Raw genomic sequence first — 144,179 nt, forward strand, 5'->3', positions numbered from 1 at the left:
CTTCTTTTGCTCGATCCATTCGTATCATATAGAATTAGGTCAAATTAATACTGGATTGTTGATGTGTGATGTGAGATGAATCCATTGGTATGCGTTTCATGAATTTCTGTGATGATTTGTTCTTGATGATGATGAACACGATGAAGGTGGATGAATGTTCTTAGGTTTTCATTTTCCAGATTTCTTTTGATCTTGCTTGGCCTTGATTGCATGTGTTTTGGTGTTTTTCGCTCATGCATTGGTCCACTTCAGCATCCCCGTGGCCTTTTGATTGGTTGCTGTTATTTGCCTTGCCACGTATTTTAATGAAACAGAGCGTTTCATTAAGTGGCGAGTCAAAGCGCGGTCAAACGATCTGGTCCAATCAAAACGCAAGCATGGCAAGGCACCGACCAATCAGAAGCTAGCCCTAAGAAAACACATGCAAACACAGAGAAGCGTTGCCTAAAGAATCAAATCCGTTGCCTAAAGCCAAATTATCATCTTCTTCATCGCATTCATGCATGAACAGTAGCATCTCAAGAACATCAAGAACTTTTGTTCCAGAATTTGAAATTGAATATATCAATGTGAAGATCCTTCAACATACATCACAAGTCCATAAACAACTAAACCAAATTCCACATATTAAGAGAGAATCGAGCACATGAACATTCACACACAAAACTTTAAACCAACCTAGTTCACTCAATAGTGCAGGGATTTTTATGATTCGAAGCTCAGCATCATCAGTGTACTTAGATCTACAATATTATAGCAAGAAAAATCAAAATTATGAGATGCGATTCATGACCTCTTGAAGACCAGATCTGGAATTGGAGGGATTCAGGCTTTGTAATGGCTTCAATACTCCTCTATAATACTCGTGCAAGTGATTGGAAGAGAAATTGAGACTTAATTGCACACGAATTTGCCAGAATCTTGATTCACCATTGTTGCTCAAGCTTGATGTATACTTCAATGCAGCTCTGTTTTCTTCAAATCCACGTGCAAATCTCCTTGATAACACTCCACGAACAAGAATCCAACAATGGCAAGGGCTCGAATGTGAAGAAAATGCAAGAAATTTTGAGAGAGAATTTTTGAGAAATTTTTCTAGATCTGAAAAAAATGGTTGTTGTTTTTGCTGAAACAGTTAGGTTTTTTGTTATATACCCCCTACTAATCACCCTTTTAATCATGCTTAAGCCATTTGGTAAGTGTAATTAGCAAAATGAGGTGTAAGTGTAAATTTGGTTTTTCACCCTCATGCATGGGATGCATGTGAATAGTGCACGAAAATCTGATTCCAATCCACTAAAAATGCAATTTTGGAGCTGTAAGACCCCAATTTTGTCCCTAAGATCCCTCATGGCATCATATCATATCATATCATTGCCTCAAGGATCTTTGTGCACCTTGCCTCCTTCCCTGTGGGTGGGTCATCTTTTGAGAGTGATTCTTGATCACCAAGCATGTTTTGCATTTGTATATCATTGCTTTTCATTTGTTTACTAACCAAAAGTACAAAAATATGTCATCTAACCTTGTTACTTGCAGATGAAGCAACTACAGGTCAAACCAATCAAAGGCATTCATTGAGCTATAGATGGTGGCCATTCTGAAGAATTTGGGCACCATGATCATTCATAAGAGTTCATGTAGTTATGACATCATTTTGAATCAAGATCTCAAGTGGTAGAGGCTTGAATTTCGTCTGAGCATAGCCAGGTCAACTGAAACCCTAGAAAAGTCAACACAAGTCAACTGTGCATTCAATCATGGATTTGAAGGTGGGAGATACCTAGAAGTACTTCATTCATGTCCATACAAGTCTCATTTGCCATTTCAAACATCAACATTGAGGAATTTGAGGTCAGATGAAAACTTGCCAAAAATAGTAAGTGACCTGTAATTTCAAACTGCCAAAAATGGAAAGGTCTTCTCCTCAAGTTTACATCATCAAGCAAGCTACAAATGAAGTTTTGTCCAACATGAAAGTTGAAGATCTTGCTCTCACCTTTCCAAAAAGTCCTAGAACATGATTCTCATGTGTGGTTAAGAAATTATGGATCAATCATTGCCAAGAAATTTTGAACTTCAAGCTTGCATAACTTTTGAACCAAAAGGCCAATTGGAGTGGTTCTTTTTGCAACATTTCCATCTTGATATGCTCTATCCAAATAATGCATCAGATTTCATCAATTCTCATCACAAAAATATTGGATTTTTCACTTGAAATTCATTTGAATTTTGGAGGGAAATGTCCAATTTGAAAAATATGCACTGCCTTTACATTTTTCCATTGGCATTTGATTCAAAATCACATTTGAAGTGCATTTCAAGCAAGAACCATGTACTGTTCCATTGCCATGCACATGTGAGGGTGTTTTGGCCAAATTGCATAACACTCCCATTTCACTTAATCCATTGCATTTTGCTTAATCATGATTAACAAGCTTCATTAGTACACCATATATAACCCTAATCCTAACAGAAAATGATAACAACACTTCATAATTTCAGATCTGAAAAATTCTCTCTCCAATTTCTCTCCAACTTTTCATCGAATTTCTTCATAAGCATTGCCTATTTCTTGGTTTGTTCATCATCTCCAAGCATAATTGAAGATTGTTGAAGCAAGATCTTGAAGAATTAAAGCTGAATCATGGATTGTTGAAGCTCATGCACATCCATGGGAACTGAAATTTCTGGACGAATCAAGCACAATTGCGCTACAATTCTTCATCCATTCATTCATCCAAGAGTTGGAGAACATCTGTTTCAGCCTTTCCAAGCCTAGATTGCACGATTTCACTTCTGTTTCTCCAGCAAGGTTAGAATTCGATGCTCATGATTCTTGAAATTGATAGATGCATCTTATAGATCTCTCATTGGTGATTATGCTGAGCTTTAGATCTCTTAATTTCATGCAGTATTGAAGTAGTTATGTTGATTTTAATTTTGACATGTGGAACTTCTTTTGCTCGATCCATTCGTATCATATAGAATTAGGTCAAATTAATACTGGATTGTTGATGTGTGATGTGAGATGAATCCATTGGTATGCGTTTCATGAATTTCTGTGATGATTTGTTCTTGATGATGATGAACACGATGAAGGTGGATGAATGTTCTTAGGTTTTCATTTTCCAGATTTCTTTTGATCTTGCTTGGCCTTGATTGCATGTGTTTTGGTGTTTTTCGCTCATGCATTGGTCCACTTCAGCATCCCCGTGGCCTTTTGATTGGTTGCTGTTATTTGCCTTGCCACGTATTTTAATGAAACAGAGCGTTTCATTAAGTGGCGCGCTCAGTTTGAAATGGCACACGGTTCGATCCTCATGGATTGACATTTTCCAAATTGGCCTTGCCTTATTTTTCCATTTCATCATCCATGTTCATGCATTGCTTCATCATGTTTTTTTATTTTTCTCATTCATTCAAAAATCCATAACTCAATGAATACTCATCCAAATCACATGAGATTTTTTGTACATTGTTCCTTATCATGTCTACTTTTTTTTGATGATTTTTCCAGAATTTGTGCTCGGTTGGAAAAAATATTTGCCTTCGGTTTGTTCATGCATATGCTATCATGTACCTTGCTTTCCATTTCCTTTGTGAAATAATGATGGTTGATCCAATGAATGTGAAAATTGACGTGCTTAAACAAGACACCTTGCATGATCTATTGGTGTTGAGTTTGCATTTTTAGCATTTTTGGTTAGTGAGATATGATCTGTTTAATGGAGGTGTGACAATGTGTGTCACACCTTGGCTTGCTTGATTTGCTGATTTTATTTTCCATGCCAAATAAATGCCAAATCATCTGAATTTTTGTGTGATTCTTGATACAAATGTTAGGTTTGATCATGAATTTTTGTGTAATTTTGGGATCCATTTCTGATTTGTTTGAGATTTTCATTGCTGGCTTGTCATGTTTGGACTTTTGAAGAGTGTTGAACTTCAATGATTTGGGAAATGCTTATGCCTTGTCATATGAGCTTGAAATTTTACACATGTTTTCTAGACACATTGAAGTTTATTGTGGCTTTGGTTTGCGTCATTTATCATTTGTCATCTTTGTTTTAGGATTGCCTTAAGTTGATGTATCAATTTGTGCCTCCTTTGAGCTTGTTTGTGCTTAAATTGCCTTGATGAATTTGATTGCCATGCTTATACTTGTCCAAATGCCATGATTTTTTGTGTGTTGATCATTTGATGTGTGCTGTTTATCCATGATTTTTCTTGAGATTTATTGAATCATTTTTGAGTTGATGTGGATTGGTTCATTCTGTTTGCTTCAATGAGCTTTCAATTTGCATACTTTGCCTTATTTGATTTATGAAATGAATTTGGTTGTTGTTATTGACATGAGACCTTTTGGATGATGTTCTTAGTTGATTAAACTTGGTTCATGCCAATTTTCATGTTCTGTTTTGGATTATTTCTCCTTCTTTGACCCTAGGCCTTGTCCTAGTGGTTTGCTTCTCATGTTTGAGTTTGTTTTCAGGTTAAGAAGTACATGGCCATAAGGAGATTAATTCACATTGATTGAGTTGGTTTATTTGATTGATATTGACTAACCTTGACTTGTTTTGTAGGATGCTTTTAGCTCATTTGAGTTGAGCTTGTGCCTTGCACATTGTAGCCTTGCTTGTTTGATTGTGTATTGTCTGTTGACTGTTGGATTATCTGTTTGACTTTTTCAGTTGTATACTGATTGAGTTGGATTGTTTTCAGGTACATTAGTTGCTTAAGTTCATTTTGAACTTGCTTTTGCTTGGTTGCTTAACCAATTAGGTATAACCTTTCTTCTTCATGTAGTCTGGAAGACCTGGCTTGTTATGTGGCCAGGCACCTGTCTGAAGTCCTCCTTAAGAGGCAATGCTTGTGATTGTTTATCTTTGTGCCAAGCAGGAAAAGTTCTTTTGATAAGGCAATTGGTAGATAGAAGAGATGTGTAGTCCATCTCCTACTATTCAGTGTGTCATCCCTTTGCTCACATTACATGTTGATGCATTGTGGATCTTAACCCAAGATCTATAGAGTCATTCACTTGTGGAGAGAGTTCCAACTTTCTGAACTCCCACACCTTCTATCATTTGAAGCTCTCCCTGACCAGGGATAAGAGCTATGAGGCACACCCCTCATATCCTTTTCATCTGCTTCACCTTAACTCTCAATGTTAAGGTTAAGAGCACCACTTACCCCATTCCAGTTGACTTTAAAGTCTAACCCTTGCTTGAGCCTAATTGCTTGCATATAGTGTGTGCTAACTGAATCATTGATTGCTTATTGGTTCATCTGTACATGTTTGTTTGTTTGCCTTTGTGCATTTATCATCATTAATTGTTCATTATTGCATGATCATCATTTCATATCTTTGTGACACATCTTTGTTTGTCCATTGAGGAATCAACTGTAAGTCCATTCATTGGCCATTGTTCCTATGATTTGGAAGGGATTGAGTGTAAGACCATTTCATTGGCCACTTATGTCCTCTTTGCTTATTGCTCTTGTTTGTTTGTTGTATGTGAGGATGCAACTGTAAGTCCATGTTGTTGGCATTTGTACTCCTATGATCATCCTTTGGAGATTGGAGTAAGTCCAGATAGATTGGCATCTGATATCCATGTTTTGTTTTTCTTTGGGGAGATTGGAGTAAGCCCATATATTGGCATCCGGTATCCTTGTCTGTTTGGTTCTTTGGAGATTGATATAAGTCCAGTTGATTGGCATCCGGTATCCACTCTTTTGTTTTGTTTTGCTTTAGGAGATTGGTATAAGTCCATATATTGGCATCTGACTTCCCTGTTTGTTTTAGGAGGCTGGTGTAAATCCATTGATTGGTATCTGGTATCCACCTTTGTTTGTGAGATTGGTGTAAGTCCAGCAATTGGCATCCGGTATCACCTTGCTTTGCTCATTTGCTTACTTGCTTTGTTGCTCTTTCCAAAGGACACACTTGAATCATCTTCTATATGATTTCAAGAGGCGAACATCTGAGAAGTTTTACACTCCTTCATCCACATCCTTTTGTTTCCAAAAACTCCCTTTTCACATTGTTAATTCAAAAACTTTGAACTATTATGCAAACATCTTCATGTCTCTTCAAATTAGAAACCTGGACCCTAAGTCCTTGACTTTTCAAACTCCATTTCATAACACTTTTTTGAATGGAATCCTAATCATACTTTGACCATATTTTGTGAATACTCATAATCAATTAACTTCACTCATTCAATTGTTTTGTGGCTTTGTCCATTGTTGATATGTTTTCATACATTAGCCATAGGTTTCAATTGTCATAGTGGTTGATGTAAATCTCACCACATCCTTAGTGAGTTGATCGTAAGTCTTCCATACTTATTATAGGGTTAACCCCTCACTAGTATGTTGAAGCTATCCTCGCATGGTGGATTGTTGGTCTTGGTTGAGTTTTCTCCCGTTGATAATGAAAAGCCTTAGTGCTCTTGTTTTCAAATGAACTCATACATATTTTGGAAATCTTTTAGCCGAACTACGGCATTTTGATCCTTACCTTTCATGGAAGGTACGTAGGCAACGGGTTCATCCGTTCAAACACAAAAATAACTAACTTGTACATTCTTTTCTCATCTTCCCAATCATGTTTGCACAATATGTCATAAATAAATAAACTTTTTTTATACAACAAGTGTGAAGAGGGCTCCCTAGGAGTACCTAGGACGTTTTGGGTGCCTAACACCTTCCCATTGCGTAATTAACCCTTTACCCAGACTCTCTGATCTTTTCATTAGTTTTCTATGTGTAAAACTTCTTAGGCTTTTGTTCGCTTTTTAGCCATTCCTTAGGATAAATAAAAGTGCGGTGGCGACTCGATTCCTTGTATGCTTTGCTTTTGATTTAGTCAATAAATCATAAAGTGACGAATACACCGCTACAGAAAAGTGGCGACTCTGCTGGGGAGACATTAGACCTTCCTCAGTGGGTTTTGCCTACTTTTCACCCTTGTTGTATGATATTGTTTATTTGTTATTTGACATATTTTTGTACAATTTGGGATAACTGTATTAATTGTAATGTTTGAATTGCTTGATATACAATTGCTGTTTGCTTTGGTGATCTCTGTGAGATGAGTTCTATACCCGAACTCGAGTGCACTCTAGGATAGGAGAATGGCGTAGTCTTGTTGACTGGTGTGGAGTATTCCTTAGCCAGTTGACTTGCGAGTCCATTCACTTGGTGGAGGTCATGTTGGATTAATAATGTCACACAAGTTATTTGTGGTTAGGCATTATTCTTTCAATCATGTGCCTTAGAAGCCAAGGACCGTAGTTTACCAAGCCCATCTTAGCCTATTTTTAGGACGTAGTGCGGAGGTCGTTTAGATGTCAGTTCTGATGCGATTGTTACGCGATACTACACTCATAAGAGTCTCTCTTGAGAATATTTTTGGAATACGAGTATTCGTTCCTCCGATAATATCCGAAAGATGGGACGATGATTATGGGAACCTCTGGTAGAACATGTCTGGCAGGTTTAAACCCTAGTACACTCCCTTTGGGTGGTTCTTAACCAAGACTCCATGCTCGTGACTCTCAGCAAACCCGTGATTCATGGTTGAGTTGTTCAGACATCCTTAATATCAATGGAACTTGGGCGTTGATAAGGTGTAAACCATAATCCGCCAAAATAGATGGTTGATATTAAGGATGATTGAGCTGGTTCATGTATTGTTAATATCAATGGAACTTGGGTGTTGATGAGGTGAAAACCATAATCCACCAAAATGGATGATTGATATTAGGGATACAATGAGCTTTCCCATGACCTTTGTCTGGTGTGACTTCCTTGATCCTTGAGTGTGATTGTTGCATTCATGCATTCATGCATTCATCTGCATTTCATGTCATCAGAAAAATGAGAAAATTTTCAAGGAACTTAAAGGGTTTATTTGCAAAATTTTCAGACATGGAAAGACCAAAAAGGCATACAAAGAAGTACAGCTTTAGACAACCCGATGTGAAAGAGTTAAGGAATCTGACATCCTATGTATTAGATCCCTTGGGTTTCAAAGCTCGGTATGGGAAGCTTCTGCCTCTGTTGACTACTCAGGTTGATGAGGGATTGATGAGTACCTTGGCTCAGTTTTATGATCCTCTGTATCACTGCTTCTCTTTTCCGGACTTCCAGTTGTTGCCCACGCTTGAGGAGTATGCTCATCTTATTGGGATCCCGATTCTGGATCAGGTGTCGTTCAGTGGCTTAGAGAGTATTCCGACTTCTTGAGAGATCGCAGACTTATTGCACATAGATGAATCTCTGATTAAAGCTAATCTGACTACCAAAGGTGGAATTCAGGGTCTTCCTTCCGAGTTCCTCATCGCTCAAGCTACCGTTTATGGGAAGGCCATGAGTGAGGATGCCTTTGAGGCTTTATTTGTATTGCTCATCTATGGACTGGTATTGTTCCCCAACATCGACAAATTTGTGGATGTGAACGCCATTAGGATCTTTTCAGTTCTTAATCTCGTTCCGACTCTGTTGGGTGATGCCTATGTCTCTTTGCATCAGAGAAATGCGAAGGGTGGAGGAGTTATTGTGTCCTGTTTGCCTCTGTTGTACAAGTGGTTTATTTCGCACTTGCCTCAGACAGTTGCTTTCAAGGAGAACAAGGGATGTCTACGGTGGTCTCAGAGACTTATGTCTCTCACTAATGATGATATCTCTTGGTATGATCGCGCGTATGATACTGTGCAGATCATTGATTATTGTGGTGAATTCCCTAATGTGCCTCTTCTTGGTACATGTGGTGGGATCAGCTACAATCCTATTTTAGCACGCCGTCAGCTTGGGTTCCCCCTAAAGGATAAACCTCATAACATTCTGTTAGAAGGTGTGTTCTTTCAGGAGGGTAAAGATCCCCAAGGCCTGAAAGCCAGATTTGTCCGCGCTTGGCATAAGATTCAGAAGAAGGGTAGGAATGAATTGGGTCCGAAGAATTGCATTGCTTTGGAACTATATACCTCTTGGGTCATACAGAGAGCTACCGAGTACCTTATGCTTTATGATCATCCGAGACCTACACCTATGGTTGCGGCTGGGCCTTCAACCCTCCCTAACCAAGATGTAGAGGAGTTGAGAGAAGAAGACCTTTCACGTGCCTGGATCCGTGAAAGAGAAGAATTGCTTCAGCAGATCAAGGAGAAGGACGCTCTGATTGATTTTCTCGAGCATCAGGTGATCAACGATCCGAATGATACTTGGACTTCTCTGATTCCTCAGTCTTCCAAGTTCTGGAAGAGGAAGTATGATCGACTTGCAAAGGAGAAAGCGGACATGGAAGCAGCCTATGAGAGAGAGATCAAGAAGCTGTGTGCATCTCGTCTTCCAGCATCCCGAGCTTCTAGGGATCCATAGGATGTTTATTTTCCTTTTCCCTTGTAATAATCAAACATTGCTGTACTTCTTTGTCTCAAATATATATTTGATGAGATATTTTCCATACGCTATTAATATTTAAAAATTTGCAAATAAAACCCTCGAGTTCCTTTGAAATAAAAACAAAGCATATACACAAACACTTCATGCATCATTTGCATAAGCAGGTGTTGTTCTCAGCCTTTGGTCCTGTGGTCTGATCCCTGTTGCTCTTCATTTATTTTGAAGATGCACTTCTCCGGTACTACACCAGAGCCATCTCTGCAAGATTGATGGATCATGTTGAGCAAGAGAGCTGTGAACTCAAGGAGGAATCTGCCAGACTAAGTGCTTTTGATGGATTTATTCCTGGTTAGCCACTTGTCTTCCTTCATTGATGCTGAGGATGAAGTTGGAACTCCTTTCCAAGCTTTGTCTATTGCTGAGCCAATCGAGAAGAAGTCTCCTTCATTTGCTTCCCATCGCGATGCGAAACTGGCCATTGAATGTGGTGCAATTGCTGGTTTAGGGAAGATGATTGAGCTTGAAGACAATAAGTCCCGGGCTGGCATTGGCTTTTCTTCTGGGGCATTCAACGAGCAAGGTTTGTTCAAGAGTGGAGGTTTCATCCATGTTGATCAAGCCGAAGAAGCTGCTGCTATTCTAGAAGAAGATGCAGAGGACTTGAGCAATTTCATCATACCTGGTGGTGTCTGCCACAATTGGGTCGCTGTAGATGTTCCTACAGTCATCCATAGATCAGAGTAATTGTTCACTTTGTTCAAAACCCTTCTCCCATGCCAAAAGGAGAAGTGATGACATTGTTGGCAGCATATATACAATGATGTTTTCATTCAATTAATGCATTGCTAAACATTTGCTTTTCCATTTGTTTTCACTTTTTGCTTTTGCATGAAATCAGTGATCACAAAAAACCCTGAAAAACAAGAATAAAAGCAATCTTTTTCATCTGCATAATGATTTGCTTATTTAAATTCTAAAGTTTTTTCATTAACCAAAATCATTATGCAGGTTGATTCTAAAACCCGTTGAACATAATGATCCAACGCCATCTCCCAATCTTGAATTCCTTGTATTTTAGGCAGAGGAAGATGATGTTGAAGGGGATTCCTAACGAGATTACCCGCCTTCTTGAGCACGAAAAGAAGCTCATTCAGCTGTATCATGAGAATCAGCAAAACAGTCAAACTGGGGCATTGATAATGCAATCAAAAAAAAAAAAAAAAAAAGAAGAGGGTGAAAAAACAAAATGAAAAAAAATCAAAAATCAAGAAAAAAAATTTTTAAATGGAAAAAGTATACCCTAAAATCCCTAGTTGACTAATGCTGAATGGATTCAGAGTCGTTACGACCAACTGAATTTGATCGAAGAGAAGCGACTGACTGCCATGTGCCATGGTCAGTTATATCAGCAGAGAATGAAGAAAACATTTGATAAGAAGGTCAAGCCTCGTGTGTTCCGAGAAGGGGACCTCGTGCTCAAGAAAGTCTTGTCTTTCGCGCCCGATTCCAGGGGCAAGTGGACTCCAAACTACGAGGGTCCATATGTTGTTAAGAGAGCCTTTTCAGGCGGTGCTTTGACACTTACAACAATGGATGGGGAGGATTTCACTCGTCCTGTGAATTCAGATGCGGTCAAGAAATACTTAGCCTAAAAAAAGTATATGCAAAAGAAAAACAGAATAGCTCGCTAAGTTGAAAACCCGAAAGGGCGGCTTAGGCAAAAATGAGCGTCTCGATGGAGAACCCGAAAGGGTGATCCAGGCAAAAGTTAGAGACTTGAAAAAAGAATATTTGCATCCCGCTAGATTGAGTACCTCACCCTGGGGAAATCTAGGCAAAAATTAGGGATTTGGCAAGTAACTACATCCTGACAAGACTTTCTGTTCCGCAACCGTCTTTTTGTCAGAGATTCTCGATTCGTCGTCAACTGAAGCTTCGAATACATAGAGATTCAAATTGGTAGAGAAAGGATCATTATGTTCAATGTAGCCCTCTTCAAATATATATCACTGATTTCAAATTTGTACAGATCTATGAAGTCCTGCCATTTGCAGGCTACCATTCCATCAAATCAATTTAAGCCTTTATCCAATTATTTGCATTCTTATTTGTTTCCATTCAACAAATGTTTTGCATGTTTTAATTGATAAGATGTCATTGTTTTAAACAAATAAATTTTTTCAAAATTGTTGTTTTAAACAAAGTGAACATTCACAATGACAAAAGGATACTTAAGAATCTCTCAGTGCTCTCCCAAGGGTGGCATGATTTCCAACAGGTAAGACATTTGTTCATATTCCTGGCATTGGTTGTATCCTCTTTCTCCAGATTTGTTGTTGGGGTTGTTCCCCAAGCAGAGTTGTTGTTGTGGGTTGTTCCCCAAGCAGAGTATTATGGAAGACTTTGTTTTCTTCTCCAGCAGTAGTCTCTCTCTAGTGCAGTCGCTAGCAGAGATGTTGTTATCTCTCCTCAGCATGGTTGCCTTCTTTTTGAAGATTCAGTTGGTTGGTGGATTCATATCCCGGTACTTTACCACTTTCCTCAGTGCAGTCGCCTGCAGGTTGTTGATATGATATACTGCATGATAGGCTATATCTCCCCATCAGTGCGTTTCCCTTCAGCAGAGTAGTGATTACTTTCCTCCTCAGCAGTTGTGGGTGTTCTCCTCAGAAGAGTCAGCATTTAGTGGTTGATTCCCCAACTCTCTTCCATATCCCCAGTGGATTCTTCAGTGGATTTCCCCAGTGAAGCCGTTAGTAGATGTGTGGTTTGGTGGATTGTATTTGTGCAAAATCCCCAAAAGAATGGGTATTCCCCTCAGAATCTCCGCCAGAGCTGGTATCCTCGACAGAGTTGCTTTTGTGGCAGTTTCTGCTTGTTGAAATCTCTGTTTTCCCCAGAAGGGTCGGTTGGTGGTTTAGCATCCAGAGATTGGGTTGATTTCCTGATTGCTTTTGATCCTCAGTAGAGTGGCTTATTGCAGAATCTACTTGTGTGATCTGTTTTTCCTTCCGTGGGTGTATTCCCGATGGAGTGGCTACTTGTGTTTCCCAGTAGAGTTGCTTGTGCAGCCAGATTCTACATGGATGATCTGTTCTCCCTCAGAGGGGTGTTCCCCAGTGGAGTTGTGTGGATTTGCTTCCATAGCAGTTCTTGCTTGTGCAGTGAACTTTTGTTCCTCAGTTGATACTAAAGATCCCCCTGCAGATATCTCGGGATTTCTCTTGTTTCCCCAACAGATCTGTCTTTGTGGCCGTTGTTGCCTGTTGTGACTTTCTGTACTCCAGTTGGGTTGATTGTTGATCCATCCATTACTCAGAGATTTTGTGATTTCTTTGATATCTCTAATCTTTCGCCTCCCCGCAGATATTTGCTTTTCAGCATGTGGATCTCCTGCAGATTGGCTTTCTAGTTGGTTCTTCCCCTGGAAGTATAGAACCAGACGTTTGATTCCTGGGCCTGTTTGTGTTAGATATGTCTGTTTTGTCAGCATTCATCAAACATAAATTACGCATAGTCATGCATAATCATAAAACATTCAGATATTCATGTTGCATTTTTGCCATATATCTCTTGTTTGTTGTCTCCTGCTATGGGTTTCATAGATCTCAATAGATCTTCCCAAGCATATGTCGGGTGTTTTAAATCTCTCAATATAGAGTCAGCCCCATAAGCAGAAAGTGTCTGTCTTTCCTTCTGCAGTTCCCCACTGAGATTATCCTCGTGGATGACGGTTTCTTCCGTTTCCTCCCAACACATATATTGGGATGGATTTTCCTATTGAGTTATATCCTCATAGGATGAGTCTTGATTCAATCTGTCTTTTCAGTTTGATCCTGAATTAGTTATTTGTCAACTGTTTCTCGTGTTTCCCTGTGGAATAAATGAATAAATTGCCCAATAACCGACATTAATTCTTTTATCCCCAGCGGAATCTTTTTGGGCCTCTACCCTCATACCGGTAGTTGTAAGTCCTATGTTCCCTCCTCTTGGCGGAATTTGTGGTTATATACCTTTTATTCCTCAGCAAGAGTCGATTTGGTTTTCTACCCAATATTCGGTAGTTGTAAATCCTAGTTTTCCTGTTCTCCAGCAGTTTTTGGTTTGTTATAAACCTTATCTTGTTTCCCGTGCGGATTTGTGATTTCTTTCATTCCCCACACGGAGTTGTGGTTTTCTACCCCGTATTCGGTAGATGTAAACCCTAATTCTTTTATCCTCATCGGAGTTGTTGGCTACTACCCCGTATTCGGTAGTTGTAAGTCCTATCTCTTTTCCCCTAGCAGAGGTGACCTTTGTGGTTCGTTCTGATTGATGGTGGATTTTGGTTGTTGTGGTTTTATTCCCAACAGAGTCTGTGCTTTTTGTGGATAATTGCCGGTTGCTAGCAGTTTTATCCCTAGCCAGAGTTTTGGTATTCTACCCCGTATTCGGTAGTTGTAAACCCTAATTTCTCCCCTTTGCAGAGTTAACCTTGTTGTTCATCCTAACCGATGATGGTTACTCTTTGTGGTTATCTTCATTCAATATTCGATGTTGATATTCCTTCCTTGCTTGTGGATAATTGCCGGTTGCTAGTAATTGTATCCCCATCAGTCTTCTGGATCATTGCCGTATGCTTGCAATATTATCCCTTTGAAGTCGCCAGCAAGCCCTTGTGGATAATTGCTGTTTATGCAATTCATCCCCGGATCATTGATTTTTGTATCAATGTATCCCCAACGAGTCTCCTTTCATTTACCCTTTTGTTGGTAATGTTGTTGCTCCCTTTGATTGGTCATCATTATATACCTAGTTTTGGTATCCCGATGCCTTTCTTTTCGGTTGATTTATCCTTTATTAACCCTTATACCGGTTGTGGATAATCTTCCATGCGAGTATGTTATCCACGTTCTACCGGTAATGGATAATATATCTCATGCACTCTTCAGTCGAAGCCTTTGGTGTTTCCCTAGTCGAGTAAGATTCGTTTTTCCTTTGTGGAATCTAATATTCTTTGTTTCTTGGATAATTGCCGAATGCTTGCAATTTATCCTCTGTGAGTTGTCTTTCGTTTACCCGTATGCTTGGTAACGATTGTCTCTCTTTTTGGTTGATCACCTATTATATGCCCTAACCGGTATCCCTGGTGTCTCTTCCTTTCGAGTATATTATTCACATTCTGACGGTAATGAATAATATTTCTCATGCGCTCTTTGGTTGGAGTCCTTTGTTGATCTTCCCCAGTAGAGTAAGATTCGTATTCTTTGTAGAATCGAATATCCATCCTTTAACCAGTTTGTGTTTTGGATGATGAGTGTTTTGGCATATATACCAATTCACGTTTTCGGTAGGTCACCTATTATATACCCAGTAACCGGTATCCCTGGTGTTTCCTTCCATGCGAGTATATTATCTACGTTCTGACAGTAATAGATAATATATCTCATGCGAGTATTCTATCCATGTTCTGACGGTAATGGATATTATATCTCATGCGCTCTTTGGGTTTGTGTCCCCATCTGAGTAAGATTCGTTTTCCCGTTGTGGATTCGAATGTCCATCCTGTAAGTCGATTTTCTTTTTCAAGCCCTCCTTTCGGATGATGAGTGTTTTGGCATATATACCAATTCACGCTTTGGTAGGTCACCTATTATATACCCAGTAACCGGTATCTCTGGTGTCTCTTCCTTTTCAAGTATATTATTCACGTTCTGACGGTAATGAATAATATGTCTCATGCACTCTTCGGTCAATCTTTTGATTGTTTTCTCCGCAGAGTAAGATTCGTATTCCTTGTGGAATCGAATATCCATCCTATAAACAAGTCTGCTTTTCTAGCTTTCTTCAGGATGATGAGTGTTGTGGCATATATACCAATTCATGCTTTGGTCGGTCACCTATTATATGCCCTAACCGGTATCCCTGGTGTTCCTTCCTTTCTGCTCCCTATTATGACCTTGGTCCCCTGCGGAGTCAGATTTTCCTGAGTTGATGTACCTTTTTCAGGCCTTTCTCAGATGTTGGTTGATTGATATCTCTCACCCTTATACCGGTCTTAGATATTCATTCTTCTTGAGTTTGTTACCCTTATACCGGTAACACCTCATCTTGTTGCTTTTCCCCAGGAGAGTCTCTTTGTTAGACCTTTCCCGGTGCAATTCCTGTTGTGATTTTACCCTTTTGCTGTATTGGCGTTTTCCCCCCAATATATGCAATTTTTCCCTGGCAGGGAGGTTCTTAGTGAATCTTTCTTGGTCCGCATCCGGATTTTGATCCGAAGTATCCTTTATGGATAGTTTGAGTCAGCTTGTGTCTTTCCAGTGGATGTGTTGTCCTTTGGAATTCTTCTTTTCCCCGGTTTGAGTACTTTACTCCCCAGTGAGGTCTCCAGTCCACTTGTGTCTTGCTCACGCTGTGTCAGTCTTGTCTTACCCTTATTCAGAGTCGTGTCCTGCTCACGCATTCTTTTTTCTTATCCCCTGACAAGAGTCTTGTTAGAGTCTCTGTTCCTGGTGAGTGTATTACTCCGATGGATCGTATTTTCTTCTGTGTGAACCATATCCCCACAGAGTTTGTGTCTTTTACATGCATACACTTGCATCATGAGGTCTCTTAGGGACCAAAATTTGTCTCAATATTGTTATTTAAGCCCATTCTACCGCGTCGAGATGAAGATTTCTAAACTTCACTTCTCCGGCTAGAATGACCTTAAATAGGGGCATCTGTAAGACCCCAATTTTGTCCCTAAGATCCCTCATGGCATCATATCATATCATATCATTGCCTCAAGGATCTTTGTGCACCTTGCCTCCTTCCCTGTGGGTGGGTCATCTTTTGAGAGTGATTATTGATCACCAAGCATGTTTTGCATTTGTATATCATTGCTTTTCATTTGTTTACTAACCAAAAGTACAAAAATATGTCATCTAACCTTGTTACTTGCAGATGAAGCAACTACAGGTCAAACCAATCAAAGGCATTCATTGAGCTATAGATGGTGGCCATTCTGAAGAATTTGGGCACCATGATCATTCATAAGAGTTCATGTGAGTTATGACATCATTTTGAATCAAGATCTCAAGTGGTAGAGGCTTGAATTTCATCTGAGCATAGCCAGGTCAACTGAAACCCTAGAAAAGTCAACACAAGTCAACTGTGCATTCAATCATGGATTTGAAGGTGGGAGATACCTAGAAGTACTTCATTCATGTCCATACAAGTATCATTTGACATTTCAAACATCAACATTGAGGAATTTGAGGTCAGATGAAAACTTGCCAAAAATAGTAAGTGACCTGTAATTTCAAACTGCCAAAAATGGAAAGGTCTTCTCCTCAAGTTTACATCATCAAGCAAGCTTCAAATGAAGTTTTGTCCAACATGAAAGTTGAAGATCTTGCTCGCACCTTTCCAAAAAGTCCAAGAACATGAAATTCTCATGTGTGGTTAAGAAATTATGGATCAATCATTGCCAAGAAATTTTGAACTTCAAGCTTGCATAACCTTTGAACCAAAAAGCCAATTGGAGTGGTTCTTTTTGCAATATTTCCATCTTGATATGCTCTATCCAAATCATGCATCACATTTCATCAATTCTCATCACAAAAATATTTGATTTTTCACTTGAAATTCATTTGAATTTTGGAGGGAAATGTCCAATTTGAAAAATATGCATTGCCTTTACATTTTTCCACTGGCATTTGATTCAAAATCACATTTGAAGTGCATTTCAAGCAAGAAACTTGTCCTGTTCCATTGCCATGCACATGTGAGGGTGTTTTGGCCAAATTGCATAACTCTCCCATTTCACTTAATCCATTGCATTTTGCTTAATCATGATTAACAAGCTTCATTAGTACACCATATATAACCCTAATCCTAACAGAAAATGATAACAACACTTCATAATTTCGGATCTGAAAAATTCTCTCTCCAACTTTTCATCGAATTTCTTCATAAGCATTGCCTATTTCTTGGTTTGTTCATCATCTCCAAGCATAATTGAAGATTGTTGAAGCAAGATCTTGAAGAATTCAAGCTGAATCGTGGACTGTTGAAGCTCATGCACATCCATGGCAACTGAAATTTCTGGACAAATCAAGCACAATTGAGCTACAATTCTTCATCCATTCATTCATCCAAGAGTTGGAGAACATCTGTTTCAGCCTTTCCAAGCCTAGATTGCACGATTTCACTTCTGTTTCTCCAGCAAGGTTAGAATTCGATGCTCATGATTCTTGAAATTGATAGATGCATCTTGTAGATCTCTCATTGATGATTATGCTGAGCTTTAGATATCTTAATTTCATGCAGTATTGAAGTAGTTATGTTGATTTTAATTTTGACATGTGGAACTTCTTTTGCTCGATCCATTCGTATCATGTAGAATTAGGTCAAATTAATACTGGATTGTTGATGTGTGATGTGAGATGAATCCATTGGTATGCGTTTCATGAATTTCTGTGATGATTTGTTCTTGATGATGATGAACACGATGAAGGTGGATGAATGTTCTTAGGTTTTCATTTTCCAGATTTCTTTTGATCTTGCCTGGCCTTGATTGCATGTGTTTTGGTGTTTTTCGCTCATGCATTGGTCCACTTCAGCATCCCCGTGGCCTTTTGATTGGTTGCTGTTATTTGCCTTGCCACGTATTTTAATGAAACAGAGCGTTTCATTAAGTGGTACGCTCAGTTTGAAATGGCGCACGGTTCGATCCTCATGGATTGACATTTTCCAAATTGGCCTTGCCTTATTTTTCCATTTCATCATCCATGTTCATGCATTGCTTCATCATGTTTTTTTATTTTTCTCATTCATTAAAAAATCCATAACTCAATGAATACTCATCCAAATCACATGAGATTTTTTGTACATTGTTCCTTATCATGTCTACTTTTTTTGATGATTTTTCCAGAATTTGTGCTCGGTTGGAAAAAATATTTGCCTAGGGTTTGTTCATGCATATGCTATCATGTACCTTGCTTGCCATTTCCTTTGTGAAATAATGATGGTTGATCCAATGAATGTGAAAATTGACATGCTTAAATTAGACAATTTGCATGATCTTTCGGTGTTAAGTTTGCATTTTTATAATTTTTGGTTAGTGAGATATGATCTGTTTAATGGAGGTGTGACAATGTGTGTCACACCTTGGCTTGCTTGATTTGCTGATTTTATTTTCCATGCCAAATAAATGCCAAATCATCTGAGTTTTTGTGTGATTCTTGATAAAAAATGTTAGGTTTTATCATGAATTTTTGTGTAATTTTGGGATCCATTTCTGATTTGTTTGAGATTTTCATTGCTGGCTTGTCATGTTTGGACTTTTGAAGAGTGTTGAACTTCAATGATTTGGGAAATGCTTATGCCTTGTCATATGAGCTTGAAATTTTACACATGTTTTATAGACACATTGAAGTTTATTGTGGCTTTGGTTTGAGTCATTTATCATTTGTCATCTCTGTTTTAGGATTGCCTTAAGTTGATGTATCAATTTGTGCCTCCTTTGAGCTTGTTTGTGCTTACATTGCCTTGATGAATTTGATTTCCATGCTTATACTTTTCCAAATGCAATGATTTTTGCTGTGTTGATCATTTGATGTGTTTTGTTTATCCATGATTTTTCTTGAGATTTATTGAATCATTTTTGAGTTGATGTGGATTGGTTCATTCTGTTTGCTTCAATGAGCTTTCAATTTGCATACTTTCCCTTATTTGATTTATGAAATGAATTTGGTGGATGCTATTGACATGAGACCTTTTTGATGATGTTCTTAGTTGATTAAACTTGGTTCATGCCAATTTTCATGTTCTCTTTTGGATTATTTCTCCTTCTTCGACCCTAGGCCTTGTCCTAGTGGTTTGCTTCTCATGTTTGAGTTTGTTTTCAGGTTAAGAAGTACATGGCCATAAGGAGATTAATTCACATTGCTTGAGTTGGTTTATTTGATTGATATTGACTAACCTTGACTTGTTTTGTAGGATGCTTTTAGCTCATTTGTGTTGAGCTTGTGCCTTGCACATTGTAGCCTTGCTTGTTTGATTGTGTATTGTCTGTTGACTGTTGGATTATCTGTTTGACTTTTTAAGTTGTATACTGATTGAGTTGGATTGTTTTCAGGTACATTAGTTGCTTAAGTTCATTTTGAACTTGCTTTTGCTTGGTTGATTAACCAATTAGGTATAACCTTTCTTCTTCATGTAGTCTGGAAGACCTGGCTTGTTATGTGGCCAGGCACCTGTCTGAAGTCCTCCTTAAGAGGCAATGCTTGTGATTGTTTATCTTTGTGCCAAGCAGGAAAAGTCCTTTTGATAAGGCAATTGGTAGATAGAAGAGATGTGTAGTCCATCTCCTACTATTCAGTGTGTCATCCCTTTGCTCACATTACATATTGATGCATTGTGGATCTTAACCCAAGATCTATAGAGTCATTCACTTGTGGAGAGAGTTCCAACTTTATGAACTCCCACACCTTCTATCATTTGAAGCTCTCCCTGACCAGGGATAAGAGCTATGAGGCACACCCCTCATATCCTTTTCATCTGCTTCACCTTAACTCTCAATGTTAAGGTTAAGAGCACCACTTACACCATTCCAGTTGACTTTAAAGTCTAACCCTTGCTTGAGCCTAATTGCTTGCATATAGTGTGTGCTAACTGAATCATTGATTGCTAATTGGTTCATCTGTACATGTTTGTTTGCCTTTGTGCCTTTATCATCATTAATTGTTCATTATTGCATGATCATCATTTCATATCTTTGTGACACATCTTTGTTTGTCCATTGAGGAATCAACTGTAAGTCCATTCATTGGCCATTGTTCCTATGATTTGGAAGGGATTGAGTGTAAGACCATTTCATTGGCCACTTATGCCCTCTTTGCTTATTGCTCTTGTTTATTTGTTGTATGTGAGGATGCAATTGTAAGTCCATGTTGTTGGCATTTGTACTCCTATGGTCATCCTTTGGAGATTGGAGTAAGTCCAGATAGATTGGCATTTGATATCCATGTTTTGTTTTGCTTTGGGGAGATTGGAGTAAGCCCATATATTGGCATCCGGTATCCTTGTCTGTTTGGTTCTTTGGAGATTGGTATAAGTCCAGTTGATTGGCATCCGATATCCACTCTTTTGTTTTGTTTTGCTTTAGGAGATTGGTATAAGTCCATTTATTGGCATCTGACTTCCCTATTTGTTTTAGGAGACTGGTGTAAATCCATTGATTGGTATCTGGTATCTACCTTTGTTTGTGAGATTGGTGTAAGTCCAGCAATTGGCATCCGGTATCACCTTGCTTTGCTCATTTGCTTACTTGCTTTGTTGCTCATTCCAAAGGACACACTTGAATCATCTTCTATATGATTTCAAGAGGCGAACATCTGAGAAGTTTTACACTCCTTCATCCATATCCTTTTGTTTCCAAAAACTCCCTTTTCACATTGTTAATTCAAAAACTTTGAACTATTGTGCAAACATCTTCATGTCTATTCAAATTAGAAACCTGGACCCTAAGTCCTTGACTTTTCAAACTCCATTTCATAACACTTCTTTGAATGGAATCCTAATCATACTTTGACCATATTTTGTGAATACTCATAATCAATTAACTTCACTCATTCAATTGTTTTGTGGCTTTGTCCATTGTTGATATGTTTTCATACATTAGCCATAGGTTTCAATTGTCATAGTGGTTGATGTAAATCTCACCACATCCTTAGTGAGTTGATCGTAAGTCTTCCATACTTATTATAGGGTTAACCCCTCACTAGTATGTTGAAGCTATCCTCGCATGGTGGATTGTTGGTCTTGGTTGAGTTTTCTTCCGTTGATAATGAAAAGCCTTAGTGCTCTTGTTTTAAAATGAACTCATACATGTTTTGGAAATCTTTTAGCCGAACTACGGCGTTTTGATCCTTACCTTTCATGGAAGGTACGTAGGCAACGGGTTCATCCGTTCAAACACAAAAATAACTAACTTGTACATTCTTTTCTCATCTTCCCAATCATGTTTGCACAATATGTCATAAATAAATAAACTTTTTTTATACAACAAGTGTGAAAAGGGCTCCCTGGGAGTACCTAGGACGTTTTGGGTGCCTAACACCTTCCCATTGCGTAATTAACCCCTAACCCAGACTCTCTGATCTTTTCATTAGTTTTCTATGTGTAAATCTTCTTAGGCTTTTGTTCGCTTTTTAGCCATTCCTTAGGATAAATAAAAGTGCGGTGGCGACTCGATTCCTTGTATGCCTTGCTTTTGATTTAGTCAATAAATCATAAAGTGACGAATACACCGCTACAGGAGCCAAAGGCAATGGTGAAATGTGTAAATAATTGACCAAATTTAAACTTCAATTTTTCCCTCCAAAAATCCAATGATTTACCAAATGCTCATGTGAATATAATTCGTGCCATGTAATGCATGATTTGGAAATTAGAGGTCAAAAGGAGAAGAATGCAAAAAGAGCCATCCCATTTGGAGCTTTGGTTTGAAAGTTATGCTCATTTGAAGTCTAAACCACACTTTGCCATGATTGAACCATATCTCCTCAACCACACATGAGAAATCCATGATCTTGGACTTTTTGGAAATGGGAGAGAAAGATCTTAAACTTTCATGTTGGACTTTTTTGATGATGTAATCTTGAGTTGAAGTTGGTCCAAAACCTTTCCATTTTTGGAAAGTTCAAATTACAAGTCACTTGCTATTTTTGGAAAGTCTTGATCTGACTTCAAATCCTTCAATGTTGATGTTTGAAATGTCAAATGAGACTTGTTTCCACATGAATGAGGCATCTCTAACCATTTCCCACCTCCAAATCCATAGTTGAGTTGACAGTTCACTTTTGTTGACTTTTCAAGGTCTCAGATGATTTGCACACGGACTGATGATCTCTAAGCCTTCAATACTTGGCCAAATCATTTCAAAATGATCCTTGGGTCACATGAACTCATTGTACCAACCCTAGGGCTTTGATTCCATGGAAATGCTCTTGTTGCCTTGCATAGTTGAACCTCCTGACCAGTCTGACTGATGACATGCAATGAACTATGTAATGAACAATGCAATGTTAATGACCTAAAAATGAAAATGTATATACAAATGGGAGGTGCAAATTTGAGGTGCTACAGCTGCCCCTATTCAATCAACTGGGAACCTGAACGGATGAGAGCAACGGCTGTCAGACCTTCAAGGTAAATAGGGATTGAATACCGAAGAACCGTAGAAATTTGCACTCTGCGGGGATCCAAGAAAGGAAAATTCACCAACGGAAGCTTCCACTGGGATCTGATATTTATCACTGAACTAGTCAAGATGTTTACCAACGACTCCACTGGGGATTTTGATTTTTTTTCAGAAAAAAGGAACCACATCCAGACATCGAAAGATGATGAATGGGAATAGAAATCACAACTAGACGCCAACGGACGACTAGGAAAAACTCAACGTTTATCGAAACCAACGGAGAGGTGACCAGACATCAACGGATGAATGGAAAGAAAGGTATACAACCAGACGTCAACGGAGGAATGGGAAAAACTCAACGTTTATCGAAACCAACGGAGAGGTGAACAGACATCAACGGATGAATGGGAAAGAAGATACAACCAAACGACAATGGACGAATGGGAAAAACTCAACGTTTATCGAAACCAACGGAGAGGTGACTAGACATCAACGGATGAATGGGAAAGACTCGACCAAACATCAACGGACGAACTGGAGAAGCTCGACGTTTATCGACACCAACGGAGAGGTGACCAGACATAAACGGATGAATGGAAACGACTCGACCAGACGTCAACGGACGAATGGGAAAAACTCAACGTTTATCGAAACCAACAGAGAGGTGACCAGACATCAACGGATGAATTGGGAGAAACTCGACCAGACGTCACCGGACGAACGGGAGAAGCTCGACGTTTATCGAAACCAACAGAGAGGTGACCAAACATCAATAGATGAATGGGAAAGACTCGACCAGACGTCAACGGACGAACGGGAGAAGCTCGACGTTTATCGAAACCAACGGAGAGGTGACCAGACATCAACGGATGAATGGGAGAAAAGATACAACCAGACGTCAACGGACGAATGGGAAAAACTCAACGTTTATCGAAACCAACAGAGAGGTGACCAGACATCAACGGATGAATGGGAAAGACTCGACCAGACGTCAACGGATGAACGGGAGAAGCTCGACGTTTATCGACACCAACGGAGAGGTGACCATACATCAACGGATGAATGGGAAAGACTCGACCAGACGTCAACGGACGAACGGGAAAAACTCAACGTTTATCGAAACCAATGGAGAGGTGACCAAACATCAACGGATGAATGGAATAAAGGGATAGAGGATGTTACGCACATCGAAAGATGATGTCTACGGACACCAAAACAAAACCCACACGAGAATAACCACGACACTCACGGGTATCACAAGGATGAAATCTACGTTTGCCAAGGCAAGGCCAGACACTTATTGAGGATCTCACTAGGGAGAATCAAGCTTTCCTCTCACCTGCGGGTGAGGAAATAAACCTCTGGGGAATTACCACTCTTGAATGCTATCTGTCAAGAGCAACTGTAGCAAATGTGTCGTACAGATGTTGAACAATGATCCACCTCTGCCGGGGATATGGTCTAATCGGGTTTAACACATGAATGCATATGTTTGAATTTTCTATGGCGTAATGCTCCATGTTGAATGGAAATGCTACGCAAATTTGAGGATGCAATGATCACTACATGCAAGATGCAAAATGATGAAAACTCCTGCTGGGGAGAACATGTCGCTCTTCTGAGTGCACACATCTGATTAGATTCTCCGACTCGGTGGGGAGATGCACTGCTGGGGGTGCTTTGCTGATCTGATACTCTGGAGACGGCAGAGGAAACCAAGTCAACTCCGGGGAGACTCTGTCTGAGGAACACCCAACTTCTCAACCGTGTTGGAGAATAGCCTTGCTGCTGGGGAAAGAATCCCACCGGGGATAACCTTCACTGGACCCAATCCACTCGGGGATTCCGCTAGGGACACAACGAATGCGACTTATAGGGGACGACCCATCCACGTAGAATAAGTTCTGCTGGAGATAATTTTCACCGGACCTGATCCACTCGGGGAACTTGCTGGAAAAAAACCATCAACACAAACCCTCTGCTATGAAGATCCACTAGGGGAAAACACTCCACACCCTGATGGGGAAATGCATACCTCTGTTGGGGAAAGGCCTACACCACTCTGCTGAGCAAATAATATACTAGGCCACACTGGGGATAGACATCCACAACCCTGCCGGGGACAAGCGTTCACGACCACGCTGGGGATAGCAGTACTTCAACCCAGACTGCTGGGGAATTAACTACTCAATGATACCTCTGCTGGGAAAAATAGTTCTAATAACTTTCAGACTTGCTTGGGGAAACGGCCACTCTCAAGCCTGCTGGGGAAACATCCTCAACCCTTAGGAACAATCTATCCACCGACACTTCCAATGGGGATATAGCAACCTTCAGGTTTGCTAGGGAGACACCGATCTCGAATCTGCTAGGGAGATAACACTCTCAAACCTATTGGGGAGACACAGTCTATTGGACACGGAACACCCGTCGATTCGTCGAACACTGGCATTCATCATCCAACCACAGTGTCCACTTTCCACATTTGAGAACTCTCAGACTCGTCTGGACTTTCTGATTCATCACCTTGTATTCCCGACTTCTCCGTACTCCATGGAGACCGAACTCCTGGGATTCATACAAACTTTCCAGTCCTCGAACTTTGAAGAGTCTTCTTGATTAACCCTCCAGGATCGTCACACATTTCTCGCCGTCTTCGCCGTTCTTCTATCCCTTGCCCCTGATTGGACTCTGCAGGACTCTTTTGTCGAAAGGCTTCATATCATAACCTGCAAGTGAATGAAGACATCTAACAGCACCTGCACAAGAGATCGTTAGATAAAAGCGTGCCCCAGGCGTGCCAACATTTCAACACCTAGGTCACTCAAACTTCCGAATAAGATTTCACGCTTTCAATCTTATAAGCATGCATCGGAAGGGACCTCTATGTTTCAAAATGCAAATATTCTTATAAAAAATAAACGGATGTTTTCGCAATCAAAGCAAAAATGAACACAAAAACAAAATTATTTGACTGAACATGCATTTATTAACTGAAAAAAGGTGGCTCAAAACCGAGCAACACACAGGAAGCAATCCCTAAAAAGAGGTGATTGCGCACAAAAGGAAAAATCTATCCTAATGGCAATGTGAAACCGTGATCTCATCGGGTTTCAACTCGGTTACACCCCATATGTCCTCAAGACTTTCCGCACTTTCTGTCTTCTGAACAAGACGCTTCCGATCGATCTCTGTCGGGGATTATCCATGATGTGTTAACCAAAATATCAACGATTATGCTGGACGCAGTTGTTCGTTTCAATCCCTCTTTTTCCTGGACCGCCCTTTCAGGTTTTCAGTCCACCGGGATACCCTTTTTTGCCCAAGTCGCCCTTGTGGGGTTTTCGACTTGTCGGGTGTACAAATTCTTTTCATTCTTTATCCCTAACTTTTGCCCGAACCTTTTCTCTTTTTTCTTGGTTCGCCGGGATGCCCTTTTTTGCCTGGACTCTTTTATTCTTTTTGTCCAGCGGGTCAATTTTTACGAAGTATTTTCTAACTGCGTCCGCATTCACAGGGGATGGAAAATCCTCACCATCCATGGTCGTTAACAACAAGGCTCTGTCAGAGAACGCCTTCTTGACCATGAATGGACCCTCATAATTGTGTGTCCACTTGCCCCTGCAATCGTCTTGAGGAGGAAGGATCCTTTTCAACAACACGTCTATCACATGATACGCACGAAGTTGCACTTTTCAGCCACAAGCACGTTTCATTCACTGGGTAGAACTGCTCATGACAAATAACTGCCAGTCCCTTTTTTCAATCGGGCTCCCTTCATACCGAGTCCTTATCCACTCGGCCTTTTCTAATTTTTCATCCATCAGGACTCTCCACAATGGGATCTAGACTTCAGTAGACGTACGCATCGAAGATCGATACCCAGGATACGAGCTTCGTACTCGGCCATCATTGTCGGTGCATTCAAATGTTATCCGGGCAACAAAAGGAATGTGGGATCCTTTCCGCGTAACCAAAACGGCACTAACTTATCCACATTAACCTCCCCCCATCAAACATCAGAATCCGTTCGGATTCAGGGTCAGGCCCCTCCTCCGGGATCGGTTCCTCACAATCTTTCGATTTGAGCACCTCGAGATGCCTTCATCAGGGAACTCAAACTTCCTTGGTTGATAATCCTCAATGGGTTGCGGGGCGATGTAAACGGACAATACACTCCCCTCGATTGCTTTCTGAGAGGTGTACTGAATATTGTATTCAGTCAACATCATTTGCCCTCTCGCAACCCGTCCGGTTAATGCTGACTTCTCAAACGCATACTTGATCGGATCCATCTTGGAAATCCACAAAGTGGTATGAACAAGCATATACTGTCTCAGTCGGCGAGCAGCCTATGCCAAAGTACAGCAAGTTTTCTCGAGCAGTGAATGTATTGTTTCACATTCGATAAACTTTTTGCTAAGGTAAATTGCATGCTCTTTTCGAGCAGACTCGTCATGCTGACACAATACGTACCTCATAGACCCATCGAGGGCTGTCAAGTACAGAATTAACGACCGTCTCTCCATAGGAGGCATCAGAATCAGAGGTTCCTGCAACTTATTTTTTTATCTTTCAACGCCTCTTGGCAATCATTATCCACCTGACCGTTTGCTCTTTTTCCGTTTGCTTTTTTTTCGGTTCAGGCCTTTCTTGCATTGCTTTTTCCTTTTCTTTTCTTTTCTTTCTTTCTTTTTCTTTTTTTTAGCAGGATCGACCTCGATTCCTCTTTCGTTCACAATAAGCCTCGGCAACTTACCGGACAGCACTCCACAAGTGTACTGATTCGGACTCAACCTCAGTCTGAGTTGTCTCAACCGATCAAACAACTTGGCCAGATCCACCAGATGCCCCTCTTTTGCTTGGGACTTTGCTATCATGTCATCAACATAGCATTTGATTCCACGATGAATCATATCATGAAACAAAGTCACTCTGATACGTGGCACCGGCGTTTTGTTTCTCTAGAGGACAGTCTTCTCTCCATGGTAGCTTGCGTATAACGACATTGGTACCCGACCCTGGCATATCCTGATACGACCAGGCGAGGGTATCCACATGCTCTTTTAATAGTGCTACCATTCTGCTCTTTATATTAGCCCCTGAAGCGGCCCAACTTACACTTCCTGACCTCGGCGGTGCCTGGAATATCAATCTTGAATCGCTCCTCGTGCGGTTGAATCACCCTCTCCTCTTGTCTTAACAACCTGGCTAATTCCAGCAGATCACAATCTTCTTCACCTTATTCTTCGGCATGATAGATCGGATTGTCGAAGTCATACAAAGGTGTAACCGAATTGTTATCAATGAGATCAGGAGGATAATCACTTTTGAGGTCGGAACAAGACGAATCAAAAGGAGAGAAAAATGAAAATAAACATTGCCATTTTATTTTTTAAACTGCAAAAATAAATGAAAAACAGGGAACACCGCTTTTAATCATAAAAACATCCATTTATTACTAATGCAAACTATTGCAAAAATGAAACACATGAGATGGCCCTTACAATGGACCATTACGTTTCGGGCAAAACGTATGGCTTTCATGCAAACAAAATTGAAAAACAGAAATACTACACTTCAGGATGAGTGACAGTGGCGATCTTTGAGGCCTTCCAGTTCCCTGGTACGCACGACTTTATCCACGACTGAAGCTCGCGGTCACTGTCGATCTCTTCACCCACTGTACAGGCATGACTTGGATCCAGCATTCCGGCACTAACGAATGTGAACGGTGGATGACGTCCTCTATTTTGTCTAGACGACTCTTGATCTGGCTGGTAGCCAACCCCGAACATATCCGCTTTCACCACAATGTCTATGATCTTCCCCCAGCCTAGGGCTTCTCCGTTCTTCACCACTTCCATGGCCTGTTTGTAAGAAGAAATGGACAGCTTCTTCTCTTTCTCAGCAAGAATGGCATTTTCCACCTTGACGGTTTCAACTGCCTGACCTAGTGTTTCAAATTTTCCACCGTCCATTTCTACTTCCATCATTCCCTGGATCGTTTCCCCCATCATTGCACACCCATTTGTGGCGACAATCGCACAACAGTTATCAATTCTAGAGAAAGCTCCACTCTTCATCAGATGTTTTGAGACCACAGACACTGAAGTTTTTAACTGATCCCCCTCAGTCACCTCTATTCCCTTATGGTCCTTTGACATCACTTTCACCCCCACGGGACCTGGCACAGGGTTAGCGTTAACATTCAGTGTTGGCGCCAAACTGATGGCCTTAGAATCCACCATGTCCTGGACAACATGCTTAAAAGCTCTACAACCCTCAATGTTATGTCCTGGTGCCCCAGAATGGAACTCACACCTGGCATTCTCGTCGTAGTTTACAGGCCTCTGACGCAGTTCTACAGGAACCAAAATCCTTTGCCGAACTAACCCCGGATCCCTCAACCTCTTGAATAGAAGGGTATAAGACATGGGTGGCTTATCAAACTGACGATCTGTCCCCTTCTTTACTTGGCTCTTAGCTTTCTGCGCCTTCTGTTGAGGTAGTGGTTGTTGCTGTGGTACCGATGGACTACCAACAGGAGTGGTTGCAATGGCAGCATAAGGGTGGTACCGATCCTTACCGTGCTCCTTTCAGGCAGGCACACCACCTGATTCGACCTTCTTGAGCTGACTATTGCCAGAGGGTTTCTGTACCACGGATGACGGAGCCTTTCCCTGAACTTTCTCCTTTATCATCCAGCTTTCAATCCTTCCCAACCTCTCAGCAATTGCCTTCTGCCCCAAGGCGAGCCCCTGCACGACTTTGAACAAATCTCCCATTATATCTTTCAATTCGAGAATGTCGACGTTGGGTGGATCCATCAGCTTAGATGTCTGAACGGAAGAGCTATGCGCACCGATTAGATACTGACACCTACAAAACAGAAAACAGGTTAATATGACTCACACATGCAACGTCTATCCGTATGAGGAATGTCCTTTGATTCTGGTTTCATTGTGATGGATAATATTTCAACAATAACATTGACATCTGGATGTCTCTCAATCGGAATCCCAATCAAAAATGGACCCTGAATACGAATAGACATGGGTTAAATGCAGATGAATGCGAAATGGGAATGATGCAAATGCATGCAGGCAGGTCACTGTGCCATCTTCCAAGTCATCTGAAGATCAACTGTATTGAACCGGTCTCTGAACTGATTACAATCATCATAGGGCCCGATTAACCATAAATCCAACTTGGGGAGTTCCGAAATAAACGGAACAGGGGATATATCACCCTCATCACAGGACAATCTCTGAACAGGTAGTCACAAGATCCTCTGAACAAGTGCCCTCAAATTCAGCCTAGGGATCCGAAATAAACGGAACCCTCTGATAAATACCAAGGTCAAACCTCCGGCGTCCAGAAATAAAGACCCATAAATTCAACTGAACCATAGTCACCATCACAGAATCACTGACGGAACCTGTACTTGCAAGAATCAAGCCCTCCCCTCACAGGTGAATTCTAACAAGGTCATCCTAAGGCGGACAATGGTCTCGATAATCGGGCAAAGATACTCAACGGGTTTGCCATTTCGGGCGTGCCGTTGTAGCTCTCTTAAGATCGTCTAAACCAAAGATCCGGGAAAGATCGGTTACCAAAGTCAACAGCTCATATGAGATGACCACACCTAAGTGGAATAACTCCACCCAGAAAGACTCTCTCAAATGAACCTCATCCGGCTTTGGTGACACGTCTCCTCATCATGTCGTACAACATGTGAAGAAACATGAGACCACGCTAATCCTAGGTGTATACTCAGGCCTGTTTATTGGGCCTCACTCAGAACACCCACCCCAAATCAGAGGACCAACCTGTACAGGAAGACATCACAATGATAGTATGATGCATGCAAACATTTATGCAAATATATACATAACATAATAATCATAAATGCAATAAATAGAGCAACAGAAGCAACCTAAACCCTATCTTAGAGAGCGCTAGGAGAGACTCGCTTAGGGAAGATGGACCAGCAAGAGGTCGACTTCTCTTTGTCCCCAGCAGAGTCGCCAGCTGTCGCATTACGTGAAAAACCGACGGGAAAACGAAACAACAGAGCCGCCACCGTGCGTTATTTATCCCAAAAGAGGGAACGGAAACGCTCGAAGCAAACCTGGAAAAGACATGGTCTCGCGACCAGAGAGAGATGGGATCGGGAGTTGGTTATGCGAAGGGAAGGTATTAGCACCCCTACACATCCGTCGTACTCGACGGGATCCACGCACAAAAGAAAGGATAAGGTTGCTAGAAACAGCTCACAAACTGCACAAGGCTGGAAGGAAAACACAGAAAGACAAGACAAACAGGACTCGACAGGATATCGCATCCTGGGCCTACGTAGTCTGTCAGGCACAGACATCAGAGTCGACGTAGTTCGGGACAGGGGGAAACATGCTCACTAGGATGTCGCATCCTATGCATACGTATCTTCTCTGACAGGAGAAGAATCAGAGTACTCGTAGCTCGGCTAATGCACGCCAAACAAAACCCACACAGGAAACCGACTGCCAATCGCTGGACTTACGTCAGACTCCCCACAAACAGGCAAACATGGAAACTGAATGCCAATCGCTGGATTTACATCAGACTCCGAACCAACAAACACACACAGGAAACCAACTGCCAATCGCTGGACTTACATCGGACTCCAACAAGCAAACAAGACACAGGAAACCAACTGCCAATCGCTGGACTTACGTCAGACTCCAACACACACAAAGGGGTTGAAAAAGAAAAGGGCGCCCGGAGAGATCAACTCATCTCCTACCTACGTACCTCATCTAGCATGGGGATCAGGGCGACGTAGTTCCCCTACACAGGGAAAAAGGACTAGCCTAACCAGATACAAAGGGAGACACAAACTACTAGGGAGACTACGACTCGAGCCTAGAAGTTGTCATGCATACAATCCCTATGTTAAGGTTTCTATCTAACTTGCACAGGGAGCAAGCTATCCTAAACAGCACAGTCACACATACAAGCACAATGAAGCAAGCACACACACTATATGCACACAATTTGGCTCATACAAGGTTAGGCTGTGAAACACAAGCCAACTGGAATGGGGTGTGGTTAGCTCTTAACCCAAACATTGAGAGTTAGGGTGAAGCAGATGAAATGGGAAGTGAGGGTAAGACCTCACAGCTCTTATCCCTGGCCTGGGAGAGCTTCAAAAAAATGAAGGTGTGGGAGTTCAGAAAGTAGGAACTCTTCTCCACATATGACTGACACAACAAAGATCTTGGGCTATTATCCACAATGCATCAACACAAGGTGTGAGAAAAGTGGATGACACACTGAATAGTAGGAGATGGATTACACATCTCTTTTATCTGCCAATTGCCTCATAAGAGGACTTTTCCTGCTTGGCACAAAAGTAAACAAACACAAGCATTGCCTCTTAAGGAGGGCTTCAGACAGGTGCCTGCCCACATAACAGAACAGGTCTTCCAGACTACATGAAGTCAGAGAGTTATACCTAGGTTAAGCAACCCACAAGCTAGCAAAGCAAAAGCAAGTTCAAAAGAACTCAAAGCAACTTAGGTACCTGAAAAAAATCTAACCCAATCAGTTTACAAGTCAAACAAAGAAACAGACAACAGTCATCCATACAATCAGACAGACAAGCAATGCAACAGTGTGCAAGGCACACGCCAATAGGCACAACACAAACAACTTGGCATCAACCTAGAAAACAACATAAGGTTAGCCAACATCAACCAATTAATCAATCCAAATGAGTGAACCACTTCAATCATGGCAATGTGCTTCTTAACCTGAAATCCATAATCCAAACAGTGAGTCCAAACCACTAGGTCAAAGCCTAGGGTAAAAAGTAGGTCAAACATTCAAAACAGAACATGAAATTTAACATGAATCAACCTCATTCAATCAAGAACACAATCCAAAAGGTCCCATATCAATATCGTTAACCAAAAGCATTTCATGAACCAAACATGGCAAGGTATGCATGTTGTGACCTCATTGTGACATCAGAATGAATAAATGCACATTAAATAAAAAATGATTCAAATAATCTTGGCAAAATTCATGAGTAAACAGGACATACAACATGATCATCACACAAAAAATTAGAGGCATTGGACATCATTAGGCATGGCAATCACATAGCATAAGTCAAGACAAGCACATTTGTGACACAAATTGTCACACCAAGTTAGCATACGCATAAAACAGGGATGGCTCATGGTTAAAACCTCAAACCAAGGCCAAAACAACACCCAACATGTCTAGAAATAGTATGCAAAAATTCAGAAGCATTGGATAAAAGACCAGCATTTTATGATCAAATGAAGTTCAAGGCAATTTTAAAGCTCAAATTTGATCATCCAGAATGAAAAATCTCAATTAAATCAGAAATGACTCAAATAATTCCAACAAAATTCATGCTCATTCACAACATGCATAACATGCATCATACAAGAAATCAGGACAATTTGGCATGGCAAACACATCATTCAAGTTGAACATCACAAGGTGTGACACAAATTGTAACACCAACTTAACATGATCATAAAACAGAAATGACAAGTGATAAAAATACCAAATCAACACCAAAATGTCCAGCAATAAGTCTAGTTATAGCATGCAAAATTTCATAGGCATAGGATCAAAAACCAGCATTTCACAAATGATATGGCAAGGCAAGGTCAAGAATGCACACATGTTCAAGTATCCTAGCACCAAAAAAATATTCAGCCATGCACAATTTTTGAATTAATGCTCAAAAAATAGTAGACAAAATCAGGATCACAATGCAAAAAATCTCATAATTTTTGGATGCATTTTCAATTTGTTGTGAATTTTGTAAGATGATGAAAAATTATAAAAACCATAAGTGAAGCATATACATGGCAAAGGAGGGAAAGTGGAAAATATAATGAAATATTTGAAAGACATGCCCCGGCCGGAATCGAACACAAGGCAAATTCAAATGTGACTGGCGCGCTGAATGAAACTCAGTGTTTCATTAAATCTATGTGGCAAGTCAAAGCGCGGTCAAACGATCTGGTCCAATCAAAACGCAAGCATGGTAAGGCACCGACCAATCAGAAGCTAGCCCTAAGAAAACACATGCAAACACAGAGAAGCGTTGCCTAAAGAATCAAATCCGTTGCCTAAAGCCAAATTATCATCTTCTTCATCGCATTCATGCATGAACAGTAGCATCTCAAGAACATCAAGAACTTTTGTTCCAGAATTTGAAATTGAATATATCAATGTGAAGATCCTTCAACATACATCACAAGTCCATAAACAACTAAACCTAATTCCACATATTAAGAGAGAATCGAGCACATGAACATTCACACACAAAACTTTAAACCAACCTAGTTCACTCAATAGTGCAGGGATTTTTATGATTCGAAGCTCAGCATCATCAGTGTACTTAGATCTACAATATTATAGCAAGAAAAATCAAAATTATGAGATGCGATTCATGACCTCTTGAAGACCAGATCTGGAATTGGAGGGATTCAGGCTTTGTAATGGCTTCAATACTCCTCTATAATACTCGTGCAAGTGATTGGAAGAGAAATTGAGACTTAATTGCACACGAATTTGCCAGAATCTTGATTCACCATTGTTGCTCAAGCTTGATGTATACTTCAATGCAACTCTGTTTTCTTCAAATCCACGTGCAAATCTCCTTGATAACACTCAAGGAACAAGAATCCAACAATGGCAAGGGCTCGAATGTGAAGAAAATGCAAGAAATTTTGAGAGAGAATTTTTGAAAATTTTTCTAGATCTGAAAAAAAATGGTTGTTGTTTTTGCTGAAACAGTTAGGTTTTTTGTTATATACCCCCTACTAATCACCCTTTTAATCATGCTTAAGCCATTTGGTAAGTGTAATTAGCAAAATGAGGTGTAAGTGTCAATTTGGTTTTTCACCCTCATGGATGGGATGTATGTGAATAGTGCACGAAAATCTGAGTCCAATCCACTAAAAATGCAATTTTGGAGCCAAAGGCAATGGTGAAATGTGTAAATAATTGACTAAATTTAAACTTCAATTTTTCCCTCCAAAAATCCAATGATTTACCAAATGCTCATGTGAATATAATTCGTTCCATGTAATGCATGATTTGGAAATTAGAGGTCAAAAGGAGAAGAATGCAAAAAGAGCCATCCCATTTGGAGTTTTAGTTTGAAAGTTATGCTCATTTGAAGTCTAAACCACACTTTGCCATGATTGAACCATATCTCCTCAACCACACATGAGAAATCCATGATCTTGGACTTTTTGGAAATGGGAGAGAAAGATCTTCAACTTTCATGTTGGACAAATTTCATTTGAAGCTGTCTTGATGATTTAATCTTGAGTTGAAGTTGGTCCAAAACCTTTCCATTTTTGGAAAGTTCAAATTACAGGTCACTTGCTATTTTTGGAAAGTCTTGATCTGACTTCAAATCCTTCAATGTTGATGTTTGAAATGTCAAATAAGACTTGTTTCCACATGAATAAGGCATCTCTAACCATTTCCCACCTCCAAATCCATAGTTTAATTGACAGTTGACTTCTATTGACTTTTCAAGGTCTCAGATGATTTGCACATGGACTGATGATCTCTGAGCCTTCAATACTTTGCCAAATCATTTCAAAATGATCCTTGGGTCACATGAACTCATTGTACCAACCCTAGGGCTTTGATTCCATGGAAATGCTCTTGTTGCCTTGCACAGTTGAACCTCCTGACCAGTCTGACTGATGACATGCAATGAACTATGTAATGAACAATGCAATGTTAATGACCTAAAAATGAAAATGAATATACAAATGGGAGGTGCAAATTTTAGGTGCTACAGTATGGCAGAAGGCTGGGAAAAGCTGAGGGAATTGGTTGAGCAACCGAGGCCCGATCTAGAGGTAGAGATACCAAATGCTGAGGGAAACCCTGGTAAACCTGGGAACGATGATAACCTTGTGAACACTGGTAACGCGGGTAACGCAAATGCTGATTGAAACCCGGGTAATGTTGGCAACACGGGGAATGTTGGAAATGGTATTGGCGGGAGGTACAATGTGAATCAAGGAATTCGGATTAACGGGCGCCCCGTTACTGAAGATTATCAGTATGATCAATTCTCTTTGCACGATGAAGCTCACGAGACCACTCGCCGTATGGATGAGCTTGCTGAGAAGCTCAAATCTTTGGAGTCTCAAAATTCCTTAGGTTTTGATGTCACAAATCTTGAATTGGTTCAGATAGTGAAGATTCCTCACAAGTTCAAACCCCCTACTTTTGAGAAATACATTAGGGCTTCTTGCCCACGCACTCATCTCCAATCTTATCTGGGAAGGTTGGGAGCTCACACGGAAGATGAAAAGCTGTGGATGTACTATTTCGAAGACAGTCTAACTAGAGCTTCTCATGAATGGTATTCTCATTTGTCTCGTACTACCATCAAGAGATGGAAAGACTAGGCGGAGGCTTTTGTCAAGCAATATCAATAAAACTTGGACATGGCTCCAAATCAGACCTTGTTGCAAGGAATGTCTCAGACTGCCAAGGAAACCTTTAGAGAATATGCTCAGCGTTGGAGACAAATTGTTGCGTCCGTCCAACCCCCTATGTCTGATAGGGAGATGGCAGACATGTTCATGAACACTCTTCAAGGAAATTATATTGAGAGATTGGCTGCTTGCTCGTCAATCAGCTTTGCAGAGATAGTAATTGCTGGAGAAAGAATCGAGAGTCTGTTGAAGATGGGCCGAATTCAAGACAACAGTGCTTCCAGCTCATCAAGTCCCAAGAAATAGTTTGCTGGTAACGGTCAGTGAAGAAGAGAAGGCGAGACAAGTGTTGTGTATGCGGCAGAGGCAGGGGCAGAGGACGCCCTAATTATCATCAAAATCAAGTGGCCGCAGTCACTATTCCAATACCTGCTCCTCAACAGCAACAACAACCACAATATCATCCGCAACAGCAACCCAGGTACAACAATCAACAACAAGGAGGTAATCCGGGTCAGCAGAGACACTATCAACAACGTCCAAGGCAGACGGACTGGGTCATTGAGCCAATCCCAATGCCTTACTCTGTATTACTTCTCAAGCTGATTGACATGAATCTGGTTACATTGAGAACTCTGGCCCCACCAATCGATCCCAATAATTTGCCCAGAGGTTACGATGTCAACTCCAGATGTGCTTTTCACTCCAACGCACCTGGCCATACTACACATAATTGCAAGGCTTTCCAGCTAAACGTGCAAGATTTGAGAGATGCCCAGGCTATCAATTTTTCCCCGGTGCCTAATGTTATCCAAAACCCGATGCCAGCCCACGGCGGGCAGGGGATTAATGTTGTTGAAGTGGTTAAAGCTGGTAATGCCCAAGGTTGGGGCAAATTTGTGGAGCCAATCGTCAAAGAAGACAAGTTTGGATTGGGGTATACTCTGGGGTACTTTCTCCAACGGGGGTTTGGTTTTTCCAACGGGGGTTTGTTTTTTCCCCACATCGTCAATGCTGCAGATGAAGACAAGGCTGACAGCGACTGTGACTTAGATAGCTGGATTCGCCCGTGTGTCCCGGGAGAAAAGCTCAACAATTGGTTGTCTGAAAAAGTCATCCGGGTTACTCTACTGAAAGAGTAATTTTTATTGTTTTCCTTTTATACATGCATAATAAGGTCTTACACTTTGCCCAAGGCGTAATGACTCATCTGTAGGGCCATCCATTTAGTCGCATTTTGCAATTATTTTCATCATCAATAAAGGACAGCTTTTGCAAACAATTTTGTGTTCTCTTTCTTTCAATTATTTTACTTTTACAAAAAATGGCAATGTTTCTTTTTCGTTTTTCTTTCAAAAAATAAATCTCGTCCTAAAGTAAAGCATGATCCTCCATCATGAAGAGATGATCACCCGGATCTCACTTCTAACGACATTGTTATGGCCAAGTATGACTTCGACAATCCTATCTATCAAGCCAAAGAAGGGGTTGAGGAAGATCGTGAATTGCCTGAAGAGTTAGCCAGGTTGTTGAAATAGGAGGACCGAACTATCACACCTTATCAGGAGTGATTGAGACCGTCAACATTGGTACCGAAGACGGCAAGAAAGAGAGGTTCATGGCTTCCTGGGCAGATTGAACTACATTTCAAGGTTCATATCTAATCTTACAGCCACATGCGAGCCATTGTTCAAAATGATGAGAAAAGAGCAAGAGGTCAGTTGGAATGATGATTGTCAGAAAGCCTTTGAAAGAATAAAAGAGTATTTACAGCTGCCCCCGATTCTAATGCCTCAAGTAGAGGGAAGACCGTTGATCATGTACTTGACCGTGTTAGAAAGGTCAATGGGTTGTGTGCTGGTCAGCATGACGAGTCAGATCGAAAAGAGCATGCAAATACTACCTTAGCAAAATGTTTACCGACTGTGAACAAAGATACTCACTGGTCGAGAAAACTTGTTGCGCTTTGGCATGGGCTGCTCGCCGACTAAGACAGTATATGTTGACTTACACGACTCTATTGATATCAAAGATGGATCCAGTCAAGTATATTTTTGAAAAGCCAGCGCTTACCGGAAGGGTTGCTAGGTGACAAATGACGCTGACAGAGTATGACATCCAATACACTTCACAAAAAGCCATCAAAGGAAGTGTCTTGTCAGACTATCTTGCAGAGCAACCGATTGATGATTACCAACCTATGAGGTTCGACTTTCCTGATGAAGACATCATGTTTCTCAAATCGAAAGATTGCGAGGAACCACTCCCGGAGGAGGTGTCTGACCCTGAATCCAGTGTTGATCACGCCGGAGGGGGTTCATATGCCATTTTGTGCCAGAATAACTTTTCCCTGCACCAACAATGAAGCCGAATAGCTATATGCCATGGCCAACTATATCAAACTTAACTTCCCCCAACTCCCATGTTTCCCCACTACTTCCACTAAGGCGCCCCACATTGTGCTTATGGCGGGCGCCATGGCCTTGTGGCGGGCGCCACAAGAGGAAAAACGGTTCCCTCCTATTTTCAAGTTGAAGGGCATCCAAGTCATTTCCATCTTTTTACTTGCTTATAAATAGAAACGCGAATTCACTTTTACAATCATCCAAACTTAGAGCAGAGGCAAACTCAGAAGCAACTTTGTTTCACTTAGGCATATATTCAGTATTTTATAGTGGTAATCGCTTCGCATTGGAGTGTTACAACAATTGTGTAATCAAGTCTATGATAGAGTCTGTAATCAAGTTTGGAGCACTTTGGAAGGAAGTTAATCCTGCCGCCATTTTCTTTTCCGCATTGCAATTTACTCAGCCCTCCGATTGGAGCAGGTTTTTATTACTCGCCTTTACTTTATTTATTTCCCGCACTCGCTTTTACTTTATTTATTTCCCGCACTCGCTTTTATTTTATTTATTTCTCGCACTCGCTTTGCTTTATTTATTTCCTCGCACTCGCTTTAAATTATTTATTTCCTCGCACTCACTTTAAATTATTTATTTCCTCGCACTCGCACTACTTTTATTTATTTTCCGCACTCACACTACTTTTATTTACTTTCCGCACTCGCACTACTTTTATTTACTTTAATGCACTTTTACTTTACCATGTCTAACTAAATTTATAAGGTTAGAATGTAAGGATCGTAATTAAACCGATAATCTGTACAATTGTTCGTAGAAACACTTAAGGGCTATTTTAACTTTCAACATAAGTTTTCCCGCACTTCAATTCCGTTGGGTAAGATCGAAAGTCGTCCAACGTCTTTTTAAACTTAATTGTTTTTAACTATTTCAAAAACAGCAAAAGCGTTTTGTCTAGTTCATCAGGAGTTTTTAACATTAAGAAGAAAAGAGATTTTAAAACTATTTTCGGACGCGTTTATAAGTTTAGAGTCTGGTTTGTAAGAACCTCTTTTGGTTAAGTAATCCAGGTTATAATACTTTTCAACTTAGACAAGATACTATATTTCTTAAAAATAGGTTTACTACTCTAACGCAATGCGCGCCTTTTTATAAGTGACAATAAAAGGGTTTGATTAGGGAGTCCAACTCGGTTCTGAATACGCGAAAGCGACAGTTCCCGTTAAATTAGTTCTTTTCAAAGTAGGAAACATTACCCATAAGTAGCTCTATTAGCAAGTACTTGGATTATCCATTGATTACGTGAATTGCATTCGACCCTCTCTTTATCAATTATAAATCTATTTCAACACTTTGCTTTTCATTGCACACTACAAAAACACTTACTTCGATTGCCTTTGATAAACACCATAACGACAGATAACGATAGATTGACACTTGGTCTCTGTGGATTCGATAATCTTTTATATTACTCTGACGCGTTCGTATACTTGCGAAAAGCACGCATCAATGTACCCGCCTATTCCTGGCACAAATTTTTCAACCAATAAAAGTTGAATAATTCAGTTAAAAAGCCCCTTTGTTTTTTTCATTTATCAGTTTGTTTGCAAAAGATGTCTGAATTCTTGATTAAACATATTGCATCTGAACATAATGGTGGCTTTTGCAGATGATTTGCACAGGAAAACATTTAAAATTGCTTTGAATGTGCTTAATCCCGGACGGTGAATTCAAACCGAGTAATTCCCCCGGGACATACGTGTGTGATTGCAGGTCACAGGAACAGGATGCCAAGTCATGAATCCTCATCCCCAAGCAGTTGACAAAGTCTCTCCTCAGCAGAGCATGTCCCCCAGTAGAGTTTCACCTTGTATCCCCAGCAACAGCAGAGTAGTTGCGTACCCAACAGACAAGAGGGTGTCCCCAGTGTTCATCTCATTCCCCAGGAGATTATTTTTAACAGATTTGTTTTGATCCTCAGCCTGAGGACGATTAGCAAGTTCATATCCCCAGCAAAGGTCGATTCCTATGACATTTCCTTAGGAAGTGCTTTCCCCGCAGACTCTCCTCATAGAGCCTCGTCAAGCAAAGTTCTCATGGTTGATACTCCCCAGCAAGGTCAACTTCCCAAAGAAGAGTCGATTTATTTTCGGTGGCTCCCTGATACCGGCAGACAGATCATTCCCCACAAAGCATTCAAGGATTGATACAGCGATCCGTTCCTATCGGAGTTTGCCTCCCCAAGCAGATTTCTTTTTGCACCATGCATAACATTTGCATTTGCATATCATATCAAGCATACACATAAGCTGATAAACAAGTTCTTCAAAGCAGACTGAAGAATTACTTCACAACCAAAGTCATGAGATTCAGCCAGAGGATCGAGTGTGTGTGATCCAGCATGAGGGTCATTTCGAAGATTCAGCCTGAGAATCATTTTCCAGAGAGCCAGCCTGAGGTTCAATTGGAAGACTCAGCCAGAGAGTCGCCTACAAGCGTCATTTCCCCAGCAAGCCAGCTAGTGGAGTAGATTGACAGCTCAACATAAAATCGACCTACAAGAGGATCCAGCCCGCGGATCACATTTGAAAACAAAAGTCTAATTGACGAGTTGTTACAACATGTTCTAGCCTGAAGAACATGTACGAAGCCCAAAAAGTGGAATATTCTCGAAGCTGCATATCTAACATGAAGATTGGGTCTAGATTTCGAAAGAGGGTCAACCAGGGCATGCCTCAGATGCGAGATCCTGATGATGGGAATTTATCATCAAAACAAAGTAGATCTAGCCAGAAGATCGAAGTCAGGTCTAGCCAGAAGACCGAAAATAGATTCAGCCAGAGAATCGAAACAAGTAGATCTAGCCAAAAGATCGAAGAAGATCTAGCCAGAAGATCGAAGTCCGGTCTAGCCCGAAGACCGAGAATAGATTCAGCCAGAGAATCAAGAAGGATAGATTCAGCCAGAGAATCAAACAAGGAAGATCTAGCCAGAAGATCGAAGTAGATCTAGCCAGAAGATCGAAGTCATGTCTAGCCCGAAGACCGAAAATAGATTCAGCCAGAGAATCAAAATCGTATCCAGCCCGAGGATCAGAATTAATATCCAACTAGAGGACTAAATTGAGTATAGATTCATCCAGAGGATCGAAACTCCAGATTAAGTCAGAAGACTGATTCAGATTCAGCCAGAGGATTGGAAAAAATAAACAGCGCGGTGTATTTCAGCATTTTTGTGGTGCTCTCAGAGCGCAAATTTTCGGTCTGTCTTTGGTATTCAATCACAGCTCACCCTGTTTGTCTGATAAGCTGTTCGCTTTCATCCTGCTCGGGTTAGCTGATGATTGAATAGGGGCAGTTGTAACACCCCAAAATTTGCCCTCCTGATTCATGCATTCATTTTTAGGTCATTTAACATTCCATATTGCATTTCATCATGTCAATCAGGATCAGATCCAAGAAGCTTGAGCATCATCCAAGACACTTTGTGGGTTCTATCCGGGTGATCAGTCAACACAAGGAAAATACTTGAGTTACTTCCAACAGGTTGAAATGGGGTCTATTCACCATTCAAAATGCTAATCTTGAAGGAGCAAGAATCTGTTCCTGAGCTGTCATGCTCGCTAGGCGAGCAGACTGGTTCGCTTAGCGAAGAGAACTATCATGGTCGCTAGGCGAGGACATCCTTAGCTAGGCGAAGCGCGCGCATTTCTGAAAATAAAACAGAAAGTCATGGGCTTGAGTTGCCCTTATTTGAGCCCAGCAAGCCACCAATATCAGGCTATAAATACTAGAGTTTCAGTAGAACAAAACCCTGGCGGAAAAGAGAGAGAAAGAGGAGAGAAAAGGCTATTCCTATTCCCTGGCAGAGAGAGACCTATGAACTAATCTGCAGCAACCTCTAGACAGCTCTGAAAAGTTCACTCTGACTCACACACTTTTTCACCTCCATCTCACGCAAACCCTAACATTGCCTTGCAAACCCAGTCGTGCCATTCGAGTTTAATCGATCTCTCCGATCATGTCTTCCCTATCCCCATTACTCTATGCTTGTAATTTGAATACTCTGAATATATGAGGTATCGTTTGGTTTCGCCCACGGGTTTAGATCTGCATGAATGTATGAAACCATACCTAGAATGTTTAATCGTTTCGTTTCTGAGATGGATACGATAGGGTTTGGAGTCCCTGAAATCGTGTTGTTACAATGGAAAATCCAAAACTCGCAGGCGTTCGCTAGCCGCTTTGGGTTTCTTATTTCTTAGTTGCTTTTACTTCGGATCTTTATCCGTACGGTAGATCTCTCGACCCCTTTACTTTTCCCACATTTTACCGATTTCTTAGCTGGAAGACCTCGATAGGAGGCAATGTTTTTGTGTGTTTACTTTTGTGCCTAAAGACCTTCAAGAAGAGGCACCAGTGCTAAATACCTCCACGGAGAGGCAATTGACGGATAAAAGGGATTAGTAGTCAATCCCCCGTTATTCAGTGCGTCGTTCTTTAAGATCACACTACTTGTCGATGCTTCAGAACAAGAAGCCCAAGATCTTTTGTCCGGTCGGTCAGTGGAGAGGGTTCCACCTTTCTGAACCCCCACGCCTTGTCATGAGCTTACCCTGTCCAGGGTTAAGACCTATGAGGTCTTATCCTCATTACCCTTTTGATCTGCTCACCTTGACGGTCAATGTCAGTGGTTAAGAGCCCGTTTGATTATCCTCCCATGGCTTGTTTGTCGAGGTTGATATGACCCCTCTTGGCTAAAGCCCTACCCCTGTATGTTTTAAGCCCTTTGCTGGCGTGTTTACTTTATGCATGTTTGTTTTGTATGGTTTGATCATCTCCCCTTAGGGTTGCTAGGCTTCGTACAGTCTCCCGTTTGCATGTCAACTAAGGTAGCGCGGTTCCTTCGTCTAGGACTGCCTTTTTGCATGAGTATCCCTAAAACACCCCAACTCATTGATTTTTCTTCTCCTAAGAACACATTATCTCCTTCTACTACAGGCGAGTAAGTCTCCAAAGGTCGAGCATCCGGTAGATTGCATAGTAACGTCATTCACCCCAAAACACAACCCTTACCCCATAGTTAGCCGAACTACGGCTTTCTCTGATTCTCATTTCAGATGAGATACGTAGGCATAAGACGCGATGTCTTACCGAGCGCACTTCCCCTTAACCCATAGGTAGCCGAGCTACGAAGACTCTGATTCTCATGTCCAGATGAGATACGTATGCAGTGGATGCGACATCCGTGCGAGCCTATTTCTTTTAACCCCCTTTTTAGTAAATAGTACATTAGATAAACCCACACTCTTTAGACAAGAACTACAAAAGTGGATACCGTAGAGTACTATGGATGCGTAGGGGTGCTAATACCTTCCCTTCGCATAATCGACTCCCGAACCCAAGATTTGGTTGCGAGACCTTGTCTTTTCCTTTCCTTTTTTCAGGTTTACTTCGAGCGTTTCCTTTCCCTCCTTTGGGATAAATAACGCACGGTGGCGACTCTTCTGTTATCCCTTTTTTTCGCCGGTTGTTTTTTTTCGCATGCTTTTTTCAGGTTGCGACACCATATCAGGATGAGTTCTTCTGAGCTTCTGCTTCACTGGCACACACTCAGGCTTTAATGGCAGGAAATGTTGCACAATATCAGTACCTAGACCAGGCATGTCTTCATATGACCAGGCAAAGACGTCGACATATTATCGTAGCAACTCAATCAACCCCTTCTTCACAGATTCTTCAAGGAGTGCCCCAATCTTCACCTCACGAACACAATCCTCAGACCCCAAGTTGACTGTTTCTAGATTCTCAAGATGTGGCTGAAAGATCTTCTCTTCGTGCTCAAGCAGACGGGTAATCTCATCAGGAATCTCTTCAACATCATCTTCTTTGGCCTCTAATACAAGGAACTCAAAGTTTGGAGATGGTGTTGGATCATTATGTTCAATGGGTTTCATCAACCTGCATAATGATTTTGGATATAAAAGAGATTTTAGAATTCAAGCAAAGCAAATCTTTATGCAGATGAAAAGATTGATTTTATTCTCTTTTTTAGGGTTTTTTGTGATCACCAATTTCATACAAAAAAGCAAAAAGTCAAAAATAATTTGGAAAAACAAACATTTAACATGTAATTATTGAATGAATATCATTTTATTTATGCTCCAACAATGTCATCACTTCTCCTTTTGGATTGGGAGAAGGGTTTTTAAACAAAAATGAACATTACGTGGACTTGTGGACAACTGTTGGAACATCAACAGCGACCCAATTATTGCAGACTCCTCCGGGGATGACAAAGTTGAGAGAATCTTCCTCTGCATCATCTTCCACTACAGCAGTAGCCTCTTGATCTTCGACCGTGTGGATGAAACCACCACTCTGAAACAACCCATGCTTGTTGAAAGTGCCTGAAGAGTATCATACGCCAGCCCGGGATTTATTGTCTTCCAGCTTAATGATTTGTCCTAAACTAGTAGTTGCCCCATGCTCAATGGCCAACTTCGCATCATTGTAGGATGCAAATGAAGAAGTTCCTTTCTTAGAAGGCTCAGCAATAGACAAGGCTTGGAAAGGCGTCCCAACCTCGTCCTCAACATCAATATAAGAAAAGGAAGACAGATGGCTTACCAAGAGAGCCTTCTCTCCCCCTACCACCACCAACTTCTTGTTCTTCACGAACTTTAACTTTTGGTGTAGGGTGGATGTCACGGCGCCTGCCTCGTGAATCCATGGTCTGCCTAACAAACAGTTATATGATGGGTGGATATCCATGAACTGGAAAGTGATATGGAAATCACTAGGTCCAATCTTGATTGGGAGCTCAACCTCGCCACTCACAGTCTTCCTGGATCCATCAAAAGCTTTCACAACCACTCCACTCTGCCTCATGGGAGGCCCCTGGTAAGAAAGTTTTGCCAGAGTGGATTTTGGCAACACATTCAGTGATGATCCTGTGTCTACCACCACATTAGACAAGGCATCTCGTTGCAGTTCATTGAAATGTGTAGAGCCAAATTATGGTCTTTTCCCTCCTGGGGAAGATCAACATCGTAGAAGCTCAAGTTGTTAGAAGCAGTAATGTTTGCAACAATGCTATCAAACTGCTCTATTGTGACATCGTGATCCACATAGGCCACATCCAACACCCTCTACAACGCTTCGTGGTGTGGCTTGGAGTTCATCAACAAAGACAACACCAATATCTTTGAAGGCGTTTGTAGCAGCTGATCTACAACATTATATTCGCTCCTCTTGATGAGCCTCGGTATCTCATCACAATCCTCTCTCAGGGTGCCATTCTGGCCAGCAGGGATAGGAGCTCTAACAACAGCGGCAGGTTTGTCAACACCAAGTGCCGGATTCAGAGAAGAAGAAGGAGTCCCCACAGGACGGGCTGCACTATCAACATCATCAGCTCTTCTGGCGTCAACCTGGGGTTTCGGCGGCGGCGAGAAAACACGACCACTACGGGTCAAACCACTGCCATCAGAAATACTGGTCACAGAAGTGGAGGGTAAAGGCACCTCCTTCCCATCTTCTAATGCAATTGCATTATATCGATAGGGAACAACCTTGTCTGAAGAGTATGGAACAGGGCCAGCTAGCTTAATGATAAGAGAGGGAGAAGCCTTTTGCTTGCTGCCATCATATCTGACAACAACAGGCTCAGGTATTCTGAATACAGTGCGTATACGGCAGCTCTCATGGTGATGCTCATAGTGACTGTATCCAAATAATAGTGTATGCATCTCGACCAATGATTGTCTGATATGGCTGACATATCTGACCTTGAACTTGCCAGGGCAACCCTGAACCATGTTAACAGCAGATTTCCCATGCTCGGGCAATGAGTTCTTCTTCACATTAGGACCTACGTCCTCGCCAAACAAGATACCGCTTCTAACAAGGTCTTGAACCTTGGTCTTAAGAGGGTAACAGTTCTCCATATCATGTCCGGGAGTAATCAAGTTCCTTTCAATCAGTGAAGGATATAGCTTTGCATAAGTCATTGGAATAGGATCGAAAGTGACCCTCTTCCTATCATAGCTAGTGTTGGTTTGATTGTTGTTTCGAGGCTGGTAGGCCTGCTGTTGCGGACGATGTTGTTGTTGTTGATACTGTTGATGTTGCTGTTGCTGGTTCTGATGTTGATAATGTTGATTCTCTCTGAATGCAGGTGCTATATGAGCCACCTGGTGCTGGTTACTGGTGGGACTCACAGTCTTCCTCTTCATAGAGGGTCTTCTTAGTTTAACATGGGAAGACACAACATGTGCCTCTCCATCTTTCTTCTTGGCAAACGCCCCATAACATTTGCCAGAAGAGCCTTCTTCTCTGGTCAGGCGCCCTTCCCTGACTCCTTTTTCTAGTCGCATCCCTATGTTCACCATCTTGGTGAAGTCAAAAGGAGCGCTAGCAATCATCCGCTCGTAGTAGAAAGAGCTTAAAGTCTTGAGAAAGATCTTCTTCATTTCTTTCTCTTCGAGCGGGGGCACAATTTATGCGGACAATTCACGTCGCCTCTGGGCGTACTCCTTGAATGTTTCTTTCGCCTTCTGGGACATAGCCGTCAGTTGGTCCCTATCGGGAGCCATATCAACGTTGTATTTGTACTGCTTGACGAAAGCTTCGCCAAGGTCGTTGAAGGAGCGAATATTCACACTATCCATGCCCATATACCATCTCAATGTGGCACCGGACAGGTTGTCCTGGAAGTAGTGGATCAGGAGTTGATCGTTGTCGGTCTGAGTCAACATCTTGCGTGTATACATCACAAGATGGCTGAGCGGGCAAGTGTTTCCTTTGTACTTTTAAAAGTCAGGCACTTTGAATTTGATAGGAATCTTGACATTTGGCACGAGACACAGCTCAGCAGCAAATTTTCCGAAGAGGTCCTTCCCTCTGTGAGTTTTAAGTTCCTTGCGTAGCTCAAGGAATTGATCATTCATAGCGTCTGAAATTTTGGTATCAGATATGAGATGTCGAAGGTAATGTCACGACACTAATATCTGAATAAAACACATAGGATAAAGATAAAGAATAGTAATGCAAGAGACACAAGCAATTGTTAACCCAATTCAGTGCAACTCACCTACGTCTGGAGGCTATCAAGCCACGAAGGAAATCCACTAAATAGAATCAGTTCAAAGACTCTCAGTACGCTCCACAAGTTACAGTCTTTTTCACCTAATCTCTACCCGTGTGATTTCTACCTAAGAACTCTTAGATATGAGAACCCACTCACTCCCCCTCAATCACACCTGTCATTTTAAACAACAATTACTTATTAATAGAAGACACTCTTCAAAGACACACACTTGATCTTCAATGAAGTAGACACACACTTGATATTTCTTAACAACTTCAATCAAGCAGAGACACACTCATGCTTAAAACCTTGGAGTGACAAATTACAACTCACAAATCAGACCAATTCAATCATTTATGGATGAATTGAATGGCTTACAAGTCACACGACCAAACAAGACACAAACCCTTATTCTCTCTCAATATTTCGCTCTGTATTGGTTGTGTATCAAATCCGGTTTTCCCATGTCCTATTTATAGAAGCATTCAGCTGGGCTTGGACATCTTGAAAACCCTAAAACTATTTTCCAATTAAATCTTCTCATGGCAGCTGATTAGATCTCTTTTCAAAATAAGTAAATCTGGTTATAATTAATGATTGAATGCGTTTGTAAAACAGATCTTCAATCATACATAGATTGCCATTAAATGCGCAATCACATAACACATAACATTCACCTTGACTGTTCTGTGTACATATGTCATGACATCGGGTCTGACATCGTGGAACAATCCTGCATAATTCCATTTTAAATATCCAGTAGGTACATAATATCAGATGTCATGACATCGTGTATGAGATCCTGAAACAATCCTCCATAATTATATTTTTAAACTCCAGCAGGTACATAGATATCTTATGTTAAGACATCACATGCAACATCTTGTGAACACTCTTTGTTTTACCAAAATTGCTGCCAACACTTATAACCAACAAACTCCCTCTTTGGCAAATTTTGGCTAAAACATATATCTGTCCATTTTGTTCACAAGAAAAACACATCAGCAGTTAAATAGCATAACAACAGTTTAAGCAGCAGCAGAAGCAAATAGAATTACTAGCTATAATAGCAACTAGTAAAACACACAAATGCACATGGGTACTTCTTCTCCCCCTAAGTCTGTACAACACAGACATCTCCTTTAACAATAACAACACCTGTAATAACACCACCTGTAACACTCAGAGTCACCCTCTGACATCTACTTCAACATCACCTATGCACCACATCAAACATCTCATCCAACATCACTCAGTCTGAGGAAGGAGCATCTTCTTCACCTTCAGAATCAGAACTACCACTAGATTGAGCATTGGACCTCTCACTTGAGGTATTGGCATCTGAATCCTTGGTCTCACCAGCCTTCTCCATCTCTTCCTTCTCTAAGCTACTAAAATGAACCTCCAGAGCCTCTTTCCTTGCCTTGGCAACCCTAATACCAGTATCCAACTCCTTACAAGTTTCCTTCAATTGATCAATCAAGCTACCTTGAGAGGCGGGCTCTTTCCTTGCAGATGTCATGACAACATCATTCACAGGCTTCCTTCAAACAACTTGTAGTGAATGGACAATGGAGGCTTCCTTCTACTGGGAATATCACTTGTGTTGAGAATGCCTGGTTGCTGGCTTAAGATAACTCCACAAATGATGGATGGAAAGGCAATAGGCAGCTTTACTGCATTAGTGGAGGCATGTCTAACAATTTGATCAAACATAAACCTTCCAAAATCAAAGTTTAGCCTAGTTCCAATAACATAGATGATTCTCCCAAGACCATTAGAGATGGTTGAGATATGGTTAGTTGGCACCCAATTGGCTGAACCAATCTTGTGCAAGATGGCATATTTAACAATTAACTTGCCAACTGATAGGTGCTTCTTACTAGGCCATTCCTTGACTTGGCCAACAGTAATAGTCCAACAAACTTCATTGTATGTAGCCTCTAAATCCACACCTCCTTGAGTTCCTCTCCCTAGGAACTTGTTGATTATGGTTGGGGAGAACCTCATGCATCTACCTCTTACAAAGACCTTGCAGAATTCCTTGCTACTCTTTTCAGAAATATCCTCTGGGATATTCACAACAAACTCTTTCACTAACCCTTCAAAACATTGGGGCAAAGCAACAACAGTTTTCATCAGACCAGCATTCTTGATTAATTCCATCACTTCCTTCACTTCTACGTCCTCCTTTCCTAGCTCCCTTTCAACAGTAACCCTCCTTTGAATGACAAACTTCCACTTGGCAGCACCATCTTCCAGATGGAAAGAGATGTTGTCTAAGTGCACAGCTGCCACTTTGGGTGGGGACTTTTTAACAGCCTGCCTTTTAGTAGGACAGATGTGTGGGACATCCTCTTCAGAGTCAGAAATCTCTCTGACCTTCCTCTTATTAACCTCAACTTTACTCCATGATTTGGAGGGTCCTACACCAGCAGTCTACTTCCTAGTTCTAGCTGTCAACATCTCAGCCACAGTCTTCCGTTTTCTGGTCTTCAATTTCCTAGAAACACTTGGTTTTACATGATGAACCAAGGTGTCCTCTTCTTCTTCTGAACTCTCTTCCTCCAGATTAATAACATTCTCAGCAGTCTCATGAGAAACATCTATTGGTTTCTTACTAGGCAAGGTTTTAAGTAGAGGGCATAATCCCTCAGCAGCCACTTCTTTCTCCAATCTACATGAATCATCATCTTTCTCAGTTTGGGGTTCCACCTCAGGTGAGGGGTCCCTTCTAGACAGAGGGGTAGAAACACCCTTGACTGCATACCCTTTGTTTAGAATCCTAGTTACTAGGTTCCTAATGGCAGGATCTGTAAAGTGCATGTCATCCTTATGAGGAGATTTATCAGGAATGTTACCTTGATTACTTCCAGCTGTGGATGAAGGGCCAGGGACGTCGCCTGGAATAACAGAGAGGGGAATAACCTCCAGAATTTCTTAATCCAGAAACTCCATGGAGGGAGTCCTTCCTTTGTGAGTGGGTTTTGATCCTGAGGATGAGGGATGTTCTGACATTTTGTTGAACTTTTGATAAAAATCTTTTTGCCCAAGCAGAGGTTGTCTGAGAAGTAGGATGAAGATGGAAATGGTTGTGTTGAGGTAACATGTGGAAATGGCATAGATACTAGTTCCAATACTAGGTAATGATTTATCATTAATGTGGCTCTTTCTTTTAAGTGGGCATACAATATTTTTATTACCTTTTCCCCTCCACTTTAATTGCTATAACTTCACAAGAATCCAAATCCCCAATTTCCCTCTTAAATATTCAAACTGATTATCATCCAAAACCCTTGCAAATTTGTCAGCTAATTGCATTTCATGCTTTAGAGCTATGAATTTGTCTTCCACAAATTCTCTAATGGAGTGATGACAAAAATCAATGTGCTTGGTCCAACTGTGCTGAATAGGATTTTTGGACATAGTTGTAGCACTCAGGTTGTCATAGTACAATGTCATGACATCGTGTGTGACATTGTATTCAGTCAATAGTAGTTTCAACCAACCCTGTTGAGAACAGCTACTTCCAACTGCTATATATTCAGCACAAACACCGTTTTCATCTTTCAAATGTGTAGGGGCAGGTGTCCTTTCACTCTCCATCCCAATCTTATTAACATTGTTCTTGGCACTTTTGCTTTGAGATAGACACATAGACCCTTCTATCTGCTTGACTTGTAGCCCAAGTCCAACAAAGCTCTTTCCAACTTCATACTGTATTTGACTAGCAACATGTTCTACCATCTGATCTAACTTCCTACCAAATGCAATATTACCCATATGGAGGAGTTTCAAACTTTTGGAAGTAATGTTATGTCTGAGTTTCTGGTGTGACATTCTTGTCTGACATTTCCCACGGACTTTTCTTTCATCAATCTTCAATTTGGGAGTTCTTCTAGCAAATATACTCATCTTCATCTCTTCAAGATGCATATGGCTCAAAAATTTATGCCATGTTTTCACTTCTTCTTCTTTGACTAAGGTACACTTTGAGGAATAACCAATTTGAGAACTCCATATGTAACAGTTATCTTTGGCCGCAGTCACTATTCCAACACCTGTTCCTCAACCGCAATATCATCCGCAACAACAACCCAGGTACAACAATCAACAACAAGGAGGTAATCCGGGTCAACAGAGACACTATCAACAACGTCCAAGGCAGACGGACCGGGTCATCGAGCCAATCCCAATGCCTTATTCAGTATTACTTCCCAAGCTGATTGACATGAATCTGGTTACATTGAGAACTCTGGCCCCACCAATCGATCCCAGTAACTTGCCTAGAGGTTATGATGTCAACGCCAGATGCGCTTTTCACTCCAACGCACCTGGCCATACTACAGATAATTGCAAGGCTCTCCAGTTAAAGGTACAAGATTTGAGAGATGCCCAGGCTATCAATTTTGCTCCGGTGCCTAATGTTATCCAGAACCCGATGCCGGCTCACGGCGGGCAGAGGATTAATGTTGTTGATAGTAGGGAAACTTTGAATTTGGTTTCTGATGTGACTAAGGTGAAGGTTTCGCTATCGGTGGTTAAAGACCGACTTTTGAAAGGACAAATTTTCCCGGGCTTTGGGGAAGAATGCAGAAATTGTCAAGCTACCGAAAACGGATGTGACAGTTTGAGAAGGGGTATTCAGCAGCTGATAGATGAAGGTTGTCTTCAGTTCGATCAGGCCCGTCCGGTGAAGAATGATGTATCGACGGTGACGTTTTATTTCACTCCTGAAGAAATATATGTTCCCGAGAGACTCGCTCCGACAACAATATATTTCCCAAAAAGTACAGAACCAGCAGCGGTGAACATCGAAAGTTCAGCACCAGTCGCAATTTACTCTGACAGCCCTCAACCGACTTTGGTTGGTCCAATCACCATCACGGTACCAGGACCTGTTCCGTATGAGAAAGACAGTGCTATCCCGTGGCACTATGGGGCTGATATCTACTGCCAGGGGCAGAAAGATAACGAAGAAGACATTGACATTGGTAGTTCCGCTGTAGACAATGTTGGAGGGGTTGGTGGCTTCACTCGCAGTGGACGCCTATTTGCACCATCAACATTACGCGCGAATACTGAAGCCGAGGCAGCTGCCAAGGCCAAAGGGAAACAGGTATCCACCGAAGAGGTTACTACTGAGGAAGATCCTCCTAAGACCGCATTCGAGAAGGAAGTGGATGAGTTTATGAGGATTATCAAGAAAAGTGACTACAAGATAGTCGACCAGCTAAATCAGACACCCTTAAAGATCTCCATTCTCTCACTATTGTTGTGCTCTGAGGCGCACAAAGCAGCCTTGTTGAAAGTACTGAATATGGCCTATGTTCCACCGGAGATAACTGTTAACCAGCTGGAGTCGGTAGTTTCCAATGTAAACGCTAGCCGGGGGCTAGGTTTCACCGATAATGACCTGACATCTGAGGGCAGGAATCACAACAAAGCCTTGCATATCACAATAGAGTGCAAAGGGCTGATTCTTTCCCATGTTTTGGTTGATACAGGCTCTTCTCTGAATGTTCTTCAAAGAAAGCCTTAATGAAGTTGGATTGCGATGGCATCATCCTGAGGCCAAGTAACTTAGTTGTGAGGGCTTTTGATGGCTCTAAGAGAGCTGTTTTTGGCGAAGTTGAGTTGCCAGTTAAGATTGGACCGCAGGTGTTCAATAACACCTTTTATGTGATGGATATCCAGCCTGCCTACAGCTGTCTGCTAGGTCGGCCTTGGATTCATGTTGCCGGTGCTGTTACTTATACCCTCCACCAAAAGCTCAAATATGAACTAGAAGGTCAGATCGTCACTATATCTGGTGAAGAGGATATTTTTGTTAGCCACCTGTCTACATTTAGGTATGTAGAGATGGATGGCGAGATGCATGAGATGCTGTGTCAGGGCTTCGAAACTACAAACATCAATGAGGTCGCGCCCGAAGCTGTCTTTTCACCTGAGTTTGAGAAGGTCGGGACTTCTATCTCTTCATACAAGCAAGCTGTCGAAGTGGTTAAAGCTGGTAATGCCCAAGGCTGGGGCAAATTTGTGGAGCCAGTCATCAAAGAAGACAAGTTTGGATTGGGGTATGCTCCGGGATCTCAGAAGAATGAAACCGGTACTCTCTCCAGCGGGGGTTTGGTTTCTCCCCACATCGTCAATGCTGCAGATGAAGACAAGGCTGACAGCGACTGTGACTTAGATAGCTGGATTCGCCCGTGTGTCCCGGGAGAAAAGCTCGACAATTGGTCGTCTGAAAAAACCGTCCGGGTTACTCTGCTGAAAGAGTGATTTTTATTGTTTTCCTTTATTACATGCATAATAAAGTCTTACACTTTGCCTAAGGTGTAACGGCTCTTTTGTAGGGCCATCCATTTAGTTACGTTTCGCAATTATTTTTATCATCAATAAAGGACGGCTTTTGCAAACAATTTTGTGTTCTCTTTCTTTCAGTTTTTTTTACTTTTTACAAAAAAAATGGCAATGTTTCTTTTTTCGTTTTTCCTTTCTTTCAAAAAAAAAAATCTCTCATTCTAAGGTAAAGCATGATCCTCCATCATGCAGAGTCGACAACTCGGATCTCACTGCTAACGACACTGCTATGGCCAAGTATGACTTCGACAATCCTATCTATCAAGCCGAAGAAGGGGCTGAGGAAGATTGTGAATTGCCTGAAGGGTTAGCCAGATTGTTGAAACAGGAGGACCGAGCTATTACACATTATCAGGAAGTGGTTGAGACCATCAACGTTGGTACCGAAGACGACAAGAAAGAGATCAAGATCGGGGCCAGTCTACAGGCCGAGAGGAAAGACCGTTGATCATGTACTTGACTGTGTTAGAAAGGTCAATGGGTTGTGTGCTCGGTCAACATGACGAGTCAGGTCGAAAAGAGCATGCAATATACTACCTTAGCAAAAGTTTACCGACTGTGAACAAAGATACTCATTGCTCGAGAAAACTTGTCGCGCTTTGGCATGGGCTGCTCGCCGACCAAGACAGTATATGTTGACTCACACGACTCTATTGATATCAAAATGGATCCAGTCAAGTATATTTTTGAAAAGCCAACACTTACCCGAAAGATTACTAGGTGACAAATGATACTGACAGAGTATGACATCCAATACACTTCACAAAAAGCCATCAATATACAGATTAAAACCCTGGATGTATACGGGGATTCAGCTTTGGTCATCAATCAAACCAACGGGAAATGGTATACACCTCAGCCTCATCTGGTTCCTTACAGAGACGACACGAGAAGATTGTTAATTTTCTTTTGAAGAAAACCAATTTGCTGATGCTTTGTTTACCTTGTCTTCGATGATTAAGGTGCTATGCTGGAACTACGTACCCAGAATTGACGTATCTCGGTCAGAGACGAATGAAGAAAGCATTTGGTCAGAAAGTGCGCCCTCGGGGGTCTCAAGTCAGTGAATTGGTACTCAAAATATTTCTTCCTCCCAACACAGATCACAGGGGCAAATGGACACCGAACTATGAGGGTCCATACGTGGTTAAAAGGATTTTCTATGGCGGAGTTTTGATGCTAACAACCATGGATGGCGAAGGATTCCCGTCCCCTAAAATAGACCCGCTGGACGATAAAAAGAATAGTCGAGGCAAAAAAGGGGCATCTCGACGAACCAAAAAAAAAAAGAGAATAAAGAGGTTCGGGCAAAAATTAGGGATATAAAAAAAGAGTACACCCGGTGAGTCGAAAACCCAAAAGGGCGGCTCAGGCAAAAATGGGTATCCTGATGGATTGAAAACCCGAAAAGGGGGCGATCCAGGCAAAAGTTAGGGAATAAGCGAATGACTGTGATCTGAGTTCATCAGTGTTATATCACCGTTTCATTCAATCCGGCAATCTTCGAAGGTTAAAGATCGACCAATCATCCACTTCAGAAAGCAAGATGAGCAAAGCGTCTTGAGGACATACGAGTCATAACAGAGTTGAAACTCAGTGGGACCCCGTATCCCCGTTGTCATTAGGATAGTTCTCTTTTTATAGCGATCACCTCTTTTCACGGATCAGCTTCCTGATACCCTCGCCTATTCCTGGCACAAATTTTCTCCCCATTAAGAGTCGAATAATTCAGTTAAAGAGCCTCTTTATCTTTCATTTATCAGTTTGTTTGCAAAAATGTCCGAATTTTTGATAAAATATATTGCATATGAACATAATGGTGGCTTTTGCAGATGATTTGGACAGGAAAACATTTAAAATTGCTTTGAATGTGCTTAATTCCGAACGGTGAATTCAAATCGAGTAATTCCCCCGAGGCATACGTGTATTTTTGGTTGCAGGTCACAGGAACCGGATGCCAAGTCATGAATCCTCATCCCCAAGCGGTTGACAAAGTCTCTCCTCAGCAGAGCATATTCCCCAACAGAGTTGACAGTATCCAGACTGTCTATCCCCAGTATAGTTGACAGTATCCAGACTATATATCCCTAGTGGAGTTGACAGTGTCAGACTGTATCTTCCTAGCAACAGCGGAGTGGTTGCATAACCAACAGATGAGAGGGTGGCGTTCCCAGTGTTCATCTCATTCCTCAGCAAATTATTTTTAACAGATTTGTTAATCCCCAGCTTGAGGGCGATTAGCAAGTTCATATCCCCAGCAAAGGTCGTTTCCTACGACATTTCCCCAAGAAGTGTTTTCCCCACAAACTCTCCTCACAGAGCCTCGCCGAACAAAGTTTCCATAGTTGATACTCCCCCCGCAAGGTCAACTTTTCAAGCAACCAATTTATCTTTGGTGGCTCATTGGTCTCGGCAGACGGATCATTCCCCACAGAGCATTCAAGGATTGATACAGCGATCTGTTCCCTACCGGAGTTTGCTTCCCCAAGAAGATTTCTTTTTACACCATGCATAACATTTGCATTTGCATGCATACCATATCAAGCATACACATAAGCTGATAAACAGGTTCTTCCAAGCAGACTGAAGAATTACTTTACAACCAAGGTCATGAGATCCAGCCAGAGGATCAAGCGTGAGTGATCCAGCCTGAGGGTCGTTTTGAAGATTCAGCCTGAGAATCGTTTTCGAGTGATCTAGCGCGAGGGTCATTTTGAAGATTCAGCCTGAGAATCGTTTTCCAGTGATCCAGCCTGAGGGTCATTTTAAAGATTCAGCCTGAGAATCGTTTTCCAGTGATCCAGCCTGAGGGTCATTTTGAAGATTCAACCTGAGAATCGTTTTCCAGTGATCCAGCCTGAGGGTCATTTTGAAGATTCAGCCTGAGAATCGTGTTCCAGTGATCCGGCCTGAGGTTCATTTTGACGATTCAACCTGAGAATCGTGTTCCAGTGATCCGGCCTGAGGTTCATTTTGAAGATTCAGCCTGAGAATCGTGTTCCAGTGATCCAGCCTGAGGGTCATTTTGAAGATTCAGCCTGAGAATCGTGTTCCAGTGATCCAGCCTGAGGGTCATTTCAAAGATTCAGCCTGAGAATCGTGTTTCAGTGATCCAGCCTGAGGGTCATTTCGAAGATTCAGCCTGAGAATCGTGTTCCAGTAAGCCAGCCTAAGGCTCAATTTGAAGATTCCCGAGTGAAGTCGCCTACAAGCTTTATTTCCCCAGCAAGCCCAAGTCTAATTGAGGAGTCGTTACAACATGTTCTAGCCCAAAGAATATGTACGAAGCCCAAAAGTGGAATATTCTCGAAGCTGCATATCTAATATGAAGGTTGGGTGTAGATTTCAAAAGAGGGTCAACCAGCGCATGCCTCAGATGCGGGATCCTAATGACGGGAATTTATCATCAAAACAATCCAGATCTAGCCAGAAGATCGAAGTAGATTCAGCCAGAGAATCGAAACAAAGAAGATCTAGCCAGAAGATCGAAAATCGCAACAATTCAGATCTAGCCAGAAGATCGAAGTAGATTCAGCCAGAGAATCAAAGGAAATAGATTCAGCCAGAGAATCGAAACGGAGGAGATCTAGCCAGAAGATCGAAGAAGATCTAGCCAGAAGATCAAAATCGTATCCAACCCGAGGATCAAAATTAATATCCAACCAGAGGACTAAATTGAGTATAGGTTCAGCCAGAGGATCGAAACTCCAGATTTAGCTAGAGGATCGGAAGAAAAATAAACAGCACGGTGTATTTCCGCGTTTTTGTGGTGTTCTCAGAGCGCAAATTTTCGGTCTGTCTTTGGTATTCAATCACAGCTCACCCCGTTTGTCTGATAAGCTGTTCGCTTTCATCCTACTCGGTTTAGCTGATGATTGAATAGGGGCAGCTATAACACCCCAAAATTTGCCCTTCTCATTCATGCATTCATTTAGCATTTCATATTGCATTTCATCATTTCAATCAGAATTAGATCCGAAAAAAAAAAAAAAAAGGAAAAAAAAAAAAAAAAAAAAAACGAAAAAGAAAAAAAAAATTTACAAAAATAAATAAATAAATAAAAATAATAATAAATAAATAAATAAAATATAATAAATTTTTTTGGACATGGGTCTCTCTCATTTGAGCCCACAAAACCATGAAATTCAGTTTATAAATACCAAGGCTTCACTTGAGAAAAAGGAAGAGAAGCAAAATACTCTGAGGTTTCCTTGGAACAAAACCCTGGACAAAACCTGAAGAGAAACCTGACAGAGAACTCAGAGCAGCCTCCAAACCCTGAAGGGCCTCACGGGTGCAACTCAATTTCAATCAAGCTCTCCAATCAGGTTTGCCCTATTCCCATTATTTTACGCCTTCAATTTGAATGTTTTAAATGTGAGATGTATTATAAATGGGTGAAACCTATGCCTTGAATGTTTAATCACATGATTTCTGAAGTGTATGGCACAGGGTTTGAGGTTTCTGAAACCATACTGTTATCCATGAAAAAAATGCTTATGGTGTTTCACTAACCCTTTTGTTGAGTTTTTGTGAGGGCTCACATGACTTTTGCAGGGATAACTTGCGTGGTTTCCCACTTTATTTGTGGGATAACCCCTGGAGGTTCATTCCGATTACCTGTACTGATCCACTTTCTTTGATGATGTTAGCTTGGAAGGATCTCAGGGTTTCCCATTCCTCTAATTGATGTTACTTCGGATCTTTATCCGCGTGGTACTTTTACATTTTTCCCGCATTTTACTGCTTTCCTAGCTGGAAGACCTCGATAGGAGGCAATGTTTTTGTGTTTACTTTATGCAGGTTCCTTTGTCCAGGGTTAAGAGCTATGAGGTCTTATCCTCATTACCCTTTTGCATGCGCGTTCCTACAATGCAAACAAACCCTTCATTGATTTTTCTTCTCCATAACACACGTTTACTCCTTCTACTACAGGCGAGTAAGTCTCCAAAGGTCGAGCATCCGCTAGATTGCGTAGTGACGTCGTTCGTCCAAAACCCAATCCACAACCCCGTAGTTAGCCGAACTACGGCTTGCTCTGATTCTCATTCCAGATGAGATACGTAGGAATAAGACACGATGTCTTAGCGAGCACACATCCCCCAACCCATAGGTCAGCCGAGCTACGAAGACTCTGATTCTCATATTCAGATGAGATACGTATGCAGTGGATGCGACATCCGCGCGAGTCATTTTCATTTAACCCTTTTTTTTGGTAAACAGCACAAGATAAACTCACACCCTTTAGACAAGAACTACAAAAGTGGATCCCGTAGAGTACTACGGATGCGTAGGGGTGCTAATACCTTCCCTTCGCATAACCGACTCCCGAACCCAAGATTTGGTTGCGAGACCCCGTCTTGTCCTTTCCTTTTTCAGGTTTACTTCGAGCGTTTCCTTTCCCTCCTTTGGGATGAATAACGCATGGTGGCGACTCTTCTATCTTTTTCTTTCGCCGGTTGTTTTTTTGCGCACTGTATTTTTCAGGTTGCAACACATCATATACACGGTTATACCAAAAGATATCGTCATTAGTGAGAGACATAAGTCTCGTAGACCACCATAGACATCCCTTGTTCTCCTTGAAAGCAAGGGTCTATGGCAAGTGTGAAATAAACCACTTGCACAACAGAGGAAAATAGCACACAATGGTCCCACCACCCTTTACATTCATGGCACTGTACTTCTTTTCTTTCCTTGGGCTTATCATCTGACCTTGTTCTTCTTCTAACATTGTTAGATTTACTGATGTCAGATGAGATGTTCTTGACATTAGCCTTAGATCTTCCATCCATATTTTTCAACAGTTTGTTGAGCTGTCTTCCCAACATTGCTACATCATTTGCAAGATCTTCATCATCATCCTGACCATTTTCCTCCTCTGTGTTTGACATGAATGCTAGGCTTTTGGTTTTCTTTTCAGATCCATCACACATTCCCATCTCAAATGTTTGGAGGGAGCCAATTAGCTCATCAACTCTCATATTGGAGATGTCTTGAGACTCTTCTATGGCAGTCACCTTCATAGCAAATCTCTTAGGGAGTGACATGAGTATTTTTCTTACTAGTTTTTCATCTGACATTTTCTCTCCCATGGCGCCTGAGGCATTAGCAATTTCAAGGATACTCATATAAAATTCATGAATATTTTCATCTTCTTTCATCCTTAAATTTTCAAACATGGAGGTGAGAAGCTGTAGTCTAGACATCTTCACTCTAGAGGTGCCTTCATGAGTGGTTTTGAGAATATCCCAAGCATCTTTAGTCACCTCACAGTTGTTTACCAATCTGAAGATATTCTTGTCTACTCCATTGATATGGCATTCAATGCTTTAGAATTTCCAAGGGCTAGATCATCTTCCTCCTTTGACCATTGTTCTTCAGGCTTCTTATCAGTAGTGGGTTCTCCTTCCTTAGTAATTACTGGATGTTCCCAGCCTGTTAACACAGCCTTCCAAGCCTAATTATCAAGAGATTTTAGGAAAGCTACCATTCGAGGTTTCCAATAGCACCAGAAAGTATTATCCCTAGATCTCACCCAGAACCAGAGCAAGATGCTTGCTCTGATACCAATTGAAATTCTGGTATCAGATATGAGATGTCGAAGGTAATGTCACGACACTAATATCTGAATAAAACACACAGGATAAAGATAAAGAATAGTAATGCAAGAGACACAAGAAATTGTTAACCCAGTTCGGTACAACTCACCTACGTCTGGGGGCTACCAAGCCAGGAAGGAAATCCACTAAATAGAATCAATTCAAAGACTCTGAGTACACTCCACAAGTTACAGTCTTTTTCACCTAATCTCTACCTGTGTGATTTCTACCTAAGAACTCTTAGATATGAGAACCCACTCACCCCCCCTCAATCAAACCTGTGATTTTAAACAACAATTACTTATGAAAAGAAGACACTCTTCAAATACACACACTTGATCTTCAATCAAGTAGACACACACTTGATCTTCAATCAAGTAGACACACACTTGATCTTACTTAACAACTTCAATCAAGTAGACACACACTCATGCTTAAAAGTTTAGAGTGACAAATTACAACTCACAAATTAGACCAATTTAATCATCTATGGATGAATTGAATGGCTTACAAGTCACACGACCAAACAAGACACAAACCCTTATTCTCTCTCAATATTTCGCTCTGTATTGGTTGTGTATCAAATCAGGTTTTTCCATGTCCTATTTATAGAAGCATTCACCTGGGCTTGGACATATTGAAACCTCTAAAACTATTTTCCAATTAAATCTTCTCATGACAGTTGATTAGAACTCTTTAGAAAATAAGTAAATCTGGTTGTAATTAATGATTGAATGCGTTTGTAAATCAGATCTTCAAGCATACATAAATTTCCATTAAATACGCAATCACATAACACATAACATTCACCCTGACTGTTTTGTGTACAGATGTCATGGCATCGGGTCTGACATCCTAGAACAATCCTGCATAATTCCATTTTAAATATCCAGCAGGTAGATAATATCAGATGTCATGACATCGTGTATGACATCCTGAAACAATCCTGCATAATAATATTTTTAAACTCCAACAGGTACATAGATATCTTATGTTAAGACATCACATGCAACATCTTGTGAACACTCTTTGTATTACCAAAATTGCTGCCAACACTTAGAACCAACAACATCCATTTTCTCGTACACATCTGGGCCCTCAGACGGCTCAGAGTGATAAATGGTGTCATCAACTCTCGGCAAAGTATGCAGAACTAGAGGTGGCACAGTAAGGACCGGGATAGATGCTGGTAGAGAAGCAAATGTAGGGGCGAGACCCTGTGGAACAAAATTAGCGGGCATCCCCCAGGGAAACTCGGCTGGCATAGTAGACGGAGCAAAGTGAGCACTAGCAGCAGGCACGGTAGAGGAAGCAACCTCTGAAATGACCGTCCTTTATGGAGGAGTTGAAGGCATTGGAGAAGACTGGGTTTAGGCGGCCAAGAATGACTCCATTAGGCCAATCAATCTTGCCACTTCCTCCTTGAGTTCCCTGTTTACTTGCTCGAGGTGATCCATTAGCTTTGATGAGTTGGCTCTGGTATAGTACCGGTGCATCAGCTTGTCTTCGAAATAAATGAAGAACACGGAGTTAGACCACTAATCAAGAAGCTTGGAACAAAACCTGCTTATGCATATGATTCATGCAATGCTTATACATATGATTTTAATATTTTTTTTAATCAGAGGAACTTGTGGAGATCTCTTTGCAAATATTTGGAACTTTTAATCATTTAGACATATAATGGAATAATCATATCAATAATATCTGGAAAAAATTTTACACCAAAGAAGTACAGTCTTGGTAACCTAATACAATACAAGAGAGAAGGAAAATGAACATCCTATGGAACCCAAGAAACAATCGTCCAAAGCTCTCGAGACCGGAAGATAAGCTGCACGAAACCTCTTCACCTCTCTCTCATAGGCTGCCTCCATATCCGCCTTCTCCTTGGCGAGTCGATCATATTTCCTATTCCAAAACTTGGATGACTGGGGAAGAAGAGAAGTAACCACATCATCAGGCTCATCGATAACCTGATGCTCTAGAAACTCTATCAAAGTATCCTTATCTCTAAGTTGCTGAAGTAGCTCCTCTCGCTCACGGACCCAAGCACGCGAACGGTCTTCATATCTCAACTCCTCTACTCCTTGGTTAGGGAGAGTTGAAGGCCCAACCATAACCATAGGTGTAGGTCTCGGATAGTCATAGGGCATGTGGTACTCAGAAGCTCTCTTCCTCACCCACGAGGTGTAGGGTTCCAAAGCAATACAATTCTTCGGAACAAGCTCTTTCCTTCCCTTCCTATGAATCTTGCGCCAAGCGTGAACCATCCTGCCCTTCAAGTTTTGGGGATCTTTAACCTATTAAAAGGAGACACCTTCTAACAAAATGTTATTAGGTTTATCCTTTAAGGGGAACCCAAGCTGACGACGTGCCAAAACAAGGTTGTAGTTAATTCGACCACATGTACCAAGAAGAGGCACATTGGAGAATTCACCTCAAGACTCAATAATCTGCACACCATCATGTAACACCCCAAAATTTGCCCTCCTCATTCATGCATTCATTTAGCATTTCATATTGCATTTCATCATGTCAATCAGAATTAGATCCGAAAAAAAAAATAAAAAAAAAATAAAAAAATAAAAAAAAAAGGAAAAAAAAAAGAAAAATAAAAGGAAAAAAAAAAAAAATTACAAAATAAATAAATAAATAAAAATAATAATAAAAAAATAAATAAAATATAATAAAAAATTTTGGACTTGGGTCTCTCTCATTTGAGCCCACAAAACCATGAAATTCAGTCTATAAATACCAAGGCTTCACTTGAGAAAAAGGAAGAGAAGCAAAATACTCCGAGGTTTCCTTGGAACAAAACCCTGGACAAAACCTGAAGAGAAACCTGACAGAGAACTCAGAGCAGCCTCCAAACCCTGAAGGGCCTCACGGGTGCAACTCAATTTCAATCAAGCTCTCCAATCAGGTTTGCCCTATTCCCATTATTTTACGCCTTCATTTTGAATGTTTTAAATGTGTGATGTATTATGAATGGGTGAAACCTATGCCTTGAATGTTTAATCACATGATTTCTGAAGTGTATGGCACAGGGTTTGAGGTTTCTGAAACCATACTGTTATCCATGAAAAAAATGCTTATGGTGTTTCACTAACCCTTTTGTTGAGTTTTTGTGAGGGCTCACATGACTTTTGCAGGGATAACTTGCGTGGTTTCCCACTTTATTTGTGGGATAACCCCTGGAGGTTCATTCCGATTACCTGTACTGATCCACTTTCTTTGATGATGTTAGCTTGGAAGGATCTCAGGGTTTCCCATTCCTCTAATTGCTGTTACTTCGGATCTTTATCCGCGTGGTACTTTTACATTTTTCCCGCATTTTACTTCTTTCCTAGCTGGAAGACCTCGATAGGAGGCAATGTTTTTGTGTTTACTTTATGCAGGTTCCTTTGTCCAGGGTTAAGAGCTATGAGGTCTTATCCTCATTACCCTTTTGTATGCGCGTTCCTACAATGCAAACAAACCCTTCATTGATTTTTCTTCTCCATAACACACGTTTACTCCTTCTACTACAGGCGAGTAAGTCTCCAAAGGTCGAGCATCCGCTAGATTGCGTAGTGACGTCGTTCGTCCAAAACCCAATCCACAACCCCGTAGTTAGCCGAACTACGGCTTGCTCTGATTCTCATTCCAGATGAGATACGTAGGCATAAGACGCGATGTCTTAGCGAGCACACATCCCCCAACCCATAGGTCAGCCGAGCTACGAAGACTCTGATTCTCATATTCAGATGAGATACGTATGCAGTGGATGCGACATCCGCGCGAGTCATTTTCATTTAACCCTTTTTTTTTGGTAAACAGCACAAGATAAACTCACACCCTTTAGACAAGAACTACAAAAGTGGATCCCGTAGAGTACTACGGATGCGTAGGGGTGCTAATACCTTCCCTTCGCATAACCGACTCCCGAACCCAAGATTTGGTTGCGAGACCCCGTCTTGTCCTTTCCTTTTTCAGGTTTACCTCGAGCGTTTCCTTTCCCTCCTTTGGGATGAAAAACGCACGGTGGCGACTCTTCTGTCTTTTTCTTTCGCCGGTTGTTTTTTTTGCACACTGTATTTTTCATGTTGCGACAGCTGGCGACTCTGCTGGGGACTAAGAAGTTGACCTCTTGCTGGTCCATCTTCCCTAAGCGAGTCCCTCCTAGCTTGTTTGATTTCTTGTTTATTGGGTGTTCATGCTTTTGTACATTTATTTGCTTACCTGCTTGCATGCATCTGTTGTATCTATTGGATCTGTTTATTTGTTTGTTGGGATGGGATGTTCTATGAGAGATAAGCCCATTACCCAGGCTTGAGTGTACACACACGTTTTAGAGTGGATGATCATGAGGCTTGCGTGGCATGTTGCTACGTTAAGTCGTTCGTGAAGAACCACACCTAGACGAGGTTTCTTTTGGATATATTATGTCCTACGGATGTTCCGTAACGACATGGTGTTCCTTTAGAAATCGTCGACTCTGGTGACCATTTCCCGAGAACTCAGTCGAGGCCTCTCCTCCGAGACGTGATTATGTTAGCTCTGGTGGGCGCATTCTCGCTGATCAATCCGAGGACCCCGAGACTGGGAACTTGCTTTAGGATGTCCTGTTGAGGGGAGTCAGTGGAGGTCTTTTATCCCGTAATAATGCCAAACCTTCAGTGGTAAACATATTATTCGCGACTGAAGGGCTGAAGCTGACGAACTTCTGTTCTTAGAACCTACCAGTGAGGGGTGGGCTAAATTCAGGAAACCTTAACCTCCAACCAACCCGGTTTTCTGGAGCAGAGTTTTGGTCTTGTATTATATTCCTCAGTGAATTTCTCTCCAGGAAGTGCAACCTGACAGATGTTCAAGCGGATCCATCAATTCTGATTGACATGCCTTTGCATTGCATAACATCATCTGCATATTTGCATCCAACATCTCATGCTTATTCATTTGCAGGGTATTCCCTTTCAAAACGGGGGTGCCTTAAAACTGAACAAGCAGTGCATCGCATACCATGCATATTAACCCTTGTCTGTTTTGCAGGTGTCACCGCAGTGTCTAATGTTTGTTCCCTGTATCAGGTAGTTATTGGTCCCAAGCAAGTTCACAGATACCCGACAAAGGAAAACCGTCCACGACTAGCGATGGACCAAGTACAGAAAGAGCTGGCTGATATGCGTGAAAGGATGGATCAGTTCATGACATTGATGACTGGTACGGCAGCAGGTCAAGAAAAGCTAAGGGAATTGGTTGAGCAACCGAGACCCGATCCAGAGGTGGAGATACCAAATGTTGAGGGAAACCCTGGTAACCCTGGGAACGCTGATAACCCTATGAACACTGGTAACGCGGGTAACGCAAATGCTGATGGAAACCCGGGTAATGTTGGTAACACAGGGAATGTTGGAAATGGTATTGGCGGAAGGTTCAATGTGAATCAAGGAATTCGGATTAACGGGCACCCCGTTACTGAAGATTATCAGTATGATCAATTTTCTTTGCACGACGAGGCCCTCGAGACCACTCGCCATATGGATGAGCTTGCTGAGAAGCTCAAATCTTTGGAGTCTCAAAATTCCTTAGGCTTTGATTTCACAAATCTTGGTCTGGTTCAGGGAGTAAGGATTCCTCACAAGTTCAAACCCCCTACTTTTGAGAAATACAACGGGGCTTCTTGACCACGCACTCATCTCCAATCTTATCTAAGAAGGTTGGGAGCTCACACGGAAGATGAAAAGCTGTGGATGTACTATTTTGAAGACAGTTTAACTGGAGCTTCTCGTGAATGGTATTCTCATTTGTCTCGTACTACCATCAAGAGCTGGAAAGACTTGGCAGAGGCTTTTGTCAAGCAATATCAATACAACTTGGACATGGCTCCAAATCGGACCTTGTTGCAAGGTATGTCTCAGACTACCAAGGAAACCTTTAGAGAGTATGCTCAGCGTTGGAGACAGATTGCTGCGTCCGTCCAACCCCCTATGTCTGAAAGGGAGATGGCGGACATGTTCATGCACACTCTACAAGGCAATTATATTGAGAGATTGGCTGCTTGCCCGTCAATCAGCTTTGCAGAGATAGTAATTGCTGGAGAAAGAATCGAGAGTCTGTTGAAGATGGGCCGAATTCAAGACAATAGTGCTTCCAACTCATCAGGTCCCAAGAGACCGTTTGCTGGTAACGGTCAATGAAGAAAAGAAGGCGAGACAAGCATTGTGTATGCTGGCAGAGGCAAGGGTAGAGGACGCCCTAATTATTATCAAGATCAAGTGGCCGCAGTCACTATTCCAACACCTGTTCCTCAACCGCAATATCATCCGCAACAACAACCCAGGTACAACAATCAACAACAAGGAGGTAATCCGGGTCAGCAGAGACACTATCAACAACGTCCAAGGCAGACGGACCGGGTCATCGAGCCAATCCCAATGCCTTATTCAGTATTACTTCCCAAGCTGATTGACATGAATCTGGTTACATTGAGAACTCTGGCCCCACCAATCGATCCCAGTAACTTGCCTAGAGGTTATGATGTCAACGCCAGATGCGCTTTTCACTCCAACGCACCTGGCCATACTACAGATAATTGCAAGGCTCTCCAGTTAAAGGTACAAGATTTGAGAGATGCCCAGGCTATCAATTTTGCTCCGGTGCCTAATGTTATCCAGAACCCGATGCCGGCTCACGGCGGGCAGAGGATTAATGCTGTTGATAGTAGGGAAACTTTGAATTTGGTTTCTGATGTGACTAAGGTGAAGGTTTCGCTATCGGTGGTTAAAGACCGAATTTTGAAAGGACAAATTTTCCCGGGCTTTGGGGAAGAATGCAGAAATTGTCAAGCTGCCGAAAACGGATGTGACAGTTTGAGAAGGGGTATTCAGCAGCTGATAGATGAAGGTTGTCTTCAGTTCGATCAGGCCCGTCCGGTGAAGAATGATGTATCGACAGTGACGTTTTATTTCACTCCTGAAGAAATATATGTTCCCGAGAGACTCGCTCCGACAACAATATATTTCCCAAAAAGTACAGAACCAGCAGCGGTGAACATCGAAAGTTCAGCACCAGTCGCAATTTACTCTGACAGCCCTCAACCGACTTTGGTTGGTCCAATCACCATCACGGTACAAGGACCTGTTCCGTATGAGAAAGACAGTGCTATCCCGTGGCACTATGGCGCTGATATCTACTGCCAGGGGCAGAAAGATAACGAAGAAGACATTGACATTGGTAGTTCCGCTGTAGACAATGTTGGAGGGGTTGGTGGCTTCACTCGCAGTGGACGCCTATTTGCACCATCAACATTACGCGCGAATACTGAAGCCGAGGCAGCTGCCAAGGCTAAAGTGAAACAAGTATCCACCGAAGAGGTTACTACTGAGGAAGATCCTCCTAAGACCGCATTCGAGAAGGAAGTGGATGAGTTTATGAGGATTATCAAGAAAAGTGACTACAAGGTAGTCGACCAGCTAAATCAGACACCCTTAAAGATCTCCATTCTCTCACTATTGTTGTGCTCTGAGGCGCACAAAGCAGCCTTGTTGAAAGTACTGAATATGGCCTATGTTCCACCGGAGATAACTGTTAACCAGCTGGAGTCGGTAGTTTCCAATGTAAACGCTAGCCGGGGGCTAGGTTTCACCGATAATGACCTGACATCTGAGGGCAGGAATCACAACAAAGCCTTGCATATCACAATAGAGTGCAAAGGGCTGATTCTTTCCCATGTTTTGGTTGATACAGGCTCTTCTCTGAATGTTCTTCCAAAGAAAGCCTTAATGAAGTTGGATTGCGATGGCATCATCCTGAGGCCAAGTAACTTAGTTGTGAGGGCTTTTGATGGCTCTAAGAGAGCTGTTTTTGGCGAAGTTGAGTTGCCAGTTAAGATTGGACCGCAGGTGTTCAATAACACCTTTTATGTGATGGATATCCAGCCTGCCTACAGTTGTCTGCTAGGTCGGCCTTGGATTCATGTTGCCGGTGCTGTTACTTATACCCTCCACCAGAAGCTCAAATATGAACTAGAAGGTCAGATCGTCACTATATGTGGTGAAGAGGATATTTTTGTTAGCCACCTGTCTACATTTAGGTATGTAGAGATGGATGGCGAGATGCATGAGATGCTGTGTCAGGGCGTCGAAACTACAAACATCAATGAGGTCGCGCCCGAAGCTGTCTTTTCACCTGAGTTTGAGAAGGTCGGGACTTCTATCTCTTCATACAAGCAAGCTGTCGAAGTGGTTAAAGCTGGTAATGCCCAAGGCTGGGGCAAATTTGTGGAGCCAGTCATCAAAGAAGACAAGTTTGGATTGGGGTATGCTCCGGGATCTCAGAAGAATGAAACCGGTACTCTCTCCAGCGGGGGTTTGGTTTCTCCCCACATCGTCAATGCTGCAGATGAAGACAAGGCTGACAGCGACTGTGACTTAGATAGCTGGATTCGCCCGTGTGTCCCGGGAGAAAAGCTCGACAATTGGTCGTCTGAAAAAACCGTCCGGGTTACTCTGCTGAAAGAGTGATTTTTATTGTTTTCCTTTATTACATGCATAATAAAGTCTTACACTTTGCCTAAGGTGTAACGGCTCTTTTGTAGGGCCATCCATTTAGTTACGTTTCGCAATTATTTTTATCATCAATAAAGGACGGCTTTTGCAAACAATTTTGTGTTCTCTTTCTTTCAGTTTTTTTTACTTTTTACAAAAAAAATGGCAATGTTTCTTTTTTCGTTTTTCCTTTCTTTCAAAAAAAAAATCTCTCATTCTAAGGTAAAGCATGATCCTCCATCATGCAGAGTCGACAACTCGGATCTCACTGCTAACGACACTGCTATGGCCAAGTATGACTTCGACAATCCTACCTATCAAGCCGAAGAAGGGGCTGAAGAAGATTGTGAATTGGCTGAAGGGTTAGCCAGATTGTTGAAACAGGAGGACCGAGCTATTACACATTATCAGGAAGTGGTTGAGACCATTAACGTTGGTACCGAAGACGACAAGAAAGAGATCAAGATCGGGGCCAGTCTATAGGACGAGAGGAAAGACCGTTGATCATGTACTTGACTGTGTTAGAAAGGTCAATGGGTTGTGTGCTCGGTCAGCATGACGAGTCAGGTCGAAAAGAGCATGCAATATACTACCTTAGCAAAAGTTTACCGACTGTGAACAAAGATACTCATTGCTCGAGAAAACTTGTCGCGCTTTGGCATGGGCTGCTCGCCGACCAAGACAGTATATGTTGACTCACACGACTCTATTGATATCAACATGGATCCAGTCAAGTATATTTTTGAAAAGCCAACACTTACCCGAAAGATTACTAGGTGACAAATGATACTGACAGAGTATGACATCCAATACACTTCACAAAAAGCCATCAATATACAGATTAAAACCCTGGATGTATACGGGGATTCAGCTTTGGTCATCAATCAAACCAACGGGAAATGGTATACACCTCAGCCTCATCTGGTTCCTTACAGAGACGACACGAGAAGATTGTTAATTTTCTTTTGAAGAAAACCAATTTGCTGATGCTTTGTTTACCTTGTCTTCGATGATTAAGGTGCTATGCTGGAACTACGTACCCAGAATTGACGTATCTCGGTCAGAGACGAATGAAGAAAGCATTTGGTCAGAAAGTACGCCCTCGGGGGTCTCAAGTCAGTGAATTGGTACTCAAAATATTTCTTCCTCCCAACACAGATCACAGGGGCAAATGGACACCGAACTATGAGGGTCCATACGTGGTTAAAAGGATTTTCTATGGCGGAGTTTTGATGCTAACAACCATGGATGGCGAAGGATTCCCGTCCCCTATCAACTCAGAAGCAGTTAAAAAATACTTCGCATAAAATAGACCCGCTGGACGATAAAAAGAATAGTCGAGGCAAAAAAGGGGCATCCCGACGAACCAAAAAAAAAAAGAGAATAAAGAGGTTCGGGCAAAAATTAGGGATATAAAAAAAGAGTACACCCGGTGAGTCGAAAACCCAAAAGGGCGGCTCAGGCAAAAATGGGTATCCTGATGGATTGAAAACCCGAAAAGGGGGCGATCCAGGCAAAAGTTAGGGAATAAGCGAATGACTGTGATCTGAGTTCATCAGTGTTATATCACCATTTCATTCAATCCGGCAATCTTCGAAGGTTAAAGATCGACCAATCATCCACTTCAGAAAGCAAGATGAGCAGAGCGTCTTGAGGACATACGAGTCATAACAGAGTTGAAACTCAGTGGGACCCCGTATCCCCGTTGTCATTAGGATAGTTCTCTTTTTATAGCGATCACCTCTTTTCACGGATCAGCTTCCTGATACCCTCGCCTATTCCTGGCACAAATTTTCTCCCCATTAAGAGTCAAATAATTCAGTTAAAGAGCCTCTTTATCTTTCATTTATCAGTTTGTTTGCAAAAATGTCCGAATTTTTGATAAAATATATTGCATATGAACATAATGTGGCTTTTGCAGATGATTTGGACAGGAAAACATTTAAAATTGCTTTGAATGTGCTTAATCCCAAACGGTGAATTCAAACCGAGTAATTCCCCCGAGGCATACGTGTATTTTTGGTTGCAGGTCACAGGAACCGGATGCCAAGTCATGAATCCTCATCCCCAAGCGGTTGACAAAGTCTCTCCTCAGCAGAGCATATTCCCCAACAGAGTTGACAGTATCCAGACTGTCTATCCCCAGTATAGTTGACAGTATCCAGACTATATATCCCTAGTGGAGTTGACAGTGTCAGACTGTATCTTCCTAGCAACAGCGGAGTGGTTGCATAACCAACAGATGAGAGGGTGGCGTTCCCAGTGTTCATCTCATTCCTCAGCAAATTATTTTTAACAGATTTGTTAATCCCCAGCTTGAGGGCGATTAGCAAGTTCATATCCCCAGCAAAGGTCGTTTCCTATGACATTTCCCCAAGAAGTGTTTTCCCCACAAACTCTCCTCACAGAGCCTCGCCGAACAAAGTTTCCATAGTTGATACTCCCCCCGCAAGGTCAACTTTTCAAGCAGCCAATTTATCTTTGGTGGCTCATTGGTCTCGGCAGACGGATCATTCCCCACAGAGCATTCAAGGATTGATACAGCGATCTGTTCCCTACCGGAGTTTGCTTCCCCAAGCAGATTTCTTTTTACACCATGCATAACATTTGCATTTGCATGCATACCATATCAAGCATACACATAAGCTGATAAACAGGTTCTTCCAAACAGACTGAAGAATTACTTTACAACCAAGGTCATGAGATCCAGCCAGAGGATCAAGCGTGAGTGATCCAGCCTGAGGGTCGTTTTGAAGATTCAGCCTGAGAATCGTTTTCGAGTGATCTAGCGTGAGGGTCATTTTGAAGATTCAGCCTGAGAATCGTTTTCCAGTGATCCAGCCTGAGGGTCATTTTAAAGATTCAGCCTGAGAATCGTTTTCCAATGATCCAGCCTGAGGGTCATTTTGAAGATTCAGCCTGAGAATCGTTTTCCAGTGATCCAGCCTGAGTGTCATTTTGAAGATTCAGCCTGAGAATCGTGTTCCAGTGATCCGGCCTGAGGTTCATTTTGAAGATTCAACCTGAGAATCGTGTTCCAGTGATCCGGCCTGAGGTTCATTTTGAAGATTCAGCCTGAGAATCGTGTTCCAGTGATCCAGCCTGAGGGTCATTTTGAAGATTCAGCCTGAGAATCGTGTTCCAGTGATCCAGCCTGAGGGTCATTTCAAAGATTCAGCCTGAGAATCGTGTTCCAGTGATCCAGCCTGAGGGTCATTTCGAAGATTCAGCCTGAGAATCGTGTTCCAGTAAGCCAGCCTAAGGCTCAATTTGAAGATTCCCGAGTGAAGTCGCCTACAAGCTTTATTTCCCCAGCAAGCCCAAGTCTAATTGAGGAGTCGTTACAACATGTTCTAGCCCGAAGAATATGTACGAAGCCCAAAAGTGGAATATTCTCGAAGCTGCATATCTAATATGAAGGTTGGGTGTAGATTTCAAAAGAGGGTCAACCAGCGCATGCCTCAGATGCGGGATCCTAATGACGGGAATTTATCATCAAAACAATCCAGATCTAGCCAGAAGATCGAAGTAGATTCAGCCAGAGAATCGAAACAAAGAAGATCTAGCCAGAAGATCGAAAATCGCAACAATTCAGATCTAGCCAGAAGATCGAAGTAGATTCAGCCAGAGAATCAAAGGAAATAGATTCAGCCAGAGAATCGAAACGGAGGAGATCTAGCCAGAAGATCGAAGAAGATCTAGCCAGAAGATCAAAATCGTATCCAACCCGAGGATCAAAATTAATATCCAACCAGAGGACTAAATTGAGTATAGGTTCAGCCAGAGGATCGAAACTCCAGATTAAGCTAGAGGATCGGAAGAAAAATAAACAGCACGGTGTATTTCCGTGTTTTTGTGGTGTTCTCAGAGCGCAAATTTTCGGTTTGTCTTTGGTATTCAATCACAGCTCACCCCGTTTGTCTGATAAGCTGTTCGCTTTCATCCTACTCGGTTTAGCTGATGATTGAATAGGGGCAGCACCCCAAAATTTGCCCTTCTCATTCATGCATTCATTTAGCATTTCATATTGCATTTCATCATGTCAATCAGAATTAGATCCGAAAAAAAAAAAAAAAAGGAAAAAAAAAAAAAGAAAAAAAAAACGAAAAAGATAAAAAAAATTTACAAAGATAAATAAATAAATAAAAATAATAATAAAAAAATAAATAAAATATAATAAATTTTTTTGGACTTGGGTCTCTCTCATTTGAGCCCACAAAACCATGAAATTCAATTTATAAATACCAAGGCTTCACTTGAGAAAAAGGAAGAGAAGCAAAATACTCTGAGGTTTCCTTGGAACAAAACCCTGGACAAAACCTGAAGAGAAACCTGACAGAGAACTCAGAGCAGCCTCCAAACCCTGAAGGGCCTCACGGGTGCAACTCAATTTCAATCAAGCTCTCCAATCAGGTTTGCCCTATTCCCATTATTTTACGCCTTCAATTTGAATGTTTTAAATGTGTGATGTATTATGAATGGGTGAAACCTATGCCTTGAATGTTTAATCACATGATTTCTGAAGTGTATGGCACAGGGTTTGAGGTTTCTGAAACCATACTGTTATCCATGAAAAAAATGCTTATGGTGTTTCACTAACCCTTTTGTTGAGTTTTTGTGAGGGCTCACATGACTTTTGCAGGGATAACTTGCGTGGTTTCCCACTTTATTTGTGGGATAACCCCTGGAGGTTCATTCTGATTACCTGTACTGATCCACTTTCTTTGATGATGTTAGCTTGGAAGGATCTCAGGGTTTCCCATTCCTCTAATTGTTGTTACTTCGGATCTTTATCCGCGTGGTATTTTACATTTTTCCCGCATTTTACTGCTTTCCTAGCTGGAAGACCTCGATAGGAGGCAATGTTTTTGTGTTTACTTTATGCAGGTTCCTTTGTCCAGGGTTAAGAGCTATGAGGTCTTATCCTCATTACCCTTCTGCATGCGCGTTCCTACAATGCAAACAAAACCTTCATTGATTTTTCTTCTCCATAACACACGTTTACTCCTTCTACTACAGGCGAGTAAGTCTCCAAAGGTCGAGCATCCGCTAGATTGCGTAGTGACGTCGTTTGTCCAAAACCCAATCCACAACCCCGTAGTTAGCCGAACTACGGCTTGCTCTGATTCTCATTCCAGATGAGATACGTAGGAATAAGACACGATGTCTTAGCGAGCACACATCCCCCAACCCATAGGTCAGCCGAGCTACGAAGACTCTGATTCTCATATTTAGATGAGATACGTATGCAGTGGATGCGACATCCGCACGAGTCATTTTCATTTAACCCTTTTTTTTGGTAAACAGCACAAGATAAACTCACACCCTTTAGACAAGAACTACAAAAGTGGATCCCGTAGAGTACTACGGATGCGTAGGGGTACTAATACCTTCCCTTCGCATAACCGACTCCCGAACCCAAGATTTGGTTGCGAGACCCCGTCTTGTCCTTTCCTTTTTCAGGTTTACTTCGAGCGTTTCCTTTCCCTCCTTTGGGATGAATAACGCATGGTGGCGACTCTTCTATCTTTTTCTTTCGCCGGTTGTTTTTTTGCGCACTGTATTTTTCAGGTTGCGACACATCATATACACGGTTATACCAAAAGATATCGTCATTAGTGAGAGACATAAGTCTCGTAGACCACCATAGACATCCCTTGTTCTCCTTGAAAGCAAGGGTCTATGGCAAGTGTGAAATAAACCACTTGCACAACAGAGGAAAATAGCACACAATGGTACCACCACCCTTTACATTCATGGCACTGTACTTCTTTTCTTTCCTTGGGCTTATCATCTGACCTTGTTCTTCTTCTAACATTGTTAGATTTACTGATGTCAGATGAGATGTTCTTGACATTAGCCTTAGATCTTACATCCATATTTTTCAACAGTTTGTTGAGCTGTCTTCCCAACATTGCTACATCATTTGCAAGATCTTCATCATCATCCTGACCATTTTCCTCCTCTGTGTTTGACATGAATGCTAGGCTTTTGGTTTTCTTTTCAGATCCATCACAAATTCCCATCTCAAATGTTTGGAGGGAGCCAATTAGCTCATCAACTCTCATATTGGAGATGTCTTGAGACTCTTCTATGGGAGTCACCTTCATAGCAAATCTCTTAGGGAGTGACATGAGTATTTTTCTTACTAGTTTTTCATCTGACATTTTCTCTCCCATGGCTCCTGAGGCATTAGCAATTTCAAGGATACTCATATAAAATTCATGAATATTTTCATCTTCTTTCATCCTTAAATTTTCAAACATGGAGGTGAGAAGCTGTAGTCTAGACATCTTCACTCTAGAGGTGCCTTCATGATTGGTTTTGAGAATATCCCAAGCATCTTTAGTCACCTCACAGTTGTTTACCAATCTGAAGATATTCTTGTCTACTCCATTGATATGGCATTCAATGCTTTAGAATTTCCAAGGGCTAGATCATCTTCCTCCTTTGACCATTGTTCTTCAGGCTTCTTATCAGTAGTGGGTTCTCCTTCCTTAGTAATTACTGGATGTTCCCAGCCTGTTAACACAGCCTTCCAAGCCTAATTATCAAGAGATTTTAGGAAAGCTACCATTCAAGGTTTCCAATAGCACCAGAAAGTATTATCCCTAGATCTCACCCAGAACCAGAGCAAGATGCTTGCTCTGATACCAATTGATATTCTGGTATCAGATATGAGATGTCGAAGGTAATGTCACGACACTAATATCTGAATAAAACACACAGGATAAAGATAAAGAATAGTAATGCAAGAGACACAAGAAATTGTTAACCCAGTTCGGTGCAACTCACCTACGTCTGGGGGCTACCAAGCCAGGAAGGAAATCCACTAAATAGAATCAATTCAAAGACTCTGAGTACACTCCACAAGTTACAGTCTTTTTCACCTAATCTCTACCTGTGTGATTTCTACCTAAGAACTCTTAGATATGAGAACCCACTCACTCCCCCTCAATCAAACCTGTGATTTTAAACAACAATTACTTATGAAAAGAAGACACTCTTCAAATACACACACTTGATCTTCAATCAAGTAGACACACACTTGATCTTCAATCAAGTAGACACACACTTGATCTTCAATCAAGTAGACACACACTTGATCTTACTTAACAACTTCAATCAAGTAGACACACACTCATGCTTAAAAGTTTAGAGTGACAAATTACAACTCACAAATTAGACCAATTTAATCATCTATGGATGAATTGAATGGCTTACAAGTCACACGACCAAACAAGACACAAACCCTTATTCTCTCTCAATATTTCGCTCTGTATTGGTTGTGTATCAAATCAGGTTTTTCCATGTCCTATTTATAGAAGCATTCACCTGGGCTTGGACATATTGAAACCTCTAAAACTATTTTCCAATTAAATCTTCTCATGACAGTTGATTAGAACTCTTTAGAAAATAAGTAAATCTGGTTGTAATTAATGATTGAATGCGTTTGTAAATCAGATCTTCAAGCATACATAAATTTCCATTAAATACGCAATCACATAACACATAACATTCACCCTGACTGTTTTGTGTACAGATGTCATGGCATCGGGTCTGACATCCTAGAACAATCCTGCATAATTCCATTTTAAATATCCAGCAGGTAGATAATATCAGATGTCATGACATCGTGTATGACATCCTGAAACAATCCTGCATAATTATATTTTTAAACTCCAACAGGTACATAGATATCTTATGTTAAGACATCACATGCAACATCTTGTGAACACTCTTTGTATTACCAAAATTGCTGCCAACACTTAGAACCAACAACATCCATTTTCTCGTACACATCTGGGCCCTCAGACGGCTCAGAGTGATAAATGGTGTCATCAACTCTCGGCAAAGTATGCAGAACTAGAGGTGGCACAGTAAGGACCGGGATAGATGCTGGTAGAGAAGCAAATGTAGGGGCGAGACCCTGTGGAACAAAATTAGCGGGCATCCCGCAGGGAAACTCGGCTGGCATAGTAGACGGAGCAAAGTGAGCACTAGCAGCAGGCACGGTAGAGGAAGCAACCTCTGAAATGACCGTCCTTTATGGAGGAGTTGAAGGCATTGGAGAAGACTGGGTTTAGGCGGCCAAGAATGACTCCATTAGGCCAATCAATCTTGCCACTTCCTCCTTGAGTTCCCTGTTTACTTGCTCGAGGTGATCCATTAGCTTTGATGAGTTGGCTCTGGTATAGTACCGGTGCATCAGCTTGTCTTCGAAATAAATGAAGAACACGGAGTTAGACCACTAATCAAGAAGCTTGGAACAAAACCTGCTTATGCATATGATTCATGCAATGCTTATACATATGATTTTAATATTTTTTTTAATCAGAGGAACTTGTGGAGATCTCTTTGCAAATATTTGGAACTTTTAATCATTTAGACATATAATGGAATAATCATATCAATAATATCTGGAAAAAATTTTACACCAAAGAAGTACAGTCTTGGTAACCTAATACAATACAAGAGAGAAGGAAAATGAACATCCTATGGAACCCTAGAAACAATCGTCCAAAGCTCTCGAGACCGGAAGATAAGCTGCACGAAGCCTCTTCACCTCTCTCTCATAGGCTGCCTCCATATCCGCCTTCTCCTTGGCGAGTCGATCATATTTCCTATTCCAAAACTTGGATGACTGGGGAAGAAGAGAAGTAACCACATCATCAGGCTCATCGATAACCTGATGCTCTAGAAACTCTATCAAAGCATCCTTATCTCTAAGTTGCTGAAGTAGCTCCTCTCGCTCACGGACCCAAGCACGCGAACGGTCTTCATATCTCAACTCCTCTACTCCTTGGTTAGGGAGAGTTGAAGGCCCAACCATAACCATAGGTGTAGGTCTCGGATAGTCATAGGGCATGTGGTACTCAGAAGCTCTCTTCCTCACCCACGAGGTGTAGGGTTCCAAAGCAATACAATTCTTCGGACCAAGCTCTTTCCTTCCCTTCCTATGAATCTTGCGCCAAGCGTGAACCATCCTGCCCTTCAAGTTTTGGGGATCTTTACCCTATTGAAAGGAGACACCTTCTAACAAAATGTTATTAGGTTTATCCTTTAAGGGGAACCCAAGCTGACGACGTGCCAAAACAAGGTTGTAGTTAATTCGACCACATGTACCAAGAAGAGGCACATTGGAGAATTCACCTCAAGACTCAATAATCTGCACACCACCATGTAACACCCCAAAATTTGCCCTCCTCATTCATGCATTCATTTAGCATTTCATATTGCATTTCATCATGTCAATCAGAATTAGATCCGAAAAAAAAAAAAAAAAAAAAAAAAAAAGGAAAAAAAAAAAGAAAAAAAAAACGAAAAAAAAAAAATTACAAAAAAAATAAATAAATAAAAATAATAATAAATAAATAAATAAAATATAATAAAAAATTTTGGACTTGGGTCTCTCTCATTTGAGCCCACAAAACCATGAAATTTAGTCTATAAATACCAAGGCTTCACTTGAGAAAAAGGAAGAGAAGCAAAATACTCTGAGGTTTCCTTGGAACAAAACCCTGGACAAAACCTGAAGAGAAACCTAACAGAGAACTCAGAGCAGCCTCCAAACCCTGAAGGGCCTCACGGGTGCAACTCAATTTCAATCAAGCTCTCCAATCAGGTTTGCCCTATTCCCATTATTTTACGCCTTCATTTTGAATGTTTTAAATGTGTGATGTATTATGAATGGGTGAAACCTATGCCTTGAATGTTTAATCACATGATTTCTGAAGTGTATGCCACAGGATTTGAGGTTTCTGAAACCATACTGTTATCCATGAAAAAAATGCTTATGGTGTTTCACTAACCCTTTTGTTGAGTTTTTGTGAGGGCTCACATGACTTTTGCAGGGATAACTTGCGTGGTTTCCCACTTTATTTGTGGGATAACCCCTGGAGGTTCATTCCGATTACCTGTACTGATCCACTTTCTTTGATGATGTTAGCTTGGAAGGATCTCAGGGTTTCCCATTCCTCTAATTGCTGTTACTTCGGATCTTTATCCGCGTGGTACTTTTACATTTTTCCCGCATTTTACTTCTTTCCTAGCTGGAAGACCTCGATAGGAGGCAATGTTTTTGTGTTTACTTTATGCAGGTTCCTTTGTCCAGGGTTAAGAGCTATGAGGTCTTATCCTCATTACCCTTTTGCATGCGCGTTCCTACAATGCAAACAAACCCTTCATTGATTTTTCTTCTCCATAACACACGTTTACTCCTTCTACTACAGGCGAGTAAGTCTCCAAAGGTCGAGCATCCGGTAGATTGCGTAGTGACGTCGTTCGTCCAAAACCCAATCCACAACCCCGTAGTTAGCCGAACTACGGCTTGCTCTGATTCTCATTCCAGATGAGATACGTAGGCATAAGACGCGATGTCTTAGCGAGCACACATCCCCCAACCCATAGGTCAGCCGAGCTACGAAGACTCTGATTCTCATATTCAGATGAGATACGTATGTAGTGGATGCGACATCCGCGCGAGTCATTTTCATTTAACCCTTTTTTTTTGGTAAACAGCACAAGATAAACTCACACCCTTTAGACAAGAACTACAAAAGTGGATCCCGTAGAGTACTACGGATGCGTAGGGGTGCTAATACCTTCCCTTCGCATAACCGACTCCCGAACCCAAGATTTGGTTGCGAGACCCCGTCTTGTCCTTTCCTTTTTCAGGTTTACTTCGAGCGTTTCCTTTCCCTCCTTTGGGATGAATAACGCATGGTGGCGACTCTTCTATCTTTTTCTTTCGCCGGTTGTTTTTTTGCGCACTGTATTTTTCAGGTTGCGACACATCATATACACGGTTATACCAAAAGATATCGTCATTAGTGAGAGACATAAGTCTCGTAGACCACCATAGACATCCCTTGTTCTCCTTGAAAGCAAGGGTCTATGGCAAGTGTGAAATAAACCACTTGCACAACAGAGGAAAATAGCACACAATGGTACCACCACCCTTTGCATTCCTCATATGCAAAGAGAAATAACTGTCACCCAACAGAGTAGGAACGAGATTAAGAGTAGAGAAAATCCTAATAGCGTTCACATCCACAAAATTGTCGATGTTATGGAATAACACTAGCCCATAGATTAGAAGTACAAATATGGCTTTAAAGGCGTCCTCACTCATGGCCTTCCCAAACATAGTAGCTTGAGCGATGAGGAAATCAGATGGGAGACCTTGAATTCCACCTTTGGTAGTCATATGAGCACCAATAATAGATTCATCTATATGCAACAGATCAGCAATCTCCTGGGAAGAAGGAACTCTCTCCAAGCCACTTAACGACAACTGATCTAGGATAGGTATACCCACAAGATAGGAATACTCCTCAAGTGTAGGCAAAAGCTGGAAATCCAGAAAAGTGAAGCAACGGTATAGAGGATCATAGAACTGCACCAACACACTCATCAGACCTTCATCCACCTGAGTAGCAAGAATAGACAGAAGCTTCCCACGGCGAGCTTTGAACTCCAAGGGATCTAATACATAGGATGTCAAACTCCTTAACTCTTTCATGTCGAGTTGTCTGAAACTGTACTTCTTCGTATTCCTTCTTTGCTTATCCATGTTTGAAATATTTGCAAATACACCTCTCAAGTTCCTTGAAAATTTTCTCATTGTTGATGATATGGATGTGTATGAAGGGATGAATGCATGGATGCAAAAATCACACTCAAGGATCAAGCAAGTCACACCATACAAAGGTCACGGGATGGATCAAGTCATCCTTAATATCAATCATCCATTTTGGTGGATTATGGTTTACACCTTATCAACACCCAAGTTCCATTGATATTAAGGATATACAAGAACGGATCAACCGCGAATCAAAGGTTTGTTGCAAGTCACGAGCATGGAGTCTTGGTTAAGAACCACCCAAATGGAGTGTACTATGGTTAAACCTGACAATCATGTTCTAAAAGTGGTTCCTATAGTCATCATCCCATCTTTAGGATATTATCGGATAAACGACTACTCGTATTCCAAAAATATTCTCAAGAGAGACTCTTATGAGTGTAGTATCGTGTAAGAATCGTATCAAATTTTACACTTGAACGAACTTCGCACTACGTCCTAAAATGGGCCAAGATGGGCTAGGTAATCTAAGGTCCTTGGCTTCTAAGGCATATATTGGAAAGAGTAATGCCTAACCACGACTACTCGTGTGACATTATTGATCCCAACATAACCTCCACCAAGTGAATGGGCTTAAAAGTCAACTCGATAAGGAATAACTCCACACAAGTCAACAAGACTATGCCATTCTCCTATCATAAGTGCACTCGAGTTCGGGTATAGAACTCATCTCACAAAAGACCACCAAGCACATAAGCAATTGATATATCAAGCAATTCATACATTATAAACAATACAATCATCCCAAATTTGCACAAAAAGTATGTCACAAATAAATATAAACATACAATACAACAAAGTAAAAAAGTAGGCTAAACCCACTAGGCAAATTGATTCCCACCAGAGTCGCCACTTTTCTGTAGCGGGGTATTCGTTACCTTTAGATTTATTGACTAAATCAAAACTAAACCATACAATTCGATTTGGGTAGAAAGGAAAGGATAGAAAGCGAACAAAAACCGAGAAGTTTTATCAAATCAAAAACTAATAAAAATGTCAGAGATCTGGGTAAGGGGGTTGGTTATGCAATGGGAAGGGTTTAAGCACCCAAAACATCCTTAGTACTCTAAGGGAGCCCTTTTTACAAATGTTGTAAGGTAGGTTGGTATTTGTGAGAATATTTGTGCAAACATGATTGGGGAGATGAGAAAAGAATATACAAATTATTTACAATTTTATGTTTGTGTTTGAATGGATAATAAGCATGGAAGACTTATAGTCCAACACTAACGATACAGGTGGGTATTATATCAACCTCTATGATAACTCAAACATAATAGCTAAAGTTTATGTAAAGCTTTGGCAAAAGTGGCCATTGGAACCACAAAAGGGGTTTGAAGTGAGTTGTATTTACAAATGAAATGTATTCACAAAAATAAGGTCAAAGTTGACTTAAAGTTCAATTCAAAAGAGTTTGAAAAATCAAAGGCATAGTGCCTAGGTTTCTAATTTTTGAAAGCAATGTTAATGTTTGCACAAAAAGTTTGGCTTGGGTTAGAGTGGAGAGAAGAAGAGAAGGGCTAGGTCCTAAACATGCAAAGATGAGGGAAGAGAAATAAAACCACTTGGAGTTCCCTTCTTGAGATCATAAAGATGATCCAAGTTGCTACTTTCCTTTGGACTTAGCAAGCAATAAGCAATTAACTCAAACAATCAAGCAAGTATTCAATCAAGCTCCTAGGAATCTTCCAATTGGATTTGTCTCTCTCATTTTGGATGCTCATGACAATGGTCCTTCTAAGTAGCTCAGGTTTGGTATCCCTATCACAAGAACACACAAATCAAAAAGTTCCACAATGCAATAAAAAGAATGGACAAGAGTGAGTTTAGAATTAGGGTCCTTTCAATTCATCCTTCAAGATTAAGCATTCTAAAGGAATGAGGCCTAGTTGCTCTTCAACATATTTAGCATTCTAAAGGCATGAGGCCTAGTTGCTCTTGAAACTCCATTTAGCATAGGTAAGGTCCTAAATCTAAGTCCTTTCTCCATTTGCATTGGGCTCACACAAAGAAAACAAAAAAAGCACAAGGCCATAGTTTATACACAATAATGTGCTCAAGTGAGCAAAAGGCAAATGGCATAAACATAAACATGAGCTCAAGTGAGCAAAGGGCACAGACAAATGAGTTAATGAGCAAGAAATTAAATTGCATTAAAGTAAATTGCAAGAATTAAATGCTTGAATTAAAAGTTAGTAATTAGTAGTTAGTGTTAGTGTGCCATAAGGCAATTTAGCTCTATGTTAAGCAATCGTAAGTGGACTAATGTAGTAGTCACACCTATCTTAGGCCGGTCAATAAAACTATAGGCAAACAAACACAAGTTAGAGATCATGACTAGTAAGCCAAGCTCCTACAACTTGCCATGCCAAAAGAAAAGAAGAATGACCTTGTATGGATTTAGGTTTTTTGCTTGACCAAGAAGCAACTTATCTTTAATGCAAAGCAATTCACTTGATCTTTGATCAAGATGAATTTGATTTGGATCAAAGAAGGTTAAGCCTCTCATATGTCAAGGCTAACCACCAATCATTAACTCATTGGTCAAAATAAAAAGGAGAAGAAGAAGATGGAAATGGAATGTACATAATTGAAGATGGAAATGGAATGTACACATTGATCAAACATGAATGGAATCAATATCAATCAATGGTAAACAAAAGTGAGATGAAGCTTAGAAGTCTAGAAATAACAAAAATATTTTTGGTATTTTTTTGGAATTAAAATAATACTTGAAATAAAATGAACAAAAAAAGGTCAAACTTTAAATCCAATTCAAATCAACTTGGAAAAGTCCAATTGGATCATCATAAGTCTAACATAGTCAAACAAGGTTTGACAAAAAATTTCATCATTTTTTGAAAACAGAAACTAATTTTAAACAATTAAAAATGAAGAAAAATAACATAATTGGACTAACATCTCAAATAAATCTGAAATCAATTAAGAGATTGATGAGAATATTTTTCATAGATCCGTCATCATCCAAAGATGTTAAATAAATATTTTTGGCATTTTCGAATATTGAAAAGTATTTTAAATAAATTAAAAATAACCAGAAAAGAAATAATTCACAAAAAGTATTAAATGGAATCACAAAAATAATTAAAAATTATTTTCATAAATTAGAATTCAAAAGAAAAGTTTTGCAATTGGTCCCATATTTTTGAGATTCCAAATAAAGAAGTTATGAATTTTTAAAAATAATTGGAATAAAAGAAAATTAAAACAGAAATAAAAAATTACAAAAATCCTGAGGAGTCAGATCATGGCTCATTAATTGACGTGGCACATCAAACAGTCAGGAAGCGCGCGCATGGTACACTTCAGTCAACAGCATCACATGTGAGATTTAAAAGAGTCAAAACAATGCATGGGTAAGATTAGATCCCAAGAGCCAGATCCAAGGGCTGAAACTCATCCACGTGGGGACGATGGGGGAAACCACCGTCTTCTCCGGTAAACCTCACTATTTCCGGCCAGAGTTGCAGGTTTCACAACCTAAACCAAAACTCACGATCCATACATCATTCGAAAGCTGGGGTGATGTTCATCACCCCTGTAACCTTAATTTTTACTCAAGATCCCTATAGAGAAAGAAATCTGAGATAGAAAAATGAGGTATTCAATCTGAACTTGCTCAATTCACAAAATTAAAAGCACAAAACAATTGCCTCTCACATGAGGACTTCAGAGGTACCAACCAAACCAAGCAATGAACTATAATAAGGGAGATTCGAAGGAAAACAGTTGGAGAATTAACCTTTGAAGTGCAGCTTTTCAGTGCTTGATCCAATCCAAATCTTCAATACAGCTTGATCTTGAAGTAACAAGGAAGCAAGGCTAAGGAATTGTAAGTCAAAGATCAACCAATGAAGTTGAAGTTTGAGCTTGAAAAATGAAGAGAAAAATCAGAATTCCTTTAATGGAGGGTTGGGGCTTCAGTTGTGCAGAGCTTCAGGTACCTTTAGGTTGAGATTTGAAGTGAGCGAAGCATTCTATTTATAGCCAAGGCTGATGCAAGCAAGGAGAAAACTCGTGTGTGCATGAGCTTAGGTCCTCCATGCATGGGCATGTACAGGCGCATGTGAGGCCCAAAACCACTTGAAATTGAGTGTTGATGAAAAATGAATGAAGTTTGGACGTGCATTTGGCAAGGCAATGTAGTATGCAAGAAGATTTCACAAGTTATGCATAATTGAACCTAAAACTTCACCTCTTCGAAAATGCCATTTGCAAAATTGAAACATAGGCATGTGGGTAATGGTTGGAAAGGTCTTGACATAAGGAAAAAATTTATGTTGATCAAAAGTTCATTTGGAGTTGAGAAAATATTAAAAAATGGCCCTGAAGTTCAAGGTACAAAACATGTATATGGAAATTTTGCTAAAATGAACCAACTTCAACCCCTTATGTTTCAATGATTCAAGCCTCACATGACAAAACCTCCAACATAAACGTTGTAAATCTTTTCAATAAAATCAATTTGGACTTATATTTTGCATCATTTGGATTTTTGATGAGAGAGTTATGGGCACTTGAAGTTGGACTTTTTCACATTTCAATGACTTTGGTCCAAAGTGACCTATAATGTTTTGTATTATCACATGTGTGAAATTCTAGTTATCAGACTTTGGATGTCACACTGGTTGTTATGACATCCAATTCTGCACAGACAGGGATTATGCAGAACTTAATAGTAAGTGCAGTAAATAACACAAGTAATTGTTCACCCAGTTCAGTCCAACATGACCTACATCTGGGGGCTACCAAGCCAGGGAGGAAATCCACTATTAGTAGTATCAATTCAAAGCTAAACTCACCCGTTTACAACTTATCACTTAATCCCTACCCAATGCAATTTCAATCTTAACCTAAGATCAGAGTTCCTACTCACTCCCCCTCAATCACCTCAGTGATATTAAAGACACTTTGAAGTCACACTTCAAAAACAACTCTTGATTATGCTTCACAGCTTAAATCAAGATACACAGCACTCACGCTTAAAAGCTTTGAGTGACACAACACTTACAACTCAATGAACACCCTATGCCAAAGCAATCATCTACTTGATAATGGCTTGGCTTACAAGATACGTCTAATACAAGACTCACAAAATACAGCAGTGAAGTATGATGGACACACTAACTCTTCACGCTTCAAAATCCCCGAAACTGAATAAAGGAATGCCTTCCTTTTTATATTGCAGCACCTGGGCTTTTGCACCTATATTTTCCTGAATTTTAGGTCACACATGTTCCCTCAAATTCAACATTTAGGTTGCTAACAAATAGGCTATTTGTTAGGTTCATTGAATGTAGCTTGGTTGTTGATTTCCTGGATTTTCTCTCAGCTGTTGAATCTCTAAAGAATAGTGTAAGACCCCAATTTTGGGCCCTAAGATCCCTCCATGGCCCATATCATTCATATCATAACATCAAGGATCATTGCATGGCCTAGTTTCCTTCCTAGTGGGTAGATTGCCTTGTGGTTTGTTTCTTGATCACCAAGCATACTTTGCATTTGTATATCTTTGCTTTCATATGTTTATTATTCAAAAAAGTACAAAAATATTGTCAGTCTAACCTTGTTGCTTGCAGTGGAAGCAATCATCAGCAATTAGGTCAAAGTCAGTCATTGATCAGTCAAAGCAATGGATGGTGGCCATTCTTGCAGAATTTGGGCACCACGATTAATAATCAAGAGTTCATACATCTTGAGACATCATTTGAAGACAAGTTCTCAAAGAATTAGGGCTTGGAAATCATCAGAAGAAGTCCAGTCACTCAAAACCCTAGAAAAGTCAACAGACAGTCAAACTTGGTCAACTGTTGATTTAATCAAGATTTGATGGATAGAATTGATTTGAAGAAGTTCATTCATGCTTGTACAAGCCTCATCTATCATGTTCAACCCCATCATGGAAGAAAATCAAGTCAAATCAAAAATTTTCCAGAAATAGCAAGTGGACCTGTAATTTCAACTGCCAAAAATGGAAACTTCTTGATCTTAAACTTACATCATGATACAAGCTCCAAATGAATTTTTGCCCAACATGAAAGTTGAAGATCTTGTCTTCCCATTTTCAAAAAGTCCAAGAACATCAAAATCCCATGTGTGGTTGTCAAGATATGATCAAATCATTCTCACTAATTTTTGAACTTCAACAAGCCATATCTCTCAAACCATAAGGCCAAATTTGGTGGGGTTTTTTCCTACACACCACATTTTTCATCCTCTTTCCAAAAATATAAATTTCATGACCTAAAACCTTGCCAATCAAAATGGCATTTTTGGACCAATTCCTTTAAAATTCAAAGTTTGACCAAACTTTGACTTTTTGATTTATGGACTTTTTCATCATTTTGCCAATTGGGAAATGTTTTAAACCATATTTGAAACTTGTTCCAATTCCAAAACCATCATCATACCATCATTCCATCATCATTTTGGATCAAAATTCAAAATTGGCAAAAGGTGCAAATAGAAGTACACAAACAAAACACATACAGCATTTTTCTGTACCACCAAAAACAGCAAATATACTGTCCTTTTTGCAGCCTGTAGCAGCCCAATTTCTCAGCAAATACACCTCCACTTCCACTTTGTCCATAATTAGCAACTTTTGCAAATGAAGGCATTTACACTAAGTCAGCTTAGCACATGGTTAAATGAGGATTAACAGATGATATTTAAGCCATTCTTCTGCATTTCCAACCCTAGTTTTTTTCAGCCTACCACACAGAAAAAAGAGATTTCTCTCATTTGCACTTTGGCTCAAGTATACTTTTCTGCCAAACCCTTGCAAACCCTCGAATAACCTTGATTCCTCCATCACTTAAACATCATTTGGGATTGTTTTTGCACACCATTTCTCAGCTGTAACCCTCTTTCAAGCTCTGCATTTTCAAAGTATCTCCAATGGCAACTTGAGATTTGAGAAGTTTTCGAGCAAGTCTGAGCTGAACAAGCTTCAACATCCTTCAACATAAAGCATAAGAGCCATCTGTTTGAACTCATATCATCAAAAGCATCACTGTTTCACAACTTACTTCAAAAACAAGTGCTTTAGTTGCCTAAGTTCTTTGAACTTGATTGCTTGCTTTGCTTTATAGCATTTGCTTTGAGGTATAAATACTTCTTCTTCATGTAGTCTGGAGACCCGGTCTGTTATTTGACCGGGCAAACTGTCTGAAGTCCTCCTTAAGAGGCAATGCCTGTGTTTGTTTATATTTTGTCCTAAGCAGGAAAAGTCCTTCAAGTAAGGCAATTGGTGGAAGGTAGGGATAAGTAATCTATCCCCCACTATTCAGTGTGTCCTCTCTTTGCTCCCAGTACCTGGTTGAAGCAATGAGATAAATACCCAAGATCTAATCGAGTCAATAATGTGGAGAGAGTTCCTACTTTCTGAACTCCCACACTTTCTTTGATGCTCTCTCTGATTTGAGATTGAAGCAATGAGGCACACCCCTCATCTCCTATTCATCTGCTTCACCTGAGTCCCTCAATGGCCAGGTTAAGAGCGACCTTTACCTGTTACAGTGGACTGTTAAAGTCAAACCCTCTTGTGTGAGCCCCCACTGTTTGGCTATAGAGTGTGCTGTTTGATATTCATTGATTGATTGATTGCTTCATGTACACTTGCTTGCCTGTATGCTATGCATTTATCATCCTCATCAATTGCCATTAATGCATGATCATCTCATCTGTTTTGTGATGCTATCATTGTTGTTTGTCCATTGAGGACAATTGTAAGTCCATTGCTTTGGCATTTGCTCCTGTGATATGGAAGGATAGAGTGTAAGACCTCATTGGTCACTCATATCTTCTGTTTATTTGTGTGTATGTGAGGATACAGTTATAAGTCCCTGTAAGTTGGCATCTGCTTTCCTGTGATCATAGTTTGTTCATCTGTTTGTGAGAGAGGTTGCAATTATAAGTCCCTGTAAGTTGGCATTTGCATACCTGTGATCATATTGTTGCTCTTGTTCTTGTATGTGAGGATCCATTGTAAGTCCCTGTGATGTGGCATTGGATTTCCTGTGAGCATACTGTGGAGTTAACCTAAGTCCAGATAGATTGGCAGTTAACTTCCATGTTTCATTCTTGTTTTTCTTTTGAGGAGATTGGTGTAAGTCCATTGAGTGGCATCTGATATCCTGTTCTGTTTTAGGAGACTGGTGTAAATCCATTTATTGGTATCCGGTATCCGCTTTTTATTTCTTGGCCTGTAGAGATCGGTGTAAGTCCATTGAGTGGCTTCTGATATCCCATCTTGTTTTAGGAGATTGGTATAAGACCATTGATTGGCATCCGATATCCGCTTTTACTTGCTTTGCTTGTTTATTATTACTAATTGCCATTCCGAAGGACACACTTGAATCATCTGTCATATGATTTCAAGAAGTGAACCTTCTAAGAAGTTTTACTATCCATCCCTCATCCATTCATCATTCATTACGTCTTAGAACCTTTTCACACTATACCTTTTAAATTTTGACATAAGTGTTGTGCAAACATCTTCATGTTTTTCTAACTAAAAACCTGGACTCAAGTCCTTGACCTTTTTCCAAACTTCATTTCATAATACTTATTTGAATTGATCTTAATCATATTTTGACCTCATTTTCATAATCATAATCAGTAATTCCACTCATTCACTTGTTTTGGCTTTGTCCATTAATCTTTTCATACATGAGCTATAGGTTTGATTTATCTTAGTGGTTGATGTTAATCTCACCTTCTGTCTTTAGTGATTGAATTGTAAGTCTTCCTCGCCTATTATAGGGTTAACCCCTCTCTGGCCAGTTGAAGCTGTTCTCACATGGTGGACGTTGTTGTTTGTATAAGGTTGAGTTTTCTCCCGTGGATAACGTAAGACCTGGGGTTTGTGTTTGAAATTGAACCTAACCCACTTTTGGAAATCTTTTAGCCGAACTACGGCGTTCTGATCCTTACCTTTGATGGAAGGTACGTAGGCAACGGGTTCATCCGTTCGAACCCAATAACCCAATAAAACTTGTATATTCTGTTCTCACCATCCCAATCATGTTTGCACAATCTTTTTGTCATAATAAATAATAATCTTTTACAACAAGTGTGAAAAGGGCTCCCTAGGAGTACCTAGGACGTAGTGGGTGCCTAACACCTTCCCATTGCGTAATTTACCCCTTACCCAGACTCTCTGATCTTTTTATTAGTTTTCTACGTGTAAAACTTCTTAGGCTTTTGTTCGCTTTTTAGCCAATCCTTTGGATAAATAAAAGTGCGGTGGCGACTCGAAATTTTCATGTATCTCATAGCTTATGATTCAATCGATAGATCATATAGCGACGAATACACCGCTACAGAAAAGTGGCGACTCTGCTGGGGATCGAACCCAGAATCTCTGGTTGTATTGCCTACTTTTCACCCTTGTTGTGATATATATTATTATTCTTTATCTGACATATTTTTGTACAATTTGGGATGAATGTATTGATTGTAATATGTGAATTGCTTGATATACATTTGCTATGTGCTTTGGTGATCTGTGAGATGAGTTCTATACCCGAACTCGAGTGCTCTCTAGGATAGGAGAATGGCATAGTCTTGTTGACTGGTGTGGAGTATTCCTTAGCCAGTTGACTTGCGAGTCCATTCACTTGGTGGAGGTCATGTTGAACTAATAATGTCACACAAGTTATTTGTGGTTAGGCATTATTCTTTCAATCATGTTCCGCAGAAGCCAAGGACCTTAGTTTACCAAACCCATCTTGGCCTATTTTTAGGACCGTAGTGCGGAGGTCGTTCAGATGTCAGTTCTGATACGATTGTCACGCGATACTACACTCATAAGAGTTTCTCTTGAGAATATTCTTGGAATACGAGTATTCGTTCCTCCGAAAATATTCGAAAGATGGAACGATGATTATGGGAACCTCTGATAGAACATGTCTGGCAGGTTTAAACCCTAGTACACTCCCTTTGGGTGGTTCTTAACCGAGACTCCATGCTCGTGACTCTCAACAAACCCGTGATTCGTGGTTGAGTCGTTCAAGCATTGTTAATATCAATGGATCCCGGATCAGGTGTAAAACCTAAATCCATCAAAGCGGCTGGTTGATATTAGGAATGTCTGAACCGGTTCATGTACCGTTAATATCAATGGAACTTGGGTGTCGATAAGGTGAAAACCTAAATCCACCAAAATGGATGATTGATATTAGGGATACATAGAGCTTTCCCATGACCTTTGTTTGGTGTGCTTTGCTTGATCCTTGAGTGTGCTTGTTGCATTCATGCATTCACGCATTCATCCGCATTCATGTCATCAAAAGAGAAATTTTCAAGGAACTTAAAGGGTTATTTGCAAAATTTTCAGACATGGAAAGACCAAAAAGGCATACAAAGAAGTACAGCTTTAAGCAGCCTGATGTAAAAGAGTTAAGGAATCTGACATCATATGTACTAGATCCCTTAGGTTTCAAGGCTCGATATGGGAAGCTTCTGCCGTTGCTGACTACTCAAGTGGACGAGGGATTGATGAGCACTCTGGCTCAGTTCTATGATCCGCTCTATCATTGCTTCTTATTTCCGGACTTCCAGTTATTGCCGACTTTGGAAGAATACTCTCACCTTATTGGGATTCCTATTCTGGATCAAGTGCCGTTCAGTGGCTTAGAGAGTATTCCATCTGCTCGAGAGATTTCCAGCTTGTTGCACATAGATGAAGATCTGATTAGAGCTAATCTGACTACCAAAGGCGGAATTCAGGGTTTTCCTTCCGAGTTCCTTATTGCTCAAGCCACTTTCTATGGGAAGGCCATGAGTGAGGATGCCTTTGAGGCTCTATTTGTATTGCTTATCTATGGATTGGTGCTGTTTCCCAACTTCGACAAGTTCGTCGACATGAATGCCATTAGGATCTTTTCAGTTCTTAATCCGGTTCCGACCTTGTTGGGTGATGCGTATGTCTCCTTGCACCTGAGGAATATGAAGAATGGAGGAGTCATTGTCTGCTGTCTACCCCTGCTGTACAAGTGGTTTATTTCGCACTTGCCGCAGACAGTCGCTTTCAAGGAGAACAAGGGATGTCTACGGTGGTCTCAGAGACTCATGTCTCTCACCAATGATGATATCACCTGGTATGATCGCGTGTATGATACCGTTCAGATCATCAATTCTTGTGGTGAATTCCCCAATGTGCCTCTTCTTGGTACATGTGGTGGGATTACCTACAATCCTACGCTTGCACGTCGTCAGCTTGGGTTCCCCCTAAAGGATAAACCCCATAACATTCTGTTAGAAGGTGTGTTCTTTCAGGAGGGTAAAGATCCCCAAGGCCTGAAAGCCAGATTTGTCCGCGCTTGGCGCAATATTCGCATAAAAGTAGGAATGAATTGGGTCCAAAGAACTGCATTGCTTTGGAGCCATATACCTCTTGGGTCAGACAGAGGGCTGCTACCTACCTGATGCCGTATGATCATCCAAGACCTACACTGTTGGATGTGGCTGGGCCTTCAACCCTCCCTACCCAACGTGTAGAGGAGTTGAGAGAAGAAGACCTTTCGCGTGCCTGGATCCGCGAGAGAGAGGAATTGCTGCAGCAGCTCAAGGAGAAGGATGATATGATTGAATTTCTCGAGCACCGAGTGATCGACGATCCGAACGACACTTGGACTTCTCTGCTTCCTCAGTCATCCAAATTCTGGAAAAGGAAGTATGATCAACTTGCAAAGGAGAAAGCTGATATGGAGGCCGCCTATGAGAGAGAGATCAAGAAGTTGTACACTTCTCGTCTTCCAGCATCCCGAGCTAATAGGGATCCATAGGATGTTATTTACCTTTTCTCTTTGTAATGTTTAAAAGAATGCTGTACTTCTTTGACCTAATATTTTGAATGAAAATATTTTCCATGAGCAATCAAAATGTTTAAATATTCGAAATATTGCAAATGTACCCTAAGGATTCCTTGAAAATCAAAACATTTGCACAAGCATTTCATGCATCATTCTTGCATAAACAGGTACCCATCTTTTTCTGGTCTTCCGGTTCTAACTCCTGTTCTTCATTTATTTTGAAGACAAGCTGACTCACCGGTATTATACAAGGGTCAACTCTGCAAGGATTATGGAGCAGTTGGAACAAGAGAACCAGAGCTTGAGGGATGAAGTCGCCAGACTTGGCGCTCTGATGGAGCAACTTCTTGCTGCCCAGAATCAGCCTGCTCCTCAACAGCCAGCAACTCCGGTTCAGCGGACGGTTATATCTGAGATAGCTACTACATCGGTGCCTGTTAGTGCCCAGCAGCCAAATGCCATGCCTCCCGGTTTTCCTTGGGGGATGCCTCCTGGCTTCATGCCTGATCGGCCAGCTCCTACATTCGCTCAAATGCCGGCATCTAGCCCGGTCCCTATACCAGTACCTCCTGTCGTGCATACCATGCCGAGGGTAGACGACACCATTTATCACTCTGAAGCGTCTGAGGGCTCAGATGTACATGAGAAAATGGATGCAATGAACGATCAATTCCTTGAGCTGAGAAAGGAATTGAGAACTCTTAGAGGCAAAGATCTCTTCGGCAAGTCAGCAGCCGAACTTTGTCTAGTTCCCGGTGTGAAGATACCAGTCAAATTCAAGGTCCCAGACTTTGAAAAGTATAAGGGGAACACTTGTCCTTTGGCACACTTGGTTATGTATGCCAGAAAGATGTCCACGCAGACCGACAACGATCAACTCTTGATCCACTACTTTCAAGACAGTTTGTCTGGTGCTGCTCTCCGCTGGTACATGAGTTTGGACAGTGCCAACATCCGCTCTTTCAATGATCTTGGCGAAGCTTTCGTCAAGCAATATAAATACAACGTTGACATGGCGCCTGACAGAGATCAACTCAGATCTATGTCACAAAAGGACAAAGAGACGTTCAAGGAGTACGCCCAGAGATGGCGTGAGCTGGCAGCTCAAATTACTCCACCATTAGAAGAGAAAGAGATGACCAAGATCTTTCTGAAGACTCTTGGGTCATTTTACTATGAGAGAATGGTGGCCAGCGCTCCCTCTGATTTCACCGAGATGGTGAACATGGGGATGCGTCTTGAAGAAGGTGTCCGCGAAGGACGGTTAACAAAAGATGATAGCTCTTCCTCTAAGCGATATGGAGCGTTTAAGAGGAAAGAAGGCGAAGCGCATGCTGTGCAGTCTCAGCCCAAGCATCGAAGACCCTCTGTTCAGAGGAAGCCTGCACATCGTGCCAGACATCAGCATCAGGTGGCTAGTGTGGCTCCTGTATTCAAGGATAATGCTCAGCAGTATCAGCATCAGCAGCAATATCCACAACCGCAATATCAACAGCAACAGCAACGTCCACAGCAACAGGCTTACCAGCCTCGTGGAAGTACAACCAACCAAGCGAATGCGAATTATGATAGGAAGAAGGTCAGCTTCGACCCGATTCCGATGACATATACAGAGCTTTATCCCTCCTTGTTGGAGAGGAAGTTGGTTTCTCCCAGGGATCCTCCTGCAATTCCTGCCAATCCACAATGGTGGTACAAACCAGACCAGCATTGTGCCTACCATTCCGGTGCTCCGGGCCACAACGTTGAGAACTGTTTCCCGCTGAAGAGTAAGGTTCAAGACCTTATGAGAAGTGGAATTTTGAGTTTTGAAGACTCTAATCCGAATGTCACCAGGAACCCATTGCCTTCGCATGGGAAATCTGTGAATATGATCCAGGAAGACCTTGGGAAGTACAAAGTGAAGTATGTCAGTCATATCCGGCAGTCATTGGTTGGATTACATAAGATGCTGTGTCAGCACAGTCATTTGAAGCATAACCATGACCAGTGTCGCGTCTGTTCTGTAAATCGCTTGGGTTGCGACCAAGTTCGCAAGGAATTGCAGATGATGTTGAATGAAGGTACCATTGAGATTCTCCAGAATCGCAATGTTGATGTTGTTGAGCCCGAGGTGAGTGTTATCTCCCCGGTGTTCAAGCTTCCAGAGCCCGTTGTTATTCGGTATAATAGCAACAAGCCTAAAGCTTCGCCTTCTCTGATTATCAAGCCAGCCGGCCCTGTGCCCTATTCATCTGATAAAGCCGTACCTTTCCGGTACAATCCTGTTGCTGTCCAGGATGGGGTCGAGGTACCTTTACCTTCTACTTCCGTGACCACTATCGCTGATGTTAGTGGATTGACCCGCAGTGGTCGTGTCTTTTCTGCGCCTGCTAAGGCTGTTGCTTCTGAATCTGTTGAGCGTCCTGTGGGGACTGCTGTGAATGTTCAGAATCCGGCACTTGATGTTGCCAAACCCTCCTCGTCTGTACAAAAGACTCCTGTTTCTTCAGATGGCCCGAGTGGCATTGTTGATGAAGAATCTGATGAGATGCTGAGGCTCATCAGAAAGAGTGAGTACAATATTGTAGACCAACTTCTACACACGCCCTCCAAGATTTCTATTCTTTCTCTATTGCTGAATTCAGAGCCTCATAGGGAGTCTCTGCAGAAAGTCTTGGACCTGGCATATGTCGATCACGACGTCACCTTGGAACAATTCGATAGCATTGTTGCAAACATTACCGCTTGCAACACTCTGAGCTTTTGTGACGCTGATCTCCCTGAGGAGGGAAGAGACCACAACATGGCCTTACATATATCTATGAACTGCAAATCTGATGCAATGTCCAATGTGTTGGTGGACACTGGATCGTCCTTGAATGTATTGCCAAAATCCACACTCTCTCGATTGTCGTATCAAGGTCCTCCTATGAGGCAGAGTGGGGTTGTTGTAAAAGCTTTTGATGGGTCGCGCAAGACCGTGATTGGGGAAGTTGATCTCCCAATCAAGATTGGACCAAGTGATTTCCAGATTACTTTCCAAGTAATGGATATTCACCCATCATACAGCTGTCTCTTGGGCAGACCATGGATTCACGAGGCTGGCGCCGTGACATCCACCCTACACCAAAAGTTGAAGTTTGTGAAAAACAAGAAATTGGTTGTAGTAGGGGGAGAAAAGGCTCTCCTGGTCAGTAATTTATCTTCTTTCTCGTACATTGATGCAGAGGATGAAGTTGGAACTCAGTTCCAAGCTTTATCTATTGATAAACCAATCGAGAAGAAGTCTCCTTCATTCACTTCCTACCGTGATGCTAAGCTGGCCATTGAATGTGGTGCAGTTGCTGGATTAGGGAAAGTGCTTGAACTTGAAGATAACCGATCCCGGGCTGGCATTGGCTATGGTTCTGGGGCATGCAACGAGCAAGGTCTGTTCACCAGTGGAGGATTCATCCATGCTGATCAGCCTGCAGAAGAGGAAGCTGTTGCTATCATTGAAGAAGAAGATGCAGAAGATTTGAACAATTTTGTTATTCCTGGTGGTGTCTGCCACAATTGGGTCGCTGTGGATGTTCCTACAGTTGTCCATAGATCAGAGTAATTGTTCACTTTTGTTTAAAACCCTTCTCCCATGCCAAAAGGAGAAGTGATGACATTGTTGGCAAAGCATATATACAATGATATTTTCATTCAATTTTTACATTGTCAAAACATTTGTTTTTCCTTTGTTTTCACTTTTTGCTTTTCTTTATGAAATCAGTGATCACAAAAAACCATAAAAACAAAAATAAAAGCTGTAAAAGCAACATCCCTTCATCTGCATAATGATTTATTTGCTTAAAATTATGAAGTTTTTCTTAACCAAAATCATTATGCAGGTTGATCCTAAAACCCATTGAACATAATGATCCAACGCCATCTCCCAATTTTGAATTCCCTGTATTTGAGGCAGAGGAAGATGACGTTGAAGAGATTCCTGATGAGATCACCCGTCTCCTTGAGCACGAAGAGAAGATCATTCAGCCGCATCTCGAAGACTTGGAAACAGTCAACTTGGGATCTGAAGATTGTGAGCGCCTGGTGAAGATTGGGGCACTTCTTGAAGGGTCTGTTAAGGAAGATTTGATCAGCTTGCTACGAGAATATTCAGATATCTTTGCTTGGTCCTATGAGGACATGCCGGGTTTAGATACAGATATTGTGCAACATTTCCTGCCTTTGAAGCCTGAGTGCGTGCCTGTGAAGCAGAAGCTCAGAAGAACTCATCCAGATATGGCAGTGAAGATCAAAGAGGAAGTTCAGAAGCAAATTGATGCGGGGTTTCTGGTGACTTCGACATATCCTCTATGGGTGGCCAATATTGTGCCTGTTCCTAAGAAGGACGGAAAAGTCCGTATGTGCGTTGATTACAGAGATTTGAATAAAGCTAGCCCAAAAGACGATTTTCCTCTACCACACATTGACATGTTGGTAGATAATACAGCTAAATTCAAAGTCTTTTCCTTTATGGACGGATTTTCCGGATATAATCAAATCAAGATGGCACCAGAGGATATGGAGAAGACAACATTCATCACACCTTGGGGAACATTCTGTTATCGAGTGATGCCCTTCGGTTTGAAGAACGCCGGAGCCACGTATCAACGAGCTATGACTACCTTGTTTCATGATATGATGCACAAAGAGATAGAAGTCTATGTTGATGATATGATTGCTAAGTCCCGAACGGAAGTTGAGCATATTGAGCATTTGTTGAAGCTTTTTCAGCGTTTGAGGAAATTCCAGCTTCGTCTGAATCCGAACAAATGTACTTTTGGAGTCCGTTCCGGCAAGTTGTTGGGTTTTGTGGTAAGTGAAAGAGGTATTGAGGTTGATCCTGCAAAGGTCAAAGCAATACAAGAGATGCCCGCACCCAAAACTGAGAAGCAAGTTCGAGGTTTTCTTGGCCGCTTGAACTACATTTCCAGATTTATATCCCACATGACTGCCACATGTGCGCCGATATTCAAGCTCCTCCGGAAAGATCAGTCTCATGATTGGACCGAGGATTGCCAGAAAGCTTTCGACAGTATCAAAGATTATCTGTCTGAACCTCCGATTTTGTCTCCGCCAGTGGAAGGAAGACCTCTGATTATGTACTTAACAGTTCTTGAAGACTCGATGGGTTGTGTACTCGGTCAACAAGATGAATCAGGGAAGAAGGAGTTTGCTATCTACTACCTCAGTAAGAAGTTTACTGATTGTGAGTCTCGGTACTCTATGCTTGAGAAGACGTGCTGTGCTTTAGCTTGGGCAGCTAAGCGTTTGCGCCAGTACATGATAAATCATACAACTTGGTTGATATCCAGAATGGATCCAATTAAGTATATCTTCGAGAAGCCTGCTTTAACTGGGAGGATTGCCCGTTGGCAGATGTTGTTGTCTGAGTATGATATTGAGTATCGAGCTCAGAAAGCTATCAAAGGTAGTATCTTGGCTGACCATTTAGCGCACCAGCCAATTGAAGATCATCAGTCTGTTCAGTATGACTTCCCTGACGAGGAAATTCTGTATTTGAAGATGAAAGATTGCGATGAGCCTACACTTGATGAAGGTCCAGAACCTGGTTCCAGATGGACAATGGTGTTTGATGGCGCTGTTAATCAATATGGAAATGGAATTGGGGCAGTAATTGTTAATCCCCAGGGATCGCATATTCCGTTTACAGCAAGGCTAACTTTCAAATGCACGAATAACATGGCGGAGTATGAAGCCTGTATTATGGGACTTGAAGAATGCATTGATTTAAGAATCAAGTATCTTGATGTCTATGGTGATTCAGCTTTGGTTGTCAATCAGATCAAAGGTGAATGGGAGACAAATCAACCAGGTCTCATCCCGTACAGAGATTATGCAAGGAGAATTTCAACTTTCTTCACAGAAGTTGAATTTTATCATATTCCTCGAGAGGATAATCGGATGGCAGATGCCCTTGCTACACTTGCTTCCATGATAGTTGTCAGATGGTGGAATGATGTTCCCAATATTACTGTGATGCGCTTGGATAGGCCCGCTCACATATTTGCAATTGAAGACGTGAAAGATGACAAGCCTTGGTATTTTGATATCAAGAATTTCCTCCAGAGCCAGGTCTACCCGCCAGGGGCATCTGTGAAGGATAGGAAAACTTTGAGAAGGTTGTCAGGCAGTTTCTACCTCAGTGGTGAAGTGCTGTATAAAAGGAATTTTGATATGGTTTTGCTCAGATGCGTGGATAGACACGAAGCAAACCTATTGATGACTGAGGTCCATGAGGGTTCATTTGGTACTCATTCCAATGGACATGCCATGGCTAAGAAGATGTTGAGAGCAGGCTACTATTGGCTGACAATGGAGTCTGACTGTTGCAAGTATGTGAAGAAATGTCACAAGTGTCAAATTTATGCGGATAAGATTCATATTCCTCCGACACTCCTGAATGTGATTTCATCACCATGGCCTTTCTCTATGTGGGGAATCGACATGATCGGTATGATTGAGCCGAAAGCGTCCAACGGACATCGGTTTATTCTCGTAGCAATTGATTACTTCACCAAATGGGTTGAAGCCGCTTCGTACGCGAATGTAACCAGGCAGGTGGTTGTGAAGTTTATCAAGAATCAGTTGATTTGCCGTTATGGTGTGCCAGAGAGGATCATTACTGATAATGGATCCAATCTGAACAACAAGATGATGGATGAGTTGTGCGCTGAATTTAAGATTGCACACCATAATTCCTCTCCTTACAGACCTAAGATGAATGGGGCTGTTGAAGCTGCTAACAAGAATATCAAGAGAATTATCCAGAAGATGACTGTCACGTACAAAGATTGGCATGAGATGCTGCCATTTGCTTTGCATGGATACCGTACGTCTGTACGCACTTCAACAGGGGCAACCCCTTTCTCTCTTGTTTATGGCATGGAAGCCGTTCTCCCAGTAGAGGTGGAGATCCCATCAATGCGAGTCTTGATGGAAGCCAAGTTGACTGATGCTGAATGGATTCAGAGTCGTTATGACCAACTGAATTTAATTGAAGAGAAGCGATTAACTGCCATGTGCCATGGTCAGCTATATCAGCAGAGAATGAAGAAAGCATTCGACAAGAAGGTCAAGCCTCGTGTGTTCCGAGAAGGTGATCTTGTGCTCAAGAAAGTTTTGTCTTTCGTGCCCGATTCCAGGGGCAAGTGGACTCCAAACTACGAGGGTCCATATGTTGTTAAGAGAGCCTTTTCAGGCGGAGCTTTGATGCTTACAACAATGGATGGAGAGGATTTCACTCGTCCTGTGAATTCAGATGCAGTTAAAAGATACTTTGCCTAAAAAAAAAGAAGTATATGCAAATAAAAAAGGAAAAAAAAACAGAATTGCTCGCTAAGTTGAAAACCCGAAAGGGCGGCTTGGGCAAAAATGAGCGTCTCGGTGGAGAACCCGCAAGGGTGATCCAGGCAAAAATTAGAGACTTGAAAAAAAAGAGAATATTTGCATCCCGCTAGATTGAGTACCTCACTCCGGGGCAATCTAGGCAAAAATTAGGGATTTGGCAAGCAACTGCACCCTGACAAGACTTTCTGGCTCACCAGTCGTCATTTCGTCAGAGGATTCTCGTTTCGTCGTCAACCGAAGCTTCGGATACATCGAGATTCAAATTGGTAGAGAAAGGATCATTATGTTCAATGTAGCCCTCTTCCAATATATATCACTGATTTCAAATTTGTACAGATCTATGGAGTCTTGCCATTTGCAGACTACCATTCTATTAAATCAATTTGAGCTTTTTATCCAATTATTTGCACTCTTATTTGTTTCAATTCAACAAATGTTTTGCATGTTTTAAATTGATAAAATGTCATTGTTTTAAACAAATCAAATTTTTCAAAATTGTTGTTTTAAACAAAGTGAACATTCACAAGATTGAAAGGATACTCAAGTATATCTCAGTGCTCTCCCAAGGGTGGCATGATTCCCAACAGGTAGGACATTGGTTCGTATTCCTGGTTTGGTGGTATCTTCTTTCTTCAGACCTTTGTTGAGGTTGTTCCTCAAACAGAGTTGTTGTTGGGGCTGTTCCCCAGTACAGTCGCAAGTGATTTGTTGTTGAAGACTTCGTTCTCTCCAGCAGCAGTTTTCCCAGCGTGGGTGTTTCTTGAGAAGTTTCGGTGGTTAATGGTTTGTCATCTTGGTGCCCCGTCACTTTCTTCAGTGGGTCGTATACCCCCAGACTTTATTTGTCTCCTCAGCAGTCATGAGTAACTGATTGATTGGTACTCCCCTCGGAGTTGCGAGTAGAGCTGTTATTAATATCCCCACCAGGGTTGCAAGTGGAGTTGTTACCGCTTTTCCCCATGCAGTGTACCAGTAGGATTTGTCTGTTTCCTCAGCATATTCGCTTTCTTTTGAAGACTCGGTAGGTCAGTGGTTTGATACCCGGTACTTTACCTTTTCCCCGGCAAAGTCGTCTGTGGAATTGTTGCTATCTCTCCATCAGAGTTATTCTCTTCAGCAGAGCAGGATTTATTTTCCTGAGCAGTTTTGATTTGGGTTGACATCCCAGTATTACAATCATCTTTTCCTCAGCTTAGTCTGCAAGGTTTGTTATGGCAGTTTCGCCTGTTGATTGCTCCTTCATCCCCAGTATGGTCGGATGATGGCTCTAGCCTCCAGTGAACGGATTTATTTCCTGACTGTTTGTGATCCTCAGTAGAGTGGCTTATAGCGCAGAATCTACTTGTTGTGATCAGTTTGCTGTGTATTCTCCCCAAGTGGAGTGGTCCATTGCAAAACCTACTTGTTGAGCTGTCTTCCCTCAGTGGTTTGTTCCCAAGAGAGTAGCCGACAGTTTTCCCCAGTAGAGTTGCTTATGCAGTTAGATTCTATCTGGATGTTTCATTCTCCCTCAGTGGGTTGTTCCCCAGTGGAGTTATGTGGATTTGCTTCTACAGCAGTTCGTGCTTATGCAATGCACCTTTTGTTTCTCAGTTGACACTGGGATCCCCTGCATATACTTTGAGATTTATCTTGTTCCCCTACAGATATGTCTTGGTGGCTGTTTTGCCCGTTGTGACTTTCTGTACCCTGATTGGGTTGTTTACTAATATCTCTGATCCTCTGTTTCTTCAGCAGTACCCGCAGATCTTTGCTTTACCGCACGTAGATCTCTGCGGATTGGCTCTCCAGCTGGTTTTTTCCCCTGGAAGTATAATACCGGACGTTTGTTCCTGAACCTGTTTGTGTTAGAATTGTCTGTTTTGTCAGCATTCATCAAACATAAATCACGCATATTCATGCATATTCATAAACATTCAGATATTCATGTTGCATTTCTTGCCATATATCTTTTGTTTGTCGTGTCTCCTGCTATGGTGATATAGATCTCTTTACAGGTCTCCCCAAGCAGATTTTGGGTGTTATAAATCTCTCCATATAGAGTCAGCCCCGTAAGCAGAAAATGTTGTCTTTTCTTCTGCAGTTCCCCACTGAGATATATCCTCGTGGATGACGGTTTCTTCCGTATCCTCCCAACACATATATTGGGATGGATTTTCCTATTTGAGTTATATCCTCATTAGGACGTGTCTTTATTCAGTCTGTCTTTTCGGATCATTCCCGAATCGGCTATTTGTCAGATATCTTGTGCTTCCCAGTGGGTTTTTCCCCAGTGGAATGTTTTTGGGCCTCTGCCTACAGACTAGCAGTTCTAAGTCCTACTTTTCCTGGCTTTCTTAACAGAATTTGTGGTTATACACCTTTTATTCTCCAGCCAGAGTTTTGGTCTTCTACCTCATACCCGGTAGTTGTAAATCCTATTTTCCTGCTCTTCAGCAGTTGGTGGTTTGTTATAAACCTTATTTTTGGTTTCCCGTGCGGATTTGTGATTTGTTCTATCCCCACGCGGAGTTTTTGGTCTTCTACCCCGTATTCGGTAGATGTAAAACCTAATTTTGTGGTTATCTTCATTCAATATTTGATGATGGTTTTCTTTTGCTTGTATAAGTTGCTCAGATCAGCACTTATATCTTTAGCAAATATTTTGCGGATAATTGCCGTATGCTAGCAATTTTATCCCCAGTGGGTCTTTTCACCGTATGCTAGTGATTTGTTCCCCGGATCATTGGTTGTTTACCAGTGCATCCCCAGCTAGTCTTCTGTCGATAATTGCCGGATGCTTGCAATTTATCCTCAGCAGTTCGCCTTTCATTTACCCTTTTGTCGGTAATGTCTGTTGCTCTTTTGATTGGTTGTCATTATATACCTAATTTGGTATCCCGATGCCTTTCTGTTCGGTCGATTTATCCTTTGTTAACCCAGTAACCGGTTGTGGATAATCTTCCATGCGAGTATATTATTCACGGTCTGCCGGTAATGAATAGTATATCTCATGAACTCTTCAGTCGAAGCCTTTTGTGTTTCCCCAGTCGAGTAAGATTCGTTATTTCCCTTTGCGGAGTCGAATATTTCTTTGTTGTTGGATAATTGCCGGATGCTTGCAATTTATCCCTTTGAGTTGTCTTTCGTTTACCCGGATGCTTGGTATCGATTGTCTCTCTGTTTTGGATAGTCACCTATTATATACCCAGTAACCGGTATCTCTGGTGTCTTTTCCTTTCGAGTGTATTATTCACGGTCTGCCGGTAATGAATAATATATCTCATGCGCTCTTTAGTTGGAATCCTTTGTTGATTTTCCCCAACTGAGCAAGATTCGTATTCTCTGTAGAATCGAATAGCCATCCTTTAACCAGTTTGTGTTTCGGATGATGAGTGTTTTGGAAGTGAAAACCAATTCACGTTTTCGGTAGATCACCTATTATATGCCCAGTAACCGGTATCTCTGGTGTTTCTTACCATGCGAGTTTATTATCTACGTTCTGACGGTAATAGATAATACATCTCATGCGAGTATTCTTATCCACGGTCTGCCGGTAATGGATATCATATCTCATGCACTCTTTGGGTTTGTGTCCCCAATTGAGTAAGATTCGTTTTCCCGTTGTGGATTCGAATGCCCATCCTGTAAGTTGTTTTGCTTTTTCAAGCCCTCCTTTCGGATGATGAGTGTTTTGGAAGTGAAAACCAATTCACGTCTTCGGACTTTATCCTATAAACAACCCAGTAACCGGTTCAGGATAATTTTCCCTTGCGAGTATATTATTCACGGTCTGCCGGTAATGAATAATATGTCTCATCTGAGTATTCTATCCACGTTCTGACGGTAATGGATATTATATCTCGTTCACTCTTGAGTCAATCTTTTGATTGTTTTCCCCTCAGAGTAAGATTCATTTTCCTTGTGAAATTGAATGTCCATCCTATAAACAAGTCTGCTTTTCTAGCTCTCTTCAGGATGATGAGTGTTTTGGAAGTGAAATCCAATTCACGCTTTGGTCGGTCACCTATTATATACCCAGTAACCGGTATCCCTGGTGTTCCCTCCTTTCTGCTCCCTATTATGACCTCGGTCCCCCTGTGGAGTCAGATTTTTCCTGAGTTTGTTACCCGTATGCCTGGTAACATCTCATCTCTTTGTTACTTCCCCAGTGGAACTTTTCGTTGCTTCTCCTCAGGAGTCAGTTTGTGTTTCTCCAATGGATTTATTTTCCTTTGGAATTCTTTTTCCAGTGTGAGTCCTTCACTCCCCAGTGAGTTCTCCTGTCTGTTTTCTGTTTTCCTTAATCAGAGTCGTGTCTTGTTCACGTTATGTCAGTCTGGTTTTTCCCCAATTTGGAGTCGTGTTTTGTTCACACATTTCTTTTCTTTTATTATCCCCATAGAGTCTTGTTAGAGTCTCTGTTCCTGGTGAGTGTACTACTCCGATGGATCGTCTTTTCTTCTGTGTGAATTATATTCCCCACAGAATTTTTTGTCTTTTGCACGCATACATTTGCATCATGAGGTCTCTTAGGGACCAAAATTTGTCTCATTACTGTTATTTAAGTCCATTCTACCGCGTCGAGATGAAGATTTCTAAACTTCACTTCTCCGGCTAGAATGACCTTAAATAGGGGCATCTGTAAGACCCCAATTTTGGGCCCTAAGATCCCTCCATGGCCCATATCATTCATATCATAACATCAAGGATCATTGCATGGCCTAGTTTCCTTCCTAGTGGGTAGATTGCCTTGTGGTTTGTTTCTTGATCACCAAGCATACTTTGCATTTGTATATCTTTGCTTTCATATGTTTATTATTCAAAAAAGTACAAAAATATTGTCAGTCTAACCTTGTTGCTTGCAGTGGAAGCAATCATCAGCAATTAGGTCAAAGTCAGTCATTGATCAGTCAAAGCAATGGATGGTGGCCATTCTTGCAGAATTTGGGCACCACGATTAATAATCAAGAGTTCATACATCTTGAGACATCATTTGAAGACAAGTTCTCAAAGAATTAGGGCTTGGAAATCATCAGAAGAAGTCCAGTCACTCAAAACCCTAGAAAAGTCAACAGACAGTCAAACTTGGTCAACTGTTGATTTAATCAAGATTTGATGGATAGAATTGATTTGAAGAAGTTCATTCATGCTTGTACAAGCCTCATCTATCATGTTCAACCCCATCATGGAAGAAAATCAAGTCAAATCAAAAATTTTCCAGAAATAGCAAGTGGACCTGTAATTTCAACTGCCAAAAATGGAAACTTCTTGATCTTAAACTTACATCATGATACAAGCTCCAAATGAATTTTTGCCCAACATGAAAGTTGAAGATCTTGTCTTCCCATTTTCAAAAAGTCCAAGAACATCAAAATCCCATGTGTGGTTGTCAAGATATGATCAAATCATTCTCACTAATTTTTGAACTTCAACAAGCCATATCTCTCAAACCATAAGGCCAAATTTGGTGGGGTTTTTTCCTACACACCACATTTTTCATCCTCTTTCCAAAAATATAAATTTCATGACCTAAAACCTTGCCAATCAAAATGGCATTTTTGGACCAATTCCTTTAAAATTCAAAGTTTGACCAAACTTTGACTTTTTGATTTATGGACTTTTTCATCATTTTGCCAATTGGGAAATGTTTTAAACCATATTTGAAACTTGTTCCAATTCCAAAACCATCATCATACCATCATTCCATCATCATTTTGGATCAAAATTCAAAATTGGCAAAAGGTGCAAATAGAAGTACACAAACAAAACACATACAGCATTTTTCTGTACCACCAAAAACAGCAAATATACTGTCCTTTTTGCAGCCTGTAGCAGCCCAATTTCTCAGCAAATACACCTCCACTTCCACTTTGTCCATAATTAGCAACTTTTGCAAATGAAGGCATTTACACTAAGTCAGCTTAGCACATGGTTAAATGAGGATTAACAGATGATATTTAAGCCATTCTTCTGCATTTCCAACCCTAGTTTTTTTCAGCCTACCACACAGAAAAAAGAGATTTCTCTCATTTGCACTTTGGCTCAAGTATACTTTTCTGCCAAACCCTTGCAAACCCTCGAATAACCTTGATTCCTCCATCACTTAAACATCATTTGGGATTGTTTTTGCACACCATTTCTCAGCTGTAACCCTCTTTCAAGCTCTGCATTTTCAAAGTATCTCCAATGGCAACTTGAGATTTGAGAAGTTTTCGAGCAAGTCTGAGCTGAACAAGCTTCAACATCCTTCAACATAAAGCATAAGAGCCATCTGTTTGAACTCATATCATCAAAAGCATCACTGTTTCACAACTTACTTCAAAAACAAGTGCTTTAGTTGCCTAAGTTCTTTGAACTTGATTGCTTGCTTTGCTTTATAGCATTTGCTTTGAGGTATAAATACTTCTTCTTCATGTAGTCTGGAGACCCGGTCTGTTATTTGACCGGGCAAACTGTCTGAAGTCCTCCTTAAGAGGCAATGCCTGTGTTTGTTTATATTTTGTCCTAAGCAGGAAAAGTCCTTCAAGTAAGGCAATTGGTGGAAGGTAGGGATAAGTAATCTATCCCCCACTATTCAGTGTGTCCTCTCTTTGCTCCCAGTACCTGGTTGAAGCAATGAGATAAATACCCAAGATCTAATCGAGTCAATAATGTGGAGAGAGTTCCTACTTTCTGAACTCCCACACTTTCTTTGATGCTCTCTCTGATTTGAGATTGAAGCAATGAGGCACACCCCTCATCTCCTATTCATCTGCTTCACCTGAGTCCCTCAATGGCCAGGTTAAGAGCGACCTTTACCTGTTACAGTGGACTGTTAAAGTCAAACCCTCTTGTGTGAGCCCCCACTGTTTGGCTATAGAGTGTGCTGTTTGATATTCATTGATTGATTGATTGCTTCATGTACACTTGCTTGCCTGTATGCTATGCATTTATCATCCTCATCAATTGCCATTAATGCATGATCATCTCATCTGTTTTGTGATGCTATCATTGTTGTTTGTCCATTGAGGACAATTGTAAGTCCATTGCTTTGGCATTTGCTCCTGTGATATGGAAGGATAGAGTGTAAGACCTCATTGGTCACTCATATCTTCTGTTTATTTGTGTGTATGTGAGGATACAGTTATAAGTCCCTGTAAGTTGGCATCTGCTTTCCTGTGATCATAGTTTGTTCATCTGTTTGTGAGAGAGGTTGCAATTATAAGTCCCTGTAAGTTGGCATTTGCATACCTGTGATCATATTGTTGCTCTTGTTCTTGTATGTGAGGATCCATTGTAAGTCCCTGTGATGTGGCATTGGATTTCCTGTGAGCATACTGTGGAGTTAACCTAAGTCCAGATAGATTGGCAGTTAACTTCCATGTTTCATTCTTGTTTTTCTTTTGAGGAGATTGGTGTAAGTCCATTGAGTGGCATCTGATATCCTGTTCTGTTTTAGGAGACTGGTGTAAATCCATTTATTGGTATCCGGTATCCGCTTTTTATTTCTTGGCCTGTAGAGATCGGTGTAAGTCCATTGAGTGGCTTCTGATATCCCATCTTGTTTTAGGAGATTGGTATAAGACCATTGATTGGCATCCGATATCCGCTTTTACTTGCTTTGCTTGTTTATTATTACTAATTGCCATTCCGAAGGACACACTTGAATCATCTGTCATATGATTTCAAGAAGTGAACCTTCTAAGAAGTTTTACTATCCATCCCTCATCCATTCATCATTCATTACGTCTTAGAACCTTTTCACACTATACCTTTTAAATTTTGACATAAGTGTTGTGCAAACATCTTCATGTTTTTCTAACTAAAAACCTGGACTCAAGTCCTTGACCTTTTTCCAAACTTCATTTCATAATACTTATTTGAATTGATCTTAATCATATTTTGACCTCATTTTCATAATCATAATCAGTAATTCCACTCATTCACTTGTTTTGGCTTTGTCCATTAATCTTTTCATACATGAGCTATAGGTTTGATTTATCTTAGTGGTTGATGTTAATCTCACCTTCTGTCTTTAGTGATTGAATTGTAAGTCTTCCTCGCCTATTATAGGGTTAACCCCTCTCTGGCCAGTTGAAGCTGTTCTCACATGGTGGACGTTGTTGTTTGTATAAGGTTGAGTTTTCTCCCGTGGATAACGTAAGACCTGGGGTTTGTGTTTGAAATTGAACCTAACCCACTTTTGGAAATCTTTTAGCCGAACTACGGCGTTCTGATCCTTACCTTTGATGGAAGGTACGTAGGCAACGGGTTCATCCGTTCGAACCCAATAACCCAATAAAACTTGTATATTCTGTTCTCACCATCCCAATCATGTTTGCACAATCTTTTTGTCATAATAAATAATAATCTTTTACAACAAGTGTGAAAAGGGCTCCCTAGGAGTACCTAGGACGTAGTGGGTGCCTAACACCTTCCCATTGCGTAATTTACCCCTTACCCAGACTCTCTGATCTTTTTATTAGTTTTCTACGTGTAAAACTTCTTAGGCTTTTGTTCGCTTTTTAGCCAATCCTTTGGATAAATAAAAGTGCGGTGGCGACTCGAAATTTTCATGTATCTCATAGCTTATGATTCAATCGATAGATCATATAGCGACGAATACACCGCTACAGAAAAGTGGCGACTCTGCTGGGGATCGAACCCAGAATCTCTGGTTGTATTGCCTACTTTTCACCCTTGTTGTGATATATATTATTATTCTTTATCTGACATATTTTTGTACAATTTGGGATGAATGTATTGATTGTAATATGTGAATTGCTTGATATACATTTGCTATGTGCTTTGGTGATCTGTGAGATGAGTTCTATACCCGAACTCGAGTGCTCTCTAGGATAGGAGAATGGCATAGTCTTGTTGACTGGTGTGGAGTATTCCTTAGCCAGTTGACTTGCGAGTCCATTCACTTGGTGGAGGTCATGTTGAACTAATAATGTCACACAAGTTATTTGTGGTTAGGCATTATTCTTTCAATCATGTTCCGCAGAAGCCAAGGACCTTAGTTTACCAAACCCATCTTGGCCTATTTTTTAGGACCGTAGTGCGGAGGTCGTTCAGATGTCAGTTCTGATACGATTGTCACGCGATACTACACTCATAAGAGTTTCTCTTGAGAATATTCTTGGAATACGAGTATTCGTTCCTCCGAAAATATTCGAAAGATGGAACGATGATTATGGGAACCTCTGATAGAACATGTCTGGCAGGTTTAAACCCTAGTACACTCCCTTTGGGTGGTTCTTAACCGAGACTCCATGCTCGTGACTCTCAACAAACCCGTGATTCGTGGTTGAGTCGTTCAAGCATTGTTAATATCAATGGATCCCGGATCAGGTGTAAAACCTAAATCCATCAAAGCGGCTGGTTGATATTAGGAATGTCTGAACCGGTTCATGTACCGTTAATATCAATGGAACTTGGGTGTCGATAAGGTGAAAACCTAAATCCACCAAAATGGATGATTGATATTAGGGATACATAGAGCTTTCCCATGACCTTTGTTTGGTGTGCTTTGCTTGATCCTTGAGTGTGCTTGTTGCATTCATGCATTCACGCATTCATCCGCATTCATGTCATCAAAAGAGAAATTTTCAAGGAACTTAAAGGGTTATTTGCAAAATTTTCAGACATGGAAAGACCAAAAAGGCATACAAAGAAGTACAGCTTTAAGCAGCCTGATGTAAAAGAGTTAAGGAATCTGACATCATATGTACTAGATCCCTTAGGTTTCAAGGCTCGATATGGGAAGCTTCTGCCGTTGCTGACTACTCAAGTGGACGAGGGATTGATGAGCACTCTGGCTCAGTTCTATGATCCGCTCTATCATTGCTTCTTATTTCCGGACTTCCAGTTATTGCCGACTTTGGAAGAATACTCTCACCTTATTGGGATTCCTATTCTGGATCAAGTGCCGTTCAGTGGCTTAGAGAGTATTCCATCTGCTCGAGAGATTTCCAGCTTGTTGCACATAGATGAAGATCTGATTAGAGCTAATCTGACTACCAAAGGCGGAATTCAGGGTTTTCCTTCCGAGTTCCTTATTGCTCAAGCCACTTTCTATGGGAAGGCCATGAGTGAGGATGCCTTTGAGGCTCTATTTGTATTGCTTATCTATGGATTGGTGCTGTTTCCCAACTTCGACAAGTTCGTCGACATGAATGCCATTAGGATCTTTTCAGTTCTTAATCCGGTTCCGACCTTGTTGGGTGATGCGTATGTCTCCTTGCACCTGAGGAATATGAAGAATGGAGGAGTCATTGTCTGCTGTCTACCCCTGCTGTACAAGTGGTTTATTTCGCACTTGCCGCAGACAGTCGCTTTCAAGGAGAACAAGGGATGTCTACGGTGGTCTCAGAGACTCATGTCTCTCACCAATGATGATATCACCTGGTATGATCGCGTGTATGATACCGTTCAGATCATCAATTCTTGTGGTGAATTCCCCAATGTGCCTCTTCTTGGTACATGTGGTGGGATTACCTACAATCCTACGCTTGCACATCGTCAGCTTGGGTTCCCCCTAAAGGATAAACCCCATAACATTCTGTTAGAAGGTGTGTTCTTTCAGGAGGGTAAAGATCCCCAAGGCCTGAAAGCCAGATTTGTCCGCGCTTGGCGCAATATTCGCATAAAAAGTAGGAATGAATTGGGTCCAAAGAACTGCATTGCTTTGGAGCCATATACCTCTTGGGTCAGACAGAGGGCTGCTACCTACCTGATGCCGTATGATCATCCAAGACCTACACTGTTGGATGTGGCTGGGCCTTCAACCCTCCCTACCCAACGTGTAGAGGAGTTGAGAGAAGAAGACCTTTCGCGTGCCTGGATCCGCGAGAGAGAGGAATTGCTGCAGCAGCTCAAGGAGAAGGATGATATGATTGAATTTCTCGAGCACCGAGTGATCGACGATCCGAACGACACTTGGACTTCTCTGCTTCCTCAGTCATCCAAATTCTGGAAAAGGAAGTATGATCAACTTGCAAAGGAGAAAGCTGATATGGAGGCCGCCTATGAGAGAGAGATCAAGAAGTTGTACACTTCTCGTCTTCCAGCATCCCGAGCTAATAGGGATCCATAGGATGTTATTTACCTTTTCTCTTTGTAATGTTTAAAAGAATGCTGTACTTCTTTGACCTAATATTTTGAATGAAAATATTTTCCATGAGCAATCAAAATGTTTAAATATTCGAAATATTGCAAATGTACCCTAAGGATTCCTTGAAAATCAAAACATTTGCACAAGCATTTCATGCATCATTCTTGCATAAACAGGTACCCATCTTTTTCTGGTCTTCCGGTTCTAACTCCTGTTCTTCATTTATTTTGAAGACAAGCTGACTCACCGGTATTATACAAGGGTCAACTCTGCAAGGATTATGGAGCAGTTGGAACAAGAGAACCAGAGCTTGAGGGATGAAGTCGCCAGACTTGGCGCTCTGATGGAGCAACTTCTTGCTGCCCAGAATCAGCCTGCTCCTCAACAGCCAGCAACTCCGGTTCAGCGGACGGTTATATCTGAGATAGCTACTACATCGGTGCCTGTTAGTGCCCAGCAGCCAAATGCCATGCCTCCCGGTTTTCCTTGGGGGATGCCTCCTGGCTTCATGCCTGATCGGCCAGCTCCTACATTCGCTCAAATGCCGGCATCTAGCCCGGTCCCTATACCAGTACCTCCTGTCGTGCATACCATGCCGAGGGTAGACGACACCATTTATCACTCTGAAGCGTCTGAGGGCTCAGATGTACATGAGAAAATGGATGCAATGAACGATCAGTTCCTTGAGCTGAGAAAGGAATTGAGAACTCTTAGAGGCAAAGATCTCTTCGGCAAGTCAGCAGCCGAACTTTGTCTAGTTCCCGGTGTGAAGATACCAGTCAAATTCAAGGTCCCAGACTTTGAAAAGTATAAGGGGAACACTTGTCCTTTGGCACACTTGGTTATGTATGCCAGAAAGATGTCCACGCAGACCGACAACGATCAACTCTTGATCCACTACTTTCAAGACAGTTTGTCTGGTGCTGCTCTCCGCTGGTACATGAGTTTGGACAGTGCCAACATCCGCTCTTTCAATGATCTTGGCGAAGCTTTCGTCAAGCAATATAAATACAACGTTGACATGGCGCCTGACAGAGATCAACTCAGATCTATGTCACAAAAGGACAAAGAGACGTTCAAGGAGTACGCCCAGAGATGGCGTGAGCTGGCAGCTCAAATTACTCCACCATTAGAAGAGAAAGAGATGACCAAGATCTTTCTGAAGACTCTTGGGTCATTTTACTATGAGAGAATGGTGGCCAGCGCTCCCTCTGATTTCACCGAGATGGTGAACATGGGGATGCGTCTTGAAGAAGGTGTCCGCGAAGGACGGTTAACAAAAGATGATAGCTCTTCCTCTAAGCGATATGGAGCGTTTAAGAGGAAAGAAGGCGAAGCGCATGCTGTGCAGTCTCAGCCCAAGCATCGAAGACCCTCTGTTCAGAGGAAGCCTGCACATCGTGCCAGACATCAGCATCAGGTGGCTAGTGTGGCTCCTGTATTCAAGGATAATGCTCAGCAGTATCAGCATCAGCAGCAATATCCACAACCGCAATATCAACAGCAACAGCAACGTCCACAGCAACAGGCTTACCAGCCTCGTGGAAGTACAACCAACCAAGCGAATGCGAATTATGATAGGAAGAAGGTCAGCTTCGACCCGATTCCGATGACATATACAGAGCTTTATCCCTCCTTGTTGGAGAGGAAGTTGGTTTCTCCCAGGGATCCTCCTGCAATTCCTGCCAATCCACAATGGTGGTACAAACCAGACCAGCATTGTGCCTACCATTCCGGTGCTCCGGGCCACAACGTTGAGAACTGTTTCCGCTGAAGAGTAAGGTTCAAGACCTTATGAGAAGTGGAATTTTGAGTTTTGAAGACTCTAATCCGAATGTCACCAGGAACCCATTGCCTTCGCATGGGAAATCTGTGAATATGATCCAGGAAGACCTTGGGAAGTACAAAGTGAAGTATGTCAGTCATATCCGGCAGTCATTGGTTGGATTACATAAGATGCTGTGTCAGCACAGTCATTTGAAGCATAACCATGACCAGTGTCGCGTCTGTTCTGTAAATCGCTTGGGTTGCGACCAAGTTCGCAAGGAATTGCAGATGATGTTGAATGAAGATACCATTGAGATTCTCCAGAATCGCAATGTTGATGTTGTTGAGCCCGAGGTGAGTGTTATCTCCCCGGTGTTCAAGCTTCCAGAGCCCGTTGTCATTCGGTATAATAGCAACAAGCCTAAAGCTTCGCCTTCTCTGATTATCAAGCCAGCCGGCCCTATGCCCTATTCATCTGATAAAGCCGTACCTTTCCGGTACAATCCTGTTGCTGTCCAGGATGGGGTCGAGGTACCTTTACCTTCTACTTCCGTGACCACTATCGCTGATGTTAGTGGATTGACCCGCAGTGGTCGTGTCTTTTCTGCGCCTGCTAAGGCTGTTGCTTCTGAATCTGTTGAGCGTCCTGTGGGGACTGCTGTGAATGTTCAGAATCCGGCACTTGATGTTGCCAAACCCTCCTCGTCTGTACAAAAGACTCCTGTTTCTTCAGATGGCCCGAGTGGCATTGTTGATGAAGAATCTGATGAGATGCTGAGGCTCATCAGAAAGAGTGAGTACAATATTGTAGACCAACTTCTACACACGCCCTCCAAGATTTCTATTCTTTCTCTATTGCTGAATTCAGAGCCTCATAGGGAGTCTCTGCAGAAAGTCTTGGACCTGGCATATGTCGATCACGACGTCACCTTGGAACAATTCGATAGCATTGTTGCAAACATTACCGCTTGCAACACTCTGAGCTTTTGTGACGCTGATCTCCCTGAGGAGGGAAGAGACCACAACATGGCCTTACATATATCTATGAACTGCAAATCTGATGCAATGTCCAATGTGTTGGTGGACACTGGATCGTCCTTGAATGTATTGCCAAAATCCACACTCTCTCGATTGTCGTATCAAGGTCCTCCTATGAGGCAGAGTGGGGTTGTTGTAAAAGCTTTTGATGGGTCGCGCAAGACCGTGATTGGGGAAGTTGATCTCCCAATCAAGATTGGACCAAGTGATTTCCAGATTACTTTCCAAGTAATGGATATTCACCCATCATACAGCTGTCTCTTGGGCAGACCATGGATTCACGAGGCTGGCGCCGTGACATCCACCCTACACCAAAAGTTGAAGTTTGTGAAAAACAAGAAATTGGTTGTAGTAGGGGGAGAAAAGGCTCTCCTGGTCAGTAATTTATCTTCTTTCTCGTACATTGATGCAGAGGATGAAGTTGGAACTCAGTTCCAAGCTTTATCTATTGATAAACCAATCGAGAAGAAGTCTCCTTCATTCACTTCCTACCGTGATGCTAAGCTGGCCATTGAATGTGGTGCAGTTGCTGGATTAGGGAAAGTGCTTGAACTTGAAGATAACCGATCCCGGGCTGGCATTGGCTATGGTTCTGGGGCATGCAACGAGCAAGGTCTGTTCACCAGTGGAGGATTCATCCATGCTGATCACCTGCAGAAGAGGAAGCTGTTGCTATCATTGAAGAAGAAGATGCAGAAGATTTGAACAATTTTGTTATTCCTGGTGGTGTCTGCCACAATTGGGTCGCTGTGGATGTTCCTACAGTTGTCCATAGATCAGAGTAATTGTTCACTTTTGTTTAAAACCCTTCTCCCATGCCAAAAGGAGAAGTGATGACATTGTTGGCAAAGCATATATACAATGATATTTTCATTCAATTTTACATTGTCAAACATTTGTTTTTCCTTTGTTTTCACTTTTTGCTTTTCTTTATGAAATCAGTGATCACAAAAAACCATAAAAACAAAAATAAAAGCTGTAAAAGCAACATCCCTTCATCTGCATAATGATTTATTTGCTTAAAATTATGAAGTTTTTCTTAACCAAAATCATTATGCAGGTTGATCCTAAAACCCATTGAACATAATGATCCAACGCCATCTCCCAATTTTGAATTCCCTGTATTTGAGGCAGAGGAAGATGATGTTGAAGAGATTCCTGATGAGATCACCCGTCTCCTTGAGCACGAAGAGAAGATCATTCAGCCGCATCTCGAAGACTTGGAAACAGTCAACTTGGGATCTGAAGATTGTGAGCGCCTGGTGAAGATTGGGGCACTTCTTGAAGGGTCTGTTAAGGAAGATTTGATCAGCTTGCTACGAGAATATTCAGATATCTTTGCTTGGTCCTATGAGGACATGCCGGGTTTAGATACAGATATTGTGCAACATTTCCTGCCTTTGAAGCCTGAGTGCGTGCCTGTGAAGCAGAAGCTCAGAAGAACTCATCCAGATATGGCAGTGAAGATCAAAGAGGAAGTTCAGAAGCAAATTGATGCGGGGTTTCTGGTGACTTCGACATATCCTCTATGGGTGGCCAATATTGTGCCTGTTCCTAAGAAGGACGGAAAAGTCCGTATGTGCGTTGATTACAGAGATTTGAATAAAGCTAGCCCAAAAGACGATTTTCCTCTACCACACATTGACATGTTGGTAGATAATACAGCTAAATTCAAAGTCTTTTCCTTTATGGACGGATTTTCCGGATATAATCAAATCAAGATGGCACCAGAGGATATGGAGAAGACAACATTCATCACACCTTGGGGAACATTCTGTTATCGAGTGATGCCCTTCGGTTTGAAGAACGCCGGAGCCACGTATCAACGAGCTATGACTACCTTGTTTCATGATATGATGCACAAGGAGATAGAAGTCTATGTTGATGATATGATTGCTAAGTCCCGAACGGAAGTTGAGCATATTGAGCATTTGTTGAAGCTTTTTCAGCGTTTGAGGAAATTCCAGCTTCGTCTGAATCCGAACAAATGTACTTTTGGAGTCCGTTCCGGCAAGTTGTTGGGTTTTGTGGTAAGTGAAAGAGGTATTGAGGTTGATCCTGCAAAGGTCAAAGCAATACAAGAGATGCCCGCACCCAAAACTGAGAAGCAAGTCGAGGTTTTCTTGGCCGCTTGAACTACATTTCCAGATTTATATCCCACATGACTGCCACATGTGCGCCGATATTCAAGCTCCTCCGGAAAGATCAGTCTCATGATTGGACCGAGGATTGCCAGAAAGCTTTCGACAGTATCAAAGATTATCTGTCTGAACCTCCGATTTTGTCTCCGCCAGTGGAAGGAAGACCTCTGATTATGTACTTAACAGTTCTTGAAGACTCGATGGGTTGTGTACTCGGTCAACAAGATGAATCAGGGAAGAAGGAGTTTGCTATCTACTACCTCAGTAAGAAGTTTACTGATTGTGAGTCTCGGTACTCTATGCTTGAGAAGACGTGCTGTGCTTTAGCTTGGGCAGCTAAGCGTTTGCGCCAGTACATGATAAATCATACAACTTGTTGATATCCAGAATGGATCCAATTAAGTATATCTTCGAGAAGCCTGCTTTAACTGGGAGGATTGCCCGTTGGCAGATGTTGTTGTCTGAGTATGATATTGAGTATCGAGCTCAGAAAGCTATCAAAGGTAGTATCTTGGCTGACCATTTAGCGCACCAGCCAATTGAAGATCATCAGTCTGTTCAGTATGACTTCCCTGACGAGGAAATTCTGTATTTGAAGATGAAAGATTGCGATGAGCCTACACTTGATGAAGGTCCAGAACCTGGTTCCAGATGGACGATGGTGTTTGATGGCGCTGTTAATCAATATGGAAATGGAATTGGGGCAGTAATTGTTAATCCCCAGGGATCGCACATTCCGTTTACAGCAAGGCTAACTTTCAAATGCACGAATAACATGGCGGAGTATGAAGCCTGTATTATGGGACTTGAAGAATGCATTGATTTAAGAATCAAGTATCTTGATGTCTATGGTGATTCAGCTTTGGTTGTCAATCAGATCAAAGGTGAATGGGAGACAAATCAACCAGGTCTCATCCGTACAGAGATTATGCAAGGAGAATTTCAACTTTCTTCACAGAAGTTGAATTTTATCATATTCCTCGAGAGGATAATCGGATGGCAGATGCCCTTGCTACGCTTGCTTCCATGATAGTTGTCAGATGGTGGAATGATGTTCCCAATATTACTGTGATGCGCTTGGACAGACCCGCTCACATATTTGCAATTGAAGAAGTGAAAGATGACAAGCCTTGGTATTTTGATATCAAGAATTTCCTCCAGAACCCAGGTCTACCCGCCTGGGGCATCTGTGAAGAAGATAGGAAAACTTTGAGAAGGTTGTCAGGCAGTTTCTACCTCAGTGGTGAAGTGCTGTACAAAAGAATTTTTGATATGGTTTTGCTCAGATGCGTGGATAGACACGAAGCAAACCTATTGATGACTGAGGTCCATGAGGGTTCATTTGGTACTCATTCCAATGGACATGCCATGGCTAAGAAGATGTTGAGAGCAGGCTACTATTGGCTGACAATGGAGTCTGACTGTTGCAAGTATGTGAAGAAATGTCACAAGTGTCAAATTTATGCGGATAAGATTCATATTCCTCCGACACTCCTGAATGTGATTTCATCACCATGGCCTTTCTCTATGTGGGGAATCGACATGATCGGTATGATTGAGCCGAAAGCGTCCAACGGACATCGGTTTATTCTCGTAGCAATTGATTACTTCACCAAATGGGTTGAAGCCGCTTCGTACGCGAATGTAACCAGGCAGGTGGTTGTGAAGTTTATCAAGAATCAGTTGATTTGCCGTTATGGTGTGCCAGAGAGGATCATTACTGATAATGGATCCAATCTGAACAACAAGATGATGGATGAGTTGTGCGCTGAATTCAAGATTGCACACCATAATTCCTCTCCTTACAGACCTAAGATGAATGGGGCTGTTGAAGCTGCTAACAAGAATATCAAGAGAATTATCCAGAAGATGACTGTCACGTACAAAGATTGGCATGAGATGCTGCCATTTGCTTTGCATGGATACCGTACGTCTGTACGCACTTCAACAGGGGCAACCCCTTTCTCTCTTGTTTATGGCATGGAAGCCGTTCTCCCAGTAGAGGTGGAGATCCCATCAATGCGAGTCTTGATGGAAGCCAAGTTGACTGATGCTGAATGGATTCAGAGTCGTTATGACCAACTGAATTTGATTGAAGAGAAGCGATTAACTGCCATGTGCCATGGTCAGTTATATCAGCAGAGAATGAAGAAAGCATTCGACAAGAAGGTCAAGCCTCGTGTGTTCCGAGAAGGTGACCTTGTGCTCAAGAAAGTTTTGTCTTTCGCGCCCGATTCCAGGGGCAAGTGGACTCCAAACTACGAGGGTCCATATGTTGTTAAGAGAGCCTTTTCAGGCGGAGCTTTGATGCTTACAACAATGGATGGGGAGGATTTCACTCGTCCTGTGAATTCAGATGCAGTTAAGAGATACTTTGCCTAAAAAAAAAAAAGAAGTAAATGCAAATAAGAAAGAAAAAAAACAGAATAGCTCGCTAAGTTGAAAACCCGAAAGGGCGGCTTGGGCAAAAATGAGCGTCTCGGTGGAGAACCCGCAAGGGTAATCCAGGCAAAAATTAGAGACTTGAAAAAAAAGAATATTTGCATCCCGCTAGATTGAGTACCTCACTCTGGGCAATCTAGGCAAAAATTAGGGATTTGGCAAGTAACTGCATCCTGACAAGACTTTCTGGCTCACCAGTCGTCATTTCGTCAGAGGATTCTCGATTCGTCGTCAACTGAAGCTTCGGATACATCGAGATTGATTGGTTCATGTACACTTGCTTGCCTGTATGCTATGTTCATTTATCATCCTCATCAATTGCCATTAATGCATGATCATCTCATCTGTTTTGTGATGCTATCATTGTTGTTTGTCCATTGAGGACAATTGTAAGTCCATTGCTTTGGCATTTGCTCCTATGATATGGAAGGATAGAGTGTAAGACTTCATTGGTCACTCATATCTTCTGTTTATTTGTGTGTATGTGAGGATACAGTTATATGTCCCTGTAAGTTGGCATCTGCTTTCCTGTGATCATAGTTTGTTCATCTGTTTGTGAGAGAGGTTGCAATTATAAGTCCCTGTAAGTTGGCATTTGCATACCTGTGATCATATTGTTGCTCTTGTTCTTGTATGTGAGGATCCATTGTAAGTCCCTGTGATGTGGCATTGGATTTCCTGTGAGCATCCTGTGGAGTTAACCTAAGTCCAGATAGATTGGCAGTTAACTTCCATGTTTCATTCTTGTTTTTCTTTTGAGGAGATTGGTGTAAGTCCATTGAGTGGCATCTGATATCCTGTTCTGTTTTAGGAGACTGGTGTAAATCCATTTATTGGTATCCGGTATCCGCTTTTTATTTCTTGGCCTGTAGAGATCGGTGTAAGTCCATTGAGTGGCTTCTGATATCCCATCTTGTTTTAGGAGATTGGTATAAGACCATTGATTGGCATCCGATATCCGCTTTTACTTGCTTTGCTTGTTTATTATTACTAATTGCCATTCCGAAGGACACACTTGAATCATCTGTCATATGATTTCAAGAAGTGAACCTTCTAAGAAGTTTTACTATCCATCCCTCATCCATTCATCATTCATTACGTCTTAGAACCTTTTCACACTATACCTTTTAAATTTTGACATAAGTGTTGTGCAAACATCTTCATGTTTTTCTAACTAAAAACCTGGACTCAAGTCCTTGACCTTTTTCCAAACTTCATTTCATAATACTTATTTGAATTGATCTTAATCATATTTTGACCTCATTTTCATAATCATAATCAGTAATTCCACTCATTCACTTGTTTTGGCTTTGTCCATTAATCTTTTCATACATGAGCTATAGGTTTGATTTATCTTAGTGGTTGATGTTAATCTCACCTTCTGTCTTTAGTGATTGAATTGTAAGTCTTCCTCGCCTATTATAGGGTTAACCCCTCTCTGGCCAGTTGAAGCTGTTCTCACATGGTGGACGTTGTTGTTTGTATAAGGTTGAGTTTTCTCCCGTGGATAACGTAAGACCTGGGGTTTGTGTTTGAAATTGAACCTAACCCACTTTTGGAAATCTTTTAGCCGAACTACGGCGTTCTGATCCTTACCTTTGATGGAAGGTACGTAGGCAACGGGTTCATCCGTTCGAACCCAATAACCCAATAAAACTTGTATATTCTGTTCTCACCATCCCAATCATGTTTGCACAATCTTTTTGTCATAATAAATAATAATCTTTTACAACAAGTGTGAAAAGGGCTCCCTAGGAGTACCTAGGACGTAGTGGGTGCCTAACACCTTCCCATTGCGTAATTTACCCCTTACCCAGACTCTCTGATCTTTTTATTAGTTTTCTACGTGTAAAACTTCTTAGGCTTTTGTTCGCTTTTTAGCCAATCCTTTGGATAAATAAAAGTGCGGTGGCGACTCGAAATTTTCATGTATCTCATAGCTTATGATTCAATCGATAGATCATATAGCGACGAATACACCGCTACAAATAGCCTGAGAAAAAGCTGAAACAGAAAACTGAACAACCTACAATTTAGCATATGCTGTCAGGCACGAATGTCACGACATTCAGCTTGACATCAAGGTCCATATGCTGAGTCTGTTTTTCCAGAAAATAGACTGTACAATTTGCTGACCTGTACATGATCAAAATGACCATACTACAGTAACAGCTTACATTAGTAAATGTCAAAGTGTCCAACTTAACATTTACACATTTGGCCTTAAGTTAGTTCTGTTATTCTCTTGAAGAACAAACTAAGTTATATGCTGAAGTATAGCAGAACACCACTCTGCCTAATCTTCACCAGCTGCTGTTAATGATGAATGTCACAACATCCAGTTTGACATTCAGTCAGTAGGCCTTATGCCAGGTCTGGTTCTTCCTTGATAACCAGACTGCAAATGAATACTAAGTTCTAACAGAACTTTTGTTCCTTAGTATCTGTTGACAGGTATGAATGTCACAGCATTCAATAATCCTGTGTTAGCTAGTCCTGCAGTAACTACAATGTAGTCACATATACATGTCATGACATCAGTCAAGACATTAGTGTTTTACCATATAATGCAGCCAATTTAAACACCTACAAACTCCCCCTTTGGCAAATTTTTGGCTAAAACACTTTGATCCCCATAACAGAGTTCATAGCAGCGGAATAATACTAGCTAATACACTCAGAGTGGCAGCACACTCACACACATGGAAGTTAAATAAAAACTTCACATAGCAGCACACACATATTAGAAGTTGCACCTAAACTTCAACATCAGCTGCAGGGGGGGGATCTTCAGATCTGTCATGAGAGTCTGTTGTGGAGACCCGACCCACTCTGTTTGTCAGGGGTATTGGTGATTATTACTCCCCCTTTTTGTCACAAATGTTGCCAAAGTCAACAACATAGTCAGAGCACAATGACAGAGATCCAGACTTGGTTTTACTTCACAGTTTCAACCAAGTTAACATCCACTTGATCTTGCTTCACAGCTTCGATCAAGTGATCACCCACTTTTGCTTTATAGTAGGTACCACCATATCAGATGCCATGATTTTGTTTCTGACATCCAGAACCACTCCTGCATGAACAGCATCCTTGAACTCCTGCAGGTACAGAGCCCTTCTCTCTGTTGGGTGTCTCCTTACCCTCTTGTATACACCCTTGTTGCAAGCAGCATAGCTATGATCTATTGACCAATCATAGCCTAGTACAAATTGTTTAATAGGCAGAGATATTAAACAATTTATCCCAAACATCAGTGGTTGCTATAAGGTCTCAGAGAGACATATTCCCAGTTTGCTCCTTAAGTTTTCAAACTGAGTAGCATCCAGAGCCTTTGTAAATATGTCAGCCAGTTGAAGATCCGTGGCTACATGTTCCAAAGTGATCACCTTGTCTTCCACCAGATCTCTGATGAAGTGGTGCCTAATGTCAATATGTTTGGTCCTGCTGTGTTTGATGGGATTCTTGGAGATGTTGATGGCACTGAGATTATCACAGAACAATGTCATGACATTTTGAGTGACATTGTACTCAGTGAGCATTTGTTTCATCCAAACCAGTTGGGAGCAACTGCTTCCAGCAGCTATGTATTCAGCCTCTGCAGTGGACAGAGAGACACAGTTCTGCTTCTTGCTGAACCACGATATGAGGTTTTCTCCTAAGAAGAAACATCCACCTGATGTGCTTTTTCTGTCATCAGCACTTCCAGCCCAATCAGCATCACAGTATCCAGATAGGACAGGCTCAGACCCATGTGAGTACAGCATCCCATAGTCACACGTCCCATTGATGTACTTGAGAATCCTTTTGACTTGATTCAAGTGGCTCACCTTGGGCTCTGCTTGGTATCTGGCACACACTCCAACTGCATAAGAAATGTCAGGTCTACTTGCAGTTAGATACAGCAGACTACCTATCATGCTTCTGTACAGGCATTGATCAACACTAGGCCCTCCATCATCTTTGGTTAGCTTCAGATGAGTAGGAGCTGGAGTCCTCTTGTGCCTGGCATGATCCATACCAAACTTCTTAACTATATTCTTGGCATACTTGCTTTGGGAGAGAAACATAGAGTCCTCCATTTGGTTTACTTGCATTCCAAGGAAATAGGTCAGTTCTCCCACTAGACTCATTTCAAACTCAGATTGCATCTGGTGCACAAAGTTTTTAACCATTTGTTCTGACATTCCACCAAAGACAATATCATCAACATAGATTTGAGCTATCATGATTTTGCCTTCTTCAACCTTCACAAACAAGGTTTTATCTATGCCACCCTTTCTGTATCCATTTGAGGTCAGAAATTCAGTTAACCTTTCATACCAAGCTCTGGGTGCTTGCTTCAACCCATACAAGGCTTTCTTCAACTTGTATACATGCTCAGGTTGGTTAGGATCACAGAACCCTTTGGGTTGTTCCACATAGACTTCTTCATTCAGGTAGCCATTCAAGAATGCACTCTTCACATCCATTTGGAATAGCTTAAACTTCAGGATGCATGCTACCCCCAACAGCAATCTGATGGACTCAAGTCTAGCCACAGGAGCAAATGTCTCATCAAAGTCTACTCCTTCAACTTGAGTGTATCCTTGAGCTACTAGTCTTGCTTTATTTCTAGTAATTACTCCTTTCTCATCAGATTTGTTTTTGTAGATCCACTTGGTACCAATGATGTCGGACCCTTCAGGTCATGGAACCAGCTCCCATACTTCATGCCTTGTGAACTGCTCGAGTTCCTCTTGCATGGCAATGATCCAGTATTCATCAGTCAGGGCTTCTTTCACATTCTTTGGTTCAACCTTGGAAACAAAGCAGGAATTTGAGTTTATTCCTCTTGACCTGGTAGTTACACCACTGGTGGGATCCCCTATCATAAGATCCTTAGGGTGGTCTTTCTGAATTCTGATAGATGGCACTTTGGTGGGTGCTTCTACTTCACATTCAGGAGGAGGTTCCTGTACTTCTTCAGGCTTGACTGGACTGTCAGTTGGACTATCAAGGAATGTTTCAACATCCTCCATGACATCGGTTCCTTCCTCTTTATCATCCACAATGACATTTATGGACTCCATCAGGACATTGGTCCTGTAGTTGAACACTCTATAGGCTCTTCTGTTAGTGGAGTATCCCAGAAATACGCCTTCATCACTTTTGGGATCTAGCTTCCTTCTCTGTTCACGATGTGTGAGAATGTAGCATTTACTTCCAAAAATATGAAAGTACTTCACAGTGGGTTTTCTACCCTTCCATATTTCATACAGAGTGGAGGAGGTTCCTTTTCTCAAGGTGACTCTGTTGTGAGCATAGCACGCGGTATTCATTACTTCAGCCCAAAAGTGCATAGGGAGCTTCTTTGCATGAATCATTGCTCTGGCAGATTCTTGAATAGTTCTATTTTTTCTTTCAACTATTCCATTCTGCTGAGGAGTTATAGGGGAGGAGAACTCATGGCTTATTCCTTCAGATGAGCAAAACTCATCAAACTTGGAATTCTTGAATTCAGTACCATGATCACTTCTAATCCGGACCACACAACTGTCCTTTTCCCTTTGAAGTCTTATGCACAGATCTTTGAAGACATCAAATGTATCTGACTTCTCTCTGATGAAGCTTATCCACGTGTATCTGGAATGGTCATCAACCACCACATAGGCATACTTCTTCCCACCAAGACTTTCAACCTGCATAGGTCCCATTAGGTCCATGTGCAGCAGTTCCAGAACTCTGGAGGTTGTGGAATGTCCCAGCTTTGGGTGTGACATCTTGGTTTGCTTGCCCACTTGGCATTCTCCACAGACTCTTCCTTCATCAATCAGAAGCTTTGGCATTCCTCTGACTGCTTCCTTGGATATGATCTTCTTCATTCCCCGTAAGTGGAGATGTCCAAGTCTTCTATGCCACAGCTTCACCTCCTGTTCTTCCTTGGCTGAGGAGCATGTTGTGGAAAAGTTAGAGAGATCAGGTTCCCACAGGTAGCAGTTGTCTTTGGACCTGGTTCCTCTCATAACTTCCTGATTGTCACCATTTGTCACAATGCACAGCTCCTTAGTAAACTGAACATGAAAACCTTGATCACACAGCTGACTTATGCTGATGAGGTTTGCAGTTAGTCCTCTTACTAACAGCACATTGTTCAGTTTTGGCACTCCAGAACAGTCCAGTTTGCCCACACCTCTGATTTTTCCTTTGGCACCATCACCAAAAGTCACATAGCTGGTGGTGTGAGGTTGAATGTCTACCAGTAGATTTTCCATACCAGTCATATGTCTTGAGCATCCACTGTCAAAGTACCAGTCTTCTCTGGAAGAAGCCCTTAGGGCAGTGTGTGCTATCCTAGCATACCATTGTTGCTTCTTAATGGGAACACATCGCTTACGTGTTTTATGCTTAGGTCTGACATGTGAGGCTCTGTTAGGGAAGCCATGAATCCAGTAGCAGAAGGCTTTTATATGTCCAAGCCTGCCACAGTGGTGACACCTCCAATTCTGGTATATTCTCTTCTGATGATCATTCATCCTAGCTCCTCGATGTTGAGACATTGGCTTTGACATCTGCTTGAACTTCTGAACTCTAGCCTTTGGGCGTTTGTGTTCAGCTCTTTTTCCAAATCCTGGCCCAGATTTGGTTCCAGACTGCTGTCCCACCTTTAGAATTTCTTCCAAGGTGTCAGTTCCCTTATTCATCATTCTGATGGATTTGGTCATCTGATTCAGCTTGGAGGTCAGCAGGGCTATCTCATCATTTAGCCCCTCTATGGCAGACAGTTGCTTCTGTCTCTCATCTTCCAGTTCCTTGATGAGTTTCTTCTGCTTTTCTCCTTGTGCACGCACTTCTGCACTGGTGGTACACAGCTTCTTATATGCTGCAGCAAGTTCATCAAATGTCAGCTCATCTGCACTTGTGTCATCTTCAGAGACACACACACTGGTTAGTGCAGTGACATGCTTGGCAGATTCTCCTTCAGATTCACTTTCAGAATCTCCTTCAGACCATGTGATAGCTAGCCCCTTATTTTGCAATTTGAGGTAAGTAGGGCATTCAGCTCTGACGTGTCCATACCCTTCACAGCCATGACACTGGATTCCCTTCCCATTGTTGAACTTCTCCTCAGAAGCTGATCTTTTCTTAATGTTAGTCGGGATGTTCTTGACATTAGGTCTACCTCTTTGATCAATCTTCTTCATGAACTTGTTGAATTGCCTCCCAAGCATGGCTAAGGCTTCTGATATACTTTCATCACCTCCTGTATATCCTTCTTCTGACTCCTCCTCAGCATTTGATACAAAGGCTATGCTTTTCTTCTTCTCAGCATACTCACCTAAGCCCATTTCAAAGGTTTGGAGAGAACCAATGAGCTCATCTACCTTCATATTGCTGATGTCCTGAGCCTCCTCTATGGCAGTGACCTTCATAGCAAACCTCTTAGGAAAGGACCTGAGAATCTTTCTTACAAGTTTCTCTTCAGTCATTTTCTCACCTAGTCCACCAGAGGTGTTTGCAATTTCAAGAATATTCATGTGAAAGTTGTAACACCCCAATAAAATAAGGCTAATTATTTAATTTGAATTAATATAATATTTATTAATTTAATTAATTAATTAGAAATATTATTGGATTATTATTATTATTTTGGAAAAATATATAAGTTGGAATAAGAAAAAGGGTTTTCATTGTTGGTAAAGAGTTTTACGTGAAAAAGCAGAGAAGCGATAGAAAAGTGGAAAAGGGCAAAGGGGAAGAGCAAGAGCAGAGGTTGAAGAACGGAAAAGCTTGAAGCTCAAAGATTGCCGGATTAACTCAGGTAAGGGGGGTTTATCGTCGATTAATGGGTATTATGGGATAATATGTAATGGGTAGTGATAAGCCGTTAATTTGACCCTAATTGGGATTGTGAATGCTGAAATTGATGTTGGATAAACTGTGTTAGAAACTGTAATTGAATGGATAGTTATGTGAGTCGTATTTTTCTGGACGTATAGCTTTTTACGGAATTGGAATCGGAGGTCCGGAAGTCCTCCAACGGCGGAAAATGCGGAGGATTCTGCATTCTGCCTTGTGTTAGCGCAGGAAATGCTGTTTTGTCTGTGTTAACCGGTTAACCCAGGGTGTTAACCGGTTAACACTGTTGTGAATTGTGAAATTAGTGTTATTTTGCCTGCGTTAACCGGTTAACCCAGGGCGTTAACCGGTTAACACTGTTAAGTTTTGGGCAGTAAGCGTGTTTTGCCTGCGTTAACCGGTTAACCCAGGGCGTTAACCGGTTAACACTGTTGCAGTATGGAAAAATTGTTAATTTAATGTGGTGTACATAATTGAGAGTTGGCCTATGTTGGCATGTGATGTAATAGGGATTCTATCCCGCTGTTTTGAGCAGTATAGGTATTAGTAGAGTGTGCTAATACTGTGTTTAATTGATTTACATGCATAATGATGTGAATGTATATATTATGCCTGTATTTGTGAATGGACTGTTGTATGGCTTAGAGTGTGAGCATACGTCCATTATGAATTGTTGTTGATGCTGTATTGCTAGATGATTAGCGTGCATAGCATAGCCTTTGGGGCTATAGCTATTTCCCATGGTGAGGAATTAGTGAGTGAATCATTATGAATTGTTGTTGATGCTGTATTGCTAGATGATTAGCGTGCATAGCATAGCCTTTGGGGTTGTAGCTAATTCCCATGGTGAGGAATTAGTGAGTGAATCATTGTGGATTTGTTGTTGATGTTTGCATGCTAGATGATTAGTGTGCATAGTCTAGCCTTCGGGGCTGTAGCTAATTCCCATGGTGAGGAATTAGTGAGTGAGTCACTAGGTCTCAAATGAGTGGGACTAGTGAGCTTAGTAGCCGTATCTGGAGGGATCGGTGAGCTTGAACTATATGTTCAAGAATAGTCGGTACCGCATGTGTGGAGTCTCATTGCATAATGTATGTATGGCGTATAATATGAATGGATGTATTCCAATATTATACGTGTGTTTGTGTTGTTGTAAAGTATGATTTGAGATTATACTTGCGTGTTATGAAATGTTGAGTTGATGTGCTGTTACTGATAGTATGTTGTGATTAGGGTGATTAATGTGTTAAATTACTTAACATTGCACGATATTTTATAAGGCTTATTATATCGATTGAGGAACTCACCCTTACAACCGTTTTTCAGGTAACGAGAACTGAGTTGAGTAGGAGTGAATGATTGGAGTCTAGTGTAGTCTCCTTAGTGGGTCGTGCTCTGATAGATGTAACATCGGGATGGGACGTTTTATTTTGTCGAATAATTTACATGTGAATGTTACATGTTGTACATGATTGATGAGATCTCTATCCGTTGCGTTTTATGTAAATGCTTATGTTTTGAATTAATAAAGAGCATGACATTTATAATTGGTGAATAATTTGAATAATTGTGTGACACCCTTGAATGGCATAATTACTCTGATTGTTATATGTTTATTATTTTAATTAAATTTTTGGGGTATTTAAGAAGGGTGTTACATTAGTGGTATCAGAGCATAGTCGGTCGAGTCGAGTCGTAATTATTTTGTTTCCCCTGTACGGTATAGGTGTTGTGTAACCCTATCAGTACTCATTGTTTTAGTTTGTTTGGGTTTTCAGAATAGAGATGGCTGGAAGAGGTAGAGATGATGCTGCGATTGCTGAGGCTCTGGGTATGCTAGCTGGAGTACTTGGAGGAAATCCGAATGTTGTGGGAATGGGAGCTGCTCGTCAACTGAGTGAGTTCCAGAAGAACAATCCTCTAATGTTCAAGGGAGCATACGATCCAGATGGTGCTCAGAAGTGGTTGAAGGAGATAGAGAGAATCTTCCGAGTGACTGAGTGTGCCGATAACCAGAAGGTCAGATTCGGTACGCATATGCTGTCAGAGGAAGCTGATGATTGGTGGGTTGCTACCCGCACTGAGTTGGAATCTGCTGGGAATGCTGAGATCACTTGGGCTGTGTTCAGAGAGAGATTCCTGAGGAAGTATTTTCCAGAGGATGTCAGAGGAAAGAAAGAGATAGAATTCTTGGAATTGAAGCAGGGCAATCGGTCTGTGACTGAGTATGCTGCGAAGTTCACAGAGCTGTCTAAGTATTACACTCCCTATAATGAGGCTGCTGGAGAATTTTCGAAATGTGTGAAGTTTGAGAACGGGTTGCGTCCCGAGATCAAACAGGCTATTGGATATCAACGGATCAGAGTGTTTTCTGACTTGGTTGACTGTTGCAGGATTTTTGAACAGGATTCCAAAGCCAGAGCAGAGAGCTATCAGCAAAGGGTTGATAGGAAAGGCAAGAATCAGAATGATCGTGGAAAACCGTATGCAGCTGGCAAAGGTTTCCAGAAGCAGAGTGGGATGAAGAGGCCTAGCGGGGGAGACTCTAGTGCTCCTGCTAAGTGTTATAGATGTGGTCGGGCTGGACATCGTGTCCATGAGTGTACCAGTGCTGAGATGAAGTGTTTCAAGTGTGGAAAAGGTGGTCATTTGGCTGCAGAGTGTCGGTTGAAGACTGTAACTTGTTTCAACTCTGGAGAGTTGGGTCATATCAGTCCCGAGTGTCCTAAGCCGAAGAAGGAGAATCAGTCAGGAGGCAAGGTCTCTGCTTTATCAGGTTCTGAGACTTCTGCAGATGATCGTTTGATCCGAGGTACGTGTTATATTAATGGCTTTCCTCTTGTAGCTATTATTGACACCGGTGCTACTCATTCCTTTATATCTTTGGATTGTGCTGTGAAACTTAAGTTAGAGATATCTGAGATGCATGGAAGTATGGTGATTGATACTCCTGCAAAGGGTTCAGTGACTACTACTTCAGTTTGTTTGAATTGTCCCTTGAGTATTTTTGGTAGAGACTTTGGGATAGACCTTGTGTGTCTTCCACTAGTGCAGATTGATGTTATTCTGGGTATGAACTGGTTGGTGCGTAACCGAGTTTATATCAACTGTTTTGATAAGACTGTAATATTTCCTGAGGTTGAAGAAGGAAAGAGTTTGTTACTATCAGCTAGGCAGGTGAATGAGGAAGTAGCAGATGGGGCAGAGTTGTTTATGCTCTTAGCAACTTTGGAGGCTAAAGATAAACTAGTGATTGGCGATCTGGCTGTGGTGTGTGATTTTCCTGATGTGTTTCCAGAAGAAGTGAATGAATTGCCGCCAGAACGTGAAGTTGAGTTCTCGATTGATTTGGTACCGGGTACTAGACCGATATCGATGGCTCCGTACCGTATGTCTGCTGTTGAGTTAACTGAATTGAAGAGTCAGTTGGAAGATCTGTTGGATAAGAAATTTATTCGTCCGAGTGTGTCACCGTGGGGTGCACCAGTGTTGTTGGTTAAGAAGAAAGAAGGTACTATGAGGTTGTGTGTGGACTACAGGCAACTGAATAAAGTGACGATCAAGAATCGGTATCCTTTGCCGAGGATTGATGATTTGATGGATCAGTTGGTTGGTGCGAGTGTGTTCAGCAAGATAGATTTGAGGTCTGGGTATCATCAGATACGTGTGAAAACTGAGGATATTTAGAAGACTGCTTTCAGAACAAGGTATGGACATTATGAGTACTCTGTAATCCCTTTTGGTGTGACTAATGTGCCTGGAGTATTTATGGAGTATATGAATAGGATTTTCCATCCGTACCTAGATAAGTTTGTTGTGGTGTTTATTGATGATATTTTGGTGTATTCGAAATCTGAAGAAGAGCATGATGAGCATTTGAGAGTGGTTTTAGAAGTTCTACGAGAAAAGAAGTTGTTTGCTAAACTATCCAAGTGTGAATTTTGGTTAGAAGAGGTTAGTTTTCTTGGTCATGTGATTTCAAGAGGTGGTGTTGCTGTTGATCCTTCAAAGATAGAAGCGGTATCTAAGTGGGAAGCTCCGAAGTCAGTTTCTGAGATAAGGAGTTTTCTTGGACTTGCAGGTTATTATAGGAAGTTCATTGAGGGATTTTCTAAGTTGGCGTTACCGTTGGCGATGTTGACTAGAAAGGGGCAAGCATTTGTTTGGGACTCAAAATGTGAAGAAGGTTTCCAAGAGTTAAAGAGGAGGTTGACTACTGCTCCTATTCTGATATTACCGAGCTCGTCAGAATTATTTGAGGTTTACTGTGATGCTTCATTGTTGGGTTTGGGTGGTGTGTTGATGCAGAATAAGCAGGTTATAGCTTATGCTTCGAGACAACTGAGGATTCATGAGAGGAACTATCCGACACATGATTTAGAGTTGGCAGCCGTGGTATTTGTTTTGAAATTATGGAGGCATTACTTGTATGGTTCAAGATTTGAAGTTTTCAGTGACCATAAAAGTTTAAAGTATTTGTTTGATCAGAAAGAGCTGAATATGAGACAGAGGAGATGGTTAGAATTTCTGAAGGATTATGACTTTGGTTTGAATTACCATCCGGGTAAAGCAAACGTGGTGGCTGATGCATTGAGTCGGAAATCATTGCATATGTCTATGTTAATGGTTAGAGAATGGGATTTAATTGAGCAGTTTAGAGATTTGAGTTTGGTGTGTGAGAGTACTCACAATAGTGTTAAATTGGGAATGTTGAAGTTAACCAGCGGTATTCTGGATGAGATCAGAGAGGGTCAGAAATCCGATGTGTTTTTGGTTGATAAGTTGACTTTAGTGAGTCAAGGCCAAGGTGGTGAATTCAGAGTTGATGAGAATGGTGTTTTGAAATTTGGTAATCGGGTGTGTATTCCGGATGTTATCGAACTTAAGAAGAGTATTCTGGAGGAAGGACATCGTAGTGGCTTGAGTATTCATCCTGGAGCTACGAAGATGTATCATGATTTGAAGAAGTTATTTTGGTGGCCGGGAATGAAAAGAGAAATTGCGAGTTTTGTTTATTCCTGTTTGACTTGTCAGAAATCAAAGATTGAGCATCAGAAGCCGTCTGGGCTAATGCAACCGTTGGCTATTCCAGAGTGGAAGTGGGATAGTATCAGTATGGATTTTGTTTCTGGTTTGTCGAGGACAAATAAGAATTTTGAAGCCATTTGGGTGATTGTTGACAGATTGACGAAATCGGCTCATTTCATTCCGATCAGAATGGATTATCCGTTAGAGAGATTAGCTGAGTTGTATATTGAGAAGATTGTAAGTTTGCATGGTATTCCGTCTAGTATTGTTTCGGACAGAGATCCTAGATTTACATCGAAGTTCTGGGAAGGTTTGCAGAGGGCTTTGGGAACTAAGCTGAGATTGAGTTCTGCATATCATCCGCAGACTGATGGTCAGACTGAGAGGATGATTCAGTCATTAGAGGATCTTTTGAGAGCTTGTGTTTTGGAAAAGGGAGGTGCTTGGGATTGTTATTTACCTTTGATTGAGTTTACCTACAACAATAGTTTTCATTCGAGCATTGGTATGGCACCGTTTGAAGCTTTGTATGGTAGGAGATGTCGGACACCGTTATGTTGGTATGAGTCCGGTGAGAGTGCTGTGGTTGGACCAGAGATTGTTCAACAGACTACAGAAAAGATTAAGATGATTCAGGAGAAGATGAGAATTGCTCAGAGTCGTCAGAAGAGTTATCATGATAAGAGGAGGAAGTCACTTGAGTTCCAAGAGGGAGATCATGTGTTTCTTCGTGTTACTCCGATAACTGGTGTTGGTCGAGCTTTGAAGTCGAAGAAGTTGACACCTCGATTTATTGGTCCTTATCAGATTTTGGAGAGGATAGGAGAGGTAGCCTATCGTATCGCTTTACCGCCGTCGCTTGCGAATTTGCATGAGGTTTTTCATGTGTCTCAATTGAGGAGGTACATTCATGATCCGTCGCATGTAGTCCAAGTAGATGATGTACAGGTGAGAGATAACCTGACTGTTGAAACATCACCTATGAGGATTGAGGATCGAGAGTTGAAGCAGTTGCGGGGTAAAGAGATTGCCTTGGTGAAGGTAGCTTGGGGAGGACCAGCAGGTGGCAATGTAACTTGGGAACTGGAGAGTAAGATGAAGGAGTCTTACCCAGAGTTGTTCGCTTGAGGTATGTTTTCGAGGACGAAAACTCTTTTAGTGGGGGAGAGTTGTAACACCCCAATAAAATAAGGCTAATTATTTAATTTGAATTAATATAATATTTATTAATTTAATTAATTAATTAGAAATATTATTGGATTATTATTATTATTTTGGAAAAATATATAAGTTGGAATAAGAAAAAGGGTTTTCATTGTTGGTAAAGAGTTTTACGTGAAAAAGCAGAGAAGCGATAGAAAAGTGGAAAAGGGCAAAGGGGAAGAGCAAGAGCAGAGGTTGAAGAACGGAAAAGCTTGAAGCTCAAAGATTGCCGGATTAACTCAGGTAAGGGGGGTTTATCGTCGATTAATGGGTATTATGGGATAATATGTAATGGGTAGTGATAAACCGTTAATTTGACCCTAATTGGGATTGTGAATGCTGAAATTGATGTTGCATAAACTGTGTTAGAAACTGTAATTGAATGGATAGTTATGTGAGTCGTATTTTTCTGGACGTATAGCTTTTTACGGAATTGGAATCGGAGGTCCAGAAGTCCTCCAACGGCGGAAAATGCGGAGGATTCTGCATTCTGCCTTGTGTTAGCGCAGGAAATGTTGTTTTGTCTGCGTTAACCAGTTAACCCAGGGTGTTAACCGGTTAACACTGTTGTGAATTGTGAAATTAGTGTTATTTTGCCTGTGTTAACCGGTTAACCCAGGGCGTTAACCGGTTAACACTGTTAAGTTTTGGGCAGTAAGCGTGTTTTGCCTGCGTTAACCGGTTAACCCAGGGCGTTAACCGGTTAACACTGTTGCAGTATGGAAAAATTTGTTAATTTAATGTGGTGTACATAATTGAGAGTTGGCCTATGTTGGCATGTGATGTAATAGGGATTCTATCCCGCTGTTTTGAGCAGTATAGGTATTAGTAGAGTGTGCTAATACTGTGTTTAATTGATTTACATGCATAATGATGTGAATGTATATATTATGCCTGTATTTGTGAATGGACTGTTGTATGGCTTAGAGTGTGAGCATACGTCCATTATGAATTGTTGTTGATGCTGTATTGCTAGATGATTAGCGTGCATAGCATAGCCTTTGGGGCTGTAGCTAATTCCCATGGTGAGGAATTAGTGAGTGAATCATTATGAATTGTTGTTGATGCTGTATTGCTAGATGATTAGCGTGCATAGCATAGCCTTTGGGGTTGTAGCTAATTCCCATGGTGAGGAATTAGTGAGTGAATCATTGTGGATTTGTTGTTGATGTTTGCATGCTAGATGATTAGTGTGCATAGTCTAGCCTTCGGGGCTGTAGCTAATTCCCATGGTGAGGAATTAGTGAGTGAGTCACTAGGTCTCAAATGAGTGGGACTAGTGAGCTTAGTAGCCGTATCTGGAGGGATCGGTGAGCTTGAACTATATGTTCAAGAATAGTCGGTACCGCATGTGTGGAGTCTCATTGCATAATGTATGTATGGCGTATAATATGAATGGATGTATTCCAATATTATACGTGTGTTTGTGTTGTTGTAAAGTATGATTTGAGATTATACTTGCGTGTTATGAAATGTTGAGTTGATGTGCTGTTACTGATAGTATGTTGTGATTAGGGTGATTAATGTGTTAAATTACTTAACATTGCACGATATTTTATAATGCTTATTATATCGATTGAGGAACTCACCCTTACAACTGTTTTTCAGGTAACGAGAACTGAGTTGAGTAGGAGCGAATGATTGGAGTCTAGTGTAGTCTCCTTAGTGGGTCGTGCTCTGATAGATGTAACATCGGGATGGGACGTTTTATTTTGTAGAATAATTTACATGTGAATGTTACATGTTGTACATGATTGATGAGATCTCTATCCGTTGCGTTTTATGCAAATGCTTATGTTTTGAATTAATAAAGAGCATGACATTTATAATTGGTGAATAATTTGAATAATTGTGTGACACCCTTGAATGGCATAATTACTCTGATTGTTATATGTTTATTATTTTAATTAAATTTTTGGGGTATTTAAGAAGGGTGTTACAAAAGTCATGAATAGTCTCCTCCTCTTTCATCCTCAGATTTTCAAACTTGGTTGTCAACATCTGAAGTTTGGACATCTTCACCTTGGAAGTACCTTCATGAGTTACCTTTAGGGTATCCCAAACTTCCTTAGCTAGTTCACAATGGTGCACCAGCCTGAAGATGTTCTTAGTGATACCATTGAACAGTGCATTCAAGGCTTTGGAGTTTCCAAGAGCTAATGCCTCTTGTTCCTTGTCCCAATCTTTTTCGGGAATCTGCACACTGACTCCATCTTCATCAGTCCTCGTTGGATGTTCCCATCCCTTGTTGACAGCTCTCCAGACTTTGCTGTCTAGAGACCTTAAGAAGGCTATCATGCGAGGCTTCCAGTCATCATAATTAGATCCATCCAACATGGGTGGTCTGTTTGAGTGTCCTAAATTCTTGTCCATGGTACTAGAAAGTAACTTCCCTAGATCTCACCCAGAACTTCACAGGCAGGGTGCCTGCTCTGATACCAATTGAAATTCTAGTTATCAGACTTTGGATGTCACACTGGTTGTTATGACATCCAATTCTGCACAGACAGGGATTATGCAGAACTTAATAGTAAGTGCAGTAAATAACACAAGTAATTGTTCACCCAGTTCAGTCCAACATGACCTACATCTGGGGGCTACCAAGCCAGGGAGGAAATCCACTATTAGTAGTATCAATTCAAAGCTAAACTCACCCGTTTACAACTTATCACTTAATCCCTACCCAATGCAATTTCAATCTTAACCTAAGATCAGAGTTCCTACTCACTCCCCCTCAATCACCTCAGTGATATTAAAGACACTTTGAAGTCACACTTCAAAAACAACTCTTGATTATGCTTCACAGCTTAAATCAAGATACACAGCACTCACGCTTAAAAGCTTTGAGTGACACAACACTTACAACTCAATGAACACCCTATGCCAAAGAAATCATCTACTTGATAATGGCTTGGCTTACAAGATACGTCTAATACAAGACTCACAAAATACAGCAGTGAAGTATGATGGACACACTAACTCTCCACGCTTCAAAATCCCCGAAACTGAATGAAGGAATGCCTTCCTTTTTATATTGCAGCACCTGGGCTTTTGCACCTGTATTTTCCTGAATTTTAGGTCACACATGTTCCCACAAATTCAACATTTAGGTTGCTAACAAATAGGCTATTTGTTAGGTTCATTGAATGTAGCTTGGTTGTTGATTTCCTGGATTTTCTCTCAGCTGTTGAATCCCTAAAGAATAGCCTGAGAAAAAGCTGAAACAGAAAACTGAACAACCTACAATTTAGCATATGCTGTCAGGCACGAATGTCACGACATTCAGCTTGACATCAAGGTCCATATGCTGAGTCTGTTTTTCCAGAAAACAGACTGTACAATTTGCTGACCTGTACATGATCAAAATGACCATACTACAGTAACAGCTTACATTAGTAAATGTCAAAGTGTCCAACTTAACATTTACACATTTGGCCTTAAGTTAGTTCTGTTATTCTCTTGAAGAACAAACTAAGTTATATGCTGAAGTATAGCAGAACACCACTCTGCCTAATCTTCACCAGCTGCTGTTAATGATGAATGTCACAACATCCAGTTTGACATTCAGTCAGTAGGCCTTATGCCAGGTCTGGTTCTTCCTTGATAACCAGACTGCAAATGAATACTAAGTTCTAACAGAACTTCTGTTCCTTAGTATCTGTTGACAGGTATGAATGTCACAGCATTCAATAATCCTGTGTTAGCTAGTCCTGCAGTAACTACAATGTAGTCACATATACAAGTCATGACATCAGTCAAGACATTAGTGTTTTACCATATAATGCAGCCAATTTAAACACCTACAATGTGTTTCTTTTAGGATTATGAAATTTTATCCAACTTAAAAATTGAAGTAGACATCTTAAAATTTCCAATGCACTTGGTCAAACCTAAAAATCATAAAAAATTAGGGAGTTAGGTCCTTGGGAAGTTGACCCAAAATTAGGGTTTCAGTCAAAATGACATATAATGTTTTGAAATGAATGATGACCTTCCAAGTTTCAAATGGAATTTTGATGAAAATTAAAGTTGTTCAAATGGTTCTTATGAACATTTTTTCTCTTGGGATCATCTTCATTTGACAAATACATCAAACGTTATGTCTCAATGGATTTCAAATTGGTCAGATGAATTGACTGATCAACTTCTCAAGTCCAAACTTCAAATCTTGTTGAATGGATGATTGAGGACACTCACATGGGCTCATATATGTATAAAATAATGAATCAAAGAACTTCCCTTGATTGTATTTGATCATGGGTTGAGGTTGCTTCATGAGCAATGCACAGTTGAATTAGGGTTTCCTTGGGAAACAATCCTCAAGCCCTTTGGTTTATCTTGATCAAATTGACAAATTGAAATACTTGGGACGAATATATGATGATTAAGAGCTTTGTGAACCATTGTCATGCTTGCTTTCAACTTTATCTGGCCACTTCAATGAGTATAGGGGCCTCCTAGGAGCCTTGGATCACATGACGGCTTAAGCTTCAAAACAAAAGATGTTAGTGACATATTTTTGTGCTTTTGGTTAGTAAACAAAATAAGAAAAGCAATAATATACAATTCAAGCATGCTTTGTGGTCTTAAACCAACTCACACAAGTCCCAACCCAAGATTAAGGAGCCAAGATGCTATGATCCTTGAGGCAAATTCAATGAGCAATGATATGATGCCATGAGGGATCTTAGGGTCAAAATCAGGGTCTTACACTTGCCCCCTTGCTTGACCGAATGTGTCTCCCTCAATTTCGTCGTCTAACAAAGGGGAACCCAATAATTCATTGCATATATTGTTGTCTTGGTTAACTCAACCATTCACCGCCTTTTCGTCTATACGGAGACCCAACAACATGTACATTTTCTTAAGTGTGACGGTACATCATCAATCGGAAGGTGAAATGTGTGGGTCTCGGGTCTCCACCTCTCCAACAAAGCCAGAATGAACTTGTAGTTCACAGAGTACGAAATAATGTTTAGTAGATTTCCAAATCCACATCCTCTAATATATGGTTCTATTAAAGGATCGTGGGGTACATATTCATGTACACGGCATCTAAATCGCTTCGGATCCTAATAACAAAAAAGTAAGAAAATACAATTAGAAGAAGAAATACATACTCAACAAACACACATCTATAAGAAGTAAGACAAAAATAGAAACTAAAAAGAGAGAGATAACAAAGGTATACCACAAAAAAGATATCTATTAGAAGTAAGACAAAAATAGAAACTAAAAAGAGAGAGCAAACAAAGGTATAACACACAAAACATAAAAAATTGAAAGAGAGAGATAACATACAAATGCCGAGATATTCTTGATTGTACGTCTGTGTTCATCGCCCATAGTCAACAAAGACATGATTTGAATTGGCAAAGCTTGAGTTTGGTAGATGAAAGAAGTGTGGTAGAAGAATATAATTGAGTATTGATGAAGATGATTTGATATTGTTATAAGAGGCTATTTATAGATGAATGAGTGAGTAGGTTTGCAACCTAAAAAAAGTGTGATTGGTTGCATGGAAAGGCAAGAGGAGACAAGGGAATGACAAAATTCAGAATGTGAGACAAAGCTAGCATGTGAGGAATCTCTTCTTGGCGCATGTGAAGAAAGCACATGCAAGGGAAGAGGAGCCCTTCCTCATGGCGCCTACATGTGATTTCTCACATGCAAGGAAGAGGCTTCTTTCCTCTTGGCACCTTAGTGTAGAGCAATTGGAAGGGGCTCCCTTCGTAGTGGTGCCTAAGACAAGTTTGTGTGAAGAGGCGCCCAACCCTTTGGCGCCTCAGTTACTTTATGGCGCCTAGGGAATGGGCGCCTACGCTAGAATCTTAGGGCACAAAGCTCAGAGATTCTTTTATTCCCTAGCGCATGTGTGTTCTTGTCACTCTTTTGTCTACATGTTGGATTCATTCTATTGCATGCATGGTCATGTCTGTACAGACAATGACCAAGTTATCAATGGAATGACCAACTTACCAATGACCTAGCTATCTACATATTTAATATTTAAACATAATGTCTTCCACACAATATTACATGATCAGTGCCCATGTCGAAGGTGAAATATTTGATCATCAGTTGTTCGGTTTTTGTTTTCGAAACACAAAGGTGACTCGGTTTACAATAAATCGACGATCAAATTTTTCACATCTAAAACAAAGAATAGAAAAGAATTTGCAGTGCAGTAATGTGGATCAGATCATCTATAAAAAGTCGGTTTGATTTGTAGAAAACTAGGTAAAATATTATCAGAAGAAGATTCAAAATGATGATGATGTTCAGCATATGTTTGTCAGTCACGAACAATCTGGTTACAATGACATAGAGTTGTATATATTACCACATCAACAACAGGTGTCCCAGTACATTGATCAGTCACAAGTGTTTTGTGAGACTGATGACGAAAAAGCTGAGGTGAATGTTCCAGACGATGAAGAAGAGGAACCTGACATCATGGTTGATTCGATGGGGAACGCTGAAGATGAATAGCAGCCAATACCAGCAAGTCATATATATCGCCCACCCTAACATATGACAAGGTTAAATTTGGGTTCAAATGAACCTTAGGCAGATGTATGGTACAATCCTTACGTGCAGATGCAAGGATCACTGAAACAAGGAGACACATTTCGCATAAAAGAGGAATGTGTAAAATCCATTAAGAAATTCCACATGCAACTATCAGTTGATTTTAGAGTTGACAGAACGGACGCATCGAGGTATAAAGTTTATTGTCCGAATGAGCACTACCTTTTTAGTTTGTCTGCTTCGTACCGGAAGAGGAGCGAGTCTTGGGTGATTGGATCAATGGGTCCATATCACACATGCATGCTGACAAACCCAACGTAGGATCATCGTAAATCAAGCTCTTAGCTAATATGCGATGAAATATTGTCTATCATTGGCGACAATACGTAGTTAAAGGTGAGTACAATAATCTCGCATATTAGGGCAGAGTACGAGTACACTCCATCATATAGGAAGGCATGGATAGCTAGAACAAAAGTTGTTGAAAAAGTGTTTGGCAATTGGGAGGAGTCTTACAAATAACTTGCAAAATACCTATTGGCTCTAAAACACTATGCTCCAAGCACAATATTCAAGATGGAAACATTTCCCGCCTATACACCAGATGGTACGTGTGCTATTGGAAATATAATATTTCACCGTCTATTCTGGGCGTATCAACCATATATCATAGGTTTTTCTTTCTAGAAACCAATTATACAAATTGATGGTACATGCTTGTATGGAAAATACAAAGGAACGTTACTGATGACAGTGGCACAAGAAGGGAACAACAATATTTTATCAATTGCCTTTGCCCTAGTTGAAGGGGAGAGTGCTGCAGGATTGAGTTTTTTCCTAAGACATCTCCGATTGCACGTTACTGTAAGACCCCAATATTGACCCTAAGATCCCTCATGTAATTTCTTCATAAGCACTAGCATTGGGATCACACCTTGGCATCCTCCTTACCCCTCCTTCATTGGGTTTGTTTTGGGAGAGATCACCAAGAACTTTGTGATTATATCATACTTGTATTTTATCATTTCACAAATTAAATTACCAAAAATATGTCTTTGCATTTGTCTAACTCTTTTATAGGAAGGGCATGATTCCATTGATTCATCAAGTTCACATCTATGGTTTGAGACCCTCATGAACAGAGAGCATAACCAAGAATTGATTCAAGAATGGTCATGAAAATCATATATGAGTCCCAATGTTCCATACATGTGATTTGCGCTAGAAACCCTAGTTTGACTGGGTGTCTTGAGTAACTTCTCCAACATGTTATCTCACCAATTGATCAAATTTCACAAGGGACACTTAAGATTTCATCATCTTATGCATATATGATGTACCATGAGCCTACAAAGTCAAGAGAATTGAATATTGGCAAGTTGGTTGATGGTGGTTGGCCAGATGAATTCATCTGATCAAAACTGGGTCTCCCTATACCGTATTTCCTACAATTTTCACAATATGAAAATCATTCCAAGAGAAAACTTACTCTAAATGACATTCCAAACAACTTTCATGTTGAGACCTAGAGTTATTGTTTCCTGGAAAATCATTTTTTTATGTTGAAACCATATAGGTCACTTTTTCAAAATCCTAATTTGAAAGTCAACTTCCCAAGGCCATAACATGGTCAATTTTTATGAGATGAAAGATTTACAAATTGCACAATCAAATTCAAGATATATACTTTAACTTTGATGTTTGGAGTGAGAGCTAATTCAACTTTTATGAGCATGTGATATGTGGCTACATTATAGGTCACTTTTCACATATACCATTGAACAAGTCATTTTTCCAAACTTCAAAAATGCACAACTCTATCATTTCAAATCCAAATGATATGAAATTGATGACCGTTTTGAAGGTCTTTGAAACAGATACAACTTTGATGAAGACATTGTTCTCATTTTAAGCTCACATACAAAGTTAAGCAAGGTGGAATATTGACATATATGGCTTGACACTTAGGAAAAATTTAAACATGTTGAAATTTACAAAATTCCACCTCAAAATTCGTCATGATACAAGCTCCAAATGCAAAAGTGTTGAACTTGAGAGTTTTTCCTCTTGATCTAACCTTTCCAAAAAGTCCAAGTTCATCCATTTTGGACAAGAATTGCTAGGGCTGCGCATGGCATGAACATGGTATCATCATTTGGCAAATATCAAACTTCAAATCTTCACACACACTTGCCTTGCAAACCAAGTTGATTTCAGACTCTCTCACATTCATTTGTGGACCTTAAGCAATAATCTCATGGGTCTGTATACGCCCATGCACCCATGAATCATCAATGGGCAACTTTGGAAAGTGAATTTGAAGGTGCAAATATCATGAGCTGCACCTATAAATAGAAGCCCTTATGCTCAGAATTGAAAACACCTTGCGCGCCAGGTTTTTCCCCCATTGAAACCCTCTCATTCTAAAGGAAAACCTGATAAATTTCAACTTGAAATTTGAGTTTGAATCTCAATTCTTGGAGATTCAAAAACTCCAGGATCCAAATCCTTTGTAAGACCCCAATTTTGACCCTAATATCCTTCATGTAATTTCATCGTAAGCACTAGCATTGGAATCACACCTTGGCATTCAACTTACCCCTCCTTCATTGGGTTTGTTTTGGGAGAGATCACCAAGAACTTTGTGAGTATATCATACTTGTATTTTATCATTTCACTAACCAAAATACCAAAAATATGTCTTTGCATTTGTCTAACTCTTTTGTAGGAAGGGCATGATTCCAGTGATTCATCAAGTTCACATCTAGGGTTTGAGACCCTCATGAACAAAGAGCATAACCAAGATCTGATTCAAGAATGGTCATGAAAATCATATATGAGTCCCAATGTTCTATACATGTTTTATTGATCGTGTTTTCTTCAAGAGTTTGAGGGTGATTTGCGTTGGAAACCCTAGTTTGACTGGGTATCTTGAGTAACTTCTCCAACAAGCTATCTCACCAATTGATCAAATTTCTCAAGGGACATTTCAAATTTCATCATCTTATGCATATATGCGTACCATGAGCCTACAAAGTCAAGAGAATTGAATATTGGCAAGTTGGTTGATGGTGGTTGGCCAAATTATTTCATCTGATCAAAACTAGGTCTCCCTACACCGTATTTCCTACAATTTTCACAATATGAAAATCATTCAAAGAGAAAACTTACTCTAAATTCCATTCCAAACAACTTTCATGTTGAGACCTAGAGCTATTGTTTCCTGGAAAATCATTTTTTTATGTTGAAACCATATAGGTCACTTTGTCTAAACCCTAATTTGAAAGTCATATTCCCAAGGCCATAACTTGCCCAATTTTTATGGGATGAAAGATTTACAAGTTGCACAATCAAATTCAACTTTTATGAGCATGTGATATGTGGCTACATTATAAGTCACTTTTGACATACACCATTGAACAAGTGATTTTTCCAAACTTCAAAAATGCACAACTCTATCATTTCAAATCCAAATCATATGAAATTCGTGACCATTTTGAAGGTCTTCGAAATAGCTACAACTTTGATGAAGACATTGTTCTCATTTTAAGCTCACATACAAAGTTAAGCAAGGTGGAATATTGAGATATATGGCTTGACACTTAGGAAAAACTTCAACATCTTGAAATTTCCAAAATTCCACCTCAAAATTCGTCATGATACAAGTTCCAAATGGAAAAGTATTGAACATGAGAGTTGTTCCTCTTGATCTAACCTTTCCAAAAAGTCCAAGTTCATCCATTTTGTACAAGAATTGCTAGGGCTGCGCATGGCATGAACATGGTATCATCATTTGGGAAAGATCAAACTTCAAATCTTCACACACAATTGCCTTGCAATCCAAGTTGATTTCAGACTCTCTCACATTCATTTGTGGACCTTAAGAAATAATCTCATGGGTCTGTACACGCCCATGCACCCATGAATCATCAATGGCCAACTTTGGAAAGTGAATTTGAAGGTGCAAATATCATGAGTTGCACCTATAAATAGAAGCCCTTATGCTCAGAATTGAAAACACCTTGCGTGCCAGCTTTGCCCCCCATTGAAACCCTCTCATTCCAAAGGAAAACATGATAAATTTCAACTTGAAATTTAAGTTTGAATCTCAACTGTTGGAGATTCAAAAACTCCAGGATCCAAATCCTTTGTAAGACCCCAATTTTCACCGTAATATCCCTCATGTAATTTCATCATAAGCACTAACATTGGAATCACACCTTGGCATCCTCCTTACCCCTCCTTCATTGGGTTTTTTAGGAGAGATCACCAAGCACTTTGTGATTATATCATACTTGTATTTTATCATTTCACTAACCAAAATACCAAAAATACGTCTTTGCATTTGTCTAACTCTTTTGTAGGAAGGGCATGATTCTAGTGATTCATCAAGTTCACATCTAGGGTTTGAGACCCATCATTAACAAAGAGCATAACCAAGAATTGATTCAAGAATGGTCATGAAAATCATATATGAGTCCCAATGTTCTATACATGTTATATTGACCAAGTTTTCTTCAAGAGTTTGAGGGTGATTTGCGCTGGAAACCCTAGTTTAACTGGGTATCTTGAGTAACTTCTCCAACAAGATATCTCACCAATTGACCAAATTTATCAAGGGACACTTCAAATTTCATCATCTTATGCATATATGACGTACCATGAGCCTACAAAGTCAAGATAATTGAATATTGGCAAGTTGGTTGATGGTGGTTGGCCAGATGAATTCATCTGATCAAAACTAGGTCTCCCTACACTGTATTTCCTACAATTTTCACCATATGAAAATCATTCCAAGAGAAAACTTACTCTAAATGACATTCCAAACAACTTTCATGTTGAGACCTAGAGCTATTGTTTCCTGGAAAATCAGTTTTTTATGTTGAAACCATATAGGTCACTTTGTCTAAACCCTAATTTGAAAGTCAACTTCCCAAGGCCATAATTTGCTCAATTTTTATGAGATGAATGATTTACAAGTTGCACAATGAAATTCAAGATATATACTTTAACTTTGACGTTTGGAGTGAGAGCTAATTCAACTTTTATGAGCATGTGATATGTGGTTACATTATAGGTCACTTTTGACATATACCATTGAACAAGTGATTTTTCCAAACTTCAAAAATGCACAACTCTATCATTTCAAATCCAAATGATATGAAATTGGTGACCATTTTGAAGGCCATTGAAATAGCTACAACTTTGAT

The sequence above is a fragment of the Lathyrus oleraceus genome, chromosome 2 (assembly GCF_024323335.1).
Source record: "Lathyrus oleraceus cultivar Zhongwan6 chromosome 2, CAAS_Psat_ZW6_1.0, whole genome shotgun sequence".
NCBI classification, from domain to species: domain Eukaryota; kingdom Viridiplantae; phylum Streptophyta; class Magnoliopsida; order Fabales; family Fabaceae; genus Lathyrus; species Lathyrus oleraceus.